Below are 110,811 nucleotides of genomic sequence, written 5' to 3'. Positions count from 1 at the left end.
GGCCGTTCCCCTGCTTCTGATCTATGGCACCACACACGTGAGACATAAGAGGTGGCGCAGTGTGGGAGCTCACCACGGGGGCTTCGGAGCCCACTGCCTGGGCTTGGGCCGGCTCCGTTGGGCCCTAGCTGTGTGGCCTGGTGCACTTCTTTAGCCTCTCTGTACCTCAGTTTCCTCAGCTAAAAAGGAGGATAATAAGAGTGTAGACCCTATTGGTTGTGAAGAACGAGAGACTTACTACCTGTGAAGTGCTTGGAACAGCTCCTGGCCCTCAGCAAGTGTGAGCTCATGAGAAATCAACCTCCTGGCCCACTTCCTACCCACACCTGCATCCCAGCTCTGGACCCCAAACAACGTACCCCAGGACATGGTTTCCGGTCCCCCCTTTTGTGCGGAGAACAGGTGGCCACATCAGCCCCCAGCCCCTCCCCAGCCCTGGCCTGAGGTGGCAGCCACAGGGTGGGTGGGTGAACAAATGGGGGGAGAGATGTGGGTGGGCCCAGCGGCCAGGGTCTTCATCCTTTGTCTTACCTGAGGTCAGGGTGGGGTGAGGTTTCCATGGGTTAAGTGACTCACAGGACAACTTCTGGAGGCCCAAATCACATGGTCTGAGGTGAAGACAGCTGGGTAAGTGGGGTGCTATTCTCAAAATGTAACACTCCAACTGGTGTACGTGACTGGAACAAATAGCTACAGACCCAGACCACGTGTGATACTGTGGGGTAGCTCATCCCTTGAGTGTATGTCCTTCCTCAAGTGCCTCGCTCTTACGGGAACAGGGGCTTACCCAACCTTGTTGGAGGCCCTGTCTCCTCTTCTTGGGGACCCCTCCCTACCAGAAATTGCAGCCTCCTGACCCCTTGCTATCTGTCTGTGCCTAGTTTTGTCACATGGGCATGAACAGGAGTTGGGTTGTTTGCATGGCAGTGGGAAGACGTATATTAACATCATTGGAACTTCTTTTTTTTTTAATATTTGGTATTTCTAAGAGACTGTTACTGGGTAAGTGCCCAGGGTGAATTAATATTCCTGGACTGGCATTCAGAGAAATCTGTCATTTTTGATGAAAACAGGTTGATACCTCTCAATGTCAGATATTGAGAATGAAATGAAGTTTAAACAGGGAGGGAAAGGCCCTCAGGGTTGAATAATTTAGATATTAGTGCACAAAAGAAATTACATCTCTACGTTTAAGGAAAGGATAGGGACGTGCCATGGTTCTTTCAGAAACATAAAAAATATTTAGAAGCTAGTATCATTCAAACATACCTGTCGAATGCCCGTGTTACTGCTGCTGTCACCTTTACATAAAAATCACATGCAAATGACTAAAATAAATAAATAAATAAATAAATAAAGTTTTCTGAGACTGTGGATTTAGTTCTGTAGTAGAGACAGGTGAGGTACAGGGAACAAGTTCTAGACTCAGCTTCGCTGGCAACTTGTTGGACTCTTGCCAGTAGAGTTTGAATCCCTTGCCAGGTTAATTTGCTCAACCATAAAATCAAATGGAGGACTTTGGGCCTTCTAACAATTGTTTAATGAGAGAGACAGAGCAAGCGAGCAAGCACAAGCAGGGGAGAAGGTCAGAGGGAGAGGGAGAAGCAGACTCCCTGCTAAGCAGCGAGCCCGATGTGGGGCTCCATCCCAACATGTGGGACTTGATTCCAAGACCCTGGGATCATGAAGAAGAAACAAATCCTGTATCACTGGTCACTGCTCGTTTCACTAGACACTGGTCTACTTTCTATCTCTCTGGATGGCCCCGTGTGGGACGTTTTATATTAATGGAATCATGTAAGAGGTGACCTTCGTGTCTGGCTTATTTCATGTAACATCATATTTCAGGGTTCATCCAAGTTGTACCATGGATCAGTCTTTCATTCCTTTTCATGGCTGAATAACAGTCCCTTGGATGGAGATACCACATTTTGTTTATTCATTAATTGTGGCCGTTTGGGTGGTTTCCACTTTTAGGTTGTTATGAATAACGCTGCTGTGGACATTTGTGTATAAGTTTTTGTGTGGCCCTGGGTTTTCATTTCTTTCTTTTTTTTAAAGCTTTTATTTATTTATTTATGAGAGACACACAGAGAGAGGCAGAGACATAGGCAGAGGGAGAGGCAGGCTCCCTGCAGGGAGCTGATGTGGGACTCGATCCCAGGACCCCGGGATCACGACTTGAGCTGAAGGCAGACACTCAACCACTGAGCCACTCAGGTGCCCCTTTCATTTCTCTTGGGTATATACCTAATCGTGCAATTGCTGGGTCACATGGGAACTCTATGTTTAACCGTTTTCCTATGTGCTGCACCATTTTAGTTTCCCACCAGCAGTGTAGGAGGGTTCTAACTTCTCCACATCGTTGCTTTTATTGGACTTTTTAATGACAGCCATTCTCGGGGATGTGAAGCGGCATCTCAGGGTGGTTTTCATTTGGATTTCCCGTGTGACTAATGATGGGGACCTCCTTTTCATTTGCTCATAGTTCATCTGTGTATGTTCTTCGGAGAAATGTCTATTCGAGCCCATTGCCAGTTTTTGAATTGGGTTATCTGTCTTTTTGTAGTTGATTTATAATAGTTTTTATATATTTTGGATCCGAGACCCTTTTCCAATTTGCCAACATTTTCTCCTATTCTGAATTATCTTTTCACTCTCTTGAGGGTGTCCTTCAGAGCACAAAACTTTTTAAGATTTCATGTAGTCCAAAGTATTTGTTTGTCCTTTTGTTGCTTGTATTTTTAATATCATACGCTCATACGCGGAGAGGTCTTTGATCATGAAGATTGACTCCCATACTTTCTTCCAAGAGTCTCATAGTTATACCTCTTGCATTTAGGTCTATGATGCATCTAGAGTTTATTTTTGTGTTTGGAAAAGGGTCCAACCTCATTCTTTTGCATGTGGGTATGGTTTGATGTCTATTTTCCTAAGGTGACAAAATATTTACCCTTGAGAGAAAAGCTACACAGAATGCATGAGGAAGCTGTTGTTCCTGATTGCATCTACTACATAAACTACTACATAAACTCTACCTACTGTATTTTTTTTCTACCTACTGTATTGACTACACACAAAAACCATAATCGGAGAGGTCCTTCAGCAAAACAGAGGTGTAGATTGCAATTATTGTGCTTACTCTGAAGATACCAAATGCAGTCACAGTGGCTTTCCCTTCATCCCATGATTATCCTTGGTCCCCTCTTCCTCTGGGGTTCTTGCTCACTGGCTAGATGTGTCGCCATGGTGATGCTGTTTTCTCCTCAGCCTCATGGAAAGACCTGAGGAATCTTTCCTCTTTTTCCATTCTGTGGAGGACCAGCCCCCAGTTTTGTGCTTGGACAGATTTTTAACACTGAGCTCATATCTTCAGCAGTAATGGCTCTATTCGGCTTTTCTGGCTTTTTTCTGGTATCACTTTTGGCAAGTTACATTTTTCTAGGAACATTTCCAATCTGTGTGAAAGTTCACTGTTGTGGCCCTGAAGTTATTTATAGTAGTCTCTGTCTCTTGCTCTTAGCAAAAATATCTTTGAATCTTAGCGATGCCCCCTTTTTGATCAGTTTTTTTAAATCATTCTTTCTCTTTCTCTCTCTTTTTTTAGATCTTGCTAACGATTTTTCTCTTTTTATTATTTTTTCCAAAGAACCTGCTCTTGGCTTTATTGATCCTCTTATTGAAGCGTTATTTCCCACTTGACCAATTTCATTCTTATCTTTTCATTTCCTTCCTTTTCCCCTGTATTCTTTGGGCTCCTTCTATTTTTCTTTAACTTTTTTTTTGAAGATTTTATTTATTTTAGAGAGAGAGAGAGAGAGTGTGTGTGAACAGGGGATGGGAGAGAGGGAGAGAGAATCTGAAACAGACTCCATACTGAGTGTAGAGTCCACACAGGGTTGGATCCCACGACCGACTATGAGATCATAACCTGAAACAAAACCAAGAGTCAGGTGCTCAATCGCCTGAGCCCCCAGGTGCCCCTTACTAACTTCTTGAGTTTAATCCTTAGCTGATTAATTTTCATTTTTCTTCTCTTTTAATGTAAACATTGAAGGCTCTACATTGCCCTAAAAATCTTTTAAACTGCCTCTCTCTAGTTTTGTAGGAAGCAGTTTCATTGTTGCCTGGTTTCTTAACATTTTCCAAATGTCCTGATGATTTTTCTTTAACCTGTGAATTTCTTAAAAGTATGCTTTTTACATTTTCAAGAAAATGGAGTTTTAAATACTATCACTTGGTTAGTGATTTCTTTTTTATTTTTTTAGATTTTATTTATTTATTCATGACAGATAGATAGATAGATAGATAGATAGATAGAGAGAGAGAGGCAGAGGAAGAAGCAGGCTCCACGCAGGGAGCCTGACGTGGGATTCGATCCCAGGACTCCAGGATCACGTCCTGGACTGAAGGCAGCACTAAACCGCTGGGCCACCAGGGCTGCCCATGGTTAGTGATTTCTAATGCAGTCGTGCCATAACAGGACATGTTATCTGGATGACAGCCGTTCTTTGATACTGGCTGAAATTTTTTCTGTGGTTTGTTTTTGTAAATGTTCCTGTGTGCTTGAGAAGAGTATCTGTTGGCTGACTTTTTGATACAGGGTACTGTGTTCAAATCTACAGTCTCTTGGGCAGCCCGGGTGGCTCAGTGGTTTAGCGCCACCTTCAGCCTAGGGCCTGACCCTGGAGACCGGGGATCGAGTCCCGCGTCGGGCTCCCTGCATGGAGCATGCTTCTCCCTCTGCCTGTGTCTCTGCCTTTCTCTCTCTCTGTGTCTCTCATGAATAAATAAATAAAATATTAAAAAAACCCAAATCTACAGTTTCTTGATACATGACTAAGGAAATCATGTTCAAGTCTCCCACTGTGAAGACAGATGGTTCAAGACCTATGGATTTATTTCCTCCCGCAACAATAGTTCTGTCAACTTTGGCTTTGTATGTTTGAGGCTATTTTATTAAACAAGTTTAGTATTGCTTTGTCTTCCTGGTGGATTAAATTCTTTAAACCTTTTTCATACCAAATAATGCTTTCTCCCCCAATATCAATTTAGTCTGATATTAATAAAGCTATTCCAATTTCGTTTTTAATATAATTATTTTTAAATGTGGTAACATACACATAACATGAGGTTTACCATCTTACCCATTTTTCGGTGTGCCAACCATCTTTTGATTGGTACTTACGTGGAGATCTTTTGTTTTACTTTTAAATTCCCTTTGTTTCTATGTTTTAGATGGGTCTCTGTTAAACACAATTAGTCAGATTTTGTGATGTCACCCCATCTGAGTAGCTGGCAGTGTCACCCTGCATTAAGTCCATTTATATTTACTGTTTTATGAGAATTTATTTCTACGATGATGTGTTTGATCACTGTCCTGCTTCCCATGCTCTCTCCTCTTTTTTTAGGATTTTATCTACTTATTTGAGAGACAGCATGCACGAGCAGAGGGAGGGGCAGAGGCAGAGGGAGAAGCTGATTCCCCGCTGAGCAGGGAACCTGACACGGGGCTCCATCCCAGAACCCTGAGATCACCGGAGCCCAAGGCAGATGCTCAACTGACTGAACCACCCAGGCACCGCTTTACCTGCTTTCTTTTAGACTGACTGAACTTTTAAGAAGTTACATTTTTTTCTCTATACTGGTTTACTCCTAGAGCCTTTCTTTTTTTTTTAAACATTTATTTATTTATTTATTTATTTATTTATTTATTTATTTATGATAGTCACACACAGAGAGAGAGAGAGAGAGAGAGAGAGAGTGAGAGTGAGAGAGAGAGGCAGAGACACAGGCAGAGGGAGAAGCAGGCTCCATGCACCGGGAGCCCGACGTGGGATTCGATCCCAGGTCTGCGCCCTGGGCCAAAGGCAGGCGCCAAACCGCTGCGCCACCCAGGGATCCCTCCTAGAGCCTTTCTGATTCTTTTGCGGTTGCCCATAAAAACACTAACATGCATTCTTAGCAAGGTCTAACGTTTCCCGTTGTTTTCCTTTCCAGGGATTTCATGATCTCAGAATGCCGTTAACTAAAATCACCCTTTCTCATCTCAGGGTTATTGTTGTCAGGTACTTCAACAAGGTTTTGGCTCTTGCTTTTCCTGTACCAATTTAGTCATGGGTGCTATTACTAAGGACAGTCAACATTTGTTTATATTTATTCACACATTTGTCAGTTTCTTTGCTGCTTATTTTTTCATTTCTGAGCCTCCTTGGATAGTTATTTTTTCTTAAGGTACACCCACTAGAAGCGTCTCTGGCAGCACATGCTCTCAGTTTCTGTTTGCTTGAAATGTCTTTATTTCACCCTTAGTTTTGAATCGTAGTTTCAGCGAGTTGACACTTTGAAGTCCCTGTTGGTTGACACCTCTCAACACTTTGAGGTCATTTCTCTGTTCCTGGCTTTGATCGTTGCTGTTGTTTAACTGCTATTCCCTTATAGAGAATTCATCTTTTTTGAGGGAGGAGAGACTGTTTCTAAGATCTTTTCATTTTTGATATTGGAAATCTTACTCCAAAGTATGTATCTAGATCTTAATTTCTTTTTAACTTATCCTCTTTGGGATTTATTCTTCTTGAATCTGAGGATTTACATCTTTCACCATTCTGGAAATCATCTTGGACATCATCCTTGAATAAATCCCAACTTCCAGGCTCTCTCTAGTTTTGCCTTGTGGAATGCCCATCAGAAATGCAAAAGACACCCCCCACTCTCTCCTTGTCTCTTATACTCTTTTTCTTGTTTTCTGCCTTTTGTGTCTCTGTACTATGTGCTCATTGGTTTTCTCTACTTCTTCCTTCCAGTTCCCTAATGCTTGCTTTCTCTGTGTCTAATCTGCTATGTAATCCACCCATTGGGTTTTTAGATGAGAATGATACATATCCCAAGATGCAAAAATAAAAACAATATAAAAACATATTTAGTGAATAACCTCACTCCTGCCCCATTCTAGCCTACCTCCATGGGTGCCACTTTTTTTCTTTTTTAGTTTCTTTGGTGTGTTCTCAGAGTTTCCCCCCGGCCCCATAAATGTAAGCAAATACTAGTAAAAACGTTTTCTTATTTTCTTCCTTCCTCACATAAAAGGAAGCATTTATACATCTTGCTTTCTGCTTTTATTTTGTTTTAAAATAGTATACTTTGGAGATCTTTCCTTATCAACATTAGAGAATTTCCTCATTCTCTTATTCATTAATGGTTGCCTAGTATTTCATTACATAGATGAAACATAATTAATTTGGACAGCCTCCTATTGATGGCCATTTGAGTTATTTACAGTCTTGCTCTTACAAACAATGTTGCAATTGAATAACCTATACATAACTCATTTGCTGAATCAGAAAATTATGAGTTTTTAATTTTGTTGTGTATAACACATATAAAACTATACACATACAGGGGCACCTGGGTGGCTTAGTCGGTTAAGTGTCTAACTCTTGACACTTATTTTTAAATGTGGTCATCTCAGGTCATGAGTTAAAGCCCCATGTTGGGCTCCACACTGGGTGCAGAGCCTACATTTAAAAAAATATATATATATATATGCACACACACAACTTACATATATACACACACACATATATATGCATGTCTATACATACTTTACACACACACACACACACACACACACACACACACACACACATTCTCCATAGGGTTGGTATTCAGTTTTCACCCTACCAGCAATGCATGAGTGAGTTAGTTTTCCCTCAGTCTTACCTATAGAATGTGTGGTCTTCCAGATTTTTCTTTAGTTAATTTTTACTTTCAATGGCTTATTTTTTATTTATAATATCTCTGTTTCATTCTGTTCCAAATTTGTGATTATGTTTTCATTCTGTTCCAAATTTTGTGATTATACTTTGTGACTATATTCTTTAAAGGTTTTTAAAACATTCAAATATACTTACTTCAAGTTTTACATCTAGGCATGGGAGAATAATAAGACTTTGGTGCATCTGATTATTTATCTTGTTATATCAATGGACTCTCACCTCACCTCTTGCTGACTTATATTGTGAGTGTTTTGCTTGTAGTTTAGACTGTGTGCTCATGCTTGGCTGCATTTTTTTTTTTTTTTTAGTTTTTATTTATTTATTCACGAGAGACACAGAGAGAGGCAGAGACACAGGGAGAGAGAGAAAAGCAGGCTCCCCACAGGGAGTCTGGTGCGGGACTCCATCTCAGGACCCCAGGATCATGACCTGAGCCAAAGGCAGACGCTCAACCACTGAGCCACCCAGGCGTCCCTTGGCTGCTCTTTATCTGTGGAAATCCTGCAAAGCCTGGGCTAAGAATATTCTTTCAAAGTAGGCTTGCACTTGCTTTTGTGAGGCACCTCCCAGTTTTACCCACCTACCTATTTATGTTCATTTGTTGGCTTGGCATATTTTGCCCCATACCAGTAGTGTAAATTTGGATCACGAATGTTGAGAAGGTAGGTCTGTGGTTATTAGGCTTTAGGAGAGACTCTGTTCTTTTACTCAGATTTAAGACTGAGACAAACAAGTGTCTTTCTTGATTCCCTTTCCTAGTAAATAGATCCTTTTTCTTGTCTATGCTTTCATTGACATTATTAGCCTATGGAGAATTTATTTAAGTTTTATGTGGGATGATCTCAGCTTCCATTCCCCTCTCCCTTCCCCAAGACATGATTGCCTTCTACTTCATTATACGTCATTATAACTCGGATCTGGTTTTCCTGGTTTGGAATGTGCCTCAGGGCATCCACAGCTAGTCTCCCTGCTTTTCTCTCTTGTTCTTACTTCTTCAGTTTTGACTCCTTGGGCTATCTATTACTTATTTTCAATCTCACTTATGCTTTCTGATACATGTCATTCTATTTAATTCAGCCTTTCTAGGTGTTTTTGCAGCAGGATAGATTTTAAGACTAATATATAGTAGACTAATATACTACTATAATATTTGATCTCACAAATATTATTTACTCAATAAATATTTCATTCAATAGCATTGAATGAAATAGCATTGAATGAAATAAATATTGGTTGATTGCCTACTATGTGCTAGACTATTCTATTCTATTCTATTCTATTCTATTCTATTCTATTTCATTCCAAAAGATTCAAAAGACTGGTAAGGATAGTAACCACCAGTTAATTCACACACTGTTAGATGAAGGGGAAATTTTTTCCTGTTTTAACAAAGAAGTCTAAACCCATGGTAGATGATGGCTATGACTAGATTTGTGGTAGCTACATACTGACAACCTTTTTTTTTTTTAAAGATTTTATTTATTTATTCGTGAGATATATAGAGAGAGGCAGAGACATAGGCAGAGGGAGAAGCAGGCTCTTCACAGGGAGTCTGATGTGGGACTCGATCCCCAGGCCGGGATCACCCCCTGAGCGGAAGGTAGATGCTCAACTGCTGAGTCACCCAGGCATGCCCTGACAACATTTTTTTAAAAAAAGATTTATTTATTTGAGAGAGTGAAAGAGCATGTACAAACAATTTATTTTATTATCTTATTTTATTTTATTTTTATTTAGATGAGGGGAAGGGCAGACAGAGAGAATTTTAAGCAGACTCTCTACTGAGCATGGAGCACCATGCTGAGCTTGATCTCATGACCCTGAGATCAGAACCTGAGCCAAAATCAAGAGTCGGTTGCTTAACTGAATGCACCACCCAGGTGCTCCTGACATTTTTTTTAAAAATATTCATGAGACATACACACACAGAGAGAGAGAGAGAGAGAGAGAGAGGCAGAGACACAGGCAGAGGGAGAAGCAGGCCCCACGCAGGGAGCCCTATGTGGGACTTGATCCCCGGACTCCAGGATCGTGCCTTGAGCCAAAGGCAGATGCTCAACTGCTGAGTCACCCAGGCGTCCCTCCTGACAACATTTTTATGTGAGATCGATCCAACTTAAGTGGCACTAAAAGGGCATTGGTATTCCCTTGGTTTGCAGTTTATCCCACCTTGTTAATCTCTATTGATTAATAAAACAAGACTCTAGATTGCTAATGTACATATCATGGAAATGAGTAGTAGAAGTAGTCTCTCACTTTTTTATGAGTGAGAGACAGAGACAGAGAGAGGCAGAGACCTAGGCAGAGGGAGAAGCAGGCTCTTCATAGGAAGCCTGATGTGGGACTTGATCCTGGAACTCCAGGATCACACTCTGAGCTGAAGGCAGAAGCTCAACCGCTGAGCCACCCAGGTGTCCCTCTCACTTTTTTAAATCAATGAAAATAATGAGGTTGCTATAAGGAGAGCCTACTATGGAAATCTCCCAGAATGCTGGCATTTGTAGAAACTGGAAAGACATCAGGCTCCTCAGTCTCTCCTTTTGTCCGTTCTGTATTTTTCTTTCAGATGACATAGTCTTCATCTCCTTTCTTTTCTTTGCTCCATTCTTCACTTTCATCAGGCTGCCTTCTTGGCTCCAGCCATCTGCTTCAATGGTCTTGTCATGGCTGTTGAAAAAAATGGCAGCCCAGCCTTTCCAAATGGCTCCCACAGCTTACCCTCTTGATTTTGTATGGCACAGACTTTCTAGCTCACAAAGACTATCACATACATTATTTGGCTATGCCTAACAATGTTGTGGCATTAAGCAGAATGTCATTATCCCTCTAATTATTGTTTTAATGGGAAAACAGAGAACCAGCAAGAAGAAGTACTTGCCCAACATTACATAGCCAACAAGTGGCAGAGCAGGGACCAAACCCTGGTTTTCTGGCTCAAGGCCAGTGCTTTCTCAGGAGTCCAGCTCACATACAGCTGCCTAGTAAATCCACATCCAAGTGAAATTCCAATGTCTGGAAAAATTGGATTTCTTACTCATCAGCAAGCTTTCAATTTTCTGATATTTCTATTAAAGAACAGTAGGTCTGGGACTTCTCTGCAAAAGTGGCGGTCCCTCAGATTATAGAGTTTAGAAAATTGGTGTGGCTTTTGTGAATGTTCTCAGGGCTGTGCCTGGCCATGTCTGGGAGTTTTGTGATGAGTTAATAGTGGCCAAGGGTTTGTGAAAACATAAATATCTCACCGAGCTCAAACCTGAATGGAAAAAAGAAAAAAGAAATTCTGAGTAAGAGTCTGACTAATGACTCTTTGGAAGAAATTGAACAGTGTCTGAGACTTTTCCATCTAACTTTCAGCTAGAAAAGTTTCTTCCTAAAACCCCAGATCCCTGTGCATTTAAGCAACACAATGTACTGTGCGCATTCTATTGTACCTCATTGATGAAGTCTTTGCTCCACACCTACTGTGTGCTGGGTGCTGCTAGGAACTGATGATTACAGAGAGAGTGTAAAGGCATATAAGCCAGGACTCCATCCTTCCTGGAGACTATAATCCAGAGTTGTAGAACCATGATCAAGCTTATAGTCTCAGGAGCCAGACTGCCTGGTCAAAATACCTGCTTTTATGACAACCAACAATGTTGGGATAAGTGTCTAATCTCTTTCAACCTCAGTGTCCATATATGTAAAATAAGGCCACTAATTATATCTACCCAGTTATACCTATAATCAGGGTGCTGATTAAGAAGTAATATATGTAAAGGGCTTGGCATAGAATAAAAAATCTAGATGAAAGTTAGGTCATTGATATAAAATCTTAGAGGAGGTTTAGTATGTGTGGTTCAGAAAAGATGAGCTATGGGGTAGTCCAGAGTTTTTGGTTGGGTGTAGTTAACCTACTCATATAGCCAGAATGGGAAGCTCTTGAAGGCTTGGCAGATGACAGAGATTGTACAGAGATCTTTCAGGGGAAGGAATATGAGGAGCAGAAGTATGGAGGCAAGAAAGAGAGCCACATCAAGGAAATAGCTTGCGTTTAGGGGTAGGACTAGTATGTACGGTACAAGGAGGTAGGCATTAATAATTATAACTATTATAAATATTCCATGTCTAATACTATCTGCCAGCACTTGGGAAGTGCTTTATTATGTAAATTATGATGTAAATTAATTCTCCCAAGAGCACATGACATCTCCCTGTGATAGTTGAAACTCATCAGCCAAATATCTCTTGTAGGGCAAAGCCCTATGCTGAGGAAAAATGGTTGGAAGTAAACAACAGGATGGTGTAGTAGGGAGAAGATCCAGATAAAGTAGGGGACCCCAGTTTCTGTGAACACCTGTGTGTACAACGCACATACACATACACACATAGTAGGGAAGGGTAACAGAGGAAGCAGTTCTCGAACTCCTCTGAAATCAATTTCAAAGACATTTTTCGGTACAACAGGAGATGGAGCCCTAGAGTCATGAATCTTGGCCAAGAAATCCTCTCCCATTTTCTCCACGTAGGAGTACAGGGAAGCATATCTTACTTAAACATGGGCAACAGAATTGGGATTGCAGAGAAGGAAACCAACTCCATTCAGTGTCCTTATAAGAAAAGAGATTAATGAGCATAATAACAGGCCATCAGACTATGAAAGCCTCTAGAGAGATTTGCCCACATAACAAATGAAAATTTTAATTTAATATTTTAAAAGAAGCTAAAATAATTTTTTAATGACTAAAGCTATGAAATTAAAGCTTCACTCAGGATTATAAAAATTTGTGAATGAGGTGATGGCACAAAAGGAAGACTTGAAAAGAACTCATGTAGAGTTAAGAAAAACAACTTTTCTAAAAGGAAAAACCAGTTCAGAAATGAAAAAAAATGAGTGAATATAAGAGTGAACAAATAACACAAATAATGTCATAAAAGAAATAGATGAAAATGAAGAAAATAAAAAAGAAATAAAAATAAATAGGGAAGTGAAAAAGAAAAGATATTGGAGAAAGTGATAGATATGGAAGACAGAGCAGATCCAACTCTTATGTAAAAGAGAACCTAAAAAAGAAAACTCAAGCAGTGGGACTTGAGTAAATACACTATTGCAGTGAAAGACTTTACTCCCTCCTTCTCTCTATAACTAAGTAGACAACAATAAAATTGGTATTGATATAGATGATTTGAACAGCACGATTGATAAGCTTGGCCCAATTGATGTGCACTGCATCCATGTGCTAAAGAAATACACCTTCTTTTCCAGTGCACATTAAATATTTTTCTAAATTGGCTGTATCCTGGGCCTTAAAATAAGTCTTAAAAATGAATTCAATTTCAATAGGTTGAAATTTTACAGAGAATATTCTATAACTCAGTGGATTAAGCTAAAATCAATTCTATGAACAAAAAAATAAAAGAAAATCCCCAAATGTTTGGGAATTAAATTCTTTCAAAATAACCCTAAGTCAGGGAATAAATTGAAAAATACTTTCAACTGAATGATAATAAAAACAGGATATACCAAAATATGTGGGATGTGACTAACATAATGCTTAGAGGAAAATTTATAGTCATAAATGCATACATCAAAAGAAGAAAGACTTACTATCAGTAATCAAAATAACTATCTCCAGGTGCTAAAAAGGACAACAGATTAAAATAAAACAGTGTGAGAAGGAAATAATGAAGAAAAGAAATTAATGAAACAGAAAGCTAATATACAATAAAGGAAACCAATAGCCATAGCTTGCTTTTTAAATGATAAATAAAATTTATGAACCCTTAGGAATACTGATACAGACAAAGAGAAGGAAAAGACATAAAGTGACAATATCAGGAATGAAAAAAAAGTACTATTAGTACACAGCCTACATACATTAAAAAGATCATAGGAAGTTATGAATAATTTTATACCAATAAATTTGACAATTTTGATAAAATCAATACATTTCCTTAAAGCAATAGCTTACCAAAATTTACATGGAAAGAAATAAAATGTCTGAATAATCCCAAACCTAGAAAAAAATGTTTTTTCTTTTTTTGATCCTGTATAAAATATTGTCTTTATATAGAAATCAACTGATTTATTCAGGGTCACTGTCTCCAATGTGATGTCTTCCTGAGACATTTTTAAGAATAATTTGGATTATAAGTCAATTTAAATGTACACTGGCTAGGGATCCCTGGGTGGCACAGTAGTTTAGCGCCCCCCTTTGGCCCAGGGCGCGATCCTGGAGACCCGGGATCGAATCCCACGTCAGGCTCCCCGTGCGTGGAACCTGCTTCTCCCTCTGCCTGTGTCTCTGTCTCTCTCTGTGACTATCATAAATACATAAAACAATTTAAAAAAATGTACACTGGCTATAAAACCATTTTTCTCTTTTTTTAAACTAAGATATGCATACCATCAAAGTCACTTATTATTTATTTATTTATTTAAAGACTTTATTCATTTATTCCTGAGTACAGAGAGAGAGAGAGAGAGAGGCAGAGACACAGGCAGAGGGGAAGCAGGCTCCATGCAGGGAGCCCAATGTGGGACTTGATCCCGGGACTCCAGGATCATGCCCTGGGCCAAAGGCAAGCACCAAACCACTGAGCCACCCAGGGATCCCCAGGTCACTCTTTTAAAGTTTAAATTTTGCAGTCTTAAATACATGCACAATGTTGTGCAACCATCACCACTATCTACTATCAAAACGTTTTCATTACCCCAGAAAGAAATCTCCTATCTATTAGCAGTCATTCTACATTCTCTCCTCCCCTCCCTGTACCTGTCCCTGGCAACAATTAATCTACTTTCCTTATCTATAGATTTGCCTATTCTGGGAATTTCATGCAAATGGAACCATAGGACAAGTATATGTGTTCTTGTGTGTCTGGGTGCATTCAATTAGCATAAGGCTTTCAAAGTTTGTCCATATTGTAGCATTTATTAGTACTTTATTCTTTTTATGTCTGAATAGTATTCCATTGTATAGTTATACCACATTTTGTTTATTTAATGATCAGTTGATGGATAGTTCCCACTTTTTGACTATTATGAACAAGGGAGCTATCAGCATTCATGTATAAGTTTTTGTGTGGATCTACATTTTCATTTCTCTTGGGTATATACCTAGGTGTGGAATTGCTGGGTCATATGGTAACTTTGGGTTTAACTATTTGAGAAACTTCCAAACCATTTTCCAAAGTAGCTGCACCATTTTATATTCCCACCAAAAGTGTATGAGGGTTCCAATTTCTCTATGACCTAGTTAACACTTGTAGTTGTCATTTTGATTATACCATCCTAGTGCATGTGAAGGGGTATCTCGTTGTGGTTTTGATTGGCATTTTCCTAATGATGTTGAACATTTTTTCATGTGCTTATTGGTCATTGTGTGTACTTTCTTTGGAGAAATGTCTATTTAAATACCTTGTTCATTTAAAAAGTTTTAAGTTACTTTTCTTATTGTTGAGCTGTAAAAGTTGTTTATATATTCTGGATTTTAGGTCCTTTTCAAGTTATAAAAAGCAGCTCTCCCCAGGGCGGCCATACAGGAGGAAGCCACAATGGCCGATGAGATCGCCAAGGCTCAGGCCGCCGCGGCCTGGAGGTGACACAATCTTCGGAAAGATCATCTGCAAGGAAATCCCAGCCAAAATCATTTTTGAGGATGACCAGTGTCTTGTTTTCCATGACATTTCCCCTCAAGCACCAACTCATTTTCTGGTGATACCCAAGAAACATATATCCCAGATCTCTGTAGCAGAAGATGATGATGAAAGTCTTCTTGGACATTTAATGATTGTTGACAAGAAATGTGCTGCTGATCTGGGCCTGAAGAAAGGTTATCAAATGGTGGTGAATGAAGGTTCAGATGGGGGACAGTCTGTCTATCATGTTCATTTCCATGTTCTTGGAGGCTGGCAGATTAATTGGCCTCCTGGTTAAGCATGTTTTAGGGATAATTTTCCCTTCTCTAGGCAATGATCAATATTTCTAAGTTCCAGTATGTTAAACAGTATACTTACTTTTGCTTGTGTATGGATAGATTGAGGAAGTAATTTTTAAAAACCATACATAATAAAAGACAATGTTGCATGGTTAAAAAAAGTATATAAAAAGCATTTGATATAATTTAATACCCATTCATGATAAAAACTCTTAATAATCTAAAAATAGATGAGAACTGCAGCTGACATCATACTTAATGGTGGCATAGTAAAAGCTTTTCCTTGGAAAATGGGAACAAGACAAGTGTGCTTCCTTTCGTCAACTTTATTCAACATTGTATTGGAGGTTGTGGTTAGTTAGGAGGTTGTAGTTAGTACAACAAGTAAGCAAAGGAAATAAAGGCATATGAATGGAAAGTAAATAAAATTATCACTTTATGAAGATGACATATTGAGTACATTGAAAATTAAAAAGAATCTAATAATAAACAATTGAATTAACAATAAATTAGTAATGTCCCTGGATTCCAAGTCAGTGTGCCAGCAATGATTATAAAATAAAATTTAAAATCTTCAAAACAGTACTGAGGTAAATAATGTCATGGAGGGATATACCATGTTCATGAATTAGGAGAGTCAAAGTTGTAGAGAAGTCATTGCTCCCCAATTTGATCAATAGATATAATGCAGTTCTATAAAATCCTGTTTTAATATGGAACTTTATAGGTCAATTCTAAAATTTATATGGAAATGCAAAAGGCCAAGGATAGTCAAGAATACATAGAAGAAGAATAAAGCTGGAATGGAGAACTTTTACCACCAAATATAAAGCCTTATTTTAATGCTATAGTAATTGAGTCAGTATGATGTTGGCATACATATAGAAAAATAGACCAATGGACGACAGAATAGGGTCCAGAAACAGACACACATTTATGGTCACCAGATTTCTGAGAAATGTGCCACTGAAATACAATGAAAGAATGTTTTTTTTCAATAAATGGTATGTGAAATTTGAGTACCCACATTGGAAAAACATGCATGTTGAACCTTCCTGGACTTCATGTAAAAGTAAATTCTAGATGGATATAGAACCAAATGAAAAAAAAAAAAGTAAAGCTTCTAAAAGATAACATAAGAAATCATCTTTAAGACCTTGGTGAGGTGAAGATTTATTAAGTAAGATTTTAAAAGGGCTTACTAAAGGAAAAATGGATAATTTAGAGTTTATGAAAATGAAAAATTTCTGTTCATGAAAAGATATGGATAAAGCAAAGAGGATAAGCAACAGAGCAGGAAAAAACTTTTTTTTTTTTAAATTAAGTAGGTTTCAAGCCCAGCATGGAGCTCAGCGTGGGGCTTGGATTCACAACCCTGAGATCAAGACCTGAGCTGAAGTCAAGAGTCAGATGCCTAACTGACTGAACCATCCAGGCACCCCAGATGAAACCATTTTTAATAGACATGTCCAACAAAGGATTAATATCTAAAATATAAAAAAATAAAATCTAGAATATAAATAAGCTTCTACTAATCCATAAGAAAAAGACAGACAACCCTTGGTCAAACCATTGACACAAGTGTTTAGTAGTATTTTTTAAAGATAAACATACATATATCCTATGGTCAGGTAATCCCAAACCTGGGCATATGCTCCCCATGAATGATTGCTATGCCCAATTAAAGCTGTGTACTAGAATGGTCATAGCAGTGCTATTTCTTTTTTTTTTTTAATTTTTATTTATTTATGATAGTCACACACACACAGAGAGAGAGAGGCAGAGACACAAGCAGAGGGAGAAGCAGGCTCCATGCAGGGAGCCCAACGTGGGATTCGATCCCGGGTCTCCAGGATCACGCCCTGGGCCAAAGGCAGGCGCCAAACCGCTGCGCCACCCAGGGATCCCAGCAGTGCTATTTCTAACAGCCCAAATGGAAACCACTAAAATGTCCATTTATAATAGGATGGGTGAATAAACGGTAGTATTTTTCATGCTGTGGAATTCTACACTGCAAAACAAATAGCCAACAAAGAGTACAGGAAACAATTATGAATGAATCTTGCATGTAAAATGTTGAATGAAGGAAACCAGGCACAACAGAATGTAAATTGTATGATTCCATGTATATGAAGTTCGAAATAGGGAAAACTATGGTAGCAGAGGGCAGAATGGTGGTCATTTTGTGAAGGATTAGGGATTGGGTGACTACGTGGTGGGGCTTCTAGGCAGCGTCCAGTTCTTTATTTCTTGGTCTAGGAGGTACTTATATGAGTTAGATGTGTCTATTTCTTATATTTCTTGAGCACATGCTCTTTGTACACTTTTCAGTATATATGTTACACTTAAAAAATTTACTTTCTTTAAAGAGATCTTATATTTTAAAGATATATACTGAACTATTTATAATTTGCCTCAATATAATCCAGTGAGGATGCACTGTGTGTGCCTGTGTGTGTGTGTGTGTGTGTGTGTGTGTGTGCGTGTGTGTGTAGGGGAGTGGGGAGTGTATGAATGAAGCAGATTAGCTACAAGTTAATTATTAAAGATGGCTTATGGGTACATGGAGGCTTATTATACTCTTTGCTTTCATATATATTTGAAATTTTTCACCCCCAAAGTTAAAAGATAAAAGCAAAAAGCCCCAAACACTACAGTTTGGCAAGGGACTTGATGGAGATGTAATTTGCATATCCATTCACCTTGGAGAGGAGGGGAAGTCACTGGAAGTTCTATTTGCAGAAGGCCCCAGAATCCTACTGGGCAAATGCATTTTGAGGATGGGAATTAAGTCCCTGGGACACAGGGGCTGGAGATTTATGTGCAAAAGGGGTTGAAAATCAATCCTATCCCAGTAAGATGCTCAGTAAATTGCCCAGGAGTCAGAAAACTCAGAGGACAAGACCTCTAGCTACTAGGAGTCAGTGTCCTGGTAATTTCACCATCAAGCCTCTCTTCTGACTGTGCTTGCCCCAGAGTCAGCTCACCAATCCCTGTGGCTTCCGCTGCCACCCCGAGGCTGATGATTCTCAGATCTCTCCTTGCCCCAGAGTGCCAGGCTTGGGTGCTCACTGCAGGCTGGGGGTGGGGGGTGGGTTCCCTTGGTTGTCCCAGAAACTTCGCATTCACCTTGTTCCAAAGGAGCTCTATCCTCTCCCTCCTGAACTTCCCTTCTCCATTTCAGGGGATGCTTCCCACCGGCCCCCAGTCACCAAGGCAAAAACCAGTGGGGTCATCTTTATGTGCTCCCCCCCACTCCTCCTGGCCTCTCCCCTGACTGATAGGAACCGTCTAGTATATTCACCCAGCTTCTTCTCAGAGAGTCTGCCCTTTCCTAAACCTGCAGCTGGCGCCTGGGGCCAGACCTCCCCATCTCTCCCAGGACCTGTACATAGCCCCTGTCCAACCACCTCCCATGCCTCTGTGTCACCTAATGGATAAATGTCCAATTTGGGAAGAGCACCAATTAGGAGTCATGCATCTACAGGGTGCAGAATCTTGGAGGCAGGGGAGCTGGCAGTGAGGGGAGGGTGCATACTGTAGATATTGGGGGATAAAAGGTTAAATCAGAAACGACCGTTTGGAGCACCTACTGGGAGCAGACACCACACTGAGCGCTTCACCTGCCCTCCCCAGCCACCCGGCAGGCCTTGCCCCCGTGCCTGACAACCTGTGGAAGTGATATGCCACCAAGTTTGTGTTGAAGTTGTACCGGTCCTGGCACATCTTTGGGGCTTTGACATTGGCTGCCTTGGAGTGGGGGCCCCCCACGGCCACAGTCACGTTGACCCCTGGCACCTGGACCATGTCCAGCCCTACCTGCCAGTCATGATGGGTGTTGTCTGCCAAATACTGGGGACACTTCCTCACGAGAGCTGGATATGGCCCTGGCGAGGTAATGCTGGTGGCTGGAGAGTGCCAGGGGCAGGTGCTGAAGGGCACCCTGCTGCAGGGCATTGTGGCAGGGGACACAGGGGCCATCAGGCTGCAGGAAGTGCTGTGTGTCCCCGAGGAAGGAGCCCAAGCACTGGTAGCTGGTCACATCCTTGCCGTCCCCCTCCAACCAGGACCCAGGCAGGAGGGCAGCAGCCAGAGGAAGATGCCTAAGAGAAGCACGAGGGAGGCCATGGAGCTGCAGAGATGGAGCGGGGGACACTTGTGTACGTGGAGTGGAGCACGCACGAGAAGGGAGGGTAAGAAATAGTTCTCCTTCTCACCTTCTTCCTCACCTCAACGTCCCTGCTACAGACTCAGCCACACCCAGCCCTCTTTCAAGCACCTCCACCTCCTGTGTGGGGAGGTCTCCTAGGCAACGGTGCAGCTGGGATGGGGTGCAGAGCAGGAGCTGAGAGTGGCTCCACTGAGGGAGCTCGGGGGTGCTCTGGAAGGGAATAGGCCCCGTTCTGAAGCCAGTGGGTCTTGGCCACAAGTGTGTGACCAACCACCCCAGGGTGCCCAGGACAGGGATTGTCAATGCCCAAACCAGAGAAGCCCGGGCAAGCGTGGACAAGCTGGTGACCCCCGCCATGTACCCAGCCCTGTACCCAGCTGGTGCTTAACCTGATCTGTGAGAAGTAGGACAGAGGCCCTCTAGATGCTGCAGAGCCACCTGGCTCTGGCCCCACTGTGGCACCTGCCTCCGTGGGACCTTGGGCACTCTGCTGAATGGGTTCTAGCTCTGGATCTGTGAAACCATGGGCCAGAGCCTCCATTTCCACATCTGTAAATAGGAGTATTGATCCCCACCTGCCTGACAAATCACGTGGGGTCATTGTGAGCGTGAGAGAGCCTGGTGGGGCCCTCTGACAGATGGCTGCACACGTTGTTGTCATCTTCTCACTTTGGTGAAGTACCCCAGAGGGACCCCAGACAACTGAGTCTAGCCGGTGGTTGCCGTGTCCTTCCACCTTTGTGGCATCATGTACTAGCTCTGCTTCCAGGCCTTTCTGACAGAGGCATGTGTATGAGCCACTTAATCATGGTCAGCACCCTTTCACCTGCTCTCATTTGGGACACAGAATCCACAGAGCCTCCAGATCTGGGTGCCTTCATTTAGAATAATAATACTAATAATACTAATAATACTAATAACTAATAATACTAATAATAATAATACTGAAGGCTAATAATAACACAAAGCTGATATTCGTTGAGTCCTTATTATATGCCAGGCATCTGCCATGTACCTTGCATCTAGGCGTCCTCACCACGGTCCCATAAACCAGCTCTGTGATTTTTCCTATTTTACATATGAGGAAACTGAGGCTCACCCGGGGTCGTTCTGCAAGTCACAAGCTGATAAGTGGCAAGCCAGCATTACAGACTTTCCTGAAGCCCTTCTGGATTGTGGATTCGACAGGGACAAGCCAGGGACAGTGGGCAAAATCCCGTCGGCAAGGTGTCAAGCACCCAAAGTGGAGGGTGCCAGGCTGCTTGAGGCAGGAGAGAAGAGGTGGAAGGAAGGAGGTGGGGTTGGTGGATTGGGCAGCCCCAGTGGGTGTGGGCATCCCGGGGGGCAGGTTAGGGCACCCGGTTGGAATACCAGAGCTTATGTTCTCTTGCAGTGTGATCTTGGCCGGTCCACCTCCACTTTCCGCCATTAGTTTTCCCACCAGAACAATCGTTGGGAACCTGGTGGTCATCATTCCTGGTGCTGCTACTTCATGATAGCCTAGCACTTCCTGTGGATTGGAGGGTTAATCTTTATAAGATCTCTCATGAGTAGGTAGCTCTGTTCTTTTAATTTTACATGGAAGGAAAGCAAGGCACTGGAGAGGTGATGTGACTTGCACCAGGTCTGAGGCAGCACTGGGCTTGAGCCTGGGCCAGTCTGCTGCTGAGCCCGAGGCTGTAATCTCTGGGATAAATCCAAGGAGCCCTCAAGTTCCTACCAGCAGGATGAGCTCCGGAGTCCCCAGGGGCCTTCTCTTTTGCCAGAACCAGGGAAGTCATGTGGGTGAAGCAGGGAAGGAAGTCCCAAGGGGTCCTTCGGGAGTGCACACAAACGGGTCATCTAAGTCAGAGGCTGGGCTCCCTTAACAGTTCGATGCCCCTTCTGCGGCCTCCTTCCCCCTCTCGGACCCCAGGTACCTGGTGCTCCCACCAGCCTTCCCCTGGATGTATCAGACTCTGCTTCTCAATGCTCTGGTCTGAGATGGGGCTCAGCCAAGAGAGAACGGGATGTAGCTCCCACTGCTCTTGCACATAAGGAGATGGGGGGGCCTCTCTGCTCAGCTCACAGGCTTGCGTCCCTTCCATAGAATCTGTTGGGACATGATTCTAAGGAGTCTCTGCTTGTCTCCTGAATAGCTTTGGTTCTGGACTACTTTTTTGAGGGCATAGCAGATGGCCCTGGCCGGTAGTGATCTTGCCTCTCTCCAGGGCAGGGCCGTTTGCTAGCAGCTCCCTTATAAGATGGGCATTTCCTAAACTTGGGGTTCCTCCCCTGTGACGCATATGCACTGCGGGCCCAGCAGCCACCAGGGCCCACCTCCAACCGGGCCCCGCGGGACTTGGCGTGAGTGAACAAGAATCTCCCACTGCCCTCTGTGCTGTGAACAACTCAGTCCTTGGCCTCTGACCCAGGCGTTTAGTGTCTTCCTCTGGGAACCAGGGCAAGCCTACAAGGAGGGTAACATCTCCCACCTGCACGGCTCTTTACGGTTCTGGTGATGAGGTTGGGTGCTGCACAGTCATGGCTTTCTGGAAGTGGGAAGAGCAAGAGCCCTGTGGGGGCCACGATGAGGGATAGAAGAACCCCATGGATGGTGTCACCCAAGTGGTGACGGAGGATTGAGGAGCGAGCCGTGCTCACTGTCCTTCCTGTTATTGAGGCTGTAGGGCTGGAGGTAGGAGGGAAGCAATTGGCCTGAATGTCACTTTGGCTGGGAGGAGGAGGAAGCGCCAAGGAGTCCCCGGAGCTGACAGCTGACAGCTCTGGGCAGATCCAGTCTGAGCCCAGGCTGCCACAGGGCTGTTTGACACCCCAGCATATGATGGGCGGCAGCTAGTGACATTTCTTCAGGGGACTGATAAACCTGTGTAGCCTTGGCGCTAATCTGGGGCTTGTGTTTGGCTTTCTGGGCCATTTGCCCTTTGATAGGGGTGCACCTTCCAAAAGCCAGTCCCCAGGGACGGATGGAGGGCCCCACCTACTGCCTCCCCCTGGTGCCCCAGCTCAGTAGTGAGCAATGAGGTCACTGGCTGTGGCTGCCTCCTGGGAGGGCTCACCTCTCAGCTGCTGCTCTCTGGGCCACAGGGCTGGAGAGGTATGTGGACCTATTTGGAACGTTCGGTGGAGGTCAGCTGCGGCCGGGTGGGAGGAAGCTTCCTCTTGGCCAGCTGGAGCCGACTCGGGAAAGCACACAGCTGGTAACATGCAATCTACGTGTTTTTTTAGCTCGCTCCGGATTTGGACCTTTACCCTGCGCTTTCCATTCTCCGTGCATTTTGCTCTCTCCGTGACCTGGTCTTCCCGCAGCTCTTGGCACCCCTCCGCCCAAGGCTCAGCTCCACTGGCCCTAAGTAGCTCTTTGGTGACTGGGAGGGATTTCTGACCCGGTTCCCATCCCACAAACCTCCCAACTTCTCAGCACAGACTTGGCTAATTGATCTGGAGGCCTTGCCAAAAAACATATCCTGGAGGCCTGTGGAGCATAAACGTTAGGGCAGGTGTAGGGCCCGGCTGGCCTCAGCTGCCCGGAGTTATAAAAAGAACAAAAGTGCCTGTGGCGGGTGGGTGACTAATGGTGGCCGCGAGGGTGTCACCATCAGCTGTTGGGTGAGGTGATGTGAATCAAGCCTCCCTTAGTTCTGAAGGCCTGAGTATCTCTGAAGGCCTCTATCCTTTGTTACCTCACAGCCTTCATGGGGAGGGGTTCAAACCGTTAGAAGAATGATCTAGCCCTCTGGAGAGCACTGCTCACCCAGTGTGGAGGGCTGAGGGAGGGGACCCCAATGCTAGTCAATATGGTACACTTTTATTGAGCACCTACTGTGAGCCATGCCTTGGTGAGATGGCACCTGAGCCGGGCCCTTAAGACAATTGATAAGAAATGCTTCACTGGGAAGTATGTGTCTTGATGGGTTCAGGGATGAGGTGCCTGCTGACAAAGGACCCGAAGGAAGAGTCCCAGCTTGCAGGTGGAGGTGGGGGGAAAAGCCACCCCCACCCCGGCTCAGGAAAGAGCCTGAGTGCAAAGCTCTGCAGGCTGAGTCATGGGTGGGTGTTGGGTAGCTCAGAGGCCCCCCGCCGAGGTGATCTCATCCATGAGCTGATGGTGCAGGGCCAGAGCTCCCCAGCCAGTTAGCAGCAGAGTTTTGACCAGATCTCTGGCCTCCCAACGTCCCTGCTGAGGGTTTTCTCTCGCTGGGCAAATGCTAGACATGATACAGAGCCTCACCTTCACCACTGGAATCACAAGTGAGCATGCATCCAGGTCACCTGATCTGGGTTCAGGGTTTGTACATGGAGAGCAGAACTGGAAGAGCAGGTGTTTCCTGGACCCTGTGTGGTGCTTGCAACAGCAACCAGTACATAGTCGGTGCTCAATAAAGGCCTTGCCCTCCTTTGGAGGACACAAGACAATGATCAACCCATGATGACTTTGAGGCTAGGGCTTGTGAAAGTTCTGTGCTGATGGAAAGCAGGGATCCCACATCAAAGTGTGGGTGCTTGTGATCCCCCTGTAGCCCATCCCCATTTGAAGGAGGCCGGGTCATCCTGGAAATGAGCAAATGTCAGTTCACCTCCAACCCACCTGTGGCAGATGGGGAGGCCTTTCAATCACTCAGGGCATCCAGTTTTAAGGGCTAAGAAGGAAGCAAAATGCCAATAATATTATGCCTCCTCTGCCCCAGCTCTTAAAGGACTTCCAGATATATATCTGGTATTGTGTGCATCCATCCTCAATGGGAGGTAGATTTCTAGTCTCGTTTTCCAGGTTTAAAAATGGAGTGCTCCAGGGGGATCCCTGGGTGGCTCAGCGGTTTGGCACCTGCCTTCGGCCCAGGGTGTGATCCTGGAGTCCCAGGATCGAGTCCTGCGTCGGGCTCCCGGCATGGAGCCTGCTTCTCCCTCCTCCTGTGTCTCTGCCTCTCTCTCTCTCTCTCTCTCTCTCTCTCTCTCTCTCTCTCTGTGTGTGTGTCTATCATAAATGAATGAATGAATGAATGAATAAATAAATAAATAAATAAATCTTTTAAAAAATGGAGTGCTCCAATAGGTGGCTTTGGGTGAAGAAAGAAAGGTGTCATTACAGAGGTTCAGTTCCGTCATTAGAATGCAACCCTGCTATGTACCCCATGATGCTGAAAACACATAGACCACAAGAGTATTGTCTTTCTGAAATACGTCAAATATAATTCAGATAGACATCTTTATATTTTCCATTGATATATAATTTAATAACTAATAATATATAAATAAAAATGTATATTAAATATATAATAAGCAATGCATTTTATATACCATGATATAATTACATATTTTATTTTTTAATTTTTTTAATTACATATTTTATAGCATGTAATGTATAATGTGTAAGTACGTTATTTTTTTAAATTTTAATTTTAATTCAAATAATTAACATATGGTGTATTATTAGTTTCAGAGGTAGAGTTCAGTGATTCATCAGTTGTATATAACGCCCAGTGCTCATTACATCATGTGCCCTGTTTAATGCCCGTTGCCCAGTTACCCCATTCCCCACCCACCTCCCTTTTAGCAATCCCGTTTGTTCATAAATTGTATATTAAAATAGATATTATATAATATGAAATATAACGTAAGGATATATGTATTAAAAAATATATATGTGACATGCTTTGAAAGGACAAAATACTACTATAAGCACCCCTCACACTATATCCTAACAATTTCACCTCATGGGGTCTAAACACCCCAGTATACGACCATGATTGGCTCATGTGTCATCTTGAGTGAGGAATCTGATAGCAAGTTTTATATCTCACTAAGCTTTCTGAAGCCTAACACTGGTCCCAGCCCCTCATAGAAGCTTCCAGGGGCTGCTGAGAACCTTCTGGATGGACTAGAGTCTTCAACAGGGCTTTTCAGCCCTGAAGAGGTCAGATCCTGCCCCACCCTCCCCACCAGTCCTTGACTACCTCCTCCGACTGTGCAAGCGCGGGCTTGGCATCCCTTCTCCATGCCCTCACAGCACCTGTACCTCCCCTCATCCCAAGAACACCCTCATAGACATGCACTCAGAATACAGACTGGTCTGCCATGGTCCCCTCCGGATCCCTGATGTTGGGCACAGAACTGGGAGAGGGGGCGTTTATTAGATGCTGATGGTGAGTTGGAAGATGGAGCAAGGAGAATCTGTGTCCTGGGGGGTCTAGAGGCACCCTAGGGAGATGCAACCCCCTCAGGCATTTTGCTGAGTTGGCTTATTTTGGAAGGTTGGGCTCATCACCTTGGTTTCCAACCTAACCATTCACTCCCCTCCCTCCTTCCCAATAGAAACCCAATTTCGTTCATCTCATGAGCAGCCATGTGCTTCTGAGGATGGCCTCAGCCCTTTTCAGGCACTGGCTGTGGAGGATTCTGGGTATTGAGACTTGAGGGTACAGTGTTGTAGGTGGGCCTCTGGAAGCTTCTACCTGGCTCTTTAAATGGAACACCAGAAAACGTGGAATTCTGTGAGACAAATGTCTTCAGCCTAAAACATGGAAAGGAAAAAAAAAGCAGGGGAAATTGTTTGGATCAGGGGTCATCAAACCTTGCTTGTAAAGACTAAGTAATAAATATTTCAGTCTTTGCAGCTCATTCTGGCTCTATGGAAATAACTCCACTCTGCTTTGCAGCATGAAATGAAGCTGAGAAAGTATAAACAAGTGAAGGTGGTTGGGTGTATGTCCAAAAACAGGCCGTGGGCTGGGTTTGGCCCCACGTGTACCTTGCCCACCCATGGCTGAGATTACAGGAGTCTTCTCAGACACATCAGCCAAACACATTGTGTGAAACTTGTCTGCACCCTGATTTGAACAAACCAAGTCTTTACAACTAAACTAAGGAAAACAAAAATTTTTGTGACCGAGAAATTTAAACAGTGAGTGCATATAGACCATTTTAAGAAATTGTGATTAATTTCGTTAGATGTGACAAAGGCATTATGCTTTTTATTGTTGCTGTTGTTGTTTAAAGAAGAGAGAGTCTTAATCTCTTTAAATATCTTTAAAAAAAGCTACTGATACTAAATGATGGGTGATGTCTGAGATTGCTTTAAAATAACCCAAGATGGGGGTGCCTGGGTGGCTCAGTCAGCTAAATGTCTGCCTTGGGCTCAGGTTGTGATCCCAGGGCCCTGGACTTGAGCCCTTCATCCGGCTCCCTGTTTAGTGGAAAACCTACTTCTTCTTCTCCCTCTGCTGCTACCCTGCTTGTGCTCTCTCTCTCTCTGCGTCAAATAAAGAAATAAAACCTTAAAAAAAATAATCCAGGATGTATGGAGGGAGAGAGGGTAACAGTGAAACAAGACCTATCTTGTGCTAACAACGATGGAAGCTGGGTTGTGGGTAAATGTAGGGGATGTTGGGGGCAGGTGGTAGCTTCATGCTACTCTGTCTTCTTTTGTGTATGTCTAAAAATTTGCATAATAATAAATTTTTAAAAAGAGATGACAAGAAAAAACTCCCTTTTCCACTGCCTTTGGTCACCATTGCATTTGGTGAACATATGCATTGGGCTGGCGCTAATGCAGCTATTTTGTGATTAAGAGGGGACAAGCCTGAGGACAAGACTAAACACAAACATGGCAGAGTGGAAAGGGGAAGAAAATGGGTGCTGGATAATTTTGTTAGGCTGCTAAATTAATCAGGGAGGCACAGGTGTGTTTCAGTATTCCATATTATGTGGAGTAACAAATTAAGCCATATTTTAAAATTGATTTTGTTACATGTCACCCAACTGATATAGAGAAAGGACTAGAATGGAGGCCTGGCCCATGTTTGCTGCAGGATGCCACCATGACATCTAAGAGGACGCCAGGATTTGAAGAAAGGCTTGTGAGCAATGAGTCCTGGCCAAATTTCTCTGAGACCTTTTATCATGAGCCAAGGGGCTCCAGGAAATAGGAGAGGGTCTCTGCTTTCTGCCTGCCTCTCTTGAGCTCCAAGGGGCCAATGTCAGGGGCTGCACTGGACTTTGGTTTGCAATTGTAAATCTACAGTTTCGGGAAAGGAAATGGCAGTAACAGAATTCCTGAAGGACAGCTGGACTTTCTGGTATCCCTCCTTACAAGGACAAGGAGACCTCCTCTCCCTGAACCCCTCTCGACATGCAGTAACCACAACTGTACAGTGTCTACACACAGGGCACAAACAGCATTGTTTCTAACTGATCTCATGGTTCAGTCGGTCTCGGGGGTGTCAGCTGTTCTGTAATGTATGACAAATCACTGTGGTTAACTTAACCCATCCGGGTCTCCTAGATACAGTCACTAGACACTCGCCAAGAAATGTGCAAAGGGAATGTTAGGGGGTGGGGGAGGAGGAGCGGAGAAGGGTGATGTGGAGAAGGACCATAAGGCATGGTCTCTGGTTGCTCTGGATGCTCCTGGAGCTCTGTCCAGACCCAGATTCAGATAGGACTTGAGGCCAGGCTTTAGGGACTGGGGATAGGAGATGAGGGAGGCAGCCTTTAATGAGGAGCAGGTCACAGATCCTCAGTGAGTTCGTTCTCATCCTAATTTGGCCCTGATTTTGAAAGCTTCGCCTAAAATAGTGATTCTCATATTTCAGTGTGCATTAGAATCCCCTGGAAGATTTGATAAAGCACAGGTTGCAGGGCCCCACCCCCGCAAGATTCTGGCTGAACCTCAGGTGGAGCCTGAAAATTCAAATTTATAACAAACACCTAAGTGATGCTGATTCTTTTTTTTAATTTTAATTTTATTTTTTTATATATTTTTATTTTTTTTAGTGATGCTGATTCTGCTGGTCCCGGTGACCCTGATTTGAGAACTACTGACCTGAAACTTGTTAGTGAGACTGTGGCTCTCAAGTGTCAGGAGGAAGAGACCCAAACCTTTCTTCTTCTCTTAGGAATGAGGTGAGAACCAATGATGAGTAGCCAAAGGCCTGAGGTCCTGGGTGGGAGGAACCAACAGGATGATGCCCTGGGATCATCTGGCCAGGAGCCAGGAGTCTTGGGGTGTTATCCTGCCACCGAACGAACCTACTATGTGGCCTCGGGGAAGTCACCTCTGCTCTCGGAGCCTCAGTCTACCTGTGTAAAAACACGAGCAGATGGCACTTTTCTGTGTGTGTTCTAGTTTTCTCAACAGAAAGGCTTTTAGAAAGAAAAAAGGAAGACAAACTGAACTACGTGGCCTCTGAGGGGATGAGGGTGGGAGAACCTTGTGCAGACACCATGGTGCGCTCTGAAGCCTGTGGGCTTTGGCTTGGACACAGGTTTTCCACTGAACTTGCCCCGAGCCCCTCTCCTTCTGGAATCCCCGTTGCACTCACAGCTGACTGCTCCTTTGTCCAGAGCACGCTTCTCTTTCCCGTCTTACCTGGTTTCCGGCTTTCTCGTGTACCTGTCACATCTTCCATTGGGTTGCTGACTGTGTGCAGTGCCAACTGTTTGCATCTCCCCCTCCTCTGCCAGGGCATCAGACAGAAGGAGCGTTGGGTGAACGTTGGAGGGCCATCAGGAAGAGAAACACCTGAGCCATACTCCATTGTGCAAGAATCCCAAGGTGGGAGACGGGGAAGCCAGAGCGTGCCTTCCGAGGAGGGTCCCCAGCTGATGCCTGTAGATTTTTTTGCTTTGGCCCTGTGCACCTCCAGAAATGGGGCCTGCCACCCAGCCATTTCCTCTACCTTCTGCCCAGACTCTGAGTTATGCTCCCCTGTCCCCTCTTGCTAACAAAGGCTTCCTCAGTAGAAAAGAGCTTGGACATACAATACTTGCCAACAAAAGCAACCGTCGTAGCCCCAGGGAAGGGGGTGGGGGTAGAGAACCCGGGTGAGGTTTTGCTCTCTGCTCGCCAGGACTGGCTCCAGGGAAGGCCCCAGCCCATCGCTCATGAGTCAGGCTGCTGGGGTCCCAGCTGCAGTTTGTCCCTCTTGACTTACCAAGTCTAAGGCAGGAAGAGCGGGGTGGGGCCCTGGGATGGGGCTAGGCAAGCTGCTGGGGTGGCAAAGGAGAAAATTAGCAATCACAGGCCTTGGCTCTTCTGTCCCCACAGGGCCCCCACACTGCAGCTGGGAAAACTGAGACCTCGGGAAGGGAGGTCATTTTATCCTGAGCTCATTTAGGGGATTTGTGGACGGCCAGATGGAGACACTTCTAGCCTGGTCATTTCACAGTCTCTCCTCCAAATTCCCACTGACACATGCCGCACCCTCCCCCACCCTACATTTTTTTTTTTTTTTAAGATTTTGCTTATTTATTCATGAGAGACACACAGAGAGAGGCAGAGACATAGGCAGAGGGAGAAGCAGGCTGTGGGGAGCCTGAAGTGGGAATCGATCCCAGGATTCCAGGATCAGGACCTGAGCCAAAGGCAGATGCTCAACCGCTGAGCCACCCAGGTGCCCCCACCCCTCACATTCTTGCTCCATCTGCCCTACACACAAAACCACAGTCTGGCTCCTGACTTCATAGATCTTAAGGGACCAGAAAGAGGAGAAAAAGGAACTCTATTTTTCCTGAACTTAATATAGATCAGTTTGGTGGTGCCATTTTCAAATAACTGAATGGTCTCGGTATTGCTTGGAATAGAATACGCTCTGCATTTCCACAGAACCTCAGAGTTTGCCTGGGATTCCTGTGAGTCTCATGGTTTCCCCTTTGGCAGATGACGTGCTGCAGCCCAAAGAGAAAAATGACTTGCCCTCAGTCACACAGACTGTACTTGGCAAAGTTCAGCCTAGAGTATTCTACTGACCCCTAATCTTATCTCTTTTTCTGGCTCAGCACTAGGCGCTGGATTCTGATCTGGCTCTGTTGCAAATGAGCTGTGTGACCCGGGACACTGCTTCAGCTCTCTGAACCGGCTTTCACAAATGCACTGCCCCTCCAAAGCTTGCTCACTCTATCAGCACTGCCTCTCAGAAGGCCCAGGGCCAGGGCCTGGGGGCCACAGGGATGAGGAATCCAGCAATCTCTGCCCACAAGACAGGAACATATTCAGAGCCCAGCAAGGGTGCAGACTGGGAAGCCTCACGTCATGGGGGAAGAGTGCAGGAAGCCAAGGCCTCTCTCAGGGGATCCAGGGATTCCCAGGAGAAGTCTGGTTAGGGAATTTCCACCCACAAGTTGGTCTCCTTTAAGAAGGCCCCACAACAAAATGTCTGGACTCAAAAGCAGAACGATTAGGGGTCTTTATGCACTTTATACAAAGATTCTTTATTCCACAGTTCTTTAAAATACACACACACACATACATACACACACACACATACACACAGACACACACACATACACACACACACACACACACACACATAAAACTCCTTTCTCCAATTCCCACCTCTGGCTTGCTTGAAATACAGTTCATTTGCAAATTGCTAGGAACACATTTATACAGTCAGGCAGGAGCTGGGCTATTTGCCCTGACTACTGAACTGGTCTCAGGAACATTGCAAAACCAGCAAACCACTCTCATCTCTGACTCTTGGTTTCTTCCCACCTTGGGCTGTGGAGGGGCTATGGGTGCCAGAGGGGGAGGATATTTATTTATTGAACACCTACTAAGTGCTATAGTTAACACTCTAAGGAAGGCTCAGGGCTAGGATTTCAATGAGGGTTGTGTGAGCATCAAGCCCAGGCTCTCTCCTCACCTTGCCGAGCCCCACTCTCCACTAGGACACAGGCCACCCATTGCATTTGGGGGCACAGAGAGCTGTAGTCTGTGAAATGGGTAGATCCAGGGGGTGTGTGTCAAAGGTTAGATGGGGGGGTACGTCAAAGGTTCGAGAGGGCGTCAAGACCATGAGGAGAGAAAGGAGGCACCCTCTTGCGGGGAGGAGAGGTGCTCACTGTCTCCCCATCCACATGGAGTTGGACACCCCTTGGGCCCAGGGGCTAGAGAGGGAGCCCCGCGGTCAAGGGAGGGGAGCGGAGGGGACGAGGAAGGCGGCTGCGGACTGTCCCCCCGACCCCCCCCATCCCCGGGGTGGGGTGGGGGGAGCCCAGGCGGCTGGCTCCGCGTGGCACTTCCGATCCGGCAGGGCCGCGCGCCCGCCGCGCTCCCCGGCCCCGCGCTCCGCCCCGGCCGCGCGGCGCCCCCCGCCCGCCCTCCCGCCCCGCGCCCGCCCCGCCCCGCCCCGCCAGCGAGCCCACCCCCGGCCCGGCCCGGCCCGCGCCGCCGCCCCCTCGGCGCTCCCGCCGCGTCCCGGAGCGTCCCGGAGCGTCCCGGCGCGGGCGGCCCTACCGGCAGGCGGCAGGCGGCAGGCGGCAGGCGGCACGGGGGGCGCTGGCGCGTCGGCCGCTCCGCTCTCCCGCCGGGGGCCTGGGGCGCGCGGAGCCCGCGGTCCGGGCGGCGGCGGCGCAGGCGGAGGCCGGGGCGGGCGCTCGGCAGTCGGGGCGCGCTGCAGCCTCGGGGCTCGCGGCTCGGGCGCCCTCGGCCCGCGTCCGCGCGGCCACATGGCTGGGCTGCGCGCGCTGCTGTCCTGCCTGCTGCCCCTGCACTGTGCGCTCTGCGCCGCCGCGGGCAGCCCGACCCCAGGTGCGTGCAGGGCGGGCGCGCGGGGGCGCGGGGGCGCGGGGGCGCGGGGGTCAGGCTGGCCCCCGGGGGGGGGCGCCCCGAGGAGCCGGGGCAGCCTTGCAGCCGGCGGGAGGCGGTGCGCGCCCGGGGCTGGAGCTCGTTTCTTCCCCCACGTCGCGAGCGCTGACCCACGACTGCTCTTCCTTTCTGGCACAAGCGGTGGAGAGAAGCCCTGGGAGAGGTTTTGGGGCTAGGGAGTCTCTTCTCAGGGGGCTGGACATTGGCCTTTGTCTCTGTACTTCGCACTGTCTCTGCTTCGCATTCTCTCTCTCTGCCTCACTCACACACGCACGCACACTCTTGGTCTGGCTCTGTCCTGGGTGCCTTTTACTTTCCGTGTCTTCACTGTCTCCAGCTTGCGTGCGCGTGTCTGACAGTCTCAGCCTCGCAGGATCAAGCTGGCAGGTGGTTGCCCCGCACCCCAGGGAGCACCTGGCACTCACGCTCCTGCGTGGAAAGACACGCACAGCCCTCTCCTCCAGCATTCTCGAGCTCAGTGCACACACTCTTCCTCTCACACACACTGATCAGACACCCCGCACCCTCACCTGCTGTGGCTGTGAGCATGGGGTGGCCGGGGGTCCGTGGGGTGGGGGTGGGGCTGGTCATTTCCAGGCAGGGTACCTGTTTGAGCTCCGTTCATGTACTGGAGTGGGGTCTCTGTAGCAGAGATCTTGGGGGGGGGTCTTAATGAGTAGAGCCAGTGGAGAGTCTGCACTCCCCCACCTGAACTGCCTCGGGCATGGGGGGTTTTCAGGAGACCTCATTTTCTAGGCTTCATCAGTAGCATGAAGGGGCCAGGGAGGCGAGAGATCGAGCCACGCGGAAATGAAAATCCCTCAGACTCCAGTCCCTGATCACCACGCCTGGGAGCCAGCGAGGTGTCATTCCTGCTGGGCCTGGCTGGGCTCAGGGAGAGCTGTGCGAGGACCTCGCTGCTGGCATGCGGCCTGGAGCACGGGGTCGTGACCTCACACTTAATTCAGTCCGAGTGGGCAGGTCACCCCACGCGTCTCCTTTTATTTTTGAAGATCTATATTTACCGGGCTTGGTGCTGGGCCACGGAGAAATCTCTGCAAGCCTCTGTTTACTTTAAAAAGTTTTCTTTCTAAACTTGGAAGAATATAGAACCTGTATTGCCTCCCTCCCCTCTGCTGCTCCTCCTTTCTCCCTGACACGTGCCCAGGATCCCCTGGGTTTCTAGGTGTGTTTGTTTTGCCAGCTGTGTTCAGAGAGCTTGGCGAGGCGGGCCCTACCCCAGGCTGGGCTCGCGAGTGACTTCAGCGCGCTGCGCGCAGGGAGTTGGGGCAGATCCCGCCATCCCTCTCTGTGCCCTGGGGGCTTTCGGGGAACATGAGCCCATCCCTCGGTAGTGCCCAACGTTGGAAGGCTCGTTGCTTGAGTGACAGACAGGACTCTGGCCTCATTTCTTCTGTTAAGTTTAACAGGGCCTTGGGGACTACAGGGAGCAAGTTTTGTCCACAGAGAACTTGGACCCCATTCATCCAAGTGCAGAGATCCAGAAGCTCTGGATGAGTATTGGATGAACTTGGGCTAAGGGGCCCCTCCAAGGTGACGCTCAGGGCTGCAGAGCACTCCCTCGCCCCCGTACAATTGCCCCCCATCCCACCCCACCCCATCCCACCTCACCCCACCCCTGGCTTACCTTTGCACAGGCTACGTTGATAAAACTCCTTGTTTACTTCCAGCAGAACCACGTTTCTCCAGAAAGCTCAGTGACTATGGTGTGACAGTGCCATGCAGCACAGATTTTCGGGGACGCTTCCTCTCCCACGTGCTGTCCAGGCCAGCGGCAGCCTCCACGGGGAGTGCGGTAGTGGAGGGGCCGCCGGCAGCACAGTCGCCCTCCGGTCAACTCCGGGTGGCCCGCAGCCTCCAGCGCCCAGGAGCGAGCCTGCAGCCCGGCCGGGTGGGGCGCTCCTCCCTCTATTTCAACGTTACCGTGTTTGGGGAGGAACTGCATTTGCGCCTGCGGCCCAACCGCCGGCTGGTCGTGCCCGGAGCCTCGGTGGAGTGGCAGGAGGACTTTCGGGAGCTATTCCGTCAGCCCTTGCGGCGGGAGTGTGTCTACACCGGGGATGTCATGGGCATGCTGGGGGCAGCTGTCGCCATCAGCAACTGCGACGGATTGGTAAGGGACAAGCCTTTCGTCAAGCTTCCTTTTGCCCCCTGCCCAGGCTACCTGAACCCATCCGACTATTTTCTCCTGGACTCCCCTGTATTTGGGACTCCTAGGGGCACAATGTGTGGTTTGGGCCACGGGCTTCATTGCCTCCATGAGCTCTGCATACCCCACTGGCCACAAGGTTCACACTTAGCAGGTGTGCAGGGCCTGGTTAGGATGGTGCCTTGTTCCTTCCCTCACCATCCATGGACACAGGGGAACTACAGCTTGCCGAGGGCGCTTCTCTGAGCCCAGGCACATGCAGGAGTAAGGAGGGCAGGCTCTGCTCGGGTTCAGTCCTGGCTGTGCCACTTGCTGGCCGTGAGGCTTCGGAGATATTACTCACCTTCTCTGCACTGCTCTCCCTTATCCGTGAAGCGAGGATTTATTCATAATGCACGTACTTACTTGGTGTGTCCCCTATGCTCAGCGCTGTTCAGGCTCTGGGGGCCGCCACAGGGTGTGGGTACACGTGGTCCTTGCCCTCATGAAGCTGATGTGGTAGTGATGATAATAGGACCTACCTTACCCTACCGGGCAGATGGTTGGTGGTTGGCACCTGCCTGGCATGGGGTCAAGGCTCTGTGGGCATGAGCTGCTGTTATGATTCTTTTTTTTTTTAAGGACTTACTGATTTATTTATTTGAGACAGTGAGCATGGGCATGAGCGAGGGAGAGGGGCAGAGGGAGAGGGAAAAGTAGACTCCCTGCTGAGCAGGGAGCCCGACACGGGGCTCAATCCCAGGACCCTGAGATTATGACCTGAGCTGAAGGCAGAGGCTTCACTCACTGAGCCAGCCAGGTGCCCCTGCTGTTATGATTCTTACTGTTACGTCCTTCTCATCCCCCACTGTCTCTGGTCCTAAGGCCAGCCTGCTCTTTCCCAGTGCTCTGCCCTGTGATTCCCTTTCTCAGGACCTGTTTCTTCCTCCGAAGCTTAGAACGCCCTGCTCATTGGCTACCTATTGCAAACCAGAAAGCCAGGGGTGGCCCCCCCATCTGCAGCTTGACTTGTGCTGGGGTGTGACTCCATCCCCCCATGTTTCAGGCCTTTGTGAGCCTGTGTGATGGTCCCAGGACCCTGATGGGCATTCTGGCCTTTACTTTGTCAGGGATGAGGTGATGTGTCCCGGGACCTCAGCCACAAGGACCCCCTTGTTCTGTGGTTTGGCCATAAGTGAGGGATGAGTCAGATTGGGGATGGGAGAGGGGGTCTTTCTTTACTAGCAGGGCTGCAAGCACTTCTCACTGTCTTCCCATCCTTGTCAGGTGTCTTCCTGCTGAATGTCACACTACCTTTGTCTGGGCCAGTGCTTCTTGATCTTTTTTTCATTATCACCGCCACCCCTGAGGAGTCTTTTTAGCCATTTTTTTCTCTCTAACTGCCTTCCTCCATGAAATTTTAATACCACAGATGTGCTGCACATCTGTTTATAAATTGTATGTGTATCTGCCCTTGATACATATATGAAAAGAATACATCTTTTGCTTTCCAAAGAAGCGGTTTGTGTCTCACTGGAGGTGATAGAGGCCCTGTTGAGAGGAATGGTCTTGGCAGTGGTTGGTTCTCAAAGTGGAGCGGATGCTGGAATTACCTGGAACAGAAGGGTTCTGTGAGGCAGACTTTGAGAAACCCAGGTTGTCCTGAGGCCTTGTCCTGACTCCAGTGCAAGCCTTGGCTGCCTGCCACCTGCCCTGGATCAGCGGGTTTGTGCGGCCGAAGCCTGCTGGCTAGTGCTGTTCTGTGGCCACAGTTTGGGTTGAAAATCCAAGGGCTGCTTGTAGTCACCCAGGGATCCAGTGTCCGTGCAGGCAGAGAGACAGAAAGTCCTGGTGCAGGTCAGTGGCTTGACTGAATTACATGGTGAACTCCCACAGCCCTCAGCCCCTGAGGCTGTCGGCCATTCAGTGACAGGCCTGCATCTCCCACTTCTTCTGCTACCGCTGTAAAAGTACACCGGGGCCCCAGCAAAGGGGTCAGTGGATGAGCAACACCATTACCATGTAACTGTCCACAGTCTTTGCTTGCCACCAGGCCACCGTTTCTGCTCGTGGCTGTCTCCTGAGCCAGTGCCTAGCCACAGCCCAGCGCAGAGACCTCCCCGGGGCAGGGATTTCCTCGTTTCCATCCCATTCTGGAAAGCTACCCTGTCCCATGAGAGCAAGGGGCTGTTCATAGTGACTTAGCTGAGCCATCTTTGGATACATGGGCCACAATGCATCTCTGATAAGATTTAACTCCCTATCTGTATGTGGTCTTTGGATTTTAACCACAATTTCCTCAGTACCTCAAGTCCCGAAGTTATTCTTTCTTAAAAAAATATGTACTGACCATTGGTGATGGGCAAGGCCCTCAGGGAGATTAAGAAAATGAACGTGACATATAGAGGGGCGCCTGGGTGGCTCAGTCGATTAAGCTACTGCCTTTGGCTCAGGTCATGATCTCAGGGTCCAGGGACTGAGCCCTGCGTCAGGCTCCTGCTCAGCGGGGAGTCTGCTTCTCCCTCTCCCTCTGCCCCTACCCCCTGCTCATGTTCTCACTTACGTGCGCTCTCTCTCAAATTAAAAAATGGAAAATCTTAAAAAAAAAAAAAAGTGACACACAGACTAGTAGCAACAGGGAGCCCTTCCCACTGCAGGCCCAGCCCCTGGTGGGTCACGTGCAGGAAACTGAGCCATGGCAGGGATATCTGAAGATAATGCAAACAGCTTATGGTAGCATAGGACCTTATAGTTTGTAAAGCCCTTCAGTTGCATGTGGTGTGTATGCAGATGTTGCCTTTACCCTGCTTTGCAGAGACCCGTCCCTGACCTCAAGGAACTTGGGTGCCAAGCAGGAGAAACCCTTCTAGTAATTTCAGCATTAACTTTTTGGTTTTCTGAAGCATGGTTGGGATGGTACTGTCGATGGAAGTGAATGTTGTCTTTGGTGCCAGAGAAGGTGATATTTGAACTGGCCCTTGAAGGGTGAGTGGAAGTTTGCTGGGGCCAGAGGGTGGGGAGGGTATCCTGGGCAGAGGGAAGCCTGAGTGAGAGCTGGAGGGGATCATCCCAGGAGACACACTGGGAAGGCGGGCCTTGGCCTGACCTTGAGAGAAGGGCAGGATAAGAGAGGGAGCCCAGAGTGGAAGTGGGGCAGCCTGTTAGCTGGGAGTCGGAGGCACATGGCTGTGTGACCCTGAGCAAGCTGCCTGCCTTCTCTGGGCTCCACTTGCCTCCTGGGTACATCTCAGAGGCTGGAATGGATTGGCTCAGAGCCCCTTCCAGCTCTAGCATTGGTGCTTTTGTGACACGGGCAGGCCTTGCTGAAGGAGTTTGAAGCCAGACCCCTCTAAACCTATAGCTGACACCCCCCTCCCTGGCTGGTCCTAGGATTTGCTCTGTGCCAGACCAGGGTTGCATTGCAGGTACAGCGAGGAAAGACATCAGCCCTGAGCATGGCCCTCATGGCCGAGCAAATCTTCCAACTGTGAGGTCTTGAACAAAGACCTCTTTGTGTGGACAGACTGCAGCCATTTGGATCTTAGCTACTCTGGTGAGAAGCGCCATGTCAAAACTGGGGGCTTGATCCTCATTTCCAACTGGAACCTACAGTGGGGGGGCAGCCATCTCCTGCCATCCCATAGTCACTCAGCCATGGGCACTGGGACAGACACTGGGAGGGTTCTGTGCACTGGGGTTAATTCATGCTAACACTGAGGATTGGGTACTTCACCTCACTTCCCACCTGTTCTTCTGAAGGGCCTGCTGTGGCACAGCGGTGGGGAGGGGGGTCACGAACGACTTAGGGATGAGGAAGCCAGGACCTCTGCCTTGGATGAGTTTGTAGGATAATGGGGACCCATATGTAAAAGCAGACACATTACAATCCTGTGTGAGGCTGCAGGAGGACCAATTTTTGGTTAGGGCATCTAGGAAGGCTCCCCGAAGGAGGTGGCATTGGCTCAAGACTGTTAAAACATTATAAACATGAAAGAAAGTGCTGGGCCTTTGGCCAGCAGGAAGAATGACTGACCCAGGGTAGGCTTGAGAATGTTTGGGGGAAGAGAATAAGAGATGTGGGGAGGCCATGTTCTACCTGCAGGGTGTTTTCCCTCGGGGCCAGGGGCAGCTGTCAGACCGTAGGGTCCCCCACTGGGAATGTGCCCAGGCAGCAGCAGCAACCTGATAGACCGCTGTCCAGAGCCTTTCTCGGGGAGCCCAGCCAATCAGTGAGGTGGTTCCTCCGACACTGCTGTGACCTCCAGCCTCTGAGGGCCTGTCGGCTGGGGGCCAAGTATAGAACGGACCTCCGTTAGCCATGCTCTGAATTCCTGGGAGGAACATGGAGCCCTGGGGTCGGGGCCAGTTCTTTGTAGGTCCAGGAGAGATTGTGGGGCACAGGAATGGGGCCAGCAGAGTAGAGACCCCATGTACAATCTAGAGCCCAGACTGCTTGAAAGGCTCTGGCCAACTGCCATTTCTGCCTCTCTGGGTCCCGGGCCTCACTGCCCCTGCACTAGGGCGATGGGGACTTGGCTGTGCTGTGCATCCCCCCTTTTGCCTTCAGCGACTCCGTGAGTCACAGGCCTGATGTGGAAGCAGAAGGCACGTGTAAGCTTTGTCACCATCTGGTTCTATTTTCCACCCTCTGCAGATCCTGCATATTTAACGGGTTACAGAGTAGACCCCTGGCAGGCTGTGTGAGGAGGGGCAGGGGGGGGGTCTGAGTCCCAGCCCTCCTTCTTACCCCTGCCTGTTGTACCAATCACACCAGCTCTCTGAGCCTCAGTCCTTTGTCTGCGGAATGGGATTATAGCAGGGGAGGGGGCGGATGGGGACGGATGGTAACAGGGTTCCAGCTTTCATTATGGGGTGATGAAATGTCCTGATTGTGGTGGTGGTTGCACGGCTCTGTGCGTTTACTAAATGCCATTAATTTCTACACTTTAAATGGGTGAATTGTATGGTATATGAATTGCACTTCAATAAAGCTGTTACAAAATGTGGCTGGCCAGCAGTAGGGCCTGAGAGAGGTGGTGTTAGTAATTACAGGGACACAGTCTAGGGTGGCGGAGACTGTGGGGTCTCTTTCCTCAGGTCCAGACTAGCTGCATGACGTTGAATGAGTTTCTAAATCCCTCTGTGCTTAGATGCCTCATCTTTAAGGAGGTGGGGGGGAAGAGCAACTACCTGTGGGATTATTCGGAGGATTAGGTAAGAGAATGTAAAAAAAAAAGGTACAGGGTCTGGTATATGGTGGGGTCTCCGTGGTTCTTAATACTAACATTTATTACTTCTCTACAGTAAATTACTCCAGTAATTATAGTTATTATTAATAGTGGAAAACACTGTAAATATTGTTGGAGTCCGTTGTATTGAAACAGTATGTAGATGAGCACTGTTCTCTGGCGCGGGTCTGAGGCCGTCTCTGGTCCCCGGGCTGGCCAAGCCCTTGCCTCCCCTCTGCCTTGGCAATCTTCTCAGTCTGATTGGCCGATTGCTCCACGCATGGACGTGTAAGCATCACGACCGATCTGATCTAACCCCACATGCCTTCCAGGACAGGGATACTGAGAGGCTCAGTGGAGCATTATGTTAACAATCTGTGGGCCCCTGCCCAGAGCCCAGCCCTTGACCAGGTCCTGGGGGTGCCGGGATGAAATCAGCCGTGCCTCCGTGTACTCCAGAAGCACAGTTTAAAGAGAAGGCAGGCGTGCACGGTGGGCAGTATGAACAAAGCAGGACAGGCCACACTGCATTTGAGTGTTTTGTGGGAATGTAGTGAAGCATGATGCACTGGGTGGGTGGCCTGGAGGTGAAGATTGAGAAGGAGGGGTGCCCCGGGGAGGTTTCCCAGGTAGAGGACATTGGGACCGCATTTTAAAGCTGCGACAGGAGTTTGTAAAGCCAAGAGGTAGAAACTGGAGGCGTTCTGCAGGGAAGGAAATCCTGTGTCTTCGAAGGAATCAGGAAATGGCAAGTCATCCCAGCTCTCCATGGGAGAGGGGGAGTAGGGAAAATGTAGTTTGGAAAAACCTCTGCCTCCCCGTGGAGCTTAGACTTGCCTTTGCGGCCACAGGGAACCACGGGAGGTTTGCAAGCTAGAGGTACGTTAGTATTGGGGGAGGATGCCCGTGCAAGGATGCTGTCGCAGGTATCCGGTGGCTCACTGGTGTTCCTGTCAGCACCTGTTCTTGCTCTGGGGGCTGCTCCTTGCTGGCTGGGGCATGGGTTGGCTTGGCAGCTCCTTGGGAAGCCCCCGGGTCTGCCCAGCTGTCCGCCCCTGCCCTGGGGATGTGGAGTGTGAGGCCTAGAGTCCCGAGGTACCTTCATCCAGCCACCCGGCTGGCCTGTCTTGATCCATCTTGGCCTGTGGGCTGCCTGCCTTCACACAGCTGTGCTGACAGCCCTGGGAGGGACAGAGGTGGCCTGGTCTCACCTCCTTGCTCCCCCAGTCTGTCCAGCCTGGACGGTGGCTTCTGCTCTGCAGCCCCCCACCCCCACCCCAGTCAAGCTGATGTGTTCACACCTCCCTTGGCAGCCCCCCACCTTTGCTCCTGCCCTTCACCCCTCCCACAGGGCCTTCCCCTGCCCTCCGCTTGATGCATCCCCCATCTCAGGCACCCGGTTCCCAGAAACCAGAGACCAGCGTACATCTTTTCATTTATCTAAGTGTGGAGCATTGGGTGGGGCTCACGAGGCACAGAAGGTCGTGACTTCAGGGAGTAACGGGAGAGAGAGAAAGGGCCGGGCATAGTAGGGGGCGTGAGGCTGGGGCAAACTGGAGAGGACGTGCCCTGTTTAAAGGAAGTGCCAGTCTTGCTTTGCAAGATCTCAGAGTATTTGAAAGAGAAATTAGAAATAATGATTTTTCAGCAGTGTTCTATTTCATATAATGCGTGGGCCCGACACAGCAGGATGATTAGCTGGAGGCATTGGGTTGCCAGTGGGGCAGTTTGTGAGGGGATGAGAGCATGGCCCCTGCAACCAGATAGCTGGGTTGACGCCCCAGCTCTGGCTTTTACATGCTGTGTGGCCCTGGACAGTTACTGGGCCTCTCTGTGCCTCGGTTTCCTCGTCTGTGAAGTGGGGATTGTAATGGAGATCACTCCGTAGAGTTGTCCTGTGTGCAAGGGGCCTGTTAGCCTGGTACTTGATGTGCTTCTGCTGTTGCTGTGGAATGGTGTGAGGTTATTGGTTGAGTCTGGTGGGTCTGAGGGGATGGATGGTGGGAAAGAAGAGGAAGTCAAGAGTACCCTATTAGTCAGCTTGACAACCCCCCATCCCCCTCAAGAGAGGTCTTGTCCCTGTCCTGACCCCACCAGGCCTGTTAGTTTTTCGAAGGCTGCACCCTGCTCCTGACCCTGGTTTGCATTCCCACCGGGAACGGTCCCACTGGGTTCCCCAAGGGGGTGTGGTCTGTCCCAAAGGGTGGTGTGTGTCCTTAGGCCCCAGGCCTGCCTCAGGGTGGGCTCTGGGTGGCTGCTGGGCGAGCAGACCTGGTGAGGGAATGTGGACGACTTGCTTCCAAGGTCATTTGCATCTTCTCTGCCCAGTAGATGAGGAGGGACAGTGCATCTGTGTCATTCTCTCTGTGGCTGACTGTTCATCTGCCCCAGGCCAGTGATGACAAGAATGGCACGCACACTGCCATATGCCCCCCTGCACGCCTGGCAGACATGCCGGTCAGCTGTGGCACGCTCTCCCCTGAGTGTGCATCCCCCCGCTGTGGTCCTCACAACCCCGCTGCAGGGGCCCAGTAGGTGTGTGGCCTCAAGCCCATCAGCCTCCCCACTCTCTGCGGTCTCCTCATCTCTTCTGTCACCAGAGCTCACTCCCTGTCCCGGGGTACAGGACAAGCCTGCCTGCTCACGCTTGCTCTTCAGTCTGCTCTTCCGAATTGATGTTTGTGGAATGAAAGCAAGAAATTGTCTGTCGGGGGGGGTCCCTCAGGAGGCTGACTTGGGTCTTGGGCCGGGAAGTGGCCGGCAGCCCTCGTGCTTGGAGTGCAGCCCCTGCGGCCCGTTCCTGGCTGTGGCTGTGAGGGCCTGGGGGCCGCCGAGGTGGAGGCCGGAGGTCGGCCGGGGGTGCCTGGGCCGCAGCCAGCTCCCTGGGGGCGGGCAGCCCGGGTTTTGCTGGGCAGAGAGACGGCGTGGGGAAACCGAGGGGCTGGACCATGCCGCTGGAGGGGGGACTGGCCTGGAAGGCCCGAGCGGGCCTCACCCCCACATCCGGGGATGTCTGCTGGCCAGGCAGCCCCCGCCCGCGCCCTGACTCCAGTGGGCAAGGCGGGTGTTGCACGTGGCCGGGTTAGGCCGGCGCCCCAGGCAGCGTGGTGGAACCTGCTGGAACCCCTTCGGGGGCCCAGTCTGGCAAGTTGTGTGATGTTGCTTCTCTGTGTCCCGTGAGCCACACGGCCAGGCCAGATTTTCCGAGGGTGGGGGCTGGATGCCACCTCTGGGGATAGGAGGAGGCCGAGCCCCCTGCAAAGAGGCAAGTGGAGGGGGCCAGGATGACTGCTGCCAGCTTTGCCTTCGTTCTCCCACACTGACTCATGGCAAGTCACGTGACCCCTCTGAGCCTCAGTTCCCACATCTGTAAAGTGGGGGGCCCTACCTTGTAGCTTTATTCCTTGGCACCACGCGTGCTGCCAGAGTGCCTGGAACAGTAAATGGTGGCCTTTATCACTATCGTTGATCTCTTGGAAAATACGGAAACTGAGGCAGGCACAGTGGGTTTGTTTCCAGACCTCTGGTCACCTGTTCCGACGCTTTTCTTGTTTCCTGGAGGGCCCTGTCCCGTCAGGGAGCCTGTCTCTCTGAGCGGGTGCAGGCTCTGGGCCCTGGGTAGTTTCCCGGTCCTCAAGGTGGTCTGGTCTTGCAGAGTTTCACCTCCTTCATCTTCCCCCGGCTGTGCCGTGCCGTCTGCCCTGGGTTCATAACTTATTTATGATACGGAATGAAAGCCAGACATCACCTCACTGCTGCTCCTCCTGAGCACAGCCGGGGAGGGCTGGTCTGGGGGCTGGTTTTATTTTCCTTCCCCGGCATCCTCAGGCTGGCTAGAGGGAGGGCCACTGAGTGTGGCGGGGGCTGCGCTCGCCTTCCATCGGCCTCCCCTGCTCAGTGGGGCAGAGGCCCAGGCGGGGGGCTTTTGGAGGGGACCCAGGGGATACGTGCATTCAAGCCATCCGCCAGGCCTGGCATTCCTTTTTCAGCGTGTAGGCCTTGCCCTTCCTTCAGAGCCTGAGAAACAACAACAATGACCGGGGCGACAATGATAACAGTAATCTTTGCAGGCTGCCTCAGCTCTGGCAGCCGGGTTTCCTGTTAGCACAAATAATCCTTGTGTTATGAAAACCTCCAATGATGAGTTCAGCTCAGCGTCATTTCCACATATCACCCTGACTTTGGCCCGGGTGCAGACAGCTGTGGCCAGAGGAGGCTTTCAAGGCCTCTTGATCCCCTCTTCATTTTCCAGATGAGGAAGCAGAGGCTCAGGGAGGGGAAAGGACTCACCCAGGGTCACACCGCAACTGTCAGGACCCCTGACTCCCTGTCCAGTGCTCCCCCCACGATCCCACTCAGCCTCTCCCGAGTCAGTGGACGAGGATGGAGTAAATGTTGACAGTGGCTCAGGTCATAAGCCCTGTGCTGGCCAGAGATGCAGCAGCCATGGCAACGGCTCCTGAGCCCAAATGCTAAAGCGGTTGGGGCAGCGGTTGCCCTCTGGGGCATGTCCTGGAGGTCCCCGAGCCCGGGTCCCACTTCTAGAGCAGGGTGCTCCACTTTTACATGTCATTTTTCCCCAAAAAACTGGGGAGCCAAATAAAAAAAGCCATTGTCAGCTGCCCGGATAGTGGGATTTGAAGGTCAAACAAAACCTTCTGGTGTTTCTCGGCCCTAAGTCCACACTACCACTTGTTTTATTCATTTTCTTTTTTTTTTTTTTAAGATTTTATTTATTTATTCATGAGAGACACAGAGAGAGAAAGAGGCAGAGACACAGGCAGAGGGAGAAGCAGGCTCCATGCAGGGAGCCCAACGTGGGACTCGATCCTGGGTCTCCAGGATCAGGCCCTGGGCTGCAGGCAGCACTAAACCGCTGAGCCACCCGGGCTGCCCTGTTTTATTCATTTTTAAGACATTGTAGGGTAGTGGGCTGCTGTTATGTACATGTTACTTGTCAGACAATATTAAACACGCTACAGTCTCCTTTTCTTCTGCTTTCCCTAGCTCGGCTGAGGGGCCCGTAGAACAGGCCCCTTTCAGAGGAACGTTTGAAGGTGGGAGCGTTTGTCAGGGCACAGTTGGCCTGAATGCAAACCCTGTTCCCAGCAGGTTGCCTGAAGCCTTTTGTCAGCCTTTGCTTTTCAGCCAACCAAATATTTATACCTTTGATCTGTCCAGCAAATGCCCGTACCCCCCAATCACCCCCGCCCCACGGCAGAGGTTCATTTCCGCCCCTGGAGGCTGTCAGAAGCCCACACCCTGAATGAGCGACTCCAGCCCAAAGGGGCCTTGTGTTCTGTAGCCCAACAGGCTGGCCTGGGTGTATTGAGTGCTTGGTGCTTTGTCACCTCATAATTCATTGTCCCTAGATGGGGAGACTCTAGGTAAAACGTGTTGCCCCCTAAGCCAGGGCCACACCGCATGGGGGAGCAGATGTCTCTCATTAAGGGCCATATGCCCAAAGGGGTTCGTTAAGGAGGCTTGGCCCCAAGGAAGCTTACTGAAGGGGGTTTTATTCTAAAGTTGGTCCCCTGGTATGACTGGGGACTTGTCCTCCTGAAGCCCATGTTTCGAAGAGGAATAGACAGGAAGATCCCCTGGATTGGGATAGAGCCCCGCCAGAGCCACTGGGGGCACAGAGGGTGGAGTGATGATGGGGTGACATGTGGGCTGGGCTGGAGCGGCATTCCTGGTGGAGCTCACAGCAGCCACACAGGTGTAGGGCCTGCATGAGCACATGCGGTTCCAGGTAGGGCACAGGGCCTGTGTGTGGCTGCAGTGGGTATGGTGGGTATGGTGGGGGGGAGTTTTGTTGCTAATAATTCCAAAAGGGAAACAAACAGAGCTGGACAGGAAAAACAAGTGGTGGGGCAGTCCAGACACCGCCTCTCTCTGGGATGACTGTTGTGGCCTCCCTAACCGACCTCCCTGCCTCTATCCATGCCCTTGTTGTCCATCACCGACAGCAGCCAGGGCAGTCTTGTTGGATCCAAGCCCTCCCGTGACACACCCATGGGTGGAGCGAAGGAGGCCTGGGCTGCCATCCCTCCTCCCTGTGGGACTGGGACCCCCTTTACCCCCTCCCTTAGTGCTCCCCTGACTGCCCTCCTTCGGAGCACCCCTCCCCCACGGCTCTTTCCTTTTTTTTTTTTTTTTTTTAAGATTTTATTTATTTATTCATGAGAGACACACGGAGAGGCAGAGACACAGGCAGAGGGAGAAGCAGGCTCCCTGATGCGGGACTCGATCCCAGGACCCCGGGATCATGATCTGAGCCAAAGGCAGATGCTCAACCACTGAACCACCCAGGTGCCCTCATGACAGCTCTTTCCATTTGGGATGCCACAGTTTTACCTACTGATTGCCTATCTCACCACTTGGTAGAATGTTAGCTCAACGTGAAGGATTTGGGGATGTGGCCCCGGCACCCAAAGCGGGACCTCTCAGCAGTATCTCATGAATGGATGAAGGCCTAGAAGACCAGTAGCAGGCAGAGGTTTAGGAGAAGTGCGTTCGCAGAGGGGTTCAGGAGTCGGGAACCTGGTGAGTGGCCCAAGCAGCCAGGTTGTGGTCATTTATTTGTGTTGCTAGTAACTGTGACAGGGCTTAGCACAGACAGGGGGTGGTGACGTGTCAGAGTTTTAAGAAATCTGGAACATACCTCTTGATGCCAAGCACAGGTCAGGAGCAAGGAAAGTAAGGTGCCCCAGCTGGTCCGGTTCCTCCCCGCCATGCAGAGGAGGGCAGTGATGCCCAGAGGCCGTGTGTGGTCAGGGCCCACTTGTGGGCTGGAGCCGGGCCCAGCACAAGAATCCGGGTGACTAGGCCCATGCCTCTGTCCATCCCCTCATGCCTGTCCCCTTGCATAGGGAACCTTCCCTGCCGCTGCCACATCCCTCATTTATCACTCGCAGAGGACCTGCTGTGTGTCAGACTCTTACATGCATGACCTCATCTGGGGGAAGCATGCCTTAAAATCAAGTCAGCACCCCTCTGGGCCGGGGTGATGTGGGATGGATCCGAGGGGAGGTCTGGCTGGGACGAGTGATCTGCTGGGGGCTGGCCCTCGGCTTGGGGCCCGACTGGCTGCACCTCTTCCTGGAGCTGCCCCACAGTCAGCTGCCTTGCTTCTGAGCTCTGGGGATCAGGCTGCAGGGCCTCCGTGCAGGGAGCCACTCCTCAGCTCAGGGCCTGGCAGCCACACTGCCTCCTGGCATTTGATAGCTGCTTCCTGTCTCCTTGTCCTGAAGCAGCTGCCACTGCTGGCACTCAGGGCCAACAGGGGGCCAGCTACAGCTCCCAGCCCGAGCTTGGTGGGCTATGGTGGTGATGGCGGGGGGACACTTCAGAGTCATGTGGCTCCTGGGCACAGGGAATGGAAAGTGGGGGTGCCTGCCAGCCTGGTAAGGTCTGACCTGAACTCTGGCTGGGCTCCAGGGTGGGAGTTTGCTGCAGAAGGGGAGTCTCTGAGCACCTGCAGGGGTGAGGCCCTGCCCTGCCCCTGGGCCAGGACCTCTGCTGCTGGGGGTGCGGGGAGGGGGTATCATAAAAAGCAAGCACCCTTCCTTTAAAAATATCTACAGGGCTTTTGAAGACCTAAGCCACTGCTCTCCACAGTGCCAGAGGACAGAGTCAATCATCACCTTCATCGTCATCAGAGAGGCACTGCTACTAATTGTTCTCACTGTCTGCACTGTGGACTCCGCAGCTTGGGTGGCCGTGACATCACCAACTTGCCTCTGGCCACCCAGCTGATCACAGCCCCCTCCTCTGGCCCACCCAGCTCAGGGCAATTTTGGTGAATTATTTTTCACTCCCGGTGGAGTCACCCCTCGAAGGAGGGAGACAGTTCAGTCCTCAGACGGCGCCTAAGGCACAAATGCAAACGATGTGGACCTTCCTTGGTCAAGCTCAGCCCAGGGACAGCTCACGACACAAGAGGCATGCAGTGATGCAGCCTGCCCACACTCTCTGCCCAGCCCCTCCTCATTCAGGGCCTGCTCTCATTGTCCTCTGGTTCCCTCCCTGTCTTGCCTGTTTCCTGCATTATGGCAAATGGATTCTGGTCGACTGACCCCAGTTGGTACTACTCTCTGTGAAACACGGGTGATCCCTTAAACATTCCATCGTTGGGAAGCTTCTGGAGTTTAGATCAGTGGGTTCCAGCCCTGGCTGCACAAGAGAATCACCTGGGCAGCTCAGAGAAAGTCCTGATGCCTGGGCCTCACCCACTGAGATTTGATCCGTTGGTCTGGGGTGTGGTCTTGGCGCCAGTAATTCTGCAAATTCCCCTGGCGATTCTAATGGGCATATATTGGTGACACCCACTGCTGTGGCCTCCTGGAAAAGTCTACTGTGTGTTTGATGGAAAAGTTGGGGTCAGGCCTGGGGTGCCAGGAAAGCCAGGCCAGAGGAGGACAGAACCAGAAGAGGCTACTGCCCTGCTGTGGGCGGGGCCTCACGACTTCCCTTCCTGCCAGTAACCCTTTGGTTTCAGATGGGGACACTGAGGCTTGGGCAGGGCCTGGCTCCCAGATGCAGCCTTTATACCACTTGCAGGGAAGCTGGGTGACAGAAAAGGAAAGCTTCATTGGGGGTTGTTTCCTTTTTTTAAACTTTAAGATACTTCTTATAGGGATGCCTGGGTGGCTCAGAGTTGAGCGTCTGCCTTCAGCTCAGGGTATGATCCTGTGCTCCTGAGATCAAGTCCCATGTCAGGCTCCCTGCGTGGAGTCTGCTTCTCCCTCTGCCTGTGTCTCTGCTTCTCTCTCTCTGTGTCTCTAGTGAATAAATAAATAAAATCTTTAAAAATAAAAAGATAAAAAAAGAGATACTTCATATATAATGTTTACTGGCTCATTGTAGTAGGCCAGCATTCTGTGCAGAATTGACTTTCCTTTTCAGATGGGGAATCATAGAAAAGTTAGAAAACACCTCAGTGTTTAAAGAGAGGGAAATTGCTGCAACTTCACCAGCCAGAGACATCTTCCTAGCAGCTGGGTGCATTTCCCCCAACCTTTGGTGTGTCCTCTGTCATTTTTAAAATTGCCCCGAACCAGTACAGCCACTTCCTCTCCTTAAGGACATTTCCCCTTAAGGATGCTCAACCCATGGTATTTTTTTTTTTTCTTTCCCTCAGCTATTTCTTCCCGTTTCTGGGCAGGGATATGAGCAGGTTAAAGCCAGGTCACAGTGGAAGCAGGACTTAGAAGCTAACCGTCCTATGGTTCTGGAATGCTACTCCTTTGGGCATCCAAGGGATGCCCATCCCTATGAGCACTGAAGCCATAGGCTCCCTACCTGAGCCACTGGGACTCCTGGGCACACCGTGAGTGGTGATGACAATAGTCCTGGCAGCAAACGGGAGCATGGGCATGGTCCTTGCCGCAAGCTGGACCGTTCTGCGTGTTCTGTGTGCATTTCTCAGAGCTTTTAACTTGTCCAAGATGATGGTTTGAGAGTGTTAGCCCCCAGAGATTCTGGCTCTCGTGTCTCTGCCTTTACCCAGCACACCTACCATATCACTTCTCCCCTGAGAAGGATTTTTCAAAAAATACTTTATTTATTTATTCATGAGAGACACACACAGAGAAAAGCAGAGACACAGGCAGAGGCAGAAGCAGGGAGCCCGACGTGGGACTCGATCCCAGGACCTCGGGATCACGACCTGAACCAGAGGCAGATGCTCAACCACTGAGCCACCCAGGCGTCCCCTGAGAAGGATTCTTGCTGCAGATGGACAGGGCCTAGCGATCCTTTCGCCCAGCGACTCCCAGGATGTGGGGCCTGCAGAGATCGTGACCCCAGGAAGGGGTGGGGGGGGGCAAGTGGTCGTCCCGGATAACTACCTCCAGCTGGTGGGGGCTGGCTGCTTCCTGATGCTTCTTCTGAGACTTTGGCCTGTCCTGGGAGTTCTCCTGCTGCCCGTGTGGGGCAGGCGTGCAGGGCATGCCAGCTCTCGGCTCTGTCCTCCAAGGGCTCCTTCCTCCTGCCCGTCCCTGGAGCCACAGCTTGGGAAGAATCCGCTTTCAGACTTGCCTTGGCCGGGGCCCAGGCCTTGGCCGTCCAGCTGCAGCAGAGCTCCTGCGGCTTGGGGCTTCCACATCAGGTTTGAATTACGCGGAACCTCGGCGTCCGCGGGCCCGTCCCAGCCGTGCTGACTCACGCTTCCGTGGTCACAGGCGGCCTGTACGTCTCGTACACGAGTGTCGTCTGAGTGCGCGTGTGTTGTCTCCGTGCCTGGGTGTCTGCTGTCTGCCTGCACATGCGCGGGCACCATCCCTCTGCGTGGCCTCGTGGTGCGTGTGTGTCCCTGTTCACAGGCCTCTGTAAAATCTCACATTTCCCTGAAGGTGTATCGTGTTTCTTTTTTTTTTTTTTAACTGCTTATTGAGATACAATTCTCATGCCATGTGGCTCACCTAATTTCAAGTGTCCAAATCAGTGAATTTTTACGATGTGCCTAGAGTTGGGTAAGGATCACCACATTCAATTTGAGAACATTTTCACTATCTCAGAAAGAAGCCCTGTGCCCTTTTGGTGTCACCCTTGCTCCCAATCCATTACCCCAACCCTTGGCAACTGCTCATCTTCCAGTCTCTGTAGACTTTCCTATTCTGGATATTTCATGTGGATAGAATCGTATAATATGTGGCCTTTTGTGGCTGGCTTTTTTCACTTAGTAGGATGTTTCCAAGATTCATGTGTGTTTGAGCATGGACCAGTTCTTCTTTTTTGTTTTTTGTTTTTGTTTATCTATTCATCTGTTGACGGGCATTTGGGTTGTTTCTCCTTTTTGGCCAGTGGGAGTAGGGCCGCGGTGAACATTCGTGTACAAGTTTTTGTGGGGACACTTGTCATTTCTCTCGGATGTGTACCAAGGAGCGGAATTGTGGGGTCCTGTGGTAACAGTTTAGTAGTTTGTGAAGCTGCTAGACTCTGTTTTCCAAAGTGGCTGCATCGGTTCATGTTCTCAGTGGCCGCATCCAGTGTGGAGGGGAGCGGAGACTCTGGCCGTCGGCGTCCAGGGCTGGGAGGGAGGGAGCTTCTCATATGGGAGATCCTGGAGTGTGTTCTCAGGCCGATAAGAATGATCCAAGAGAGGGTGAGCATGGTGATGCTGAGAAGCAGGGCACTAATTGTGGGAGCTAAGTCGTGGAGGAGGTGAGATGGAGGTGAGCAGGAGGTGAGGAAGGGCACAGCGGTGGGAGTTCATAGGGTGGCAGCAGGGTAGGGGACGGCCTGTGTGATGGTGCCTTGTTTACTCCCTAAAAACAAGAGAGGAGGAGGTGGGGACAGGGTTAGGAGCCTCAGCCGATGGGAGAGCTGGGATGCAGACATAACAGGGAAGTGCAATAGAGAATCGCCAGCTGGCATCATGCTCACACCAGAGTTGTGACCGCTGATTTCAAATGACACCAGTGGGCACTGTGTGCATTTCTCCATCGGTATGCAGACATGGAGAAGGTGACTGCTTGGGTTGAACAAGGGCAGAGGCTTTTCTGGAACAGTGGGAAGGAGGGAAAGACAGAGAGCTATAGGTGTTCACAGAATTATTATGCATCTAGACTGAGGAGTCTAAGGTGGTAGGAGGGGAGGGGAGGACTTGGTGGGGGGAGGTGGTGGTATCGACAGTTCGAAGCAATGAGGCCAGGCACTGGAGGTCTTGATGAAGCTTGGTAATACCTGGAGCCAGAGGGCAGGAGTTGGGTGAGCAGGACGGTGGTAGAAGTGACGCAGACACCTGCAGTGGGGCTTTCTGAGTTTCAGCCGGTGTCGTGGTCTAGGAAGGGAGTGCGGCTGGGGGTGGAAGCAGGTTGCTGGGCTGGCAGTGAACCTGAGGGAAGCCATTTCAGATTCTCTTGCCACTCCCAGCTATGTACATCACCTCAGCCTCTACTTGCTAGGCTTTCTTTCATTTCCTACAGTGGAACAGTTTTAAGCTGAATTTGCTGGAAGTCTAGAACCTGAGACAGCACAGCTGGCAGTAAAACCTTAGTAATGGAATTTCCAGAACCAGTTTGGGCCCAAGAATGTGCTCTCCTTGGGAGGTGATGGGATGGTTGGGTTGGAGGCCTGCTCTGCTACTTTCTCCTCTGGGGAGGCCCCACATAGGCTCACCTTGGAAGAAGAAGAAAGAGGGGACCTGGCTTCATTAGAACTGTCATCTTGGAATAGGTCCTCCTGGGCATTCTGCAAAGGTTAGTGAATCTGGGGACACCTTGAGGCTGTCCTCTCAGAGCTCCGCGGTTTACCTGTGCCTGGACCCCAGGCTGGGTCCTTGCTCGTTGTCCCTGCACTTGACCTGGCACAGACAGAGTGTTTTCCTGTCTCAGCCCAGAATTTGGCACTTCCAAGCACACATATTTCAGTCTTTGGGTGGGGGGGAGGTGGTCTCTTCCTGTGGCCTCCCAGGAGATGTGTTGGCTTAGTCTACCCTTGCCTCAGAGTTTATGTGCAAGTACATGCAATTTCAGAATAAACATGTTTATATATACACATGGACTAATGCTGAAATAATGTGGCTTCAGTTGCCTGCTAAGATGTTTGGGACCTCATCCTGATGGTAGACAGCTACTGATGACCAGCTGAACCTCCTCAGTTACGACCTACAGCAGGATACAAGGATAAGCCAATGCCTGCCTCCCCCATCACCACATGATCCTATCTCTTTCAGGCACCCCGGACTTACCCTCTGGACCTGGGGGCTTCCCCTGAAGGGAAGCAGGGCTGAAAAATCTGGGATAGCATGGCCTAGAGGCCTCAGGATGAAGGTATAGCGGAAGGCATTACCCCTGCAGCTGATGTGATGTCACCACCCATATTGGAAATGTCAACCAGGCCCCCCTCAACCAATCATGTCTCACGAAAGGTCTCTCAGGAGCAGCTGTAGTAAAGGGGTCCAGAGCTTGGCTGATGGTGGCCAGGCCTGCACGTTAGAGAGTTTCTATATGGAGAAGTGGCCTGAGGGCCCACATAGTATGTGGCTCAACTGGATATAACCAGCTATTTGTTGTTATTTGTGTTGCATTAAGAACTTTTCTAATATATATTTCTACTTACTTACTGTTTCCAAGAGAAGAAGGTGGAGGTATGGGTGAAAACAGATAGGGCTGCCATTTATTTTCCAGCAACTTATTTTCCTCCTTTTCTTGATGTCTTGTACAGAAATGTGATTTGATTCTTTAAAATTAGCCACCACTTTTCAGAAATATAAACATCTCATAAATTGGGAGACAGGAGTCATTTGGCAAGGAGGCAGAGAACCAGAAAGTTCCCGTTGCCAGTCTGTCTGCCCCAAGTGGTGCCTGGTTTCCTGGCCAGGGCAGGGCTGGAGATAGTCCGCCAAACCTCTCGTGGTGCAGATGGGGAAACTGAGGGCTGTGTGGCAGGGACCTGCCCAGCCTACTTCCTAATCTGGTGGCCCAGCCCGCCTGCTCTTCCTCTCTCCAGGAGGAGGGTCTCAGAGGCTGAGGGGGCACCCCAGCCTGTGCAAGAATGGCCTGTCAGAGCCAGATGCAATGTGCAAAATGGACCAAGAACACTGCTGGGAGGTTCTATCCATGACTCCTGGGGTTTGGTCCAGTTTGGTCCCCTTGGGGTTTGTGAGATCCATAGTCACAAAGAGCTTTGAAACTTACTTCCCAGATCGTATATTCCAGGGTTCAGGTGTTTGCCCTTACCAGGTAACCGGGATGGGGAGATAGGGATTCACTAACTTCTCTGGGGAGAGGCCTGTGCTGTCACTTATTTGCTGGGTGACTGGGCATGTTTCTTAACCTTTCTGAGCCTGTTTCCTTATCTGTGAAATGTGTCTAATATTAGTATCTACCTTATAAGGCTGTTGTAAAGATGAAAAAAGATATGTAAATATAAGTGGCGGATAGTGTGGTTAATATCACTGATAATAAAACCGTTTACAAAGGGTGGGATGTAGGGGAGTGTGTTTCAGCTCAGCAAAACGTGACCTGGGTCCCTGCACACAGTAGGTTAGATCTTGAAGGAGGGAGCTGTCTGTTGCTAGAGGCATCCAAGTCAAAGTTCAGAGCCTCCCTGATGAGGGAGGTGGTTGAGGGATTGAAGCTTCAGACTGGGGCAGGCATGGTGATCTTGAAAAGTCTTGTGTGGTCCACAGTTGTGGACAGGAGGGGTGAACTGGACGGCTGTGCCTTGCAGCCCAGCCCGATGCCGTGCGGATCATTCCAGAGACTGCATCCCTCGTGTGAGGCCCTGAGATCTGGTGGCCACATGGGGCAAGGAGTGCCAGATTTTGAGGAGCTGCAGTAGCTTTGGTGGGAGGAGGATTGGTGGTGGCTGACTCATGTGCTTGGTAGATTTCAGAGGATGTTCCCCAAGAAGTCGTCTTAGAACAGGTGGAGGTGGGAAAATTTGGTGGAGTTTGGTTGCCTAAAGTCATGGCTGCTTTTTAAAAGATTATTTATTTGAGAGAGAGGGAGCATGAGAGAGCGAGCGAGCATGCAAGCAGAGGGGAGGGGTAGAGGGAGAAGCAGACTCCCCATTGAGTAGGGAGCCTGATGTGGGACTTGATCCCAGGACACTGGGATCATGACCCGCCAAAGGCAGATGCTTAACCGACTGAGCCACCCAGGTGCCAAGTCATGGCTGCTTTAAAAAGAGGCAGCTCCAGGATCCCTGGGTGGCGCAGCGGTTTAGCACCTGCCTTTGGCCCAGGGCGCGATCCTGGAGACCCGGGATCGAATTCCACGTCGGGCTCCTGGTGCATGGAGCCTGCTTCTCCCTCTGCCTATGTCTCTGCCTCTCTCTCTCTCTCTCTGTGACTATCATAAATAAAAAATAAATAAAATAAAAAAAAAGAGGCAGCTCCTATTCAAGTGAAGAAGGTCTGATAGATTGATTAAAAATGGTTCTTTCAATCACTGCCTGATGTTTACAGCAGCATCTCCAGTGTCTGGAGCACGGCTGGTATGTAGTAGGCGCTCAGTAGATATTTGTCGAATGAGTGAAGGAATTCAATAAACATATATTCCTTGGGGCGCCTGGGCGGCTCAGTTGGTTAGGTGTCCACCTTTGGCTCAGGTCATGATCTCAGGGTCCTGGGATCGAGCCCCTTGTCAGGCTCCCTGCTCAGTGGGGAGCCTGCTTCTCCCTCTCCTCCTCTCCTCCCCTAATTTGTGCCCACTATCTCTCTCAAATAAATAAAATCTTTAAAAAAAACTTATAAAACAAAACAACTCCCCCCTCCCCATATTCCTTAAGGATTGCCTACTATTTTCCAGGCACTGTGGTGGGTGGGCTGGTCTGACTGCTTTCTAGAGTTGGCGCTGGGGGGAGGGTGTGAGCTTGTGCCCTGAACATGTCTTCACACACATCTAGTTGCATGTCTGTGATTACTGCTTTCACCGGGGGCTCATAACACATTTGCTGGCCTTGGCCAAGATTATATTTTTAATGTTTTTATTTCCAAGGCCAACACCTGATTATTTTTACAGGCATATTTTGATGCAGGCGAAAAATTAGATTAAAAACAGAGCATGCATTCCTGTGCCCTTATCCAGGCTCTTTCATTGTCGGCGAGCGTTAAGTGCTGTCCTGGGTCTACACACACACGTGCTTTAAATCTGAAATAATAGCCCTTTGTATTGGAACCGGGGACCAGCACCCATGTAAAGGATAATTAACCTTTACCAGTAGGAACTTTCCACCACTGGTCTTCCTATAGGTAGAGGCAAATCTACAGGATGGGGCTTTGGGGCTGGAATTCTGTGCCCTGGTTGGTGTGTGTGTGTGCGGGTGTGTATTTACTGCAGCAGGGCCTTTCCTGCCTCCCCCTCCCCTGTTTAAGGGCTGAAACCCTTTGTTTATTTTTTTTATATTTTTTAAAGATTTATTTATTTATTTATTTATTTATTTATTTATTTATTATTTATTTATGATAGACATAGAAAGAGGCAGAGACACAGGAGGAGGGAGAAACAGGCTCCATGCCGGGAACCCGACGCGGGACTCGATCCCGGACTCCAGGATCGCGCCCTGGGCCAAAGGCAGGCGCTAAACCGCTGAGCCACCCAGGGATCCCCTGGAACCCTTTGTTTAAATGAAATGTTGACACAAAGTGGATCTGCGTTGCTGGAAATGGGCCTGGGCCCTCTTGCTTGGCGTCCCCCCTCCACCTCCCCACCCCAGAGGAAGAGTCTGCACGTGTGTGGTCACATTTGCATTCACAAATGCTCGCCTGTTCTGTGCTGCGTATTCACACTTCTTCTCTCTCCCCCTCTGTGCTCCTCCCGCTTGCGGCGGGCCTGGTTCAGGCGGGCCTCATCCGCACGGACAGCAGCGACTACTTCATAGAACCCCTGGAGTGGGGGCAGCAGGAGAAGGAGGCCGGCGGGAGGACGCACGTGGTGTACCGCCGGGAGGTGGTCCGGCAGGAGTGGACTGAGCCCGGCGGGGACCTTCACAACGAAGGTAGGCACTGGGCAGGTCCCTGAGCTTCACCTCTGCTGGTTACCTTCACCTCTTGAGTCCTGGCCTCGGCCTTCTCATCTGTAAAGTGGGACTGGACCGTGTATACCAGCGGAGAAACCCCAGTGGGTTTTAGGGGCAACTACAGCTGGCTGGAGTTGGGGGCCAAGTTACTCGAGCCCCCTGAACTGTGACCCTAGGGACTCCAGAGGTCACTGAGGGGCTCTACGGTTGCTTGTGAAGGCTAGTTCCCCGCCTGGCAGGCGGTGCAATGTCTGCAGTTAGCTCTTCCCCTGAAGATCAACTCAGCCCCTGGGAGCCTCAGGAAGGAAGGTCTCAGGACATTTGTAGGGGGACTGCCAGGTACGAGGGCATCGGGGTCAGCTTTGTGTCCAACAGACCATTTTTAAATCCTATGTCCAACATGGTTGGCTGTGAGACCCTAACCGAGTTACTTAGCATCTATATGTTGGCAAATCGAACTCCAATAAAAAAAATGCAAAAAAAAAAACAAAAACAGATCCACGAGGAGAGGATTTTTTCTTTTTTTATTCTCTACTGTATTCCCTAGCATCTAAAACAGAGCCCTTAAGTATTTGTTAAATGGATAAATGAAATATCTCATTGTATTATGTGGCCTATGAGCTCAATCAAAAGCTTAGTACTAAGTCCGTGCTTGTATGTCAGGCATAGGAAGGACATTCTCTAAATAAATAGAAAAATGACAGAGTAAAAAAGAAAAAAAAAGTCTCTGAACCTCATTTTCTAATCTGTAAAGTGGGGGCAATTGCTAATCTCTAAGCTTGTGCATATTAGCGATAGTGTATATAAAAATCCTGGCGTGGAGCTTGACATCTAGTAGGTGCTTGATAACTGATTGCTTTTATGACAGTATTGTTTTTTTTTAAAGATTTTGTTTATTTATTCATGGGAGACACAGAGAGAGGCAGAGACACAGGCAGTGGGAGAAGCAGGCTCCCCATGGGGAGCCCGATGCGGGACTCGATCCTGAATCCCAGAATCATGACCCGAGCCGAAGGGAGACGCTCAACCACTGAGGCTCCCAGGTGCCCCTTGACAGTATTGTTATTCGAGTAACTACTGGCAGGTTAGGGCGAGAGCCCCTGAGAGCAGGGGCGGCCTTGCACCCCGGCGACCGGCACAGGAGCCCGCGCAGCAGCAGCGCCCAGGCCCTGGGCTTGTGTGAAGGAAGCGGTGGATGCAGCATGTGCTGGCCCTGGGCCCACGGCCAGCTGCATTGTCCAACTCAGCTTTGTCACGAAGCCCCTTTGGCCAAGAGGATATGAGAAGGGCTTGGGTGGAATCTGGCCGTGCCAGGGCCCCGGTGGGGTTGGGCCCAGCGTGAAGGAATGCGTGGAGACCAGCTGTCCCCACAAACAGTGCCTCCTCTGAAGCTCCAGCTGCTCTTCCAGGGTCGCCCAGAGGAGAAGCTGCAGCACCAGAGTCTGACCTGGGTGGTGGGGGGCTCTGCAGGCCTGGGGTGGGGGGCAGGCACTCGGTGGAGCCTCGGGGGGCTGGGGTGGATTACGGGGCCAGGATGGGACAGCACTATGCTCTCCGCTGTGGCTGGGAAGAAGGACAAGTCTCTCTGGGCTCCATTGTATCTGAGGCCAGTTCTGAATCAAAAGACAATAAATCTCCCCTTTTGGGGAGACCCTGGAGGGTGGGAGTTCTGTTGCATGGCCGTGGGCCTGGAGCCAACCACAGCGTCTGCCACCACGGTCGGTGGCCGGGAAGCCCAGACCGCTGGGCTCACAGGGTTGGCCCCGAGGCCCAGGAAGGCTGGTGGGGCTCCCGGTCCTCAGGCTTCCTTCTGGAAGTCCTGGGCCTGTGGGAGATGCCATGCCGGGGCCCACCTGGTCCCTCCCTAGAAAGGCAAGCTGCCGTGGGGGGCTTCCTTACAAACCCGTGACACTCACTGCTATTTTAGGCCCACCTGTGGGTCTGAGCCCGGTGAGTGTATTGGCGTTTCTGGGTGTCCCGTCTCCATTTAGCCTTCTTGATTGGGCCGAAAGGTGTCCCGTCCCGTCTGGGGGTACACCCAAGAGGGGGTGTACCTCTTGGTACACACAGAAATGCTAGAGGCCTAGGCCCGCTGGTAAACGGGCTTTTGAGAGATCTGCCTCATCCCGGGCACTGTGCTCCGTCTCCGCTGCCCCGAGGGTCCGCCCAGCCCAGGGTCCCCTCTCCTGGCTCCCGGAGCCCCCCGGACGTCTCCTGGCACCGTCTTCTTGTCCCAGGTAGGCTGCGGGCTTCCCAGAGGACAGATGCCACGTCCTCGTGGTTGTCGCTCCTTCCCGTGAGCTCTGCCACCCCCAGGTTATGGGTTTCCTCAAGGAGGGAGGGGGCATCCGGTGACCCATCACGTTGACTTTCTAGCTGCGCTGTGGTCTCTGGAGGGCTGCAGCCGCCTGGGCTCCCTCTAGAAGTATCCGTGACGCACAAGTGACCTTCCGGTGGGGGGACTCCTCTGGGCCCTCAGGGTATGGGCTCGACGGCAGCTTCCTGAAGGGAGCTAGTGTGTACTCACACACTCACCCACTCACACATGCACACTCACACACATGCACACTCACACACACGTGCACACCCACACACCTCACGCACTCACCACTCACACATAGCACCCACTCACACAGCCACACATGCTCACACATGCACACTCTCACACCTCACACACCCACTCACAAGTAACGCACACAGCCACACATGCACACTCATACACTTCACACATGTACCCACTCACACATGCTCACACATGCACACTCACGCACACTCACACATAACACACAGTCACACACCTCACACACGACACACATACACACTCACACACCTCACACACCCACTCACAAGTAACGCACACAGCCACACATGCACACTCATACACTTCACACATGTACCCACTCACACATGCTTACACATGCACACTCACGCATAACAGTCACACACCTCACACACGACACACATACACACTCACACACCTCACACACACACCCAATCATGCACATTCACACAACAGTCACACCTCACAATCACACATGACAACAGTCACACACAGGCACACTCACACACCTGACACACGCACCCACTCACACACTCACAGTGCTCACACACACATTTATGCATACTCACGCATAACAGTCACATACCTCACACACATGACATACACACACACACACGCACCCACTCACCCACTCACGATACACAGTCACATGTATGCACACTCACACACCTCACACACACACCGACTCACACATAGCACACACGCACACTCACACAACACACACACTCACATACACACATACAGTCACACACATGCACACTCACACACCTCACACACCCACTCAAAAGTAACACATACAGCCACACATGCACACTCATACACTTCACACGCACCCACTCACACACGCACACTCACACATAACACAGTCACACACCTCACACATGACACACATACACACTCACATACCTCACACACCCACTCACAAGTAACACACAGCCACACATGCACACACACACTCACACATGCATACTCATGCACACTCACACATAGCACAGTCACACATTTCACACACATGACACATGCAGTCACACACCTCACACATGCACCCACTTACACAAGCACATTCACACATAACACAGTCACACACCTCACACACGGCAACAGTCACACATGCACACTCACACACCTCACACACGTACCCACTCACACACTCACACATGCTCACACACACTTATGCACACTCACGCCATAACACAGTCACATACCTCACACTCACACGACATATACACACACATGCACTCACGCACCCACTCACGACACACACAGTCACATGTATGCACACTCACACACCTCACACATGCACCGACTCACACACAGCACACATGCACACTCACACTCACACGACACACACAGTCACACACATGCACACTCACACACACGCATACTCACACACAGCACACCGAACTTCAAAGCCTGCAGGTAGATTCCCTGGCTGGACGTCCAGGCACGGCCGGCCCCCTTCCAGCCTGCAGGGACTCCCCCATGGACCCTGCCTCGGCCCCCGGGGCTGAGCCCGGGATGCTGCCATGCTCCTAAAGCCGCCCCTTCCCTCTTCAGCCCTGGGCCCCGCTCTCTATGAGCCAGTCCCACCCCACAGGTTCCCCTGGGGAGGGAGCGGGTCCCTTGGAGCCGCACGCACCTGTGGCCGGTTCCAGCTCTGTGGCTGGGGGCCAAGGCCGCCAGATGTGAGGACAGCTCATCCCTTCAGGGGCAGCCTTCAGGCTGGGCTACGGGCTGCTGCGCTTTATTTTAACTCGAGATAAAATCCACCAACTTAATCATTTTAAGGTATACAATACAGTGGTTTTTTACTATGTTTAGAGTGTTGTGCAACCATCACCGCTGATTCCAGAACATTTCTGTCACTCCCATAAAAAGCCCAGAACCCATTAATTAGTTACCACTCCAGTTTCCCCCCTCTCCACCCCCGGCAGCCACTCATCTCCCTTCTCCCCATGGATGTGCCCATCCTGGACACCTCATATAAAGGGAATCACGTACCATGTGGCCTTTTGTGACTGGCGCTGTCACTTAGCCTGTAAGGTTCATGCACGTGTAGCGTGCATTGCACAAATAGACCACATTTTTGTATGTATCTCTTTATCTGTTAATGGACACTTGGGTTGTTTCCATTTTTTTTTGTTATGGTGATAATGCTGCTATGAGCATTCACATACAAGTTTCTGTGTGGATGTATGTTTCCAATTCTTTTGGGTATAGATCTCGGAGTGGAATTGCTGGTTCCTATGGTAACACTATATTTAACTTTTTGGGGAGCTGCCAAACTGTTTTTCGAAACAGCTGCACCATTTTAGATTCTCATGGGGCTTCTTGGGTGGGCTTCTGGAAAGCCTCCCAGGGGCCTGTGGCTCCCCCCGCAGCTCCCCTCTTGGAAGGTTACCTATTTCTGGCCTTAAAGGATGAGAGATGGAAGAGGGTGTGGGGGGCACCTCTCCAGGGCTTGTGGCTGATGTCAGCAGGCCCTCCCCACTGCTCCTCACTATTTTTGCAGAGAGGGAAATCTGGGTGGGCCCTGACAGGGTGTGATAGTGGGAGAGTGTGAGCCCTGGTTTTGCATTCTGGGTCGTTGCCAGTACTTGCTGTGTGACCTGGGATGAGTCAGGCAACCTCTCTGAGCCCCCCTTTGACAGACCTGGCTGGGAGAGCCGTAAGGGGTCAAGCTCCACGTTTTACATATGATTTGAAAACCTATAGGCACTGTTCATGTGTTGGGAGTGACTGTTATTTATTTTCCCTGCTCCATGGAGAGAATGCTTGTCCTTTCTTCGGCCTTCCTGGGGCTTTTCCCTCCTTTCTCCCAGGTGTTTGTCCCTGGGCTGCTGTACTCACCACTGGGCTCAGGTGCCAGGCCACCATGAGCTCCTGTGCCAGGTTGAGTGAGGGTGATAGCAGTGTGAGCCCTGCTTGCCAGGCTGTGCATCATTCAGGGGACTGGCCACACTTTTCTGGTTTCCCCCGTGGGCACACATTTTACCAACCCTTTAGTCTAGGGCTTTCCTTCCTTTGCACATGGAGGCCACTAACCAAATGGAAGATAAAAAGAAAGGGTAGCAGAGTCCCATGGTCCCCTGTTGCCCTGCCCTTAAATTTCAGTTCCTGAAGCATCCATATCGATAGAAACTAAGAGGCAAAACTTGGGTCTCTGCCGAGGGACCTGTGGAATCCTCTACGAGGGTCCCCTGCATTGTGGATGGTGTCACCTCATACTTGCTCACAATGGATTTTGCAGGTACCGTTCCCTCTGCTAGGGACTCTGTTCTCCATGCTCCAAGCAGCTTGCTCCAGAAGTTCCTGTCAACTCCCCTGTCCTGGTTTGGGTCTCTAGTGTGGAAGCTTTCCCTGGTCAGTCCTCCTGTAGGCCTTGAAGTTACTGCACTGTTACCTTCTGGTTCCTTCTCTGTCACCCGAGGCAGGCAGTGGGCTCGAGGGCAGGGGCCCTACCTTCATCACTCACCTACCATCTACCCACCTTATACGTTTGGGCCTGTCCTGCAGCCACAACCCTTGATACGTGCTGGGGATGCACTGGTAGCATTTTTTTCTATCCTTACCCCCTGTCCCACTCTCTGAGAGATTCTCACATAACTGGATATTCTTAGAAATTAATGGTGCAAGTTTCAGAACTTCAGAGTACACATGCATGGGTGGCTCAGTGGTTGAGTATCTGCCTTCGGCTCAGGGTGTGATTCCAGGGTCCTGGGATTGGGTCCCATATCAGGCTCTCTGCAGGGAGCCTGCTTCTCCCTCTGCCTGTGTCTCTCATGAATAAACACATAAAAATCTTAAAAAAAAAAAAAAAGGAACTTCAGGGTAGGATGGTGGGGAAGTCATGAAATGTTAAGGCTTTGAAACCTTCTCAAGAGACCCCAGGCTCCTATCCTGCTTTCTTGGTGTGGGGGAGGAAAAAATTTTTTTCCTTTACCCTCCTAGGTTCTTGGCTGAGGCACCCTGTAATAAAAGACAGATTAACAAGAATAAAACAAACAGAAGTTTAATTACATGGATACCTCCCATAGACGTGGGAGAGAGCCAGGGAAACCCAATAACTCCCCCAAATGGTCCAAGCCACTACCTTAATATCTCCAGCTAAGGACAAAAGAAGATGTTGGTGGGTGGGGAGGAGGAGTGAGTTATGGGAGGTTACCAGGAAAAGCACAGTCAACAAGGGGAAGGTTGTTATGTGGATTTAAGTCATTTCCTTCTTTATTGATAAGAGTTTCCTGAGATATGTAGAGTCATCCTCCTCTTCCTGGTACAGACAGGGAGACACCCTTACAAATGGAGATTTTCCTTCTACAGGAAAACGTCTCTTGCAAAAGCCTCACTTATCCGCAATTTCCAGAGCTTTTCTTGTGTCTGCCGTTTCTTAAAAATAATCAGTCTAAAATGGTCCTTACACCATGGAGGCAAATTTTGGGGTGGCCAGTTCTGCTCCCTGTCACTAGCTTTTCCCACAGCGTCCTCAGGAACCCTTGACTCCATTGTCCCAACAGATGTCACTCCAGTCTCTTTGGACTGGTAACTGCTTTGGGGGCTACCTTTCTGGGCAGCAGCACCGATGATGATGCGATGTTTCCAGGTCTGCTCTCTTGATTTCAGACAGACCTGGGCAGGCTACCCTGGGTCTCAGTTTGTTGACCAGCATATTGGGGACAGTAACCTGAGAGTTGTAAGGATGGGATTGGATTCGATTAGATTGAAGGTCGGCAAACTAAAGCCCACCACGTGTGTTTGCAAATTAAGTTTTATGGGGACAGACACACTTGTTGGCTTATATATTGCCTGTGGCTACTCGTATGCCAAATTGAATAGCTGAGATGGAGACTGTAGGACCTACAAAGCCTAAAAAAGTCACTCTCTGGTCCTTTCAGAAAAGGTTTGACAACTCCCTGATTATATCACACAAGTTCATAAATCCTTGTTAAAGAAATATTTAGCTTTTTTGCCAAAAAGGAAAAGTGGTGGTGGTGAACTTTTGGGTTGCTGGAAGTGATGGGGAGGGATTGGTGGGGAGCTTAGTCCAGGGCTTCTTAAAATGCCCTGCATAGGCCGCAGTGACACCATGATTTTTCCCCTTAATTGAGGTGTGTCCATCCACTGCCACCTGTGACTTTTATAGCAAGCATGTGGTAAGAGATCAAGGATACGTCATCCCTGTGTCACAGGAGGGGAGGGGGACTTGGAGGGGTGAATGGGCCAGGGGAGGGCACATGGGCAGATAGCACTGGGTGGGGACTAGGACCTAGGCTTGCGACTCCCAGCCAGATCCCCCTTCTCTGCTGTTTATTGCCTCAAAGACTGAGCCGTGGCCTGGCACCAGCCCTTTGCACCAGCCTATGAGTTAAGCCGTGTGGAAGGAACCGCCTCATGCTGGGTTGGCTTCACAGAGGCAGGGAAAGGACCCACACGATGGGGCTGAGTGGGCTGGTGGGTGGCATCCGAGGGGCAGCCTCTCCTGTGGGTCTGACCCCTGTCTCTCTTCTCCTCCTGGTTGGCAGCTTTTGGCCTGGGTGACCTCCCCAACCTGCTGGGCCTGGTGGGGGACCAGCTGGGCGACGGAGAGCGGAAGCGGCGGCATGCTAAGGCAGGCAGCTACAGCATTGAGGTGCTGCTGGTGGTGGATGACTCGGTGGTGCGCTTCCATGGCAAGGAGCACGTGCAGAACTACATCCTCACCCTCATGAACATCGTGAGTGTCCCTGTGTCGTGGGGCGGGGGGTGGGGTGCCACCTGTTGTGGCCAGAATAGACTATTTCTCTCCAGCCTGATGTTTTCTGGCGGATGTGCTGGCCTGATGTCCACCCCAGGCTGAGGCCTGGTCTCAGCTGTACGTACCTGTGCTGAGGTGCCCATAGGCCCTGGGCGCCAGCCCCCCCAGCAGGTAGGAGCCTGGGGAGAGTGGCTTCAGGGCTGGGACACATTCAGAGCCTGAGGCAAGTGTGGTCTGAGGGGTAGGATGGGCTCACATGCCTTGGAGTTACCTCGACTTCCCTGAGATTCCTCATCTGGAGATAATGCCCCATCCCAGGCTGGAAGACTGGCCAACAAACGCTAGCTGGGGCTGGGGTTGGTGTGTGAGGTGGGACTCCCAGGCCCTGAAGGTGGGCCTTTGGTGTTCACCGAGAACAGAAAGGTGGTTGTGCCAAGATTTAGGTCTTGGCCTTCACTGATGAGAGTTTCCAGAGCTTGAATCATCCCCCTCTTCTGGTCCAGCTCAGGAGACGCCCTTACAAATGGTTAGTCCTCTTATACCTGGAAATGTCTCCCACAAAACGGTAAAACTTCCACTGGGGTTTTCAGAGCTTCTCATACATCTGCAGAGGCATCTCTTGGGGTGACAAACCTGCCCCTCTTGGTTCTTACGGCTGTGTGGTCGGCGTGTGTATAAAAGTGGTTCTTTGTCTAAGCCCCTTGAAGAAAGGTCCTGACATGGGGGCTTTATGTTATACTTTTTTGAGCCTGACTGCACCCAGCACAGTGCCTGGCTTCTGGTAGGTGATGGGTAAATATGGAAGCGAATGGTATCTAGGGGGCAGGCAGAGAGCCAGCATCTGCTTAGAGGGACCAGGAAGGCAGCAGATTTGTGTCCGCAATGAAGGTGTAAAGAAAAGGGGGAGGCTAGAAATCAGATCCAGTCACAAGGAGCCTCAGGGAGAGGGAGGGCTGCCCCAGTGTCTGCTCCCCTCACCCCCTCTTTGTTTGGATATTAATTCTTCTGTCCCTTTAGGAACCTATGGTTTGGGATGCAAGGAGCAAAGGCTACCACAGGGGGTTGTTTGTGACAGAAAGAGGATAACTATGAATATGGACAGACCCACCTCCCTGGAGCACCTGACCACCCACCCAGACTCTAGATTGCTAGTCGAATTTTCAGGCCAGACAGCCAAGTACTAATCCCATTAGTAGGAGAGCAGGGTTAGCCCCTGGAGCCAGCAGGTGGAGAACAGGAGTGGTGGGGAGGGAGAAGGAGTCAGAGAGGCCTTAGGGAGCCCTTGGGTGCTGGGAGCCTGGGTCTGGGTCCAGAGCAGGGGCTGAAGACCCCAGGGGTGTGAGCCGGTGAGCCAGGCCCTATTCAGTCCCAGAGACCTTCAGTTTGCCAAAAGGTACTTTTCAGGAAAAGGTAAACACATGACTCTCAGAAATAATGGACAAGTGTCAAAGTCTCTTTTTTTTTTTAAGTGTTAAAGATTTTACTTCACTCCCAAATCAGTGAGAGAACCAGGCAAATGTGATAACCCTTTCAAAAGAGAACCCCAAGAATGGAAACATTTATAATCAGGACTTCTTGAAATGAATGTGCAAACAGAGAACAGAATGGCCTTTCTGACAGGGTGGAGGAGAAGCCCGACTCCGTGCATCTATAGGCAGGGATTGTACGTTGCTATCAGGGGTCGAGCTCTCAGTTTTAAGGTAGCTTCCGTGGAAGCAGATTCAGATAAGGCTGAAAGGTGTGCTGTGGACAATGCAGTTTCCATCAAAGTACACGTTATAATTATTCTCTTGAGTTGGAGGCCTGGCCGGGGTCCCGGGTAGAGCGCCCTTCCCGTGGATGGCAGGGAGTCTGGTGTCCCATCTGACATATGGGCTGTGTCCCTGTTCCTGGAGCTGGTGGGGAGCAGCCTCACTCAGGACACACCCCTGGGTGCTGGCTGTGTGACCGTCCTAAGCAGCTAAGTGGTGGAGGTCTGCTGGTGAATCATAAGGAGATACTGTTTTCGGTAGAGCAAAGTATGCTTTTGGAACTGTTTTCCAAAGGCCTGCCCAGACTGAGATGTGACTTGCTGAGAAGGATCTCGTTGAATCCCTCAGATCTGGAGCCGTGTGGAGGGTGGTGGCGAGTGAGTGGGAAGTGCCACCAAGTTCTTGAGGTTCGTGGTGTGGAGTAGAGTCGCCTGCCTAGTAGTCCTCCTTCCCTGGCGTCCCTCCCCATGTCCCCTGGACTTTATTGAGGACGTTTATTGGAGAAAGGCAGGCCTGTGTCCCATTCAGGCTCTCTTGACCTCTGACCCATGACTCACAGCCTTGGCCAGGGAGCTTCCCTGCTTGGCCCTCACTGAAGACTGGGGCCCCGAGGGCCTGCCTTGGAGACTGCTGTTTCCGTAAGCTTGGTGCCACTTTCTTTCTCCTTACCACCTAGCAGAAAGCAGGGGAGGAGAGTAAATGTCTTCCAGAGGTCCCTGGAGGCTGCTTGAGGCTGGTTCTTCTGCTCATTGCTGGCTTGCCTTGTGGATGTGAGAATAGAAGGGGAAGTTGAGGCAGGCCCATTCCCCTAGGAGCTGTTGTGTGTCAACCCCTGCTGCCACAGGGGGTACGTGAGCAGTGGGGTCCTGACTCCCCAGGTGCAGAGGGCAGCCAACCAGAGTTCTGGCCCATGGAGGTGAGTGGATGGGTGGCTGGCCACCTCTCCTCCCAGGGGACCAGCAGCTCAGCCCATTCATTGTGTGGGAACTTTATTTGGCTGGGATGCTTGAAACACTAATTTCCTGAGGGATTTCACGAAGCCAGTAAACAGGGTGTCCCTTTGCTGTCTCCTCGGAGTGCCTGCCTACCTGCCTGTGACCATTTCTGATCCTGATTTGCGGGGCCAGCGCTGGTCTGGTAGGATCATGGAGAGATCCGGTTCCCAGGATGTATGGTCCCATTGTGCTAACCCCAGAGGAGGGGCCAAAGCCCATAACAAAATACTCAGAACCATCTGATCAGGCCCTGCCTACGGCAGCTCTCAGGGCATTGTGCCTCTCACTTTTCCCTTGCATTACCCTGGGGATGTGCTATACAGATTCATGCAGCTGCAGCTGGTGGCAGGACTCCCTCCTCTCTCCTCCTCACTTGCTGGTGGGCCCTGCATGGGTTTTATTTGCCCATGCCTCAGTTTACCCACCTGTACCAGGTCACTCTCCTTAAAGCTTGTTCACACCTCAGGGCTGGGGAACCATTTGAGAGCTTTGAAACATAAAGGAGCAGTTGTGTTCAGCATTTAGTGAGTGCCTGGTATATGCCTTGTATGACAGACTTTTATTCTAGAAGCTTTGGTCTGGTTGTAAAAACAAGCCTCAGCCCACGGAATAATTTGGGGCAGTGCTGAAGATGCTTAGAGGAAGCAGCCATCCCTGTGGACTGGGGAGAGAGGCTCTCTGGGGCGGTTTGGAGCTGAGCCAGCCTTGGGGTGGGATGGCGGTAGGGTTTGGTGAGGTGGAGCGTGCAGGCCTGGCGAGGATGCCAGCGTGCATGGCAGGGTTACGGAGGCAGGAACGAGGGGGCAGCCAGGCCGGCAGAGACCTCTCAGGAGCTGAGATTTGGGGGGGGGGGACGACACCAGAGTCAGCTGAAGCTGTGATGGGCCAGCGGGAAGCCTTCAGAAACAGGGACGCTGAGCTTTCTCGAATATCACAGTATCGTTCCCATACCTACCACATGTCAGGCACGGGGCTGAGAACTTCGCAGACAGGCTCCGTGAATCCTCACTGTGGCCTTGTGCCAGTGACATTCCTTTGACCACTGTGGCTTTGAGAAGCAAAGTGACTTGGCTCAGAATAATCTGAGGCAGAGTTGGGATTCAAACCCAGATCTGTCTGATTCCAAAGTTTGTGCTCTCCCCCCACTGCTGCTTGGGTAGGACCTGGGGCAGGCAGCTCTGAGGAGGAGGGAGAAGGAAGATCACGGGCTCCTGGCCTGGGAGGTAGGGAGGCTGCTGCCGCTTTGTGGAAGGAGCCTCTCCCCAAAATGGGTCTCCGTATCGGAGTCAGGATTCTGAGGCTTCACCCCTGGGCTTGCTTCCTGCTCTTGGCTCCTGGCTGTGGCCAGGCTTGCTTACCAAGGCCTTGGAGAGAATCAGGCACTGTTAGGGGCCCTCTGCTTGCCTGGGGTGACACATCGCATTTCTGGGGGCGGGTGAGGACTCCCTTGGACAGGGGGATGCAGGGATCCTCTGAGGGCCCAGAGCTGGAGCAGAGGGAGGGTGAGGAAACAGAGAGGCCCCTTCATCGGTCTTCATGAGCCAGTCTACAGCCGGGCCCTTCTTGGCAGCCTACCCACTGGGGTGGTAGGCTCCTGCCCACCCTGCCCTCCACCCCACCCGGCCAGGCTGACACCACAGAGGCGTTGGCGTGGTTGCCAGAGAGACATTGCCTGGTGTCTCGGAGTGGGTCCTCCCACTCTGACCTGTGTGTCGGGGGCCCCTTCCTGAGGCTTCTCAGATGCCCTGCTGGAAAAGCTTGGCCCAGATGGCTGTCAGACCAGGGTTTTGGTGGCCTCAGCTTGGGAGGGTGGCATTCTCTTGGCACAGACCTGTGTTAAATATTCATCATAAAGGCCGGTTTGGAACACCACAAAAAAACTGCTTTCGTGCTGACAGAGGATTGCTTCGCCAGACCTTTTCCGTTCGGGGATATGTGAGCCTCTGGAGCAGCTCATCCTCCCTGCTCATTGGAAGGACACAAATCCTCCCCCTCCCTCTCTTGTTAATCCGTTCTCTTCTCCTGTCTCTCTTCTAAAAACCTTCTGCTGCTTTTTAGGGCACTCGAGGCCCCCAAAACTAAACGCAAAATCTTCTTACCTTGTGGTGGTGGTTCTTAACGGGGGCAGTTTTGCCTCCCAGGGGCCCCTGGGAAAGATTTGGAGATATTTTTGGTTATCCCAGCGGGAGGGGGTGGGATGTTTCTGACACCCCCAAGGAGCCTGGGGTTGCTGCTCATTATCCTGTGGCACACGGGGTGCCCGCAGCCGGAGTGGTCCCGGTGGGCAGGGGCCCTGTGCTCCCCTGTTCGCCCCAGTTCCCACATGCTGCCATTTGCGTTTTCGGAGTAGATCCCCTAGGAAGAGAAGAGTGCTCCACAGAAGCAGGGATGCTGGGGTTCCTGGCAGGGGAGACATAGTAATAATGAGTATCCCTCACGGTGGTGAGAGCCGTATGGTCGACGGAGCCCTTTCATGCCAGGCATCTCAGTTGTCATACAGGAGGTCACACTCCTGAAATCCTATTCCTGGGCTGACCTCCCAGACCTCTCCTCAGCTCCCAAAGCGGGAAGCAAAAGTTCTAAACCAACCAAGAGATTGCACACATACATGTTCCAGGCCCTGTTCCAAAGGCTTAACATTTGCCTCACCTTCTGTCCGCAGGCTTCTCTGCAAGGTTTGTTTGTCTACACTCGGATGGAGAGTTGGGCTCAGCCGGGTGAGGTCATGGGCAGTTCAGGCCTTTCCAGGCCTCCATGGGGCCTCTCTTTACACCCAGACAGGCCGACCTCGGGCAGAAAGGCTGCTGCCTTGTGGTGACAAGTCGTGGGGCCTAAGTGCTGAGCATTGAGGGCCCGTGAAAGGGCCTCTGTTGGGCTGGGTGGTTCATCCCTGTGTGCTCTGGAACCACCCCATACAAGTGGCCTGGCCCTGAGGTGGGCCAAGTGCCTGGATGGCCAGAGAACCACTCAGGCCACCCTATGGGCTCTGGGAGCCTTGAAGGGGCATGCTGTTCTGAGACAGCTGGAAGAGCCACTTACAGCCTGCACCCAGCCCTTTGAAATATAGGGCCATGGTCATGAACTTGTGGGGAGAAGATGGAGCAGCTGAGCCAGGAGAGGAGGAGAAAAGAATCAGAAAACTCAATGCATTCCTCCCACCACGCGGAGAGCAGTCTCAGCCTCCAAGATCTCTCTGGTGACCTCAGAGGCAGGGCCTGCCCACGTGCTGTGGGAGTGAGAGCAGTGCCTGGGTCAGGGCTCAGCATCCCAGTCTGGTGGAAACCAGGGCCCGGCTCTGGCTACTGCATAGGTCAGCCCTATGCTGGGGGCTGGGGGTGGCAGGGTTTCTGGGCTGCAGGCCACAGAGTATTACTGATATACACCCCCACACCGTGCACACAGCACAGATAGGGTGCATGTTCCATGCACGTGTGTGTACATGCGCACACATCTACTCATCCGTATGTATAACACAGATGTGTGTGTGTGTAGATACATGTACCACATGTGCCACAACAAATCAGGTGCACACATCCAGAGTTCATACATTATATGTGGACATATACTTGCCATATATCATCAAAATTGAACCCATTGATTATCAGATGTTCTATTATTTTACATATCTAAGAAACAGAAAAAGTGGGGGTGTCTGGATGGCTCAGTTGGTTAAGTGGCTGACTCTTGATTTAGGCTGAGGTCAGGGTTTTGGGGTTCTGTGATTGAGCCCCGTGTTGGGCTCCGTGCTCAGTGGAGGGAATCTGCTTCAGGATTCTCTCTCTCCCTCTGCACCCCCTCGTGCATGTGCGTGCGCTCTCTCTCTCTCTCAAATAAGTAAATAAATCTTAAAAAACAAACAAACAACCAACAAAACCCAACAACAACAGAAAAAGTGCTACCCTTTAAACTCTGATAATGATGTTTTCTTATCACTTAGAGTTTTATTTGTACTCACTGGAAAAGCTTTTTTCACTTAATTGGGACTTAGATTTTTATCATATGTTACTTGCGTACATACGTAGGTAGGATAGTGTGAGAAAGTAAGGTATTCCCTTAACGTCTTCCGTTCAGAGTATTCCTTGTCCAAGTCACTTTCAGCACAGAGCCACCAAAGTGTGTGCTTCTCTGCACAGCATTGTCTCCTATGCCATCTGGAGTATGGACGATGCCGCAGGAGTGCCCCACTCTTATCATTGGGATTTCCTGCAAGCCAGGACCTGTTCTGCGAGCTTTGATGTGGGTGCCTTCTTGATTTTACTGGAAGGTGGCAATGAAGGTTTTCAGGCAACCAGGACTTGCATTCCTTTTTCAGATAGCTCCTAAAGTGGCTGACCGCCAGCAATGTCAAGGGGTTATGGTGGCCTTTGAAGCTACCAGGAATAACATGAGATTTTTGCTTGCATGAATGGTGACAACATGCTGTAACTGCCACCTGACCCGCTGCGATTGCAAGCAGGGGAAGAGGAGCATCTCAGATACATGCAATGCAGAGCTTGTTGGAGCACTTGGTCTACAGAGTCGCTGTGTGCCCTCTGGTTGGAAGGTCCAGGACTGGGAGACAAAGGGCTAGTCCCAGGGTCTGGGACTAAAAGCAGGACAGGTGATTGTGGCCAGGTCTCTCCTTCAAGCAGTGCTGTCTCCGTTCTGTTTGGCCTCAGAGGTCATACGTGACCAGGGAAGGTGCATGAGCAGAGGCTGGACATGAGCTCCGAACCTGGCTGCTGAGCTCATGCAGGCTCCACTGTTGCTGTGGGCCTGCTTGTCCCCTGTTAGGAAGACAGGTCATGTGCCATCCTGCTTGGAGCACCTTTGAAGAATGGCTGACTCTTAGACCCGAGCGAGAATGTCCAGGATGAAGACCCTGTAGTGCCAGAACGTAAGGAGGGGGTCAACAAACAAAACTAAAACACCCCAGAGTCAACAGCAAGAGTGTGTTCAAAGGGACACAGGCCACCTGAAAGAGCTCCTGGTGGCCAAAGCTGGGACAATTTCAGTTTGAGCAACAAAATAAATAATGTGGCATCGAATTATATATAACCCATCTTATATTATAACCTAATTATATCACGGGTTCATACTGATAAATGACAGAATAAATAAGCAGATAGGAGGAGATGTACTCTGTCCTCCAGGAGGTGAGTTTTACCTCTGCTCCTGCATCATGGTTCTTAAAAGCTGTTTTGCTGGGCTGTGCACAGTGACTTTATTCTGAAGAGCACGGCATGGGGGCGGACACTGTCCCAGCAGGCGATCAAAGGTCAGCCTCGTCAGGGATGGGTCCTGTTGGCACCAGGTGCCCTTGACATCATGTGGGGAAGGTGGCACTTCACCTCTGTGACCTTCCTCCCCTAGGCCTGTGCGCTGCCCCCCCCCCCCGCCCCATCTAATCAGGAGACAAATATCAGACGTACCCAAACAGAAGGACAGTCTGCAAAACCCCTCACCGGTATTCCTCGAAACTGTTTGGGTCATCAAAACCCGGGAAAAGTCTGAGGAACTGTCAGAGAGGAGGAACAATCTGGAGCAGCCCAAGGAGATGCAATGGCCAAATGTAACCTGGTGCCCTGGATGTGTTCTCAGAGCAAAAACAAAGGATATTAGGAGAAGATTGGGGAGATCTGAAACAGATATGGGCTTCGGTTAATAATAATATGTCCTGTTGGTTCAGCAGTTGTGACAAAGGTACCATGGTCATGGCAGATGTTAATCATAGGGGAAACAGGAATTCTCTGGACTATGGTTGCAGATTTTCCACAAATCTGAAGCTATTCTAAAATCAAAGTATACTAATTAAGAAGAAAAGTTGGGATAGTACTTCCTTCCGGGCAGGTTGCTGGGAGGTTCCATGGGGCGGGCAGGGGCTGTGGCCGCACCAGCCCTTGAGAAGAAGTTCATGCCCTCTCCTGCACAGGGGATGGGCTAGAGACCTCGGGGTCCTGCTTTCCCAGCACGGCCCCTCCCTGTTTGGGACCTGCCTCAACCTGGCTGAGCAAGCAGGGGGACATGCTGTCCCAGAGCTCTCGGGAGCAGTGTTCCCTAGCAGTGTGGGAACTCGGGGCTGGCGAGGGAGGATTCTCGGCTGGACCCTGTCTCCACACTGACGAGAAGCCCATCTTGGCCTGGTCCAGAAGAGAAGGCTGCCAGCTGCCCTCCCATGGGCTCCCCAGGGGCCTAGCTCTGCCCTCCAGCCATAGACAGAGGCCTGGCATTTCTGCTGTAGCCACCCAGAGTCTGACCCTCCCTTTGGACAGGAAAACAGATTCAGAGCTCCCACCCCATTAGACGCTCTTTCCCTTCTTCCTGCTGCCCGGGCTTGACCACAAGGCTCCCAGGGGGCCTGCCCATGCAGGGTTGCAGGAAAACAGAGAAGGGGCTCTTGCAACGACTCCCTGGCTGGCTGTGTTGCTGTTTACCGGATGTGGAAACCCATTTTCCTACCTTCTCTCCCAGGCCAGAGAAAGCCCACTTCCAGCCAGCCTGCCACAGGGGCTGGTTCTGGAAAGCAGCTGGGTGTAATGGCCAAGAGTCACAAAGATCTGAATTTAAACTGAGCCCTCCCACTTTCCAGCTAGGTGGCCATGGGCAAGTTACTTACCCTCTCTGAGCCCTGGCTTTCTTACCTGTGAAAGGGGAACAATTCCTCTCTCCATAAGGTTGAAAAGAGGTCGTGTGCAAGCCCTCAGCATGGTGCCTGGCATGTCGTAGGTGTTCAGCGAATAGCAGCTCTTCCTCCAACCTTAGGGGTTTCTAGCTTCTGCTTCATTATCACGTAGCTTCTCCCTTCTTCTATATTGTCTCCCCTTGGCCAGAGAGAGAGAGAGTCCTGACCTTTGCTTGTTTTTCTAGCACATACCCAGTGGGCATCCCAAGCCAACACGTGAGGTGGAACCCTAACCTGGGGGTCTTGGCAGATGACGTTGAACTTGGCTGGCCGAGGTGGGGAAGCAAGGAGACCAGACACAGTGTTCTTTTCTGCCCCGTGGGTGTGTCTTGCTGCCGTCACGTTGGTGCCCACAAGCACGGGAAGCGATTCCTGGTCCCCCCCAGAGCTGGCGCACTGGCCTTACCTCTGGCATTTGGGAGGCAGCTGTGAGGGGCAGAGGCTGACAGAGCCAGTCCTTGAGTGCACAGCTAGACCGGAGCTGGTCAGGGGGCCTCCTGTGTGTGAGTTCCAGGGGTTTTGGGCCTCTCAGGTAGCTGCACCTCCTGGCTGTGGTTCCAGCACCAGCTCGTGGCTGTGGCCAGAACCTGTGCTAGGCGGCTTCTGCAGTTCTGGGTGGACATGGGAACCCTGTCCAGCCACCTCCTTGGCCTGTGCACACGGTCAGGACAGCTTCAGCTGAATCAAAGCCCTGAGGTCCTCCTCAAGGGCTGGGGGTGGTAGGGGTGTGTGCAAAAGAGCGTGCCAGGGCCCCAGAGATGTGGAATGGCAGGGCCAACCCCACCTTTATTTTAATTTTAATTAATTAATTAATTAATTATTTTTTCCCACCTTTTTTTAAATGATGGAGTAAAGTCATAAAATAGAATACTTTATTTTTTTTTTATCACCCTTATATAGTAAAAGAAAAAGACTAGACTGTCACTCACTGCTGAACGGTGCTCCTATCACCCCTCAGAGCTATTCATCCACTCTTGCGCGTTGGGCCACCTTTTGGGGATCACCCTCCATCTTCCCTGGCTGCAAACCCTTTGGTGGGGTCTGTGTAACTGTCTCAGGTTCCATTTCCTTGATAATGTCGTCTTTCATCATGGTTCTTAAAAGCTGGTCTGCTGGGCCAGGATCGTGGGCAGACGGGTTCTTTATCTGGGTGCTCTGATGGTATTACTTCAGTGTCTCCCCTTGTCACTGTTGAAAACCTACTCCTAACCAGATGGCCCTTCCTTGGCAAGTGGCCCGTCCCCTCCTTTGCCGCCTGGAAGGTTTTCTCTTTGGCTGACATGAGCCACGGAGAGAAGATTCCCCCGAGACCGTGGCTCCCATCTCTCCCCAGGAATGGAGCAGCTGTGCTCAGTGGGACCAGAGAGACTTGAGGCCAGCAGAGGAGGCAGGTGGGAAGGTCGAATGGGGCTCATGGCGCCCAGAACTTTCTAACAGGCTGCACGTACATGTTGCTGAAAGTGTACAAGCGCAGGCTGGGAAGAAATTCCCCATCACATGAGGGGCTTGCCTCAGCTGCCCTGATTCCCACAGGCCTCGGGGCTCTCTTGATGCCTCCACATGACTCCTACTTTTCTCTCTCTTGCTCTGAACCTCTGTCCATCTCCTGTAAAGGGCCCATGACCTCCAGCAAGCCCTCTCTGACCCTTCCCACCCATGTGTACGCCATCTCCCTTTCCCCCAACCCCTGGGGTCTGGGTACACCAGTCACCTGAAGCATTTGGCCTCCAGATTATTTCAGAGTCCTGTGCTGTGCTGAGCAAGGTCCCTCCAGATGGCGTGTCCCTTACTGCTTGCTCCATATTGCATTTAGGCCAGTTCCGCGGGAGTGGGAGGTGGCATCAGGAGGTCCCACTCCCTCCCCACCAGTGTTGGACGCTCGGGCTCTGATTCTCCCTCCTGTTTAGAGAGGCAGCGGCCTCCTCCTCTGTCCCTCCGTGAGTACCTCCCAGTGTCTTGGGCTGAAGATGCCAGCTGTTGGAGCAGAAGTCACTGGAGGTTTTGGTGGGTGGGTTTGACCTGCTGAATGTGGGGACAGTAATGAAGGGTACGGCTGGATTCTGGCAGCAATCTGCCTGGCCTGCTTTGGAGAGAGACGGGGCAGGAAGACGATGGGCCTGAGAATTTCCAAATGCCCAGCGGCCCTGCAGATGCCTCCACCCAAGCATTCCAGGGACTGCTCTCTTTCCCTGCCCCGGGGCAGGTGGTGGGTTTACATGTGTCCATGTGGGGCGCAGATGTGGCTGTGTAGACCATGCCTTGCTTATCACCCCGTCTTTGGTCTGCATGTGTACAGGGCACATCAGGGAGGTCTGAGACGTTGACCGTAACCCATGGAGAAGGACGGCCATGTTCTGAGTTGGAGGGGCTGAGATGCGAAGGTTATTTAAGAGTAAAATTCTGTTGCAGGCTGATTATTAATTCAGCAGAACAGCAAAGAATTCTTAGGTTGGAATTCTGTTAGGGAGGAAATGTACGTGTGGCCGATTGGTCCCCCACCACATGTGGCCCCCCCCGCCTCCACCACAGTTCTCCTGGGATAAGTCAGGGGCACATAGATGGAGAAGGACATCATCTCCTTACACATTTGGGCACTACCGCCCCCGTGATGTGGGCTGGGGAGGGGAGGAGGGTGGAAGGAAGTGTCACTGCCCATTGGACTTTCTGTCATTCCCTATGCTGGGGTGTCAGGGGGCCTGCTGTGGACTTTGGTCTTAGTTGGGTCCAGACATGGGTGCCAGGTAGGCTCTGGTGGAAGGAAGCCTGACACAGGCTGCTCTAAAGTCTGCATGCTCATGACTTGGGGCAGCTTCCAGTTCTGGGGGAGTGGGTGGGGGCTCTGTGGTGCACACGGCTTCTGCTGCCAAGCTCTGCTGCCCAGCCTGCTCTGTCTTTGGCTGGCCCAGGAGCAGGCCTCCGGTCGCCTCCTGGCTTTCCTCTCCCTGTGGGAGTCTCATATATAGGGTTGGCAGCGCTGCTCCTCTCATTTGGTAGACAGCGGTCCCTTTGTGGGTTGTAGGCTGGTTTCTTTGCTCATGGGCTGAGGGGCACAGAGAGACGGAAGCGGTGAGAAGAGGGCCATGTATGAAACTCCATCCAGCCAGGGAAGACGTGTGGGTAGGAGTCAGAGGCTGGGATCCACTTCTGCCTCTCTGTTTGTGTGGCCCACTCATCGTTCCCAGATGTTGAGTTGGCATAAGATGTCCACATGCCAGCGCTATGACAGCCATGACGATCCCCATTCTACAGAAACAGAAACAGAGGTCCTCAGGAGTTGCCTAATGTACCTCGAGCCACCCGGCATCCAGGGCAGAGGTGGGATTTGAACTCAGGACCCTGGCCCCAGTAGCTGCATTATGTAACCATTGCCGTATGCTGATGCTGACTTGCTGAGCAAGCCACTCCTCTCTGGGGTTATGGCCAACTAGGCAATTAGTTATATAAGTTGTGGCCCATCACGTGCAGACGTCGCAGATGATGCTTTTAAACATACCGAATAATGTTTCATGAAACGAGCAACATGTAAACAGTATATTTGGTATGATTGCTGTTTTGTGAAATGAGCCCAATGCACATACACACACATGGCAAGCAGCGTGCTAACTGTGGTTATCATACATCGATCTGGCTGATGGTAGATTTTTTTCTTTCACCTTTTTTAGACTCTTCAAAGTTTATAGGGTGAAATGTTTTATATTCAGAAAATAAGTTAGTTAAAACAAAAAAGCTGAGGAGCACCTGGGTGGCTCAGTCAGTTAAGCATCTGCCTTTGGCTCAGGTCATGATCCCAGAGTCCTGGGATGGAGTCCTGGTCAATCAAGCTCCCTGCTCAGTGGGAAGCCTGCTTCTCCCTCTTTCTCTCTTTGCCCCTCCCCCTGGTTGTGCTCATGCTCTCTCTCTCTCTCTAATACATAAATAAAACCTTTTTTAAAAGCTGGAATTATTCAAGGGGCATCCTCAGGAGATGGGCTCTTGGGGGTGGGGGTGAGCTCCCTGTCCTTGGGTGTGGATAGGCAGAGGTTTATCTGTCTGTCATGGAATCTCTTCTGGGGTCTCCTGATTAGGGGGGTGGGGAGGACAGCATTCTTTGGTGGGCTGTGTGTGGCATTGCCCCACAGTTCCTGGGCCTGTGGGAGAAGGGAGTTCTCCAATGCCATCCTCCTCAAACTTGACCATGGCTGAGAATCACTGGGGCTTGTGGTCATATTGCAGACTTTGACTTGGGAGGTGGGCCTGAGACTCTGCATTTCTAAGGCCCTTGGATTTGTCCTGGAAAAGTTCCCTGGGCACCACAGAGCAGCGCCAGGGGCATCGGCCAGATGATTCCAGTGGCAACTGGAGAGGTACACAGGGATGTGAGGATGAGCAGCTGGGGACAGATATTTGTGGAACGACTCGTCCAAGCCATGGAAAGATGAATCTTAGAGGGCTGAATTTGAGGCCAGGTCCCCTCACGCTTGGCTTCATGGAGAGAGAGCATAGGTGGAGCCAGCTGGGCCAGGATTTGAATCCTAACTTCGCAGCTTCTTAGCTGCGTGCCCCGGGAAGGCCTTTTTTGCCTCCCTGCCTCAGTTTCTTCATCGGTTCAGTAGGGATAAGAATGGCTGCCTTGCTAAGGCCATGTTGAGGATGAATCCAGATAGCATGGTTATTCCCTGGTGCCTGGCTCAGACCTGCTGTGTGGTAGGCTCTTAACACACATTTGCTTCCCCTAAAAGCACATGCTCTTTTCCTCCTTGCAGGTAGATGAGATTTACCATGATGAGTCTCTGGGCACCCACATAAACATCGCGCTGGTCCGCTTGATCATGGTCGGCTACCGACAGGTAACCTTTCCTCACCAACAGGCAGGAGTTGGAGGAAGAAGGGGTGTGGAGCCGATGCATCGCACTGGCTGTGGGATGGCGTGGGGTTGGTTAGCGTTCAGGAAGCATTTTGTTTCCACGATCAGAATCCTGAGACCATTATAACCAAGGCTTCAGGGAAGAGGCATTTGGGGATGTTAAGTAAGAACTGGGAGATTCCCTCCAAAGTAGTAAGTGGACTGTCCTGCAACCTTGCAGCTGGAGAGCCCTCTCCTTGAGGAATCCAGGTGGAGATGGGCTCAGGGTGGGGCAGTGGCTGAGACAAGCCCTGCTCTGGTTGGATGCTGCAGCCCTGGGCTCTGCAATCTTAGACTCTTCTTTTCCCTGAAATGGGGTAGCAACAGGACTTGCCTTCAGGGGCTTTTGTGAGGATTACCTGAGACGGTGGTAAAGCATAGAAGTGCTCAGCAAGTCAGTTGAGGGATGAGAGAGAGGATGCGTGTTGAGGTCTCAGGCTTCAGGTGTCCTGGCACAGGGCCTGGAGCGTGACCTCTCCCTAAAGTGGGAGGTCTATGTGCTGGAGGGCTGGAGTCAGGACTATTGAGGACCCAGGGACCCTTGGGCCTCAGTGTCCTCTGCCAGTGGGAGGGGAGTGGTGGGTGCCCCCTACGGTCTGGCGGCTCTGGCGATCACCCCTCTGTTGATGTTCTTGGCCCCCAGTCTCTGAGCCTGATCGAGCGTGGGAACCCCTCTCGCAGCCTGGAGCAGGTGTGTCGCTGGGCGCACTCTCAGCAGCGCCAGGACCCCAGCCACGCAGAGCACCATGACCATGTCGTCTTCCTCACCCGGCAGGACTTCGGGCCCTCAGGTATGCAAGGTACTGTATTAGCTGTGGCCGGGGGTGAGCAGCTGCAGGCAGAGGCCGAGGTCCGGGGCTGGGCTCTCTGGAGCCACTCCAAGGAGGTTTGAGGGGCAAGGGCCTCTGTCAACAGAGTCATGGGACTCTGGAGATGGGACCTGGCCAGACAGGTGGCCAAGCTTGAATTGGTTTCTTGGGGACCAGGGGAAGTGAATGGTCCCTGCTGTCTTGGTTGAGCCCACGAGTGGCTGTGAATGGAGTGTGTTTGTTGACCAACTGACTGGCTGGCTGGGGGGTTGCGGCGTGGAAGTTGGCGGTGCACAGGCTCGGGGCATCTGGAAGTCTCACTGTCTTGATTAGAGGAAAGGCTGACAAGCATAGAAACTGCAGAGGCCCCGAGGGGAGCTGAAGAGGGTTAGGATGTGGGAGCCTTGGGCTCAGGTTGCTCTACTGTTGGGAGGGGGTTGGACTTTGCAAACATCCTTCTTCCTCCAAGCCCTCTCTGGCAGTGACCATGTCAGCATGTCCCTACGGTGGCTTGCTGGACACAGACCTCATTGAGTCCTTCACCTTCCTATGACCTCTCTGTGCCCTCTCTCCCTGGCAGGGTATGCGCCTGTGACTGGCATGTGCCACCCCCTGAGAAGCTGTACCCTCAACCACGAGGATGGCTTCTCCTCAGCCTTTGTGGTGGCCCACGAGACTGGCCATGTGTAAGTGTGTGCAAGTGGCACCCAGGACGGTGGGCCGTGCTGGGAGCTCCAAGGAGTCCTGTGGGTGTGAGGGGCTTAAACCCAGATCAGGCCCCCGTCCCAGAGTCCCGGGAGATGCCAGAGGAGATGCCCAAGTACTGATGCCCAGCCCTGATGGGGAGGGAGCCCAGGGGCCCAGATGGCAGATCTGGGCCTGCCTGGGGTACAGCCCCCAAATCCCAGGGCCGTGGAGAACCTGATGTGGCCCTGCCTTTGGGCAGGTCGGTGCAGCGTCCCATCAGAGGAGGTGGTCTGTTTCCTGGGTGACCTCTGTCCCTTATCCCATCCACAACCTGAGGCCCTTCCGAGAGCCGTTCCAGCCCACACCACTGCTCAGGACACGCTGGAGCGCTGGCCTGCGCCCATCGGAGACAGGCGCTCATGGGCTTAGGCCTCGGGCCAGGCTGGCAGCTGGCGTGCTTGATCTTTGGGCCTGGATTTTGTTTAGAACACATCCATTCATTCATTCAACCACTATTCCTTGAGCACCTACTGTGTGCCAGGCCGTGTTGTAGGTACGGACTGCAGGGGGGAGTAGGCCGGGGGGCTACGTTCCCGGAGAAAGCAAGTGAGCCACGGTCATCCAGGTTGTCCTTTGGTGACGTGCACAGGCTGCAGTCGTGCCTCCTGGCCTCGTCTGCTCCCTGGGCAGAACCGAGGGTCGCACTCCTGGGCCCCCAGCATGTGCGCACACACACAGTGAGGGCTCTTTCCTGCAGGGGGAAGGACCTGGGAAGGAGTGGGGTGGGCCGGCCCGGAGGGAGCCTGCCACCTGCTGTGGGCCGCCCCCCTGTCCTTGCCAGCTCTGTCAGTGCAGGAGGCCCCTGTGGACCTCATGCTAGCTCTGTCCCTCAGGGGCCCCCCGGCTTCCTCCTCTACAACGTGGAGGCTGACATACGGGACCCCTCAGGGGTCCCTTCCTTTCCCAGAAGCCCCTGGTTCCACATACTTCAGAGTCAGGAGTTTGTCCTCCTGTGTGTGGCAGGTGGGGATGGGGGGGTGAGGGTGGTGTCCACTCCTCGCAGAGCAGAGCCTTCTGTGGAGAGACCAGGACAGCCTTAGAGGTCTGTGCGTCTGTCTGGTGGTCAAGGCCAGATGCGGCCACTTGGGAGTATTTGAGAATTTACAACCTCTGGGCTTTGACATTAAATATTAATGATAAGAAACAGATGTTACAATTTGAACTTTGTCACGGGGTGGGTGCGTACCATGCACAAAGCTCTGTGCTCTGTACCTCGGGGTCTCGGAGAAGCTTAAAAGTTGGCACGTGGACACACTCAGTAAATGAGGTTGAATTGGACTAAACGAGACCTGGTCCTTGCACCTGCAGGCCTTGGGCCTGGTGGGGAGACGTGTATGGCGTGCGCGTTGTTAATAGGTGGCCCCTGCTGTGGGAGGTCAGCCCTTGGGTCAGGGGTGGCCAGGGAGGGTGTCTGGGCTGGGAGTGGGGCTTGAGCTGGCCTTGGAAACTGAGGATGTGGGTGGGATGGAGGAGGGGGCAGGAGGGCAGAATGGAACCAGCCCTCCTGGGAAGCAGGGTGGGGCCTCAGCATCCACTCAGAGGGGTGGTCCTTCCTCCTGCATGGTGGGGAAACTGAGGCCCCGAGAAACAGTCAGAAGCCTGGTCGGTGCATGCTTTCCTATTGCTGGCCCACCTGCCTGTTTTCACAGGGACGGGCTCCCTGGCGTGACTCCAGCTCCCTTCTGTACCCCACCCCCGTCCTCTAGGCTCGGCATGGAGCACGACGGTCAGGGGAATGGCTGTGCAGACGAGACCAGCCTGGGCAGCGTCATGGCACCCCTGGTGCAGGCTGCCTTCCACCGTTTCCACTGGTCCCGCTGCAGCAAAGTGGAGCTCAGCCGCTACCTCCCGTAGGTCACCTCCGGCTCCGGGCTGGGGACAGGGGAGCATGCAGCCTGCCACTCCATCCCCCACTCCCAGCCATCTTCTCTCCGGTACCACCCTGTCCCTGACACATGCTCAGCTCCCAGCTTTGCTGCTTGGCTCCTGGGTCTCCAGGGATGTTGAGGCCCAGGATAAGCTTTAGACTCTGAAGCTCAAGGCCAAGAATGGGTGCAGAGTGGATTTGGGTGGGGGCAGGTATAGCAGAGACACTGTCACTAGCATCATGGGGCAGCCAGCCAGGGCCCCCAGAGTATGTCCTGCGTGGCAGGCTGACTTTCCTTCCCTTAGTGCAGTGAGCCCTCGGGAACCATCCCTTCCTCCCAGGAAGACACAGCTCCTAGCAGAGGGTAGCAGGGGCTGATTCCTGCAGGCCATCTTTGCTCCTTAAACCCCCAGCTCTGGAAAAAGAGAAGCGTGGGAACCCCTGCCTCAGCCTGGCTCTCCTTCTTGTCTCCACCTGCAGCTCCTACGACTGCCTCCTCGATGACCCCTTTGCGCCTGCTTGGCCCCGGCCCCCAGAGCTGCCGGGCATTGACTACTCGATGGACGAGCAATGCCGCTTTGACTTCGGCTCTGGATACCACACCTGTTCTGCGGTGAGTTCCCAGCAGCCTCTGCCTGCTGGGGTGCCAGGGCCATGTCCTTCTGTGACCCAGGCTGGGCATCCACAGAGCTCCTTCCTCCCAGCTGGCCGGGTGGCCTGGTGATGGGCTCACAGCCTGATGCCACCTGCCATGGGGGAATGCAGGGTGACCAGAGCCCGGCCCTGCCACCTTCTGCTGCATACCTGCCCCACCTAGTCCCACCTTTGGAGGCAGGTGTATGCAGTGGCTGGAGGATGCTTTAGTCCTGGGAAAGATGGAACAGAGTAGAAGAGAGAGGGCAGGTGGCTGATGGGATCCTGGCTGGACTGCTTCCTGGGGAGCTTATCTGCCTGGTGGTCCTTCTGTCAGGTGTTGGACTCTGGCCCAATGGAGGAATAGTTGCCCCTATCTGCTCTTCAGGGATCTGACAGGATGTTTTGGACTGATTTGTCACCCTAGTGGAAATCTCTTGTGTCCTCCCATTTTCTCTCTCCAGGGGGTCAATTGCATGCTCCTCCTACCCCATGCCTAGGAGACAGATCCAAGGGAGCATAGCCCTTCCTTGCCCTGCAGGACAGGGCAGGGGAGAGCCTGGCGCTGGGGGTGGGCTCGAGACCCCCAGGAGAGGACCTCACAGGTCCCAGGCACAGGCTCACATCCGGGGTCATGGGTCTTTCTGAAGGGTCAGGCCTTGGGGACTCGAGTGCTTCAAACCTCCCATTCAGGAATGCAGCCCCCTCCTCAGATCTGCAGGACCAGGAGTGCCAGTGTACGGTCACCTTCCTACTGCCCAGGCCACGCTGGGACACATAGTTTCTGAGCTGGGGCTGGAGAAACAGCTTGGGATGTGGGATTTCAATGCCCGAGGCTGTATCTGTAGGACACTGGTCTGGCTGGTGGGGGATGATAGGAGAGAGAACAACCTGGAGCTCTCCTGGACAGTGTGAGACAGGATGTCACCAAGCTCTGGCACAGCCTGGGGAGACCAGAGTGGGGTGGGGGTCCTGACCTCACCTGGGTGCATTGGAGTCTGGGCTAAACCGGCAGCCCCTTGAGGGCCCTGATGTGCACTGGGCTCGAGGGGCATTAGCAGGCCCAGGCATCCCCAGAGCCTCCAACCCTGGTCCCTGCCCAGTGGCACAGTTTCTTCTGCAGACTCAGGGAGGGAGGAGGGCCTGGGGAAGCAACAGGGGGTGTGTGGGCAGTGGCCTGCCCCTTCTTGGTGCCCTGCTGGAGAGAGGAGGGGGTCCCTGGAGGCCACGGGGACTTGGAGTGGGGTCCAGCTTGAGGGTGTGGACCCTCTTGCCTCCCCCCACCATGTCCTGGCCCCAGTGTCCACATCTTCCTCTCTCTCCCTCTGGACGAATTGTGCCCAGTGACCACTTTCCTCTTACCACACAGTTCCAGACCTTCGAGCCCTGTAAGCAGCTATGGTGCAGCCACCCTGACAACCCATACTTCTGCAAGACCAAGAAGGGGCCCCCCTTGGACGGGACCGAGTGTGCACCCGGCCAGGTACCTGTGGGCCCGGGGCTGCAGCAGGACTGTGCAGGCTCCCAGGGAGCCCGTGTCCCCCAGCCGTGTGTGCAGCTGGTGTGCAGAGTCCCCCCATAATCTCATATGTTTGCACCCTCTCTCCCATACCACAATCCCTTGCTTCCTCCATTTGCAGAGCTTGGCATGATCTCCTAGCCCATCTGGCAGGAAGGCCTATTCCCATTTTACAGATGAGAAGAATGAGGCCCAGGCAGGTGAAGGAACTTGTGGAGTCAAAAAAGGGGTGAAGGGAGACCCCAGGTGTCCTGCCTGCCCTCCCTGGCCTGCTGTGCTATTTCTCCCACATCCACACCTGTTGCCTCCCCTGCCCCAGACACACGCTTTCACATATTTGCTGTTGTGCGTTTCCCCCCGGAGTGTGTGTGGGTGCCAGGGCTTCATTTGTCAGGGGGGCCTCATAGCCGGGTGTGAGAGCCCTGACCTGGGGTCTGTAACCGACCTCTGCTCTATTGCTAGCCCCGAGCCTGACCTCTGTGGTGCCCTTGGGCCATTCACAGCACTCCTCCAGGTCCTGCTGACCCCTGACCAAGTGGCCTTTCCATTCCTCAGAGTTCTGAAGTCATGTCAGAGCAGAGAGCTCTGGGAAGAAGCAGGGTGTTGTGAGGCTTGAGGCTTACTCAGCATCAGCTCTGAGCCCAGTCGTGGGACCTGCCTGTCCCTGTCCCCTGCCCCCTAGCTTGCCCCCTGTCCTTGCCCCCTGCCCTCTGCCCCTGCCTTCTGTCCCTGCCCTCTGCCCCTGCCAGGCTTCATCCACTCAACACATGTGGGGGCGCTGCTCCTTCACAGATGGATGGGGCTTCCCACGGCCTTGCACAGGGCCCAGTAGGCTCCACATCTGGCGGGCTCTTATCCTGGACAACTCGGTATACCTGCTTCAGGTTATTTCCAGAGTTCCAGGTCCTTCCGTCACAATTTTACATGACAATTAATTCATGGCTCGCAGTTTTGGCTGCATTTTGGAACCATCTGGGGAACTTTAAAAGCCCCCACTGCCCCAGGGCAGGGAGTGACTGCAGATGGGCACGAGAGACCTCTTTGGGGTGATGGAAATGGTCTAAAATTAGATGTGATGACAGTTGCACAATGCTGTAAATTGTGAAAAGTCATTGACTTGCACACTTGACCTGAGTGAATTTTATGGTATGTATAGTACTGCTGCTTTAATTTTTTTTAAAGATTTTATTTATTTATTCATGAGAGACACAGAGAGAGGCAGAGGGAGAAGCAGGCTCCATGCAGGGAGTCCGACATGGGACTCAATCCCAGGTCCCCAGGATCAGGCCCTGGGCTGAAGGCGGTGCTAAACCACTGAGCGACCCGGGCTGCCAGTACTGCTGCTTTTTTAAAAAATCCCTCCCCCTAGAGATTATGACTCAGTTGGTCTGAGATGAAGTCAAGGCATCTAGAGTTTTAAAAGTCTCCAGGGCTGAGAACCACTCCGTCACCTCTTAAATAAGACCCACGGAGCTTTGCTGTATTTCTTACATGATGCCCTGCAGGAGAAGGGAAGGGAGTTACTTGGGTTGAGCCTGCCTTGGTGCCTGGCCCTGAGCTAAGGCCTTTGTAGGTGTTCTTGCTTCCAGTTCTTAGAACAGTCCTATTTAACAGGTGAGCAAGCAGAGGCCCAGCAAGGTGACATTATGCCAAAGCCGCACACAGCTAGTAATGGCTGAACTGGGATTCAAACCCTGGCCTTGTGGATTCCATTCATATACTCCCTCCATTTATGCGTGGATAGACCCCCCTGTGGGGCTAGGGCTTGCTTCCCACAGACACGCCTGCCTGTGGCCCCAGGATGGGGATTTTGAGGTACAGAGCCAAGATATCGACTCTAGATGGCATGGGAAGATTGTGTCTTCTACCCCCCATCAGCTCTTTTTTCCCTCCAGGAGGGGTAAACCAAATAACTGCAGTTAGTGCCGTCATTGGCTGCCAGTTTGGAGGGCTGCGTGTGCCAAGCATGATCTCCTTGGGGGCTCCCAGCAGCCCCGTGGGCAGGTGCTATCACCACATTGTACAGTGGAGGGATGGGCTCAGAAAGGGGGACCCTTTGCTGAAGGTCACTCAGCTCAGGGTAGAGGTGGCTTCTGCGAAACCTCAAGGCTTGTACTCTTAGTGTCCCTCCCTCTGGACTCAGCTGTGGTGCCCACCAGCTGTGCCATGTGCACAGTCGGGGCATCTCCATAGCAGGCTGGGCAGCAGTGGCCCTCAGGTAACCTCGTTCCCTCTGCTCCATCCCAGTGGTGCTTCAAGGGTCACTGCATCTGGAAATCGCTGGAGCTGACTTACGGCCAGGATGGAGGCTGGAGCTCCTGGACCAAGTTCGGGTCATGTTCACGGTCGTGTGGGGGCGGGGTTCGATCCCGCAGCCGGAGCTGTGACAATCCCCCGTGAGTGCTCTTGGCTGAGTTGGGCAGGGCAGGGGACCCCCCCCAAACCCTAGGCCTGAGGGGCTGGGAGAGGAAGCCATGGGGGGAGGAGGCTGGGCACTAGAGACAACGGCCCTAAAGCTGGGTTTGTATTCTAAGGGTGAGAACCCCGAATTGTTGGGAGGTGGGGCTGGATCACTTCCACCCAGGCCTGACATGGCCCATCAGGCGGGGCATCCGAGAATATGTCTGAACCAGTGATTCTCCAACCCTCATGCACAGAAGATTCTGAGTGGGCCCGGGACTCTGCTAATTTAACACGTCTGCCCGTGACCCTGATCCTCTGGCCGAGCTTTGAGAAAACCTTGATCTAAATGCTCAGTAGTCATGTTTGTTTTCTTACCACATGGAGCAGAATTTCCATTAATTTTTTCTTAACTTACCTTTTTTAAAAAAAATTTTATTCATGAGAGACAGGCAGAGACACAGGCAGAGGGAGAAGCAGGCTCCATGCAGGGAGCCTGATGTGGGACTTGATCCCAGGACCCCGGGATCATGCCCTGAGCTGAAGGCAGATGCTCAACCACTGAGCCACACAGGTGCCCCTACTTCCCTCTTTCTGACATCAAATCCTGCCTTTCACTGCCCCACTCACATTCCCCCAGCATTCTGGGGGAGCATCTGTTTCTCTCCTTTTATTCCCTCCTATGGTTTTGAAACTTCCAAGTGCCAGCTGGCTGTGGTCTCCCTCTCTCAGGCTGAAGTGACCTGGTCAGAATAGCCTCAGGCTAGATGGGGGCTGGTGGGGTGGCCGGGTGGGTCAGTGGGCTCCAGGAACCAGGGGTGCCCAGCCTCTACAGAACAGCAGGGCCCTTGGATGCTGTGGCTTGGTAGTGGCTGCCCTCCTTTGCATCCTCAGCAGGGGCCCTCCATCCTCTGTTGTTTACCTCCACGGATGGGAAGCTCACCACCACTTGGAGCAGCCATTCCTTTGTCCACTGGCTGTGCTGACCTTTTACAGACATGAGCCCAAATGCACGGCCCTATAACTTCCACCTGTTGGGAGTGTGACAGCCTGGGCTGGAGAAGGGCCCAGTGGGGCCTACTCTGAGTAAGCCACCTTCCAGTCAAGACGGATGGCTCTCCCCTTGACCAAAGCTGCCATCCAGCAAACTCCTCCATAATAAGAATTTTTTATTTTATGAGGCTTAAGTGAAATAATATGTGTACTCTCAGCGCTCTGCCCAGGCCAGATTTAGCGCTAATGAATGGCAGCTGCTGTTATAATTGTTAGCGTGGATCGAGCTCGCTGTCCATGCCAGGTGGGACACTGAGCACTTCAGCGCACACACCCATGAGATGCTCCCGGGTCTGGGAGCAGAGTACCGGGAGCCTGTGCTTCATAGTTTGCATCCATAATCCCACCCAGTCCTCTCCCTAATGGAGAAGAGAATACAGATTGCTTTAAATACCTTTTTTTATTTATTCTTCACAGACACACCAGGAGGTAGGTAAGGGAAGAGGTATCCCGGTGTCACCTTTAAAGGGGAAATTAAGGCTCAGCAAGACTAAATGACCTACCTGAGATCTGCATAGGCAGGGCTTGGGGGCAGAGCCAGCGGGGGCCTTCTCACTCCAGATCCGTGTCTCTCTTTACCCCTCCTTAGTTTATTATGACGTGAAGCAGAAGCGGATGCAAATCAGAATTGTTGAGGCACGTTTTGAGTGCCTACGGTATGCCAGGCCCTGTGCGGTGGTTGAAAGCGTTCGCAAAGATGAATAAGACTGCTTTCTCTTGCAGCCCCATCGGAGTGACTTAGTCATCCTTGTCCCTGACACCACTCGTCCCCCGCCTGCCCTGTTTCTCGGCTCTCCCCCTCTCCCCTCCACACACACGCACACACGGTGGGACAGGTGACATATGCCCAAGGGGTGGGTGGAGCAAGAGGAATCTAGAAGGGCTGTGTGCACAGCAGCCCCCACCATGGGGGTCCCTCTCTAGTTTATAAGTTAGAAGAGCCTCTTTATGTTCCTCTAAAAGGCTGAGCTGCCCCCAAGCGGCCATGAGGGAAGCCTGGCCCTCCCCAGCCTTCCAGCAAGTCACTGGTCTCTCTGTGCCTGCCCCAGCCCAGCCTACGGAGGCCGCCTGTGTTCCGGGCCCATGTTCCAATACCAGGTGTGCAACAGCGAGGAGTGTCCGGGGCCCTACGAGGACTTCCGGGCCCAGCAGTGTGCCAAGCGCAACTCCTACTACATCCACCAGAATGCCAAGCACAGCTGGATCCCCTACGAGCCTGAAGATGGTGAGTGGGTCCTGCCTCTGCCCCCACCCACTGTGTCCTTGGGCATCTGCTGTGTCTGTGTCTTCCTCCCATGCCTGGGGCCACCAGCGGAGGTTGGAGGGACAGTAGGGTGCCAAAACAGACATGTGGTTGGCAGGCTTGCCACATACCTTTGTGCAGGCCCTTGTCTTGTGTGCCATGGGGCCAGCTGTCCTCATTAAAGCCATCCCTGATTTGTATACGTATGAGGACTGTTTTCTGACAAGGAAAATATCTTGAACCAGGGGCTTTTCACCCAGAGGTGCCCAGAGGCTGGCAGCAGTGCTGGCTGTTGAGGTCGGTGCCTCTTACACCGGTCCTTACCTGTATGGGAAGACACTATGCAGGTGGAGGTGCCCTGGCTCTGTGTAGCCACCGTCCTGAGAGGCTCTGTCCTATTACACACAGCATTTTTAGGTTTTACTGACAGTGCTACTGTTTTAGTGTTAATGAAAAGGAGTTAAAAGGCAGGCAGATGAGAGCCTCTGGGATCCTTATACTGACTCCCTTCAGGCTGCTCTGGGGCAGACACGGGCCTCAGGACTCAGGCAGGGGAACTGAATTTTGAGACCAAGTGCCAGGGCCAGTACCAGTCTGCTCTGGAGGCTTCCCACTGATGGCTCTCCTAGTGGCAGAGAAGAAGCGGCCAATGAAGGGTTGGGATTCACGGCATCTTAGGGATTTCAGACTGGAAGGGCCCTCAGCAGTCCTCTGTGTCCACTTCCCCTGCCTGTCTCTCCGCCACCCTTTGCTGGACAGATGCTCAACCCCCACCATGCAGCCCTCAGCCTCGGATGGCACTTACTAGAAAGGCCTGTTCTCTCCTGAGCCCAGGGCCACCTCTTTGTAGCCCTGGTTCCAAAGTATTAATTGCAAGACGCTTGGTTGTTCAATTCACATTTAGAATGACAATCTTCAGGTTGGAAGGGACCTCAGAGGCCTGTGAATTGCCCACCAGTGCACATACTTCTCCGGAACATGACGACAGAGAGTGCCTTCCTTCTGGTTTGAATTCCTCCCACCCTGGGGGTTGGCCACTCCCTTGCCACTATGGGCTGGCATCCATGGTTGCCTAGAAAGCTCCCTGCCTGGAGTATACTGGTCAGTGTCCTACGTGTCTTTCAGAGGGTTAGAGTCCCCTATCCCTCTCCCCTTGGCCCAGGTCCCACCAGGAATCGGGCTCCTGTGCGTGAAATCCAAAGTGGTATTAGATGCTATGGCTCTGGACTTGAGCCCTGAGCACTGAGGCAAGATGTATCCTGGGGGGCCCGGGGACCAGGAGCGGGAACCAGATCGTTTCATAGAAATTTTGGCTGAGGGGGTGGCTGGCTTTGAAAGCTTTGCAGATCCATTCAAGTCCAAACAAGCCAGTGTAAGGGGATTGGGTGGGTGGGTGGAAGCTTCCAGGCCCATGGGGCAACTGGTCTTTGGATTTTCCCAGGACTTTTAGACAAAGTCCAGAAAGTTAGCTAAGCTCCAGCTTCCCTTTTTTTCCTAAGAAATACAGCAAGTGTCTTATGTTCTCTGGGACTTTCTTTTCAGGACATCAATAGCCCAGATAGGGAACAGAATAATTTATTGTTAGAACTAGAAAAGATCTCCTTTCCTTTCTCACTGCAGCTTCATTTTGCAAACCCAGACCACTGTCCTGCCTTCCTTTCACACAGCCATCTAAAGTTTATGAACATGTTAAGGTACACCATCATTCATGTGGCCGGTGAAGCATATGGAGAGGTCAGCGTGAGACTCAAGCCAGACTGCCTGGCTCAGAATCCTGGTTCTTCTACTTAGTGTGTGGCTCTGTGGCCTTGAGCAAATTTCTTAACCTCTCTGGTCCTTGGTCTCCTCCTCCATAATGCTAGAACTTACTTCCTTGGGGTATTGCAAAATTTAAATGAGCTAATTCACAAAAAAACATTTGAAGTTTTACATCAACAGTGTGTAGGGGCACCTGGCAGGCCCAGTCGGTAGAGTAGGTGACTCTTGATCTCAGAATCGTGGGTTTAAGCCCCACGTTAGGCCTAGAGCCTACTTCTAAAAAAAAGAGGGGGAAAAAAGTATGTAAAGGTTTTGGAAGTATCTGGTACAAAGTAAGCATTCACTAAGTGTTGGCTTATTATTATTGCTATTAGTATTATCACTCAATTTTCTTTTTCTTTTTTTTTTTTTTAAAGATTCTGTTTATTTATTCATGGGAGACACAGAGAGAGAGGCAGAGACATAGGCAGAGGGAGAAGCATGCAGGGAGCCCTATACGAGACTCGATCTCAGGGCCCCAGGATCACGACCTGAGCCAAAGGCAGACGCTCAATACTGAGCCACCCAGGTGCCCCTCACTTGCTTTTCTTTAAGATCCTGCTGTGGCATTTTACTGATCAAGGATAATAAATAAAGAACTGAAGCTCAGAGAGGTTGGATGATTTGCCCAGGGTCAAGGGGCTAATAAGTGACACAGCAGGGATTTTAAGCACCATCCCCCTCCAGAGCTCCCCACCCAGTCCAGAGCTGGTCCAGGAGCTTCCTGCTTGGGCCCAGCGCTGCTGTCCTGGGCCAGCCCCTTTTCTCCTCAGTGCTGGGAATTCAGCATGGTCCCTTTCTCCACAGATGCCCAGAAGTGTGAGCTGATCTGCCAATCGGAGGACACCGGGGATGTGGTCTTCATGAATCAGGTGGTCCACGATGGGACACGCTGCAGCTACCGGGACCCATATAGCGTCTGTGCCCGTGGCGAGTGTGTGGTAGGTCTGGGCTGTCCGCCTCTGCCTTCCCCGGGGACACCTGAGTGCTGCACTGCCTGCCCCTTTTTCTGCTCCCTAGGGAGACAGGCGTCTCCTCACCTTCCCCACCCACAAGACCCTTGGTCCTCAGCATAAGCCCGGGATTCTAGAAGTGGGTCATCACCCAGCCCCATTTAAGGGAAGAGGAGAGGCCAGGTTTAAGATCCATCCATGTCACATGGCGAGTTTGTGACAGAGACCTGTCCAGGAATGCCTCTTGGTCCATGGTCAATGAGTGGGGCCTGGGGAGGGAGCCAGGGGCTGCCAACCTGGGGGTGGTAGTGGGGGGCATGGGAGCCTTCTCCTGCTGACCCTACCTCTGCCTCAGCCCGTCGGCTGTGACAAGGAGGTGGGATCCATGAAGGCAGATGACAAGTGCGGGGTCTGTGGAGGGGACAACTCTCACTGCAGGACTGTGAAGGGGACACTGGGCAAGGCCTCCAAGCAGGCAGGTGAGCAGGTTGGGGCTGGAGTTCCGGCCTAGCCAGGTTCCCTTGAGCCTGAGTCTCTCAGGCTGGACCCTTCTTCCTCTGCTGGGCCACAGTTCGGGGCGGGAGGCACCTGGAGCTTGCCTCTGGACTGGAACATTTTTTTCTCTTCTGTTTCTCCATTGTTTTGGGAACCTTGTGGTGCCTCCTGCTTTGAACTCCTGGTACCTTAGTTCCTTGAATTCCTTCCCCTCCTTCAATCTGGCCACACTTGGCTGATACTCGTCCTTTATACCCTAGGATGAATTAGGTCCATTTCCCCTTTGGGAGTGTCACAGCTTTGCCTGCCTCTCTACGGGGGCCAGGCTTTGAGAGAGGTTGTTTCCAGGCTTGGGATAGGGAGGGTGAGAGGGCCCAGAGGAGCCATGCCAGACCTTCATCTACATCCCTTAAGGCCTGAGAGGAAAGGGGGAGGGGACAAAAGGAGAGAAAAGGAGGCTCAAGAGAGTGGGGTAAAAGAGGTAAGTAGTGCCCATGTGGGCTTTCCCACAAACCCGCACAAGGCGGCCCTTAGATTCGAGGGAGCATTGAGCGATGCATTTCGTTTGACCCTCTCAGCACCTTGTGGACAAGGGCCCATTCCTATTTTACAGATGAGGAAACAGGTTCTTGGGTATGTGAGGGGCAGAGGTGGGCAGCAGGGCCACAGCTCAGGGTGCTCGCCCATCTTCCTGTGCCGCAGGAGCTCTCAAACTGGTACAGATCCCAGCTGGTGCCAGGCACATCCAGATCGAGGAGCTGGAGAAGGTTCCACACCGCATTGGTGAGTGTCGGGGAGCCAGGAGAGGGGGCTCCCTCAGGTGTGGGAGAGCAGGAGAGGGCTTGCCCTCAGGTGTGAGGGAGCAGGAGAGGGCCTGCCCTCAGGTGTGGGGGAGCAGGAGAGAGCTTGCCCTCAGGTATTGGGAGCAGGAAAGGGCCTTCCCTCAGGTGTGGGGAGCAGGAGAGGGCCTGCCCTCAGGTGTGGGGGAGCAGGAGAGGGCTTGCCCTCAGGGGTGGGGGAGCAGGAGAGCAGAGGAGGAGGATCCTCATGCAGGGGAGATTTCAAAATAATTTTGAAATTTTTGTGTTTCTTTGTGTTTTACTTATGTTGAAGAGAAACCCATTCCAGGGTTCAAATTTCAGATGTGAAAGGGGATCCAGTGGAGATCCCCCCGCCCCACCTCTGCCCTCGGAGGTGCAGTTTCTTTCCTGAGGGGAAGCCACTGTTGATTAATTGTGCACAGTTTTTTTCTTTTAAAGATTTCATTTATTTATTCATGAGAGACACACAGGGAGAGGCAGAGACACAGGCAGAGGGAGAAGCAGGCTTTCTGGAGGGAGTCTGATGAGGGACTCAATCCCAAGACCCAGGATTGCAACCTGAGCCAAAGGCAGATGCTCAACCACTGAGCCACCCAGGTGCTACTTGTGCTCATCTTTTAAAGAAAAACCATTTTTATAGAATGTATCAGTCTCCTTTTGCTCTATAACACATCATCCCCAAACTCTGGTTTCGAACAACAAGAGTTTCTGTTGGCTCATGGTCCTGTGGGCTGTCAGGTTGGACTGGGTGCAGTGTGTGCAGCTTCTGCTCCTCTGCCTGGACTCACTCATGCCACGGCAGCATTTGGTGGGTCTGTAGATCCTGATAGGTACTGGCTGTCAGCTGGGGTGACGGGGGCAGAGGGGACAGAGCCACGTCCCCAGCAGGCTAGCCTGGGATTATTCCCATGGAGCCTGTCACACGGTCCTGAGGGTGGGCAAGGGCAGGCAAGCCCCCATGTGCACACAGTTGCCAGGTCCCTGCTTGCATCATGCTTTGTGATATCCCGTTGGCCCAAGCCAGTGTCAAGGCCAAGCCCAGACTCAAGGGGTAGAAACAGAAGATCTCTTGGTGGGAAGTGTGGTACAGTCGGAGCACAGGCGTGCACATGGGAAGAGGAGGAATTTGTAGCCGTTTTTGCAGTCTGCCACACGGACCCTTAAACTATCCTTAACATAATGGCACTTAAACACAATCATTAGGCCACGCCTTATCATAGTTCTACAGCTATAAAACCAAGAGAGATGAAAAAGTAGCACCCCCGCCCAACAAATCGACACAATTCAAATTGAGAACGTAAATGTATTGGGACAGAGTCTTGTGTTCCTTTGTTTGCTGTGTTCTGTTTGTGCTGAAACTAAGTTGGTGGTTAAAAAATGAATGTGTCCAGAACAGACAAATCCAGGGAGACAGGAGAGCAGATGAGTGGTGCTCAGGGGCTGATGGGAGGGGGATGGCAATGTCTGCAAATGGGGGTGATAAAGTGTCTTGGAATTGGATAGTGGTCCAGTAGTCACTGACTTAGACACTTTAAAGGGCGGACTGTGTGGTATGTGAATTATATTTCAATTCAAAACACATAAGGATGGACCCAGGGGGCAAGCAGGGAGAAGGCTGCCGCCCTGACATTGGGTAGTATCTGGGTTCTCCCACACTTGTCTATGTTCAGACCCCTTACAGGGGGCATGTGTGCCTTGATGTCACTGGGCCTTAGCATGTTCCAGAGGCCCCTCTTACCTGTTAATGCCCACTGGGTCACACTGCTTATCACCAGTGCTTCATAAACACGAACACAAAACATAACCTCTCTGGGCAGGCTCATATATTACAAAAATGCTAATATTTATATTTTTAGGTCATCACCAAAATAATAGAAAATATTTTAAAGTGTCTGGGAGAGGTCGCACCCTCTGGGGAATACATCGACGTTGTCACAACTGTAATAGATACCTAACCTCCTCTGGAAGGCACCTGACAGGCAAATAGGCAAGAGGCACAAGGGGAAACAGGCCCACAGTGGCTCATGGGCCTTCTGTGTCCCCTGATTCACCCATACGGTGAGCCAGTCTGGGCCGGGGTCTCCTGTCTCCCAGCCCCATGCCCTTGCTGCCCACACAGCTCTGCACAGGGAGTGTGAGTTTGGAGGGCTTGGCAAACTCTCTGCCCTGCCTGTGTGGCTCTGGGTATTTTGCTGGATGGAACAGGGGCTAGGAGAGGGGAAGGGTGAGGAGAGAAGGGTCATTTACTCCAAGAGGAGGGTGGAACTTGCAGACACTCCATCTGCTCTGCCCTTCCCCTTGGGCCTCCTGGGCCAGCTCCTTCCACCCCTTCCCGGCCCCTACCTGCCCTCTACCCTGCCCCTTACCTGGTCCCCTACTTGGCCCCTACCCAGCCCCTATTCGCTGCCTGTAGAAGTCTAGCTCCTCCATCCTCTGCACAAGGGCTTCCATGGGGGCCGGGGCAGAGGCTCCCAGAATCCAGGGCAGCTTCAGTGCAGCAGGCACTCTTGCCTGTGTGTGTACTGGGTGAGCTCCCTGGGGGGCTGGAGCTTCTCAGGGGCTGGGCAGGGAGGGAACTGGGACTGCGGCCTGATGTTGGCTCACATCATGTGATTACGCATGTGTGAGGGAGAGGGTGGGACCCTGGTAAAAATGGGTGAGAGTGTGTGTGCGTGTGCGTGTGTGCGCACACATGCCTATCATGGTACTTGCTCTCTGGAGAAGTCCAGGACAGGTGGCAGTGTTGGCAGTGAAGGCCAGGGCCCTGGAATCTGGGGATGTGGATCCTTTGAAAGGAAGGGAAGAGAATCCTGTTGCTGCTGTCACCCCTGCGCTGGGCCTGGAGCTGGTGTTTTTCATCCATTACCTCTTGTCACCCTGGTGATGATCCACGGAGGCACCTCTCCAGCCGTGAAGGCCTAAATGGCATCTTTGAAAAGGAGATGGTCTCATCCACATTGAAAATCTGTTGTTTAGTGCAGCCACCTTCATGACTAATCTCAGCTGAATATTCTGGTTAACTTGCTGCAGCTTTTATGTCAGAACCTGCTGCCTCCCCCGGCACATGTTATGGAGAGGGCTTCTTAAACCTCAAGAACCATCCTCCCTAGCTTCTGACTTTTCTGCAGCTTCCTCTCCTCTCTCAGCCTTTACAGAACAGAAGAACGTTAGGGCCTTGTTCCGGGTTAGGCTTTGGGTTAAGGGAATGACATGGCTGGTTTCATCTTCCCTTCAGACCACTTGACCCCTATCAGCAATGAGGCTGCTTCGCTTTCTTATCATTCCTGTGTTCACTGGAGTTGCATCTTCAGTTTCCTTCAAGAATGTTCCCTTTCCCTTCACAACTTGGCTGACTGTTCAGCATAACACGCCTGGCTTTTGACCCATCTCCGTTTTCGACATGCCTTTTGTGCTAAGCTTAATCATACGAAGGTTTTGATTTTTTTTTAAATTTTTATTTATTTATGATAGGCACACAGAGAGAGAGAGAGAGAGAGAGAGAGAGAGAGAGAGAGAGGCAGAGACATAGGCAGAGGGAGAAGCAGGCTCCATGCACCGGGAGCCCGACGTGGGATTCGATCCTGGGCCTCCAGGATCGCGCCCTGGGCCAAAGGCAGGCGCTAAACCGCTGCGCCACCCAGGGATCCCGAAGGTTTTGATTTAAAGGGAGAGACGGTGACTCTTCCTTTCACTTGAACGCTTAGTGGCCATCGTAGGGTTATTGATTGACCTGATTTCGATTTGTGTTTCAGGGAATGAGCAGACAGGGATAGAGACAGGGGAATAGCCTGTCAGTGGAGCAGTCGGTACATACACGATATTTATCCGTGACGTTCACTGTGCTATGTGGGCAGCGTTCATGGCGCCCCAAACAATTACCAATACTAACATCAAGTATCACTGACCGCAGATCACTGTAACAAGTATCCTAATGAAAAGGTTTGAAATATTGCAAGAATTATCAAAATGGGACTCAGAGACATGAAGTGGGCAAAAGCTGTTGGAAAAATGGCTCCAATAGACTTGCTTGATGCAAGGTTGCCACAGATTCTCCGTTTGCAAAAAGTGCAGTATCTGCAAAGCACAATAAAGCGAAACGAGGGATGTCTGTAGTTGCTCGGGGTACACAGTGGGCCAGCGGTCGGGCCAGGACTCACAGGTGCACCCGGGTGGTCAAGCCCATGCTGAGTCCAGCCCACTGCCCCTGGAAGGAGGGGTGTACAGCCAGGGGTGGGCACGGCAGTTGCTGTGAGGTGTGGGAGCACACAGGGTGGCGGGAAGATTTGAGACCAGGCCTGGCCTGAGGAGCTGCCCAGCTCTGGGTCTAGGTCTGGGGATTCTGGGAGCTGAGAGAGATCAGACAATGACAGGTGAAAGGGGATCTGTCCTCCTCTCACTCAGCAGGAAGACTGGTCCTCAGCTGGGTCACCAGTGCTCTGTGTGTCGAGGACAAACCCTTGCCCCTCATGGGCTTCTGACTTTCCATCTGGGCTAATAGTAGCACCAACCTCAGGATGTGTGTGAGGATGCCACTGAGGCAGGTAGCAGAGTGACCAGAGCGTGGTTAGTTGGCTCTCGTGGTATCATAATTATGCAGAATGGTTTTCATCCTCAGTAGGTGGGGACACCGGCAGGCTTGGGGGCGTTTGCTCTTCTACGTGGCTGAGGGGCTTGGGTCCCAGGCTGTAGTCCTTCCCCAACCTGCTGCTTCCAGGGTGGCCAAGGCCAGGCTGTCTGCACCTGCACACCTCCTACCCACCTGCCACTGGGCACCTTTCAATATCAAGCTGCGAGTTAATCACTGACTGGGACTCTAAGGGGTAGGCAGTCACAGATATTTTTTAAATGCTCACTCTGTGTCAGGCCCCAAGGACACCAGGATGGAGGAGATACCCTGACAGGCTGCGGGTGGTAGGGAGACAGGACATCTATGATGGCAACAATGCTAAATGTCAGGGACTGTTCTCATGACAGTAATAGTGTGTTCCTACCGTTTATTGATTGCCAGCTGCATACCATGCACTCTGCCTCGTTCTTTACACGTTTGAACTCCTTTTTGTCCCAGGAGCCCCATGGTGGGTAGTGGGGGTGGAGTACTGTGGTTAGCCTCATGGGGCAGCAGCCCTGTGAGCTAGGGATAATCATGATTCCCATTTTATGGATGGTGAAACTGAGGCAACACAGGGAAGCTAAGTAACTTCCCCAGATCAGTCTGACTCTAGAGCCTCTACTCTTAGCCTTAGCTCTCTGCTATAGAAGTTTTAGGGAGTACAAATCCCTGAGGACTGGGCTCTCAAAGAAGGCTTCCTGGAGGAGGGGAGAATTGTACTGAGCCTTACGTATGAGTGAAGATTAGGCAGGCAGGAGGAAGGGAAGACAAGGTGGGAGGAATGGGTTGCGCCAGGGTCCAGAGGCAGGGATGCTGAGTTCAGCCAGCGTGGTGACTCATCTGAGTGTGGAAGGCTCTGGAGGAAAGGAGTGACAGGTCATAGGGAGCCCTGAGGGGTCCACTAGGAAAGTCTGGAAGCCCCTAGTGCTCCTGTGAAGGGGAATAGAAATCTGTGTGACCCTCTCCCCATGGCCAGCGGTGAAGAACCAGGTCACAGGCAGCTTCATCCTCAACCCCAAGGGCAAGGAAGCAATGAGCCGGACCTTTACTGCAATGGGCCTGGAGTGGGAATACGTGGTGGAGGATGCCAAGGAATGCCTCAAGACCAGCGGGCCCCTGCCTGAAGCCATTGCTGTCCTGGTGAGCCCCCACCTTGCATGATGGCCCCCGTCCACTCCCCTGCTGCCCCAGCCCAGTCCCCTCTCCCAGTTCACTGTCTTCACTGTTGAGCCAGCACAGGCCTGGCGGAGGTCCTCCTATTGCAATGTCTTCAGGAGCCTGGGCAAGGCCAAGGCCGAAGTGCCTTTTGTGTGTAAAGGCAGGCAGGGTGGCAAATGAGGGAGAGAGAAATGATTGTCTTGCTGTTAGAGGGTATCTCCTTAATGCAGCATCAGAAATAGGGCCTAGAAATGAGCAGGAGGCACCTGGGTTGGTTCCCTCTGTCATCCTGGCATCATCCAGTGTCCGTTTGTGTTATGGCATTGCCAACAAGTGACCTTGGTAGAGGAGGGGTGCTGTCTCATGCTGCCAGCCTCATTGTCCTTGCTGGGGTCTGCCTCTGCCCACACCCCCTCTTCCTAGACCATAGACCAGGGCTTATGGAGGAGGGACTGTTAATACAGGAGATCAGACCAGGAGGAGCTTTGTCTGCAGTGCCCTTGACACTGGCTGGTGGCAGGGAGACCGTGGACAGGCTTTGTTCCTGGTGCTACCCTCACTAGCTGGGGAGGTCCTAGAGGGCAGGATCTGAAACCTCTTGGTGTCAGCATATGAATTCAATCTACATATATATGCATTCACCTTGTATGTAATGACCACCCATACTCCTATAGCCAATGATTTTCAACAAGGGTGCCAAGACCACTCAGTGGGCAAAAATAATCTCGTTAACTAACAGTGCTGGGGCAACTGGATTATCCACATGTAAAAGAATGAAATTGAGCCCCTACCTCACACCATATCCAAAAAAGAGCTCAAACTAGATCAAAAGCCTAAGTACAAGAGCTAAAACCATAGATGTCGTAGAGAAAATAGCAGGATCAATTGTACAGCCTTGGATCTTAGTTGCGATACCCAAAGCATGAGCAACAAAAGAACAATAGGTAAATGGGTCTTCCCGGAAACTGAGAACTCTTGTGCATCGGAAGGTACGATGATGACAGTGAGAAGACAAGCTGAACAGGATGAGAGAAACTATTTGCCACCATGTATCTGATAAGAGTCTAGCTTATAGACCGTCTACCTCCATCTTCTGGAGGCAGGTAGTGTGGTTGCCCTGGTGAGGATGACAGACCAACAGACATGGTTCCTGCCCTCACTAGAACTTAGGTCTGTGGGAGGGAAGATTATCCGCGAGCACACAGGCCGTCCTCGGGCTGGCTGTCCCACGCTTGCCACATGGCTTGCTGGTGTGAATGGTCTCCCAGGCCATACTCACTGCTGACCCCACATCCTTCCCTTTGACTCCACCTCCCTGCCCACCACCCCGCATGCTGGGCTTGCCTCCTTGCTCTCCAGGCCTGTGCCAGTTGCTCTGCCTCCCCTCAGGTGCTCCCCCCAGCTGAGGGTGGTCCCCGCAGCAGCCTGGCCTACAAGTACATCATCCACGAGGACCTGCTGCCCCTTATCGGGAGCAACAATGTGCTTCTGGAGGAGACGGACACATACGAATGGGCGCTCAAGAGCTGGGCCCCCTGCACCAAGGCCTGCGGAGGAGGTAATGACCTGTCCAACCATCTGGCAGCCTCGTGGGGGCAGCCCAGGCTTTTCAGGGGAGGAACAGAAGTGGTGGGGAGGGCACTATCGCCTCCGCTTGATGTGTCCCTAACTTGTGCCCCACTTTCTCCTTAAAGATCTCTTGGTGTGACAGCCTGTCTGGGCAGGGCCTTGGGAAAGGGGCTGAGAGTGCTAGCAGCACTGGGGCAGGGCCTGTGCCCTGTAAGGGCTCCCCAGCTATGCAGAAAGGTGGCTGTCCAGAGCTGGGTCCCCTCCTCTCGCACCCTGCACTACACTAGGGACACAGGAAATGGGCAGATCAAGGAAGGCTTCAGAAAGTGACCAGGGCAGGAGGGTGCAAAGTCACAGACGGAGGTAGGATTGTCCCCCCAGCCTCTCCAGAGTTTGCCAGCCCGGGAGGCCCCAGCAGAGCAGTAGGGGCCTGGCGGGACCCGGCCCAACTCAGCCTGCCCTCCCCACAGGGATCCAGTTTACCAAATATGGCTGTCGGCGCCGGCGAGACCACCACATGGTCCAGCGGCACCTGTGCGACCACAGGAGGAGGCCCAAGCCCATCCGCCGGCGCTGCAACCAGCACCCCTGTGCCCAGCCCGCGTGAGTGCCCCAGGGGAGGGACTAGGAGCCTGACCTGTTCCCAGGGGCATTGCTGACCCTTAGTCGGGAGGAGATGCTGCTGGGCCTGCTTCCTCTGGCCCTCAGGGCTAGAGGCACACGGCCCGCACACCAGACTCTGCCCTGGGCCAGCGCTGCCCTCCTTGCCCATCTGTCCCCTATGGGGTTTCTAGGTTAACTTCCACTCCCAGAAGAAGCCGATGCTTCCTTTGTTCTGCCCCTTCCAGCATTCTTTTACAGTGGGGAAACTGAGGCCCACAATGGGGACATGGCTTTCCCTCAGTGATCCAAGGGGACTGTGAGGTGAACTTGATTTGGTGCTTCTGGGCTCCAGGGTGCTGACACCAGCCACCAGCTGTAGCCTAGGCCCTGACTGGGTTCCCTGGCCTGGGAGACAGGCTCATTGGAGCACAAGGTCACGTTCCTGGGGTGATTTGGAGGGCGCTTTGGGGAGAAGAAGAGCTGTGACTTGTCGGGGATTCAAGGTCTGGCCTTCCGCGTGTCACAGAGATGGCCCAGCACCTCCTCGGCCCACATGCAGAGGCCGTGTCCATTTTCCTGCCTCATCAGGGTCCAAGCAGCCCAACTTGGCCTTGCTGGCCCAGAGCAGCTCTGCTTCCTCAGGCAGGGGGAGCCTCGGGGCCGGGGCAGGAGCTGGTGACCAGCACAGAGCCCACGGTGTCCTCCCTGTGCCCGGCCCCCCTGTGCCCGGCCCCCAGCCAGGATAGCCCCGCCACTCAGCCCTCTGTGCTTCCCATTCCCACTGTCTGCAGGCCGCTTTGCCCACCACTATCTGTGGTCGCAGCGCATGCGGCGCCCACTCTGCTGTCATCCTGGCTTCTCGTCTGTGAAATGCCAAGTGATGCTTGGGGACTTTTTGTTGTTGTCTTTTAAAGGAAGGAGTTGGCTGAAAGAGCCCTCATTCACTAAAAGATATCTTGGGGAAGAAGGGAGTGGGGATGGGGGGCCCTCCTGCCCCACTGTGAGAGCCTTCTGGTCTTTGTCTAACTCAGCCAGCAGTGTCTGCCTCTGGTGCTCTTGGGAGTTGTTCTGTGGCTTGGAGCTTGCCAGCTTAGCAGGTCAGCACCCAAACCCTGTAGGTGCTGATGGTCATAATCCTATTTCCTGCAATTAAGTAGGGCACACGATGAGATGAGCCCTGGGTGTTTTACTATATGTTGGCAAATTGAATTTAAATAAAATTTTTAAAAAATAAGGAAAAAAATAATAGCAACTGTATTATAATAACAGTACCCCAATAATAATACACATCTACTGCGGGCGTGCACTCTGCCAAGTGCTGTAAGTCCACAAGTCTAATTGTCCCAAGAGTCGCAGGGGAGGGGCTTCAACTCCACAAGCTGTGACTCTCGTCTGTCTTGCATACTGCTGTAGCTCAGCACCTGCAATAGCACCTGCCCAGGGGAGACACTTATCTATTTACAAGGTGTTGAAGGAATCCTGATGAAAGATGGGGTCACTGGATCAAAGGGGTTACAGGGTGCCAGATAGAAAGATGCCTTATACCCATTTTCCAGATGAGGAAACGGAGGAGGACGTAAGCAACCTCCCTAAGGCCGCACACCCTGGCAGCTGGAGAGCCAGGACCATGTGGTCTTGGCACTTTGAAGCTCAAACCCACTCCTGCCCGCAGCAATTCAGGGTGGTGAGGTTAGGGGGTTGGGGGTGCAGGGAGTGACCCTGGGAGGAAGTGTCCCTCTAGTCCCCCCTCCCCTCCACCTTTTGCCTTGTCTGTCTCCAGGTGGGTGACAGAAGAGTGGGGTGCCTGTAGCCGGAGCTGTGGGAAGCTGGGGGTGCAGACCCGGGGGGTGCAGTGCCTGCTACCCCTTTCCAATGGTACCCACAAGGCCATGCCGGCCAAGGCCTGCCCTGGGGACCGGCCCGAGGCCCGGCGGCCCTGCCTCCGCGTGCCCTGTCCAGCCCAGTGGCGCACGGGCGCCTGGTCCCAGGTGAGTTGTTCTTGGAGCGGGGGAGGAGCTGGGCCATTGGGCACCTTCTCTGGGGAGTCGGGGAAAAGGTGGATCTGGGTGGGGGGGGGGGCTAAGAGGTGTGGTGCTCCCAGCAGGTAGAGAGTCTCTGACTGAATTTCTCTCCCCACATTGGATCTGGTCCAACCTGATTTTTCTCAAAACTCAGTCCAGTGGTTCCTATGTATGCTGGGCCACGTTTCTGGGCCAGGCCTTTGTATTCTTTCACCGTTTGCTTCGACCTAGAACTGGGTCACACCTGGGAGGCATGGGCTAATATCCTCGTGACATGAGTGAGCAAACTGAAGCACTTTCTTGCATTTGAGAAATATTTACTGAGTGCCAACTACATGCCAGGCGTACTGTATTGGGAATCCTGGAATCCATCATCGACTAGATAGACTCGATTCTTGTCCTCGTGTAGCTTACAGTCCACTAAGAGAGACAGCAGAGATAAGCAAACCAATTACAAAAGCGTTTACAGGTTGCAGATGGAGCCGTGCAAAAGTATATGGGGGTAACGTATCCGGGAGGGCTTCTTGAAGGCGTCCCGCTAAGTGAAACAAGCCAGACACAAAATGACGCACACTCTATGATTCCACTTACCTAGACTAGTCCCGTTCCTAGAGACCCAGAATAGGAGGGTGGGTGCCTGGGGCTGGGGGCGGGGGGTGAGGGACTTAGTGTTTGATGGGGACAGGGTTTCAGTTTAGAGAGAAGAAAAAAGTGCTGGACCTGGAGGTGGTGAGGGTGGTGCTTAATGCCACTGAACTGCACACACTTTAAAAATGGTTATAATGGTGTTATGATATATATGTTTTACCATAATTTTCAGAATCTCATTTGGTCACAAAGATAAGCACGACAACGCTCATCAATATAGCAGAATTTCAGGCAATGTCCTAAATGCCCATCCGCAGGAGACTGGACCAAACAAATCAAGGTCCATTCATACAACAAAATAGCAGAGATTGAGAAAAATAAGTAAGCTTGAACTGTACTTAACCAAGATAGATAAACCTCAGAAAAACAGGTGAGAAAAAGCACGGGCGTATGAAGAAAAATCACTTCCAACGGGAGACCATGCACTTAAAGTTTGAAAAGGCACGGCACGGTATTTGAACATGTGCCAGAATGCTGATTGATGAAAGCTGCGGGTGGTATTTGAACAGGCTGTCGTGCCCAACTTCCTCATATGTTTCCGTATGCTAGAAATATTACATAATAAAGAGTATTTTTAAAATAACTAAAAATCCCCGTACAACTTATGCAAATTTTATTTTCTTGTCCCTAATGTAAAGGCGTTATTTGTCTTTTGAGCCCCTTTGCTCCCAACGCCTTTTCCTTTCCGGAAGGAAGACACTTTTGAACCTGCCTCTTCCAGCTGAGTTTGGGTACATTGAGTCACAGAGTCATTGAATGTCAGAGGTAGAGGGGGTCCGCAGTGTCCCTGTCACCCAGCTCTCTCAGTTTAGCAGGTGTCACAATCCCGGTCCCTGCATCCCACTGCTAAGGTAACGTCAAATGAGTGGACTTGCCCCAGGCCCCTCAGGCTGGTGGATCACAACAAGGGAGTTGCCAGAATGATCCACAGGATATTTAAGGCCCTGGGCGCAGACCAGAGGGTGGGCACAGGTAGAGGTGCTGGAGTGGGGTCCCTACGGTCCCCTCCTGAGCCAGGATTAACTGTTTAGGTGACAAAAGGGGTCAGGGGGCTCTGAGCTGAGGGTGGTGCTGTTCAGCACCCGGTACAGGAGTACCGACCATCGATGTTCTGTCCTGGTGAGGCACTTAGAGCAGTCTTTGCGCGTCCCTCTGGTCAAGGAGACACTCAGCGCCGCCCTCTGATGCTGTCCTGGGCATTGGTTGGCCTCTGGAGCTCACTGCCCCCTTCCTCTTGTCTCTCCCCCTTTCCTTCCCCGGCCACGGTGGTCCGGCCCACAGTGCTCTGCTACCTGCGGGGAGGGCATCCAGCAACGGCAGGTGGTGTGCCGGACCAATGCCAACAGTCTCGGGCAGTGTGAGGGGGACAGGCCAGACACCGTTCAGGTCTGCAGCCTGCCGGCCTGTGCAGGTAAGCTGGATAGGATGGGGGGGGGGGCAAGGCCCAGCTCCTCTGTCCGAGCCCTGAACCCAGCCCGGCTTGCATTCTTTCCCCCCACAAAATGCCAAATGCTAGAGCTGCTTCTCTCCGCTCACAGGAAATCTCCAGAACTCCAGAGTGAGTGCTGACATTCGAGAACTTGTGACCCCAAAAGGACAGTGGGTGCCACAGTCAGGGCCCTTACATCCCATTAACAAGATATCATCAAGTAAGTGTATCTCTGGAACCCTCCCCCCGCCCCAGACCTTCCCGTGGTCACCATGTCACAAGCATGGGCCATGTGGTGGAGCAGCCCCAGCTTCCAGTCTCTGTCCACATGATCTTAGCCTCCTGGAGCCTCAGATTCCTCAGCTGTGAGCTGGGGGTGCTGCCCACGCTGGTCCACAGGCCCTTATCTGCACTTCCAGAATGTTGAAAGCTGCAAGTGTTTCCCTAAATTTGGTGCAGACTCATTTGGCAGCAGAACTGGCCTTACCAGGAGATCAGTTATTTTGCTATTGAAACATTGCCGCAGTTACAGGGGGACGTCCCACTCCCCATAGGGGTGTTCTGTAACATGAATATTACTTTTCTCACTTCGAAAGTTCTGAATTACGAATCACTTCTGATTTCAAGATTTGGGGATAAGCAGTTACAGATCTAAGCTGTCTTCATAGGGCTGTGGAGAGAATTAAATAAGATAATGCACGCACTCCTGCCTAGCTGTCGGCTAACAACAAAAATAGTAGTAGTACTTTCTCTCTGCCTCATGATCAAGAGTGCATTGGTCCATCCTCCCACCTTTCCATTCATCTGTCTATCCACCTACCTACCTATCCATCCATCCATCCATCCATCCATCCATCCATATCCATCTACCCTTCGATCCATCCACCAATCTGTCCATTAATATTGACTGAGCACCTGCTATGAACCTGGCCCTGTGTTCTGTGCTTCCTTTCTAGATTCCTTCTCTCTTTTCCTTCCTCACCTTCTCAAGGACCAGTGTCTGACATGAGGAGTAGAAAAATCATGACCCTAACTTTTAGTGGAGGACTAACTAGCTGTGTGACCCTGTGCAAATCCTTAAACTTCTCTGAGCTTAGTGACCTCATCTGTAAGAAAGGGGTCTCACTAGATGTCCTCAGAGTATCTTTTGGCTCTAGCCTTGCTGCACTCTGCCCCTCTGCCGGCTGCACGAGTGCCAGGTTTCCTTCCCTTTTCTGCCCTAAGCAGAAGATGGGCTCGGGATTCCGGTCCTGGAATTCTGGTGCCATCTAGAGGCCACTGGCTATCCAATTTTTCCCCCTAATCTCTCTCCTGTTCCCCTAAACCAGCACGTAAGCACCCAACCCCCATTCCATCCCACCAGCCCCCCACCCCAACCCCTTCCCCAGCAAAAATTAATAGAAAGCAAAGTTCCTGCCTTTACGTTGTCTGGAGAGATCTATCTGGAATTGTCACAGAAACACAAGAACATTTTTAGGTGATATTTGAACCAAAACAAATGAAACTCGTATAGAGGGCACCCCTGTATGCCAGGAACTTTATAAATGGTATTTATAATCATAATGTTATTATTCACTGCTAAATGTCCAGCATTATCTCCATTTTATAGGAAAAGAAACTGAGGGTTGGAGAGTTTAAGTGATGTGCCCAAGGGCTCACACTTTTTAAGTGGAGCACCTCAGTTGGAACCCAGATCTGCTAGATTCCAGCTTTATTGGTGGAGCTGTTCCAAATGTTGTTGACATGGTTCATCTGCTGGTCACAGGTGTGGGTTACCAGGCACCTGCCTGGCCCTGGCCTGAGTGGATCAGTTCCTTTGGGTTGATCGGGAGGGGGCGAGGGTTCCCACTTCATCGAGAGTAGGGTTTCCAAGCTTTGCTGCAGATCCAAACCACCCAGTGCCCAGGCCACACCAAATGTCCAGTCTCCCTGGGTGTGGGAGGTGGGCGCTGGCCTGCTGTTAAAGCTCCTGGGCGATTCCACTTTGCAGCCAGGTCTGGTGACTAATGATATAGGGCCGTGGTTCTCAGATTTCTCCATGCATTGGAATCTCCTTGAAGGTTTTGTTAAAACCTGGAGCTGAGCCCCACCCCCAGAACTTCTGATTCGGTAGGTCTGGATGGGGCCTAAGAATTGGCATTTCCAACAGGCTTTCAGGTGATGATGCTTCATGTGTGGGGTCCCTACTTTGAGAACCACTACTCTAGGGGCCTTAGTTCCTCTTCCTCTGCTTACTCGGGCCAGTCTCTCTGTTTAGGCGGCCCTGTGGTGCCCTCTGGGGAAGAGCTTCAGAGCAAGTCCAGCTAGGGCAGGAGCTAGAGGACCTGCCGTTGCTGGGCTGAGTGGGAGGCAGAGGCATCCCCCCCATGCTGGTCCTTGTGCTGTGTGTGCAGCGGAGCCCTGCGAGGGGGACCGGTCCATCTTCTGCCAGTTGGAAGTACTCGATCGCTACTGCTCCATCCCCGGCTACCACCGGCTGTGCTGTGAGTCCTGTACCAAGAAGGCCCTGGGCCCTGACACCAGCCCGGCCCCTGGCCTGGCCTCACCACCACCCTTCTCCACCCCCGGGAGCCCTTTACCGGGACCTAGGTCCCCTCCAGATACTGTGGAGCCCACTGTGGGGCCAACGGGATCAGATGACCATCAGCATGGCCAACCCACCCAACTCCCAAGACCTCTGGGCACCAGCTCCCCAGTGACCCAGCACCGCTTTACTCCCCAGAAACTGCGCCCTAGAGCATCGTGGGGCACTTCCCCCAGCACCCCCCGGGGACAGCCTTGGGGCTGGACCCTGGCACCTACGTCGGTCTCCGAGGATGGAGGGGAGCTCAGGGAAGACCTGAAACACCCAGGCACCAGCCTCCCCGCCACCTCCTTGGTGACATGAGCCCCACCATGCCTATCCCGCCAGTCAAGTTTACACTGTGTGCTGCCTCAGAGACCGCCAGCTCGGAGGACACACAGCAGGGCAGGGGCAAACACAGACTTCCTTTTAAATTATTTGCCTTCTTGGTGTTCTAGTTTGGGGCTGTGACACTTCACCCCGCAAAGCGGGCAGTGCGAGGAAGAAAAAGATCAGGGAAAGCCCTAACCGGAGATACCTCAGCCAGCAGCCAGGGTGACACAATCGAACCTCTCAGGGGCTCCTGTCTATCTCCTGGCAGGACTGAGGGCCAGCTAGCGCCTCCTCCTCACGGCCACACTGGGGGGGCCCCACACTGGATCCTCTTCGGCTGCCTGCCTTTGCCAGAACGTGTGGGGACCGCTGTGGAGACCCTGTCTATCTGGCCCCTCTGCTCAGAGAGGCCAAGTGGGACCAGGGGAGGTCAGGAGGAGCGCTCTCAGGGTTGGGGTGCACGTGGTCACGAGGCTCTGGCTGCCGGACTGGGGTGGGTGGGAGGCAAGCTCATCTCAGGCCCAGCTCTTCACAGCAGGGGCACCACACAGCCCCTCCAGTTGAGGCCAAGAGGTGGAATGCAGCTCAGTGTTGGTGGCCACCTCTGCCCTTGCAGATGGCATTTCATGTTACTTCTGGTGCTCCCCAGCCTCACCCAGCCCACCCCAGAGAAGGGGGCTCTGGGCACTCTGGAATGCGTGTCTTCATCATCCCGGGGGGTCACAACTGGTGCTAGACTACCGGCTGAACAGGGAGTGTCAACTTTGGTCATCATGCTGTGGCATGAGGGGAGGCTGACCTGAAAGGTGACTTTGTGGGACAGTGAAACATGAGTTCTCAGGTTGTGCCCCATTGGTCACTGCTCTCTGCCAAAGAGTGCTCCTGCTGGGGTCCAGGGTCTTCTCCCACCTGGCTTGGGCTGGGCCAGACATTTGTGGTGCTAGGGCAAGGGGGTATGGTCAGGTCCCCAGGCTGAGGACCAGAGTCCCCACCCCCGCCCCCGGGGCCCAGTGCCCCAGGCAAGAATGTGAGCCTTTGCCCCACCCTGAGAGGACATGGCCCACAGGGCTGTGGCGCCTCAGCCGCCCTCCGTGTTACTTCCAAAGGCAGGTAACTTCTCTAGACCCTCTGGTTCTCAGGAAGCCACTTGGGCTCCCAGGATTTCTCCCAGTGGTCCTTACTCCCAGTCGTGCAGAGGGTCTCCCAGGCTCCTCAGCAGATGACAGAGGTGGTTGCCAGTCTTCCTTCCCTGGGGCAGGGGGGCTATTCTGAGCCAGGCAAGAGGACTAAGAGCAGTGGGTCCCTGCCTGCAACCCCTGGAGAATAGAGGCCCTGGAGGGGGCTCCTCACATGTCCTCTCTGCCTGCTGCCACCCCCCCCACCCCGGGATGCTGGGGCACACACTGCATCATTCCTGTGAGACCCAGCCTGCCTGTGTTAGGGGTATAAATTCTTGTGCCTTGGAGATCCAGATCTTTATACTTTCATGTATTTATTAACATTGTCCTTGGTGTTTTGTTGGACCTCAAAATGTTGTGTTGTGTTTTTTCTTGTTCTCTCTGTTTCAGAGGAAAAAGATACTGAAGCAACTTTCTCATGTGCTCTGCTGGGCAAGATGATGGAGGGGGTAGGGGGTGGGTGGGGGGCCCAGGGCCATAGACCCTCAGCCTCTCTGCCTTGACCTCACTCATTCTGGGGCTCCCTGGAACTCAGTGTGGAGAGGCAGGAACAGAGCCGGGGGCCTCGGGGTTCTAGCATCGAGTAGCTCTGTGGCCTTGGGCAGGTCACCGTCCAGAACTTGAGCCAAAGGGTGGAAGTGCCTGGGAGGTGGTTTGGAGTGTGCTTTGGCGAGAATGTTCTAACTAGCAGAGCTGTTCGAGCAGGCAAGAGGTGGCTTCCGTGGGGGGGGGGGGGGCAAGTGCTCTCTCCCCAGAAAAGTCCAGGCTGAACGAGAGTGCCACGCGGGAGGGGGAAGGAATGTGACACAGCCCAGTGAGCGGGCGGGCTGACCTAGAGCACCTGTGACTTAAAACCACCCATCCGTGCCTCACAGCTTGCTTGTGTCACACGTCACTAACCCACCACCATGCTCTTCTGGGGGAGGGGGAGGGCAGAGACAGAGGAAGAATCCTACACAGGTTCCTATAGGCTCAGACACCGATAGGGGGCTCGATCTCACAGCCCTGAGATCGCAACCTGAGCCGACATCAAGAGTTGGACGCTTAACCAACTGAGCCACAGGTGCCGTGCCCCCCGCCCCCACCCACTGCCACTCTTCCCAGGCCTGTCCCTGCCAGTTGTGGGGCTCAGAACCAGGCACAGAGACCTCCCCACTCCAGGCCTCACATTGCCTGTGTGAGGACAGTCTGGCCTGCAAGTCCAAGCTCCAGTTATATCCATGTGCAAACAGCATCCCCCTGAGAATCACCTGAGCTAAACAACCACCACTGGAGCCTAGGAGTGCACATAGTGACCTGTCACACCTTAGAGGGGGCCAGTCTTGGGAGATGTGAGCATAGGCCCCACAGTTGCCCTCGTGACTGTTCAGGCAAGGAATTCTGTGGGCTAAGGCACCCAGAGTGTGGCCTGCAAAGGGCAGGATCCTGGGGCCCCGGTGAGCATGTACCCTTGGCATGGTAGGCAGAGTGGGGCCTCTGAGAGCC

The 110,811-nt window shown here is 51.6% G+C and overlaps 1 protein-coding gene and 1 pseudogene across 2 annotated transcripts; both read left to right on the top strand.

The window, feature by feature from the left end:
* The first annotated feature begins 15,311 nt into the window (after positions 1–15,311).
* Positions 15,312–15,855, top strand: LOC129509830 (adenosine 5'-monophosphoramidase HINT1-like; annotated as a pseudogene).
* Positions 15,856–32,312: 16,457 nt separating this feature from the next.
* Positions 32,313–109,642, top strand: ADAMTS14 (ADAM metallopeptidase with thrombospondin type 1 motif 14). 2 transcript variants are annotated; one of them, XM_055325350.1, is made up of 22 exons: positions 32,313–32,394; positions 34,146–34,585; positions 56,121–56,277; positions 64,378–64,568; positions 78,739–78,822; positions 79,522–79,669; positions 80,268–80,373; positions 82,141–82,284; positions 82,782–82,914; positions 84,304–84,417; positions 86,701–86,849; positions 88,956–89,131; positions 91,754–91,887; positions 92,255–92,378; positions 93,097–93,177; positions 98,801–98,964; positions 100,372–100,540; positions 101,022–101,154; positions 102,935–103,142; positions 105,105–105,234; positions 105,362–105,472; positions 107,646–109,642. In XM_055325350.1, the coding sequence occupies exons 1-22, from the start codon at positions 32,313–32,315 to the stop codon at positions 108,137–108,139; spliced, it is 3,672 nt and encodes a 1,223-aa protein (XP_055181325.1). In that variant the 3' UTR covers positions 108,140–109,642. The 2 variants fall into 2 exon arrangements, with proteins under 2 accessions (XP_055181325.1, XP_055181324.1); XM_055325349.1 differs by having other exon boundaries at positions 79,522–79,678.
* Positions 109,643–110,811: the final 1,169 nt, after the last annotated feature.

The sequence above is a fragment of the Nyctereutes procyonoides genome, unplaced genomic scaffold (assembly GCF_905146905.1).
Source record: "Nyctereutes procyonoides isolate TBG_1078 unplaced genomic scaffold, NYPRO_anot_genome, whole genome shotgun sequence".
Classification (NCBI taxonomy): Eukaryota; Metazoa; Chordata; class Mammalia; order Carnivora; family Canidae; genus Nyctereutes; species Nyctereutes procyonoides.
Note: the sequence above shows the minus strand (reverse complement) of the source record. Positions and strands in the feature narration are given on the sequence as shown.

Excerpts from the sequence above, each read along its gene's own strand:
- ADAMTS14 (XM_055325349.1), top strand. The coding sequence starts at position 32,313 with ATGGCTGGGCTGCGCGCGCTGCTGTCCTGCCTGCTGCCCCTGCACTGT. Across the intron at positions 89,132-91,753 it reads CCCCTACGAGCCTGAAGATG|ATGCCCAGAAGTGTGAGCTG; the intron begins GTGAGTGGGTCC and ends CTTTCTCCACAG. Across the intron at positions 103,143-105,104 it reads GCACGGGCGCCTGGTCCCAG|TGCTCTGCTACCTGCGGGGA; the intron begins GTGAGTTGTTCT and ends TCCGGCCCACAG.